The sequence below is a fragment of the Aotus nancymaae genome, unplaced genomic scaffold (assembly GCF_030222135.1).
Source record: "Aotus nancymaae isolate 86718 unplaced genomic scaffold, 86718_ANA_hifiasm-v0.15.2.pri h1tg000094l, whole genome shotgun sequence".
In the NCBI taxonomy this organism is placed as follows: Eukaryota; Metazoa; Chordata; class Mammalia; order Primates; family Aotidae; genus Aotus; species Aotus nancymaae.
The window spans coordinates 545,509-672,398 of record NW_026988509.1 but is presented as its reverse complement, the minus strand read 5'-3'; the positions used below and the strand labels follow the sequence as shown (position 1 = coordinate 672,398).

General features: G+C 56.1%; 2 protein-coding genes and 2 pseudogenes across 2 annotated transcripts; 3 read left to right on the top strand and 1 right to left on the bottom strand.

Annotated features, from left to right (window-relative positions):
• The first annotated feature begins 5,300 nt into the window (after nt 1–5,300).
• LOC135271869 (lanosterol synthase-like) lies at nt 5,301–41,051 on the top strand (annotated as a pseudogene).
• Nucleotides 38,193–40,156, top strand: LOC135271851 (uncharacterized; annotated as a pseudogene).
• Nucleotides 41,052–48,600: 7,549 nt separating the features above from the next.
• Nucleotides 48,601–64,885, top strand: LOC135271853 (formimidoyltransferase-cyclodeaminase-like). Its single transcript, XM_064369872.1, has 14 exons — nt 48,601–48,692; nt 49,750–49,933; nt 50,943–51,071; nt 52,576–52,664; nt 52,826–53,005; nt 54,168–54,305; nt 54,450–54,581; nt 58,707–58,768; nt 59,190–59,319; nt 59,547–59,708; nt 62,591–62,634; nt 62,991–63,129; nt 64,294–64,389; nt 64,513–64,885. The coding sequence occupies exons 1-14, from the start codon at nt 48,639–48,641 to the stop codon at nt 64,597–64,599; spliced, it is 1,626 nt and encodes a 541-aa protein (XP_064225942.1). The 5' UTR covers nt 48,601–48,638; the 3' UTR covers nt 64,600–64,885.
• Nucleotides 64,886–68,952: 4,067 nt separating this feature from the next.
• Nucleotides 68,953–103,558, bottom strand: LOC135271868 (collagen alpha-2(VI) chain-like). The gene is made up of 28 exons (XM_064369890.1): nt 103,489–103,558; nt 90,938–91,079; nt 90,226–90,824; nt 90,027–90,047; nt 89,330–89,395; nt 86,588–86,641; nt 86,461–86,505; nt 86,105–86,131; nt 85,854–85,880; nt 85,718–85,762; nt 84,527–84,580; nt 84,137–84,199; nt 83,397–83,459; nt 82,939–83,028; nt 82,247–82,309; nt 81,828–81,890; nt 81,408–81,470; nt 80,959–81,021; nt 80,440–80,490; nt 80,082–80,117; nt 79,697–79,759; nt 77,308–77,370; nt 77,099–77,134; nt 76,030–76,075; nt 75,730–75,882; nt 75,138–75,590; nt 74,891–74,929; nt 68,953–69,548 (listed from the first exon to the last, which is right to left on the bottom strand). Exons 2-28 carry the CDS (start codon nt 91,050–91,052, stop codon nt 68,953–68,955), a joined length of 3,057 nt encoding a protein of 1,018 aa, XP_064225960.1. The 5' UTR covers nt 91,053–91,079; nt 103,489–103,558.
• Nucleotides 103,559–126,890: the final 23,332 nt, after the last annotated feature.

Genomic DNA, 126,890 nt, shown 5'->3' with positions numbered 1-126,890 from the left:
TATTTGGTCTTTGCCTCTGCGTTCTGACATGCAACTCCTAAAATCCTTGGAATCTGCAAAATGTCTTTTTATATGCTAGTAAGATGACTGATGGCTGGCAGCACCTATGTAGTTTCAGGATAGGGACTGGTCATCTGAAAGACCAGAACATGATCTAGAGGGGTTGGAACTTTGAGCCCACCCCCTAAACTCCCAGAGGCTGGGGGAGAGGGACTGAAAGTACGTTGATCATCAGTGGCCAATGATTTAATCCATCATGCCTGTGTAATGAAGCCTCCTAAAAACCCAAAAGGACAGAGTTCAGAGAGCTTGTGGATAGCCAGATGTGTGGGGGCTTCCAGAAAGGTGGACGAGAACATGTCCACATGGCGGGAGAATGGCACACCCCAGCACCTTGCAGACAGAAGCTCCTGCTCTCGGGACCCTTCTAGACCTCACCGTGTGTATCTTTTCATCTGGCTGTTTATTTGTAGCCTTTATCCTCTGTAATAAACGTGTGTTTCCCTGAGTTCTGTGAACTGCTCTAGCAAATTAAAGCCAAGGAAGGGGTCATGGGAACCCAGAAGGACAGGTAAAACAACCTGGGGCTTGTGATTGACACTGGACGTGGGGCTCAGTCTTGTGGGACGAAGTCCTCAACTTGTGTGATCTGCTGCTATCTCCAGATACACGGTGCAGGACTGAAGCAGATACCTGGCTGGTGTCTGCTGCAGAACTGATTGCTTGCTTGCTGATGGGAAGAAATCCTTTACATCTGGTGTCAAAAGCATGTTGTGAGAGTAAAGAAATGGGTTTTCTTTTTTTTTTTTTTTGACTTATCCTTATGTTTGATTCATCATTTGAATGGGAATAGAATTTTAGATTGCAAATCATTCCCTTGTGTTTTTGCTTTTTTGTTGCCAGAAATTCTTGAGATCACCTCTATTCCTGATGGTCTCAAATTTCTCAACAACATTACTTGATATGTTGCCTCCCCACCCCCTCACCAACCCCTGCCCAATTTATTGTGCTTGGTATTTTGTAGTCCTTTTTCCTAGTTTTTATTGCTATTGAACAAATTATCCAAATATAGTAGCTTAAATTTGCGGAGGATTCAGCTGGGCAGCTTTCTCTTGGGATCTCTCATGCAACTGCAGTCAGGTATTGCCTGAGGTTACAGTCATCTGAAGGCTTGACTGGATCAGCTGTCCACGATGGATCACTTGCATGGCTGGAGGTAATGTTGCACTGTTTTCCTCAAATGTCTGGCTCATGCTGATGACAGGGCTCTAAGGAGCTTGTTGGAAACTGTGTCAATGGGTACACAGCCTGACAGCTAATAGGTTTCTGTTTTGCTACTGGGTCATAGTTGCCAGTGTTTGCAGGATGTTTCTTGTGGACCAGCTGCTCCAGAGGAATCCTTCCACTTCTATCTCATGCTATCTGGCTGAGTGGGAGAAGTGAGCCTGGACCCACATGTGTAGACTTTCACTTAATTCCTCTGCTTTCAGTGGCCCTCACCTATGCCTCATGCCTGAGGTCACATCTACTCTGATTCAACTGCAGGCTTCCTCCACCCAAGAGAGGGGAATCTATGGTCACACTGTTCTTACAAAAATTTTCCACCAGTTATTCCAATTTCGACACCTTCCTGGTGTTCGCTGGCAGGACTGGTCTCTTTCTTCTTGACTTCACCCACAAATATTAAGTTTCAACTTTGTCTGGCTAAGTCAGTTATAACTTCTTCATCCATTCCCTGCCTCTGTAATTTTGTTGACTTCTCTTGCTTACTGGTGTCTCCTCTCCCATTCTTTGTGGGTTTTTATGTCTTTTATTACTTAAGTGAGTAGGGTTTGGGCAGGAAGTGGAAGTTAATGCCTATGCTCAATCTGCCATGTTTAACTGGAAATTTCTTTTAAAACTGCCATTAGAGTTTTCTCCCCATGTCTCCTGAGATAGCTCGTCAGTCACCAATACATTGCTTTGTTACATCCAATAATACTTCAGTCTTCATTTTGCAATCCCTTCAAAGCCTCAGCAAAGATCACCATATCTTCACTTATATTATGTCTACATATTCTTCTGGTTTTCCTTCTCTCTGTGGCCACTCCTCTATACTGGAAAAGGTTGGTGCCCCAGGGCTCCTGCTGGAATTCTCTTTTTAGTATGTGCATTTCCTAGTTGATCTTGTCCAATCTCATGATTTCAAACACTACCTGAAAGCAGATGACTCCCAAATACCTGTCTCTAGCATTATCTTCTCTCCTGAATGCCAGCCTACTCAGCATTTCACTTGAATATCTAATAAGCATCGCTAGTATAACTTGTCCCTACTTAAACTGAACTTTCCAATCAAACTTTCCCTATTTTAGGCCAGATGTGGTGGCTCATGCCTATAATCCCAACACTTTGGAAGGCTAAAGTGGGAGGACTGCTTGCGGCCAGGAGTTCGAGACCATCCTGGACAATGTAGTAAGACCCATGTCTCTAACAAACTTAAAAATTAGCCAGGTGGCCGGGCGCGGTGGCTCACGCCTGTAATCCCAGCACTTTGGGAGGCCGAAGCGGGTGGATCACGAGGTCAAGAGATCGAGACCATCTTGGTTAGCATGGTGAAACCCTGTCTCTACTAAAAATACAAAAAATTAGCTGGACATGGTGGCGCGTGCCTGTAATCCCAGCTACTCAGGAGGGGAAGGAGAATTGCCTACCCTACTCAGCTGAGGAAGGAGAATTGCCTGAACCCAGGAGGCGGAGGTTGCGGTGAGCGGAGATCGCGCCATTGCACTCCAGCCTGGGTAACAAGAGCGAAACTCCGTCTCAAAAAAAAAAAAAAATTAGCCAGGTGTGGTGGCACAGGCCTGTAGTCCCAGCTGTTCGGGAGGCTGAGCCCAGAGGATCACTTAAGCCCTGGAGTTTGAGGCTGCAGTGAGCTAATGATTGTGCCACTGCATCCCCACCTGGGTGACAGACTGAGATCCTGTCTCTAAATAAGTAAAAGACACCTTCTCTATTTTAGTAAATGACCAGCACCATATACCCAATTGTTCAGACCAAAATCCTCAGAGCCTTAGAATCTGGCTTAATAAACAAGCTGGATGTGGCAGTATGTAAGCAGATAGAAGCATTGTTTTTTCTCATGACTGCCCCTAGAAGCTTACCTGTGTCAATTCTCAGACGTATTTTACAGTTTTTTCTTTTCTTTTAAATATGAAAAAGGTGGGTTATTTTACTCATAAAAAAGTCCAGTCCACTAAAATATCAAAACTAAAACTCTTTTCCCATTGAAACCTCTTCCCTCACCTAGCTTTGCCAGATTCAGAGTCTGAGATTCCATGCAGGCTGAAGCCCCTTATTCCTCCTCTTCATGTTTCTACATGGAGGGATTTACCTGGAGAAAAACTTTCAGTCTCTTTCTGCTTCCAGAGAAGTGGAGTGACTATTTGGTTGTATTTCAGAGAACAGATAGGGTGGAGTGCGCTCAGGTCCCTCTGAGTGTTCTTTCTGGGGTCTGTGGTTTGACCGGGGCGCGGGGCAGAGGTGTCTTCTAGTCGGCACTCAATTGCATAGAGCTTGATGAGGCAGCTCTATGGCCCAGAGGCTGGGGGATACGTTTTTCTGATTCAGGGGTGATTTCGTAGCCTGACCTCTTGCTTTTTTAAATCTTGCAGATTTAAGCTTTGTCCTTCAAACTAGCTTTTTATTTGTGGCAAGGCTGACATTTTGATATCCACCCATCTTATCGCTGTGTCTTTTTCATTTGTTTCTGAACTGGGATAGGAAGAGTTGAGTATCCTCGATTGTGTAAACCCGCTATTCCACTGCGGGAAGGTGCCTGTGGGTGGTTTTCCTTTTGTCCACTCTCCCTTCCAACTTTCGGGCAGGAATTGAGAGGTGGCTGCAGAGACGCTCATTAGGCTGGGGCAGTAGTGACCGGATGTTAGGGATTCTTTGGGGCAGATGCAGACGCGCTGGGGTCTTCCGGGTCCTTGACCTGACTTCGGGCCCACGGTTGCAGCCTGCAGACGTCGGCCACGTTTCCAGCAGCCACGTTTCCACACCCCCCCGACAGCCCTGCTGCGCCCGGCTGTCCCTTCCAAGCGCGGTCACCTCCTTCTGCTGCTCAGGTTTTCACCTTCAGTTTCTCCTGGGGTCCCCCCGAACTCCAGCGGCCCCGTGAGCTCTCCCACGCTTGGCCCCGGCCGACGACGCAGCCCTTCCCCGCCCGGGGCTCCAGGGCTTCTGGCCCCTCGGCCTCACCACGACGCACACGCGCCCCGGGCGAAGACCGCGCCGGTCTCGGCTTCCCAGGGACGCGCGGCGTCGCCCTCCGCTCCTCCCCGCCCTCCGCCTGGTCTCCCCGGGCGCCTCCTGCCCGCGCCCACTTCGCCTCAGGGCGGCCTCCCACCCCCACCCCCGGCCCTGGCGTCCCGGCAAATCCTGCAGCGCAAGAGCGACTCCCTGCCACCTGACCTCCGCACCGTCCCTCGCTCGAGCCTCGCTCCCCACATCGTCCTTCCCTCTGACCTCCGGCGGGACCCTCCTGACCGGACCCTCAGAGATACCCTCACCTCAGAGCGCGGCGCACCGGGCTAAGCTCCCGGGACACGCTGCCCCTGAAGGCGCGCGAGAGGCCCCGCCCCCTGCCGCCAGTCCCCGCCCCCTGCCGCCAGTCCCACCCACCTTCCCCGCCCCATGCCCCACCCACCGGCCCCGCCCCTCCGCCCCCGCCAACAAGGCCCTACCCACCTCCCCCCGCCCCGTCGGCTCCACCCGCCAGCCCCGCCCCTCAGTCCCCGCCAACAGGGCCCCACCCACCTCCCCCCGCCCCGTCGGCTCCACCCACCACCCCGCCCCCACCGCCCCACCCACTAGCCCTGCCCCTCATGCCCCGCCCCACTCCGCGTGGGGCGCCGCGCGCTCAGCCACTGTGGTCGCCTGGCACACCCCGGGCGCACGCTCGCGGGGCTCTGATTGGTTGCGCGGGCATCGGCCCACCTGGGCCTGAGCGTCGGCCGAGGCCGGCGCCTGCGTAGTGCGCGTGAGGGAGGCGGGGCCGGGCGGCCTGTCCGGGAGCGGGCGGCGTGCGGCGTGCGGCGTAGAGCTCGGCCGCGGCGATGGCGGACGGCACGTGAGTCCCCGCGCCCCGGGCCCCTGGCGAATGCGGGGTGGTCCTGGGTGCTGAGGAGAGCGCGCCGCGGGCAGTGGGCCGGCGGCCGGGGGGGCGGGGCCGGGGTCGCTGATGGCCGGTGGCCCTCGGGTGTCTGCGGCGCCGAGGGGGCCCCTACAAGACCGAGCCCGCCACTGACCTCGGGCGCTGGCGGCTCAGCTGCGAGATGGGCCGGCAGACGTGGACCTACCTGCAGGACGAGCGCGCCGGCCGCGGGCAGACCGGCCTGGAGGCCCACGCCCTGGGGCTGGACACCGTAAGTGGCTTCCGCGGAGCGTCCGCGAGCGCTGGGACCCCGCGGGGCGCTGAGCGGGGAGCCGCGAGGAGCTGGTTTCTCTCGGAAGGGTGGGTGCTGCGAGCGCCCGGGAGAGCTGCGAGCGCGGCCCCTTCGTCTCCATGCCACGCACAGGACACTCCTGATGTTGTTTTTTAGCATCTTATTTTGAGATAATTTCTGACTTACAAAGACACTTGTAACTTTTTTTTTTTTTTTTTTTGAAGACGGGGTTTCACCATGTTGGTCAGGCCGGTCTTGAACTCCCGACCTCAGGTGATCCGCCCGCTTTGGCCTCCAAAGTGCTTGGATTACAGGCGTGAGCCACCGCGCCCGGCCGTAATTTTGTTTTTATGCACAAAAAGTTTTTGGACCCAGTGTCTTAGTTGCGTGCGTTGTAAGAGATTTGGCTGGTCTCCGCCAAGCCCTGGCCGCCGTGGGAGAGGCTGTGCCATCCTTTGGGCCCTTTCTGAGAGGCTCGAGTCCAGGACCCAGGGGTCATCCGTGCCCTGCCCCACCCTTTGGTGCCTGGTTTATACAGACATCTTGGAGAAGTTGTGAAGAATCCGTGACTGGAAAGTAAAGCAATGAAAATGTGGAACTGTCCTTTTACTTTGCCGAGATGTGATACGCGCATCAGAGTTTCATACTTTTGATGGAAACAGCTGAAACTTTTACAGTAATTTAGATTCACTATTTTGACTTGGGCTGTGTGTGAGGAGGGCTCCTCTGGCCGGGCAGCAGGACCCTCAGCTTGCTCTCTCTCTCTTTTTTTTTTTTTTGGTCTCTTTACAGAAGAATTACTTTAAGGACTTGCCCAAAGCCCACACCGCCTGCGAGGGGGCTCTGAACGGGATGACGTTTTACATGGGGCTGCAGGCTGAGGATGGGCACTGGACGGGTGATTACGGTGGCCCACTTTTCCTCCTGCCAGGTAGGAGTGTGCTGCCCCAGCATGAGGGTGCGGCCACCCTGGGTCATCCTTGGGATCCTGGCCCAGCCTGGTCTAGGGTTTTGATGAAGAGGTGAAAATCCGGGAGCTTACATAGGAAAGGACTAGCAAACTCTGCCCCGTGTCAAAGTCCACGTGCTGTCGGTGCTAGGGGATCAGCTAGCCTTGGCCATGTAGGATGACAGGCCCTCTGATAAGGGAAGCAAGTGGTTCTCTAGGGGTCTGTTGCCTTGAGGGAGGAGGAAGGTGGGCTTTGAAGTCTCAGCACAGAGTGGGATGGGCATTCCAGGTGGAAGGCCCAGCCTATGCCAAGGGGCTGTAGGTGGGCCGAGTGGTGGGTGGGAAGCTGATAACTGCTGTGAACTTATCTTGAGCTATTGCAGGGGAGCTCATGCAGGGGAGCTTCAGGTTCAGGCCAGTGAGTAGGAGGGGGATAGCAGTTGGACTGCCTGGGTACTGAACTGCTTTGGCTACACGAGACTATTTTGCATCCTGGGAGTGTTTCTTCACAGAAATCCTCAGCCTTGTAAAATGGGAAATTCCCTACGCAATAGGACCTTTTCCCTAGGACTTGTGATCACATTGTTTCACTGACATGAGTTCCTACATAAGTAGGGTTTCTTTCCGTGATAGCTCATTGATACGTCGTTTTCTTTTACCACGCTGTCGATTTAAAGTTCTTATATACCTTCGTCGCCTTTCTTTTTAAAACGTCTCTTAGCTGTGTCTATCCATTTATTCATCCAAATTGCCTTTATCCTGATTCTGTCCCAGAATAAAACCTGTTGGGACTTTGAATGAAGTTGCATCGGGCTTACGTGTTAGTTTGGGAAGAGTTGGCCTTTAATGTTAAAAATGGTTCCATGGTGTTTACTGCAGTCCAAGCCCTCCTCAAGGCCTGCTCTTCTTTTAGTCCTTAGAATAAGCCTAATGGGATCCATTAGGAAACCGAGGCATATTTATTCCAGGCCACCAGACTAGCAAGACGAGCACTGGGATTCCATCTCTGCTTTGACTCCCAGCCCTGCTGCCACCTGGACTGTACAGCACTGAGTTTTTCTGTCCTGGGATTTGAGGGCCTGTCGTTAGGGGAAGTTGAGGTGCTCTTTCTTCCCTTGGCTCATGGTAAGACGATGACATAGAGTTGGTCAGGAGATGAGTCAGCCTCACTTTGCCTCTGTAACCTCATCTGTGACTGGATTGGAATCAGGTTTGGTTATGTGCAGTGTCAGGCACGCTGTGGTGTTTGGTCAGTGGGGTTACAGTGTTGTTTTGTTCTTGCTGCTTTGACTCTGGGCTGAGCTTGCTGGGACCCTTCCTGTGGGCTGGCTGTGAGTTGGGTCTTTTCTTCCTTCTTTCTGGACTTTGGAAAATGCTCCTGGAGTCCACGATCCTGTGTAGACAGCTCCCGTCGAGTGTGCCTGTGTGGCACTGGGCAGCACTGTGGTGAGCACTGAAAGGGCTCTGACCTAGCCCCACCATTTACTGGCTGTGCCTCAGTTTCCTTGCCTATAAGATAAGGAAGATGCTGGCTCTGCAGACCGGCTCTGCTCCTGTCTGCACATTTCCCTGTCCTAACAGCATCATAACTGATAGGAAGAGACGGGCGTGTTTTGGGATAGCTCATTTTATGTGAACCCGTGCAGTGTTTCTCAGCCCATCTCTCCTTCCAGGGCATGTCTGTATGCTTTGTCCACTAGGGCTTCTGATGCTCTAAGCCAGAGTCAGGCATTCATTCCATGGCACATGTGGCTGGGGTCTGCCCTGAGACCTGCCCCATGCCAGGCTCTGGGGGCGCATGGCTGATGGAACCAAGCATGGGGAGTGGAGGTGGAGGGTGGCCTGTGAGCACCGTGCCTGAGAGGACCAGGCTGGGGACGGAGGTTCTTAGTAGATAATATTTATTGTCGCTCCCTCCCCACTGACATTTGCAAAGCGGCATATGCTTATAAAAAATCTATGAAACAGAAAAATATGAATAAGCAAGTAGGTATTACCCCATCCAAGGGTGAGCAGTTTTGTATTTTTTTCCCAGCAGATGTTAAAGCAAGACCAACACTCTCCCCTCATGGAGGGTCCACTGATCTAAAGTGCTGGTTCCTTTTGGACCTTCGGGGCACTTGGGGGAGGCCTTCCTGAGGTGCTGTGCAGTGTTTGGTGTTTCTCTGACCCAGAGGGTCATGCGAGCCAGGCGTGGCTGAGTGGGCTCTGCAGGCCCTAGGCAGGGAGCATCGCCTGTGCTGTGGCTGACGTCTTCTCTGGCCCTGTGCCCAAAGTGCCTGTTGGCCTGGGAGGAATTGCCTTTCCAGGGGTGTTTTTATGGGAAGTAGGTAGCTCCCTGTTGGAGTGGGGTACTCAGGAGGAAAGGGGCCTGGTCTTAGCAGCGATGCCCACCTCCCCAAAGCGAGGAGCATCTCTCCTGCCACACAGGCCTCCTGATCACTTGCCACGTGGCACGCATCCCTCTGCCAGCCGGATACAGAGAAGAGATTGCGCGGTATCTGCGGTCAGTGCAGCTACCCGACGGCGGCTGGGGCCTGTGAGTGTGCCTGCCCCGGTGTCACTGCACACGCACGTGTGCGTTCTCATGTGGGAGATGCTTGGGTTTCCAGGCAGCTGCCAGGGGGGTAGGAGGATGGCAGCTATGGGCCTGGGGTGGGTTGGGGAGAGCCTAGCAGGACGGGAGTGGGCTGAGGCTGTGCAGGTGGGGCCTTGGCGTCATAGTTATTCCTATATATGGTCATAAAGAATCCCATAGCTATTCACATTAATCATAAATATACGTATAGACAATCGTGTAATCTTTAATCTCACTAATAAGTCTCAGGTCAAGAAGTATGGAACCGAAGTGGTGTTGGGAAAGAGGTGACCCTAAGGTAGATACTCTAAGCCCTCTGTCACGCCCGCATAAGGGCTGCTGGAGGACGCCTCGGCCGTGCGGCAGTGCCAGCGCTGGGAAAGTGCCTGCTGTTTAGCCAGCTAGGGACGGAGACGTCCAAGATGACTGAGACGTCGCCTTCCTCGGGGGAGTGAGGAGAAAACTCCACTTCTCCAAGCTCTTGTGGTAGGCCTGGCGGCTGTCAGGGAGGCCCGCAGACGTCCGGGGGACTTAATTGTCTCTGTGTGACGCTGTGCCTCAGCGGTCACGTTCCACGTCTACTTTCACGTTCTGCGTCAGCACCTGGTTCTTCTCTTTCTTCTCAGATAAGAATTAGTAATAGTAAAATAAATTTTAATGTCCTTGATATTCTTGACAAGTGTGAAAAAAGTGCTGACGCCTTAGGTTTTCTCCTCGCCTCGGCTTCTTGAAAATCCTGAGCCCCTGTCTCCAAGACATGTGACTTACCTGACCCTGTCACTGACCACCGTTGCCTCAGCCTTTCTACCCTGCTTCCTGCTTAGTACTCAGTAAAAGTCAGAGTGTCCAGGCCCTCGGGTGCACCGCCGGTCTCCAAGATTTGGTAGCGGTGGACCCCTGGCCCAAACTCTCTTTTCTCTATCTCTGTGTCTTGTGTCTTTATTTCCACAGTTTCTTGTCTTCACACCTGGAGAGAAGGACTACTTCATGACCTGAGACTTACTAGTAAAATTAGAGATGATATGATTGTATATATGTATATATTTATGATTACATGTAAATAGTTATGTGATTATGATTATATATAGGAATAACTATGTAACTATATCTCTAATTCTTTTCTAATTCAGTATTTATATGAAAACTGACTGAGGCCTCAGACTCTTGCCTCAGCTCTTGCAGGGCTTCCCCACACGGACTCTGGGCTGGCAGCAGGTGGAGGCAGCTGGACAGCTTTCCTGCAGCGTGGCACACACTGGGAGCAGAGCCGTAGCCCAGAGTGGACCGCCCTCGGGAAGGTGTCGAGCAGGCGGGCTAGGTGGATGGAGCGGGGCTCGGGTGGCGTGGGAGGTGCATGAACTGGAGAGCGGCCGCTCAGGTGTCTCCTGTGTTGGCGTGTTATGTCAGGGTAAGGGATGTTGGCATTCTTAGTTTGCTGAGGAAACTCCAGAAAGTTTTGCTTTATTTCTTAGAAGTAAGGACAGATACCAGTTTCCCACCTGTGCTCTGCTCCCGTAGGCACATTGAGGATAAGTCCACTGTGTTTGGGACTGCACTCAACTATGTCTGTCTCAGAATTCTGGGTGTTGGGCCTGATGATCCTGACGTGGTACGCGCCCGGAACCTTCTTCACAAGAAAGGTATGCCCCGTGCAGCACGTGCTGGGTCAAGGGATCATGTCAGCTCTATAACGAGCTCTCACAAACGAGATATAGAAAGGTGCATCTCCAGATGAAACAGTGGGCAAAACACATCAACAGGGAATTTGTCAAAGCAGAAATAGGCAGAAACTGTTTAACCGATGCATAATTTCTTAAAAAGCAAATTGAGAGCCAGGTACAGTGGCTCATGCCTGTAATTCCAGCACTTTGGGAGACTAAGGTGAGCCTGGGAGTTTGAGGCCAGCCTGGGCAACATAGTGAGACCCTGTCTTTACAAAAACAATAAAATATTAGCCAGGTGTGATGGTATGCACCTGTGGTCCCAGCTACTTGTAGGCTAATAAGGCAGGAGGATCACTTGAGCCCAGGAGTTCTGGGTTGCAGTGAGCTGATTGTACCACTGCACTCCAGCCTGGGTGGCAGAGTGAGACCGTGTCTCTTAAAAAAAAAAAAAAAAAAGCAAAGCAAATTAAGACAACCAGGTAATTATTTGTTTCCTGAATTGACCAAGACTTAAACGAAACACATTAATATGTTGCTTGAGGAAGAACACAGAAGCCACCTTCTGGGGGCAGCCTGGCTGCAGGCGGGGGCAGCCGTGCAGCTTGCACCTGTCAAGCCTGGCCTGGCTACCTCTCCTCTTGCCTGTCGGCCCTGACGGTGATTTCAACCGAGGGAATCCATGGCTCCTGCTGCTCCAAGAAAGTCTAGCTCATGTTGTGGCTCTGCAGAGCCTGGCCTGGTTTTTGCCCCCGGCCTTTCCCAGACCTTCCGTAGCCCATCATGCCTGCCTGCTCTCTGCTGCATGCACAGGGGTGACCTGTGAGCTCCTCAAAGGTCCTTACTACACCAGGGCTCACCATGCACTGGAGCCTCTTACCTTCCACTCCCACCCCGGTGGCTCACAGTTGCAGTGTTACTTCTTCGAGGGCCCCTTCCTGACCTGCCGTGCCAGGTGGAGTGTCCTGTAATGCATTCCCATGAGACCCTGCCTCCTTCCTTCATGAGCTTGTCACTCTTGTCATCAGTTCACTGTCAGCCTTTGGTGTCTTCGATGCTGTGTTCCCAAGGCTGCTGACTGGTTCCCCGCCACAGTCCTGGCGCCTGCCTGGTGGAGGAATGTGCTCAGGCTGCACTTCAGCAGCTTCGTGGGTGTTGCTGGCTTTTGCATACCCTTTGGGGTTTGGAGCAGGGACTCCTCAGCAGTATGTTTAGACAGCATGGCTGTGCCGGAACTGAGTGCTGCTGGAAGTGGCTCTGGCACGTGGGGCCAGTGTGCCGGAGCTGCTCTGGAGTCTGGGGCTTGTCATTGTTCCCGTGCAGGACCAGTCTGCCAAGTGGACATGACAGACTGGGGCAGCTCAGGCTTGGCTCAGAGTGCGAGGCCGAGTGCGTGCTCTGACTGCCGCTCGTCGCCTTCTCCAGGCACGTGTGCACCTGGGCCCCTCGCTCGCCTGAGCACTGAGGTGTCCCTGGACCTTCCAGGTGGCTGTCTTCATGTGCTCCTTCCTGGGGCCAGGGGTTGGAAACACCTCTCCTGGGGCTGGAAACACTCCCAGGAAAGCCACTGGTTTCACCTAGGGGCCGTGCGTCCAGGGCATTTCTGAGCAGTCTGGAACCTGCTTCTCACATGGGCTTGCAAGATCGCATGAGGCTGCCCTTGGCTCATGGAGAGGGGCACGCTTGACTCCTGGAGGGCGAAGCTTCCCAGCTACAGACAGCGTGGGCTCTGCTGACAAGAAGCAGATGACACGGGCCTATTCTCTTTCCTCTCAGGTGGTGCTGTGGCCATCCCCTCCTGGGGGAAGTTCTGGCTGGCTGTCCTGAATGTTTACAGCTGGGAAGGCCTCAATACCCTGTTCCCAGAGATGTGGTATGCCTGCTGTTGGCTTGGTCGTCGGGTGGCTGCTGCTTCCCTGAAGAGTAGAGTGACAGGGACAGTGGTCAGGTGCAGGCTGTTAGACAGAGAGGGGTGGTGGTTCTGTGGGTGGGTGCAGTTAGGCTCCCGGCAGGGTCCTTGATCGAGCTGAGTCCTACAGGGATACAGAAAGGGGGTTCCCAGCTTGGCAGGAAGGCGGCTGTGCTGTGGATGGGGGTACCCTGAGTCAGGCTACAGGCAGGGTGGGGTGGCTTGCATCTTGTGGGAAACTGAGCATCTGTAGAAGTAGAAGGAGCTGTCCCTCCTGCAGCCTGCGCAGGGGCGTCCCATGCTGCTGTTGCTGACCTTGTCTCCTTTGCTGTGGAATGTGAAACGTGTCCCAGCGTCACACCTCACCTGCAGACCCAGTGTGCTTGCCTTTAAAAGATCAGTGTTTGTTTTTCTAAACAGAACCGAATGCTTTTAAATACCCAGCAAAGCCAACATTAATTTCTTACTATCTAGTGTCTTTTTTTTTTTTTTTTTTTTGTGACAGAGTCTCGCTCTGTCACTCAGGCTGGAGTGCAGTGGCATGATCTCAGGTCACTGCAACCTCTGGCTCCTGGGTTCAAGTGATTCTCCTGCCTCAGCCTCCCAAGTAGCTCGGACTACAGCCATGCGCCATCGTGCCCAGCTAATTTTTGTATTTTTATTGGAGACAGGGTTTCACGATGTTGGCCAGGATGGTCTTGATCTCTTGATCTCGTGATCCGCCCACCTCAGCCTCTCAAAGTGCTAGGATTGCCTAGCCTAAAAGTAAACTTTAAATTTTGGAATAGTTTCCAATTTCTGGAAAAGTTGCAAAGAGAGCCAAGAGTATTCGCTGGGGCCCTCACCCCATATTCCCCTTGTTGATGTTTTACGTTACCAAGGTATGTTTGTTGCAGCTAGGAAACCCACAGACAATCCTAAGCATTTAGGAGCTCCCTCACCTGGCTGTAGGGTACAAAATGCTAACTGAACCAGGAGGTGCAGCTCCTTGGGGAGTGCACCGATGGCTCGACTGTCCCCCTCAGCAGCACGGTTGAGAAATGCCGCAGGTGCACTGATGCGGTGGGGAACAGCCACCCACCTGTGTCCGTGCTTGGAAGGGCCCAAGGTGTGGATCCTGGCGGAGTGGCAGGCTTCAGTCTTGCGGGTCTCCCACTGACTCCTGCTGTTGCCCCAGGCTGTTTCCTGACTGGGCACCGGCACACCCCTCCACACTGTGGTGCCACTGCCGGCAGGTCTACCTGCCCATGAGCTACTGCTACGCTGTTCGGCTGAGTGCCACGGAGGACCCGCTCATCCAGAGCCTCCGCCAGGTAGGACCTCATCAGGGAACAAAGCGAAGGCTTCTGGGGCTGGGACCCATAGGGCCTGGGGCTCCTGGAATCTCACCACACCTGTCCGCTCACCTGGGGGCCCTGTGGAACCGAGAGCCCAGTGAGCACAGTGGGCCTCCACCTTCCTCCAAGCTCTGCCCAGAGGGGACTCGTGCTATGGGACAGGCAGCAGCCGTTGCCCGGGGTTCTTAGGGGGACATCCAGGACTCAAGAGATGCAGGAGGCAGATGTGCACTGTGTCCTCAGGAAGCAGGCCCTGAGGCGGGGTTTGAGGTGCAGGATGTCTATCAGGCCTGCCCTGGGGAAGGAGGAGGGGCAGAGGGAGGAAATGAGCTTCTGGGTAGGCCTGGGACTCATGGAGTTGGGGAACTCCACAGAGTGGTCCGCACATAGCCACAATGGCCAGGCCTTCATGTACCTTCAGGGTCAGTTGTTGGAGGGCCCCCCGACACACACCCAGGAAGGGGCTGGTCCAGGGCCCTGAGGGTGGGTGGTGGGAGACTGCCCCTCCCGGTTTGAGCCAGGCTAGCCAGCTGCCCCCACCAGGAGCTCTATGTGGAGGACTTTGCCAGCATCAACTGGCGAAGGGGCAGAGGAACAACGTGGCCCCAGATGAGCTGTATACACCGCACAGCTGGCTGCTCCACGTGGTATATGGTGAGTGCCTCCTGAGGGGCTGGCAGGGCAGCCTGTGGTCGGGCTGTCCCACTCATTCATGAACTCATCCTCTGCCAGTGGCACTGGGCCATCTTTGTGCCAGGCCCCAGGAGGCGGGCCCTTCCACCGAACCGGCAGGGCTGACTTCCAGTCTCAGGAGCTCATCCCGAGCAAGGGTGTGTGTAGGAGGTGTGGGGCGCCCCTCCTGGGCAGGGAAGGAGGAGCTCAGCAACCAAGTCTGGCGGTGGGGAAGGGGAACCCTGGGGAAGGGCAGGTCCAGGTGCGCGGGGCTCCAGGCGGAGGCCAGGGTCCTGGTGCCTGGCGTCCACTGACCCCCGTCCCCTGCAGCGTTCCTCAACCTGTACGAGAGCCACCACAGTGTCCGCCTGCGGGAGCAGGCCGTGCAGCAGCTGTATGAACACATCGCGGCTGACGACCGATTCACCAAGAGCATCAGCATCGGCCCGGTCAGTGCCTCCGCCGGCCTCCGGCTGCAGCCGCTGGGGGTTGGGGTCCAGAGTAAAGTCCATGAGCTGGGAGTAGGGTCTCCTGGAGCCTAGTGCACCGCCATCTGGGAGGTGGCCCTCAGATCCCACAGGCGTTTGAGGACTTCTGTCCTGGTTCCCTGCACGCCCAGCTCAGCGAAGCCGCCCCCCCACACTCGACCCTCCCTCCTGTTCTCCAGTTGCTCTTGTCCTGGGGGGTGCCTGGTCCTCTCCTGGAGGCCCTTCCTGAGATCTTTCTGGCCAGCTGGGAGGGGCGTTTTTTCTCACTTGGTTCCTTCCGAATTCCCCTCCCCAAATAGTTGATTATTTGTCCTTCTCCCAGGGGGTTTAGAGACGCCCAGGGTGGGTGGGAGTAGCAGGGTCCTCGGGTTCCACTCCTGATTCCTCCTGCCTAACCAGGGACTCGGACCTCTCTCTTCTGTGGGGCCCGCGGGGGGCCAGGTATGGGCTAGTTCAGTGACCTTGGAGGGTGCAGTCCCCGGGCTGTGCTGGCGCAGGGCCGCCTCCTGACAGAGTCAGCAGCCCCTGGGCTGTGCCGTAGCTGCTGTGGTGTAGTGGGTTGGCCTTGGCATTCTCTGGATGTACCCCGGTGGCACTGGGCCACTGAGTCCCACCCTGATGCCGCATCTCGGGTCTTCTGGGCCTGATGCCACCTCAGTGAATCACAAATCCCGACTGACCTTGCAGCAGGTCCTCTGTTTTCCGGTCAGCAGTGACGTGGTTCTGTGTGGGTTTCGGTTCAATCCCATATAGAGCACATCTGTACTAAGCACGTTAGAAACATGCTTGCAATTGGATCTTGACTTGTAAGATCCATAAATAAGAAGTTGGGGCCTCTGGAACAGTCTGCTCTGAGGAAGGAGGGGAGCAGACATTTCCTGCTACTGCAGTCCCATGTCCACACCTCTTCCTGGACCCCTCGGGCCCTGCCTCTGTCCCCTGTGTTGTTTCTAAGGCGCCTGACAGCCCATGCCCCTCTGGTTGTGGGCTGGCCCCTGTGGCTTCTCCTGGAACCCTTCACTTCTCACTGATGGAGTGCAGTCCCTCCTCATCCTAAGCCAGGCCATGGCCTTAGCTGACACTGCCTGTGTCTGAGTCGGGTCCTGGGTACACAGTTGTTGTCCATCCTCGCTCGGTCCCGCCCGTTAGAGCAGAAGGCCCCTTTCCTGGCCCTGAGTGAGCTGCATGGGACCCTGTCCCTGGGGGCTGCTGTGGGTCTGGATCAGAGCCCTGACAGGGGCGTGTCTCCGGCAGATCTCGAAAACCATCAACATGCTTGTGCGCTGGTATGTGGACGGGCCCACCTCCCCTGCCTTCCAGGAGCACGTCTCCAGAATCCTGGACTATCTCTGGTGAGTGTGGCTGGGATGTGCTGGTGAGGCCTCTCAGTGCAGCCATACGAAGGCTGGATCTGAGCCTTGGCCGTATCCCAGTGAGGGGGCCACCACGGTGCCATCTGGGAACACCGCCAGGGAACACCGCTAAGGAACACCACCAGGGAACACCACCAGGGAGCACCCACCACCAGGGAACACCACCAGGGAGCACCCACCACCAGGGAACACTGCTAAGGAACACCACCAGGGAACACCAACAAGGAACACCGCCAGGGAACACCAACAAGGAACACCACCAGGGAACACCGCCAGGGAACACCGCCAGGGAACACTGCTAAGGAACACCACCAGGGAACACCACCAGGGACCAGTAGTGTCACCGAGGGTTGTAGAAGCCACCGAGGGTTGTCTTTGACTTGGAAGATTTGCCACCCAGTCGAAGAGTGGGGTGGTCCTAGAAGGTAGAGTGAGGAGGGGCGTGGTGGGCAGCAGGGCAGATGCAGGTTGGCGTCAGGAAGGCCTGTGGACAAGGGGAGCTTGTCAGCCATGGAGTATGCCCTGAAGGTGGGCCCCTGTCGTGGATGGCACAGCACGGTCCCACGGTGGGAAGCCCTGGTTGGTCCCACAGCACCGAACACGGGCAGCAGGGCTGAGGCGGCCTGGGGTCGGGGGTCGGGGGTTGGGGAGCCTCCTGCCACCCTTTGGCTTGGGTGCGCCCTTCCTGGGTGAGTGTGTCCTGTCTTCTCTAGCGTGTGGGCCTCACGCCCAGGAGTCTAGCAGCCCAGCTGGGGCGGCATCCAGGCCAGTGCCAGGCCTTGGGGGAGGGGACAGATGCCCTCCCTGGGACCTCCCTGAGTGCAGGGTCTGGGTAGCCGGCTGGGCTTCCAGCTTTCTCCTCGCGCCTGACTTGGGCATTTTTGTCCTCACAGGATGGGCCTTGACGGCATGAAAATGCAGGTAAGGGCTGCAGGACTGCGGCTGCCGGATTCCTTTGTAGTCATTTCTACCCTTCATTACTTTTCCTTCTGGGTTCATTAAGATGCAGAAATAACTCCTCCTGGACCAAGTCCCGGCAGCGTGTGACCGGACGCTGAGTCAGTCGAGGCCTCTGGCTGTGTCCCCGTGGGTGCCGTCGGTCCCTGTGTGGGTGCCCACAGTTCTCGAGTGTCTGTCTGCAGCTGTCCTGTTTGCTCTTTGCCCTGATGGTCCGAGTAGGCCCACCCGTGTAACGACAGACCCGGAGCTGCAGACGCTCTCCTCTTGTTACCGTGGCAGGAGGCGGCTCTGGTTAGTGGGGGGCCTCTCCTCCATGCACTCTTTTTGCTGCTGTTGTTGAGATGGAGTCTCGCTCTATTGCCCAGGCTGGAGTGCAGTGGCTCAATCTCGGCTCACTGCAACCTCCACCTCCCAGGTTCAGGTGATTCTCCTGCCTTAGCTTCCCTAGTAGCTGGGATTACAGGCATGCAGCACCACGCCCGGCTAATTTTTGTATTTTAGTAGAGACAAGGGTTTCACCATGTTGGCCAGGCTGGTCTCGAACTCCTGACCTCAGGTGATACGCCTGCCTTAGTCTCCCAAAGTGCTGGCATTACAGGCGTGAGCCATTGCGCCCAGCGACACTCTTAAGAGGCTCCTTCTTAAGGTTGTGGGTGCACAGGACAGGAGCCTGGAGGGCCGTGGTGGCGTGTGGCTGGGCCTGGGAGCTGCCTGGGAACTTGCCCTGAGTGGGCTGGAACCCAGTCATGAGGGGCACCAAGCACGAGGGAGGGAGGCAGGCAGCCATCGCCACGTCCAGGGAGAGGAGGAGCAGGCGGGTGTGCTGGACACTTGGCCACGTGGCGATAGTCGGTTTCTTTCTGGATCCTTCCCTGAGCTTTTAGAAGATACACTTGTTTCCAGGCACGGATGCCTGACCGTGTCCTTGCCCTCCAGGGGTTGTGCGTCTGCCACCACTGTGGAGGAGGCCCGAGGTGTCTCAGATTTCCCAGAAGTCTGTGGGCTAGAGTAGCCGAGAGCTGCGTTAGGAAGGGCCAGCGCTGTGTTCTGCTATACGGTCTGTGACGTCGGAAGCATCCGCCTGGGTGTGGCCTGCTCCGGGTGGAGGTTGTGGTGGTCTCCAGGTCATTGCTCTACGGAGCGGGTTGGTCATCGAGGTGGGAGGAGAACAGCCCGCTGCACAGGAACCGTGGGCTCCCTGCCTGCACTGTCTATGCCGTGTACTGCGGGTCCTTCTCTACGCCGTCCCGCTCAGCGTCTAGATTTTGTAGATGGTGCTGTCCTGGGTGTGGCCCTGGGGGCAGCAGGGCAGTGTTGAGGGCGGGGTCCTGGCTGACCCTGGTCCTGTCCTGGCTCTGGGGGCCCTGTAGACCCCAGTTCTGTCCAGCTGGGCTGAGCCTGTGCCCCTTTGTGCATTATCACAGTGGGTGTGTCAGAAGCCCAGACAGTGTTGCCCTGTGTGTTGTGGTCTGGTGAGGGTTATGCCCTGCGGGTCTGTCTTCTGTCCCCCACCTGGTTCAGTGTGGAAATGTGGAGTCTCCAGAGGTGTCCGGGGTGTCATGTTTGTGATGGACACACAGGGGCCCAGCACTGCCCGCCCCAGGGCTACTCTTGATGCCAGGTTTCCCCAGCCATGGGCTTTCACCCAGCTGGCCTTGAGCTCCCCCGAGGCTCCCTGGACACGGTCCATGTTTTGTGAAATGGTTTTCTAAACACATGCAAAGTGGATGAGTTACATGAGTAACGGCCCCAGAGCAGGCCCTGGCCTCCCTGCCCCTCCCTGACCAGCCCCCCGCTGCGCCCTCTCTTCAGTGCACCTCGGGCTAATGAGGGCCTCTGTGTTTTTACAGAGTTGCTCTGTGGTTGTCACACCCAGCAAACTTCACGACGGTTCCCGGGTGTAGTCCTCACGTTGCCGTTGGTGCGTGTGAGTCAGGGTTCAGGCCAGGCCCACACGGGCCTTCGCGTGTTGGTATCTGAGCTCCTGTTCGTCCACAGCAGTCTCCCGTGGCCTCTTTTCTCCTCCCTGAAGGGCTTCACGTTCCGGATCTGACCGGTTGCTCCCTCTGTTCTCTGAGTTTTTGTGAACTGGCCATGCACTGAGGCTTTATCCCGTTGTGTTTCTTTGGCGAGAGTGCTTTTCTGGTGGTCGCTGGCTCGTTCCTCCAGTGCATGACGTCTGGATGCCTCTGCCCCCTGCCGCCCCCTGCCACCATCCCCATGTCTGTTGCGGTCAGTGTCCAGCTCTGTCTCACTGGGGTTTGGTCACTGGCCCTTTGAATTGAGACCAGCGTATGTATCTGGGAGTCCAGGTCCGGGGTGACATTTGAGGTAGGGCCTTCCCAGCCTTGTGCAGAGTTTCCATCACCTCAGGTATACTTAGAAATGGGGTCATTTCCAGGCATCACCATGACTGAGGTGCACTGCTCTGACTGGGCGAGGGCAGCTGGATGCTCTGTGTGTGGGTGCTTGAGCCTCTGGGGGATTGTCCAGTCCTACAGGTGTCCTGAGAGGGACACTGTCCTGCCTGGTGGCCCATGAAGAAAGGTGGGGTTCCCTGATCCATGTCTGCCTGCAGGACTCAGCCTTCTCTGAGGCCCTTGTCAGCCATGAGGGGTGCACAGGGCTCAGAGCCTGAGGTTGAGTGTTGGCTGGATAGGAGCCCCCGCACCCAGCCCTCGGGCCTGTCGGCTCCTGGAGGCCGTAGGTGGGAGTGGGGGAGGCTGCTGCTGCTGTAACGCCCGTCTTTTGTGTGTAGGGTACCAACGGCTCACAGATCTGGGACACTGCCTTCGCCATCCAAGCTCTGCTAGAGGTTCGTGGCTCATTCTCTTTTCTCAGCCTCAGCTGACCTTCCTGTGCACATGAGCCCTCGCGTCCACCTGAGGGCAGCACTGCTGGCCACACACTTGTGGCTCCTTGAAGTTTCCAGTGACCTGGGCTCTGGCCTCTGGTTTGAGATGGTGGTGCTGTGGATGGGGCGGCCTTGCCCAGCAACCCTGGGTGTTGGGCTGGGTCAGAGGCTTTGGGAGGGCAGGAGCTGGAGGCCGTGTGCGCAGGGGAGCCTGGTGAAGGCTGTTTCTCAGCGTGGGCAGGAGGGGGACTCCAGCCTCTTGGAACTGGAACTGCTCATTATGGGCATTCTCCAGCCAATACTACAGAGAAACAACAGTGGATTTTTATGCTGGTGGGAATGAGGTTGGTGGGATTCTGAAGGTGTTTCTGGAGTGCCCTGAGGTCTGGGCCATTCAAAGGACCTGCCCACGCCGAGGTGCTGGAGATCCTCTGGGCATAGACGCTCGCTGGGCAGGTGGGGTGCTGGCACCCATAGATGGTCTCTTCTGCTCCCTTCCGTCTTGTCATATCTCATGGACCTTTGATTTTTTGTCTTTAAAGGTAAGTGCAGCAAGAAACCCTGGCACTCTCTGGAGATATCTGCCAGTTTCATTCTGGTTCCCAGTCGGGGCAGGATGTGGCCAGGACCATCGGGGACCCACTCAGCCATGGTGGCCGTGCAAGGGCGGCTCAGCCTCTCTGTCCTGCTGTCTCTTCCAGGCGGGTGGACACCACAGGCCCGAGTTTTCGTCCTGCCTGCAGAAGGCACATGAGTTTCTGCGGCTCTCGCAGGTGAGGCCTGTGCCTGGGGCCCTGAGGGGGCTGAAGAGGGGGATCAGGGCTGGGATCTCCTACAGGCAGAAGTGCCCGCCTCACCTCCACCCTGCCCCGTTCCCTGCGCTGGTTTCTCAGGTTGCCCCTCCCCACCCCTGTTCCATCCACCCGTCCTTGGGCTGGCCTCACCCGGAGCAGCTCTGTGAGGCTTGCGGGGTGCCTGGGGTGCTGGGGGTGCTGGCAGTTCTGCATCCTGCTCCCGTTGGAGCCATGGTGTGCAGGAGCCAGGCACAGGTAGGGGCCATTTACCCTGAGCTGCGCAGCCTAGACTCCACCTCTGGGTCTCTGAAGCACCTTCTGCCCACAGAGGTGATGCCAGCCTGTGGACGTTCCCTCCTGAGACTGTTTGCAGCGAAAACCCCTGTCCATCCTGCTAGATCAGCTGCCCACAGACGGTGCCCCAGCCCCTAGTTTGACCTCAGTGTCTCACACACGCCTACACCCCAGTCTGCAGCCACAGTCATCCCATACATGCGCCCTAACCTCCCATGTCTCCCACTGTCCCTGCCACGGCCTCAGCCAGTGTCCTTCTGCCTGGAACAGCTGCCCCTCTCCCCCCCAGCCCGTCTCACCATGTCCCTTCAGATGTCATCAGGATGTTGCTTCTGCAGGCCCTCTGGGTGTTCCTGGCCTCCGTGTGGCCAAGGCTGGCACTCGTCTGGGGCTCAGGGAGGGGAGGGGCGTTGTCCTGCTGTGGCTGACCCTACAGCGGACTGCTCCTGCCTCCTGCCTCCTACCCAGGACTTGCTCTGGTTGATGGAGACTTGGGGAGGTTGACTGAACCCTACTACAGTCCAGGCCTCTTCCCTTCTCATTAAGGCAGGAGAGACGGCCCAGGAGCTGAGGTCCACGAAGCTGGGGTTGTTTAGGAGGCAGCGGGAGCCCCTGGCAGAGCACACCACAGAGGCCTGGGCCACCTCCTTGCCTCCCGGCCAGTGGGGAGATCACAGGGGAGGCACGTGCCTCCCGTCTGGGCTAGTTTCAGCCCTTGCTGGCCAGTCACATTTCCCAGCAGCAGTGGGTGGTGAGCTCTCGGTTTGGGCCCTTGGTGCCTCGCAGCACCAGCGGGGGCTGTGGCCGGCACGTCCTGCCTCTCCAGTCCTGCCCCGTCTGTCTCAGTGATGTCCCCGGTGCTGACATGTTCTCTGCTTCCACATTCGCCCTCCATGCTGCCCAGGTCCCAGATAACCCTCCCGACTACCAGAAGTACTACCGCCAGATGAGCAAGGTATGCGGGAGCCGGCCCCGTCCCTGCCCCGTCCCTGCCCCGTCCCAGCCCCGTCCCTGCCCCGTCCCTGCCCCATCCCCCGGGGAGGCTGCCCTCAGCAGGTTGGTCCTTCCCTTTGAAGGCGGGACTCTTCCCTTGGCGTCTTTGGGTGTGCCTCGCATAGGGGCCCATGCCTCATGTTGCTGAGCTGCCTGGCACATGGGGGCACCATTTGCTTGCACATGTGGCCGTGCCTTAGAGCGGTTCAGGTGGTCATGGCACATATAGGCTTCAGGACGCCCTGTAGCCAGGGCGTCCGGGGAAGGCAGAGGGAAGAGACCTCAGCCGGGGTGGGCTGTGACCACAGGTGCGTTCTGTTCTGTGAAATTAGGCATGAGCACAGCTGCTGCTGCGTGTTTACAGTGGGGGTGGGGGACACCTGTGCCCCGTCCTGTCCCGTTGTGAGATCTGAAGGTGTTGAGGGTGTGAGCTGCCGCCCTGAGGGTCTCTGTGCTGGAAGCTGGAGTTCCATCTAGATGTGCCCAGCTTGGGCCCCTGGCCGCACCCACACCTTTGGTGGATAGGCCCCCGTCCTGACTGGGTGCTCTGTGGTGGGGAGTGATGTGTGTGGCTGTGGGGTGGCTCCAAGGACTGGGGTGTGGACACCCTCAGCCTAGGGTCACGGGTCGTGTTCTGCAGGGCGGCTTCTCCTTCAGCACGCTGGACTGTGGCTGGATTGTTGCTGACTGCACGGCTGAGGCCTTGAAGGCCGTGCTGCTCCTGCAGGAGAAGTGTCCCTATGTAACCGAGCACATCCTCCGAGAGCGGCTCTGCGATGCGGTGGCCGTGGTAAGGCTGTGGTCCTAGCAGTCCCGTCCACAGCTCATGTCTGCAGATGAGCTGCGTGCTCACCTCCACTCCCACGAGCCCGACCCCCCCACAATCCGGCCGGGCTGTAGGAGCTTGTCCTTGGACGGCGTTTGCATGTGGAGAACTGTGAGCTCTGGCTGGACCCCTAGGGCTTGCTGTGCTGTTTGCACAGGGCCCTGCACAGCAGGGCTGGTGTCCAGCTCAGCGCGATGCTTGCGGGAGCCGGTGTGGCCCCCGGGTTTCTCTCTGGTGCTTCCCACTGGGTGTCTGAAGGAGGAGTTTCCGTTGGTTTTGGTGCCACATTCTTTCAGCACATCTGGCTGTTGCGTGTGTTTCTGGCAGCAGCACACACTTGGTTTCTAAGTCATGGGCACGTGTAGGGGCGTGTTCCCAGGTGGCTGCGCGTGGAGGCCCTGACGGCTGAGGTTGCAGCTGCTGCTCGGGGCACCCGAGGGCTTGGTTAACGTGGAAATCGGCTTCTTGCCCCCGTTCCTGCCCCACTGGTTGTCAGCCCTAGTGTTGCCTCTAGAAAGCTCCACTGTGGCCTGGGCGTCTGCGTGTGCTCATCGTGTGGGTGAGTTCTCGGGTGCTCTGTGATTTCAGCTGCTGAACATGAGGAATCCTGACGGAGGGTTCTCCACCTACGAGACCAAGCGTGGGGGGCGCTTGCTGGAGCTGCTGAACCCCTCGGAGGTCTTTGGTGAGTGGTCGGCCAGCACCGTGGTACACAAACCCTGGAGCCAGCTTTTCCCCCTTGCCCGAGGCTGCAAGGGCCCAGGTTCACCAGCAGATCTGTCTGGAGTCCTCCCTCAGCCCAGGCTGTTCTGTGTTCCTCCATCCCTAGGGGTGTCCGGATCCCTGTGTTGTGGATAGGAGGGCATCAGGTCAGGCCTAGGGGATGGGATGGTGGAGGGTTCCAGTGAGGTGCACAGCCTGGGCTGGCTCCTGCTCAGTCCACAGGGCTTATGTTCTGTGGAGGCTGCTGTGTGTTGCGAGCCCACTTCGTGGATCCCAGAGCGCCTGCAGGGAGGTGTCTGTGGGGACTGAGGGGACCCACGTCATGGGCTGGTAGGCTGCTGTGTGTGCATGGCTGCCATTGTACTGGTCTGGGGGCAGGATCTCACCCCTGGTCCACCTTTGGGCACCTCACATGCCCCCTTCCTGGTCCTCTACCCATCACACATAGCTTTTTGGGCTGGGATTGCAGCTTTCTGCTGCATTCCCCTCATCTTTGCTCTCTCGTAGTACAGATGTGTGTCCTGGGCCGGCCAGTGTTTGCTCTGGAGGTTGGTCGGGGAGGCAGCATCCAGGCACGGGTTCTGCACACAGCGACACTCTTGCTTGTCGTGATTTGGCCTGAGTTGTAGGCCCTGGGCAGCCAGGGTGAGACTCAGCACCTTGGTTCTTCCTTCCCTTCCCCAGGGGACATCATGATTGACTACACGTATGTGGAGTGCACCTCGGCCGTGATGCAGGCACTTAAGCATTTCCACAAGCATTTCCCAGACCACAGGGCAGCCGAGATCAGGTACGCAGGGCCTCGGCCCAGGATGCTCTCACTCAGTGTGGGGGCTGCCAAGTTGGGGGCCAAGGCCCTGACGCAGCATTCTGTAGCACAGCCCTGCGGCCCATCTCAGAAACAAAACTCACGTAGACGTGGGAGCCTGCAGAGGTTATTGAATGCAGTTATATGCCCTAAAGCCTACAAAGTATCTACTGGGGCTCAGAATAGCATAATTACAACACAAAACTGGATTTTCTCCCTATCTTGTAATAATGTTAAAAAGACATTTCATCCGCGGCTCCACCTGTGTTCCAGTAGCAGTTTTTAAGGGTGGCAAATATTCAAGAAAGTGCACAGGTTGATCTTCTGAAGCAAACAGGTCCCGGTGCCAACGTCGAACATGGCGATGCCACCAGAGCCCTCAGGCGTCCCCATGAGGGGGCCGCCCGCACGCCTGCCAGGCTGTGGGTTTCTGTTGCTCGCTCTGAACCTTGTCTAGGTGGAACCCTGAGGTGTGGACTGCGTGTTGCCTTCTCATCTGCTCGAGGTTAGCCAGGTGGCTGGGGTAGCAGCAGCGTCCTCTCCCTCGGGCCTCTGGTTGAATGCAGGTGCCGTGCTGTCTAGCTGCCTGTCCTCAGCACCGGGGAGGATTTCAGTCTGGGTTTTTACGAAGCGTCTCCTGTGAACACTCTTGGCTCCTGGGTACTTACTTCTCACGGTCATGTACCTCGGAGTGTCGTTGCTATGTCACAGGGTACGTTAAAGGGCATGTGGTTTTTGCGGGTTCGTTATCCTACTATGATTACAGTTTTTACTTTTGTTAAACCTGGTGTAGACTCACCTTGGTCATGATGCACTCTTTATATATTGCTAGATTCAATTTGAGGAATATTTTGTTAGGAGTTTAACAGCTCTGGTTACTAGAGACAATGGTCTATAATTTTCTTTCTTTTTTTTAAGGATGGGGTTTCACCATGTTGGCCACCAGGATGGTCTCAATCTCTTGACCTTGTGATCCGCCCACCTCGGCCTCCCAAAGTGCTGAGATTACAGGCGTGAGCCACAGCGCCCGGCCTATAATTTTCTTTACATAAAATTATATGAAATTTTCTTTACATAATGTCTTTGTGAGGTTCTCCTGTTAAGATGATACTGAACTCAGAAAAGCAGTTGGAAAATGTTTTTTAAAATACTCTTTGGAAGAATTTATGTAATGTTTGTAATATTTTTGCCTTAAATATTTGGGAAAAATTACTGGAAATGTCAGTTGGGCCTGGAGTTTTCTTTGAGGAAAGGTTTTAAATTAGAAGCTCAATTTCTTTTTTTTTTTTTTTGAGATGGGGTCTTGCTCTGTCGCCCAGGCTGGAGTGCAGTGTAATTTCTTTAATAGTTTATAGGACTGAGTAGATGTTCCATTTTTGTGTCGGTCTGGGAGTCTTCCTTTTTCCACTCAGTTTTATACTGATGGGCGCAGAGTGTTCCGTGTCCTCTTAGATGGCTCTGAGCTCAACGCTGACATCCTCTTCTTTCTTCTGAGATCTTATGCCGATCTTTTGAAAAACAAAAACAAAAACCGTCTTAGTCTTTGATTCTGTTTTTTAGGAGAGTTTATTTTTTGTTTCATCAATTTCTTTTCTTTGTTCTTTTCTTTTCTTTTTTATATTTTTTTGAGGTGGAGTCTTGCTGTGTCACTCAGGCTGGAGTGCAGTGGTGTGATCTCAGTTCATTGCAACCTCTGCCTCCTGGGTTCAAGTGATTCTCCTGCCTCAGCCCCCCAAGTAGCTGGGAATACAGGTGCTCGCCACAATGCCCAGCTAAATTTTTGGTATTTTTAGTAGAGACAGGGTTTCACCATGTTGGTCAAGCTGGTCTCAAATTCCTGACCTCAGGTGATTCACCTTCCTTGGCCTCCCAAAGTGCTGGGATTACAGGTGTGAGGCACCACACCTGGCCTTTGCTATTTTCTTTCTCCTTTATTTTTCTAACTTGAATGCTTAGATATTTGATTTCAGGTTTGTATTGAAATATGCACTTGAGGCTATAAACGAGTTTTGATATATCGTTCAATTAAAACTGTTGTTTGGTGCTGGCTGCGGCAGCACAAATACTGAAAGTGTTTTCTGTTTCTACTGTTCTTCTCTGACCCTGAGTTACGTGGGAGTGTGCTGCTTCATTTAACATCTGAGGATATTCTGGTTGTGTTTTTGTTGGAAGCCGTGGGTGGAGCAGGGGTTTTCTTGTGCTTCGCAGGTGCAAGCACTGTGTTCATTGTCTTCCATGGCCTGGCACGGCCTTTGGCCACGTGCTGCCCGGCGGTGTGGAGTGGGGTTGGCCTGGCACGGCCCTTGGCCACGTGCTGCCCGGCGGTGTGGAGTGGGGTTGGCCTGGCACGGCCCTTGGCCACGTGCTGCCCGGCGGTGTGGAGTGGGGTTGGCCTGGCACGGCCCTTGGCCACGTGCTGCCCGGCGGTGTGGAGTGGGGTTGGCCTGGCACGGCCCTTGGCCACGTGCTGCCCGGCGGTGTGGAGTGGGGTTGGCCTGGCACGGCCCTTGGCCACGTGCTGCCCGGCGGTGTGGAGTGGGGTTGGCCTGGCACGGCCCTTGGCCACGTGCTGCCCGGCGGTGTGGAGTGGGCGTGCGTTGTCCTCAGCCACACTCACAGAATTGGCCTTTTAAAAAATATATTACCTTTTAAAAATCACTGTAATAAAAGTAAAGCAGGTGCTTTACAAACAAGACTTGCAAAATACAGAAAAATGCAAAGAAGAGGCTAAGTTGCCCCCTCCTCGCCCCTGAGTAAGAATCTGCCGCTGCTGTTGGTCTGCACATTTCCATGGTGGTCTGCCGCCCCTCTTCAGGCCTGGCCCACTCTGTGCCTGGGTGGGGTTTCTCAAAGCCCCACCATTGAGCGTGCTCCTCCAGCACAGGCGTCGTGTCATTTCACTCGGTAGCCTCTGGGCTGTTTTTCCGTTTTCATTGTTGTTTTTAGCTTTTTCCCCAGTTTAACCTTAACCGGTATTTTCTTGGTAAATATGTATTCATGACCATTATTATTCCCTAGAGCTGTATGGCTTGGGGTCTGCCTGCCTGGGTGGGCCCCCAACCCTCCCTCTTCCTGGCTGACCTGGCCTGGTCACTTCTCTGCCCATCTCTTTCCCTGCCTGCATGGGCAAGAGTACAGCCTGGCAGAGTGGAGGGACTGTGAGAGGTGCCAGGGAAGCGCATGTCAGCTGTTGTCACTGTGTAGAAACGGATCCTGGATGTGGCACACGGGGGGCCGTGGTGACTTCATCATGGGTTTCCTCTGCATTTCTTTGGTGACTTCCAAGTTAGAACATTTTTTTTATAATTTATTTTTTTAGACAGAGTCTTATTCTGTTATCCAGGCTGGAGTACAGTGGTGAAATCATGGCTCACCACAGCCTCAAGCTCCTGGGCTCAAGCAATCCTCCCACCTCAGCCTCCTGAGTAGCTGGGAATAAAGGTGCATACTGTTACGCCTGGCTAATTTTGAAAATGTTCTGTAGAGATGGGGTCTAGCTCTGCTGCTCAGGCTGGTCTTGAACTCCTGGGCTCAAGTAATCATCCTCCCACCTCAGCCTCCCCAAATGCTGGGATTACATGGTAAGCCACCACCCCCAGCCATTTTTAAAATTTTCACTAGGATGGTTTTTCTTTCATTTTTAAGCACAATAAAGTATTTGTGTATTATGTTACAGATATTTTCTCCTCAATTTCTTTGTTCTTTTTATCACTTTAGGGTGTTTGAACCTAAGTGTTAAACTTTTATTTATTTATTTTTATTTTTATTTTTGAGATGAAGTCCTGCTCTGTCGCCCAGGCTGGAGTGTAGTGGCGCGATCTTGGCTCACTGCAACCTCCGCCTCCCAGGTTCGAGGGATTCTCCTGCTTCAGCCTCCTGAGTAGCTGTGACTAAAGGTGTGTTCCACCACGCCCAGCTAATTTTTTTTTATTTTTGTATTTTTAGTAGAGTTGGAGTTTTACCATGTTGGCCAGGATGGTCTCGATCTCTTGGCCTCGTGATCCACCTGCCTTGGCCTCCCAAAGTGCTGGGATTACAGGCGTGAGCCACCGCACCCGGCCAAGTTTTTAACTTTTAAATGGTTAAATATATTAGTCTGATTTTTATATTAAGATTTTAAATTTACCTAGAGAATTTTTGAGATGCAGTATGGGGTTGCCAGTTACTTTAACACTACTTATATGGAATATTCTGTTTTACTACGCAGACTTAAATTCTCCCCTAAATTTACAAATTTATAGAAAAGTTGCAAAATCAGTAAAAAGTGCTCCTGTTACCTCTTACTAGGATTCCTCTCCTCTGAGGCTTCACTGCCTTCCCTCCCTCGCGCTCGAGATGCTCTTTCTTGAACCACTGGAGAAGTTGCAGAGAGGATGTACTGTGTTTCTAACTGCATGAGTATTTCTTTTGTGCAAGTGTAGGTCAGAATGTTAATGTTGATGCAGTACTAATCTGCAGGCCTTGTTCAAATTGGCCTAATTGTTCCAATAATGTCCTTTGTGGCAAAATTTTTCCTCAAGCTTTAATCCGATATTTAAGGTTGCATTTGTTTATTTTTTTTATTTTTATTTTTTTGAGACAGAGTTCCATTCTGTCACCAGGTGCCAGGCTGCAGTGCAGTGGCATGACCTCGGCTCACTTAATTATTTTTCTTTTTTCCTTATCCTTCTTTTTTTTTTTTTTTTTTTTTTTTGCAAAAAACAAAACAAAACAAAAAACTGCTAAAAATATTTTTCATTATCTCAGAAGCTCTTATTGCATTTTTTTTTTTACTTTTGTGGCTTTTCTTTGTGGGGGATATCTCCAATATAATGTAAAATAATCAGTTAATTTTTGTGTTCTGGATTCAGTCATCTTTACTACCATGTTCAATTACTTCTAAGTCATATATTTTTTTCTCTACATTTTAGCATCTCTGAAACTAGAATGCATTTTTCGATTAAGGATGTATCACAGTTTAATTGGCAACATTTCTTTAGTGGTAGAAAAATTAACAAAGTCCTAGATTTTATAAAATGTGGCATTTTATTTTTATTTTATTTTATTTTTTTAAAGAAAAAGGAAGAAAGAGAGAAAGAAAAAAAAAGAATGAAGAAGAGGGAGAGAGAATGGGAATATTGCTCTATTGCCCAGGCTAGAATGCAGTCTAAAAATGGGAATTGAAAACCTCTTTTATGCCAATAATTGTGCTTAACAATGGAGACAGGAAGGAATAAGGGAAGAAAATAACAAACAAGCAGCCAACCAATATTTCATTTAAACCTATGAAATGCTATGCAATTACTGAGGAGTGATTTACTTCCAATTATGTAGTCACTTTTGGAATAGGTGTGATGTGGTACTGATAAGAATGTGTGTTTTGTGTATTTAAAGTGGAGAGTTCTATAAATGTTTATTAAGTTTACTTGTTCCTGGTCTGAGTTCAAGTCCTGGATATCCTGTTAATTTTCTATCTCGTTGATCTGTCTAGTATTGACAATGTGATGTTACAGTCTCCCACTATTATTGTGTGGGAGGCTAAGTCTCTTTATAAGTCATTAAGAACTTGTCTTATGTATCTGGGTGCTCCTGTATTGGGTGCGTGTATATTTAGGATCGTTAGCTCTTCTTGTTGCATTGATCCTTTGACCATTATATAATGTCCTTCTTTGCCTCTTTTGATCTTTGTTGCTTTAAAGTCTATTTTATCAGAGGTGAGAATTGCAACTCCTGCTTTTTATTTATTTATTTATGTTTGCTCTCCGTTTGGTTGGTAAATCTTCCTCTGTCCCTTTGAGTCTTTGTGTATCGTTGCATGTGAGATGGGTCTGGATACAGCGTACCGATGGGTTTTGGCTTTTTATCCAGTTAATAATATATATGAGTTTAATACTGCCATTTGATGCTAGCTGGATATATTTTTGGAAAGGCTGATACTGGTTGTTCGTTTATATGTGTAGTGCTTCTTTCAGAAGCTTCTGCAAAGCAGGCCTGGTGATGGTAAAATCTCTAAGTACTTGCTTGTTTGCAAAAGATTTTATTTTTCCTTCACTTGTGAAGCTCAGTTTGGCTGGATATGAAATTCTGGGTTGAAAGTTGTTTTCTTTAAGGATGTTGAATATTGGCCCCCACTCTTTTCTGGCTTGTAGGGTTTCTGCTGAGAGATCTGCTCTAAGTCTGATAGGTTTCCCTTTGTGGGTAACCTGACCTTTCTCTCTGGCTGCCCTTAGTGTTTTCTCCTTCATTTCAACCCTAATAAATCTGGCGATTATGTGCCTTGGGGTTGGTCTTCTTGAGGAATATCTTTGTGGTGTTCTCTGTATTACCTGGAGTTGAATATTGTCCTGTCTTACTAGATTGGGAAAGTTTTCCTGAATAATCTCCTGAAGAGTATTTTCCAACTTGGATTCATTCTCTATGTCACATTCAGGTACACCTATCAAACGTAGATTAGGTCTTTTCACATAGTCCCGTATTTCTTGGAGCCTTTGCTCATTCTTTTTTATCCTTTTTTCTCTAATCTTGACTTCTCGTTTTATTTCATTAAGTTGGTCTTCGAACTCTGATATCCTTTCTTCTGCTTGATCAATTTGACTGTTAAAACTTGTGCATTCTTTGCGAAGTTCTCCTGTTGTGTTTTTCAGCTCCATTAATTCACTTATATTCCTCTCCAAATTGTCTATTCTCGTTAGCATTTCGTCAAACCTTTTTTCAAAGTTCTTAGTTTCTTTGCATTGGATTAGAACAAGTTCTTTTAATTCACAGAAGTTTCTTATCATCCACCTTCTGAAGCCTACTTCTGTTAATGGAACGCACTTGTTCTCCATCAGGGCTTGTTCCGTTGCTGATGAGGAACTGTGATCCCCTGTAGAGGGAGAGGCATTCTGATTTTGGGTATTCTCAGCCTTTTTACGCTGGTTTCTTCCCATCAGTGTAAATTTATCCACCTGTCGTCTTTGTGATTTCCGACTTTCAAATTAGGTTTCTGAGTGGACATCCAACTTGTTGATTCCCAGCGCCGAAATCTGAGCAATCCACTGCGCCGGCCAAAACAGCGGTGTTAAGATTGATGGTGCTTTTCTGCCCGGGAATCGGCCAAAAGGGGACCCAGTCCCGCTCACTCTGCACCAAGAACTGCCACGCTGAGGCGCCAGCAAAACCGCCGCACCGGCCACAAGAGTCGCGCTGGCAACCCGTGGGGCTCCTCCGCTGGGAATCTCCTGGTCCGTGAGCAACAAAAATTCGTCTGAAAGTGTGGCGTCCTCTCGTTCTCTGCACCTTCACCAGGAGCCCCCATCCCAAGCCGCTGGTGGTCGGCCATCGTGGATCCCCTCCTTCCTTATCCTGCTTACTGTGCACATGGGTTGCATTTAGTTATAACACTGACACTCTTTTAACCTGGAATAATTCCTTAGTCTTTCCTTGTGTTTGATGACTATGTCATTTTTGAATTGTTCAGCAAGTTATTTTGTAGAATATTCTCAGTGTTTTTTTTCTTTTTTTTTCTGGTGTCTCATGATTAGATTCGGGTTATGAAGTTGTACATTTTTGTCAGGAATATTGCAGAAGAAGTGGGGCCTTCTCCTGCATCTTACTAGGAAGCACACATCCACTCTGGCCCCTTGATGGGGTGGTGGCCACTGTACTTAGTTTCTCCACTGTGAAGTTGCTGTTTTTTTATTGGGAGACAGTTTTAGGCTACGTAAATGTCCTATTTCTCATCAGACTTACACCCGTTACTGTTAGCATTTGATGATGTTTCTTGCCTGAATCAATTATTTGCGTAATGCTTGCAAAATTGTCATTCCCCATATGTGTTGGTTGGCGTTCTTCCAAAAGCTTTTCCTTCGCCTCTGTTTATTTACTTATTTATTATCACTGTGGACTCATAGATTCCTATGCAATTGATTTTGATACTGATCTCATAGCTAGACAATTTGCTAAACTTTAAAAAAAAATTATGGCCGGGCGCGGTGGCTCACGCCTGTAATCCCAGCACTTTGGGAGGCCGAGGCGGGTGGATCACAAGGTCAAGAGATCGAGACCATCCTGGTCAACATGGTGAAACCCCGTCTCTACTAAAAATACAAAAAATTAGCTGGGCACGGTGGCGCGTGCCTGTAATCCCAGCTACTCAGGAGGCTGAGGCAGGAGAATTGCCTGAACCCAGGAGGCGGAGGTTGTGGTGAGCCGAGATCGCGCCATTGCACTCCAGCCTGGGTAACAAGAGCGAAACTCCGTCTCAAAAAAAAAAAACCCCTTAGTAGCAAACACTGATATTTTTACTGTCTCCATGGTTTTGCCTTTCAGACTGGCCTCTTTCACTTAATAATAAGCATTTAAGGTTCCTCCGTGTCTTTCTATGGCTCGATAGCACATTTCTTTTTAGTGCCGAATAATGTTCCATCGTCTGCGTGTGCCACAGTTTATCCATTCACCTGCTGAGGTGAGTGCCTTACTTGCTTCCAAGTTTTGGCAACTATGAATAAAGTTGCCATCCATGTTAGCGTACGTGGAAGTTTTCAGCTCATTTGGGTAAATGCCAAGGAGCGTGATTGCTGGATCCCATGGTAAGAGCGTGTTCTGTAAGAAGCTACCAAGCTGTATTCTAAAGTGGCTGCGCCGTCTGCATTTCCGCCAGCAACGATGAGCCTTCCTGTTCCACATCCTCACCAGCACTGGGTGTTGTGTTTTGGGTTTAGCTGTTCTGAGAGGTGCGCAGTGCTATCTCCTCGTTCAGTTTGCAGTTCCCAAGTGACGCTCTGTTAAAATCTTCTCATACAGTATTTGCCACCGGTGTATCTTTTTCAGTGAAGTGTCTGTTAAAGTCTTTGGTTCATTTTTAAGTTGGGTTTTCTTATTGTTGAGTTTTAGTTCTTTGTATATTTTGGCTGCCAGCCCTTTATCAGCTACGTCTTTCGCAGATGTTTTCTGCCAGTCTGTGTCTTGTTTCTTCATTCTATTAATAGTATCTTTTGCAGAGCCAGTTTTTATTTTAATGGAGTCCCGCTTGTCAGTGTTCTGTTTCACGTATCATGTTTTTGGTGTTGTATCTGAAAAGCTGCTGCCAAGCCCAGGTGCCTGGAGTGTTTGCCACGTTACATTCTAGGAGCTGTCAAGCTGTGCGCTTTACATCTGGCTCCATGGTTCCTTTTGAGTTCGCCGTTGGGAAGGGCTTATGGCTCGTGTCTAGATTTGGTTGCATGCGGATGTCCAGTTGTTTTGGCACCATCTGTCCAGAAGACTTTTTTTGCGCCATTTTGTTGCCTTTGCTCCTTTGTAAAAAATCAGTTGACTGCATTTACGTGGGTCTATTTCTGAGCTCTCTGTTCTGTTCCACTGGTCTATTTGTTCTTTTCGCCGGTACCACTCTGTCTGGGTTCCTGTAGCTCTGTAGAAGGCCTTGAACTCAGTGTCAGTGTTCTCTTTCAACAGTGCATTGGCTATTCTGGGTTTTTTTCCCTCTCCATATACATTTTAGAATCAGTCTGTTGATATTTACAAAATGCTGGGACTTTGGTTGGGAATCCATCGAATCTAGAGCTCAAGTTGGGAAGATCTTTTATTTCTTTCATCAGAATTGTGTAGATGTCATCATATATAGATCTTGTACATATTTTGTTGTTTATACCTAAGGATTTCAATTTTTTGGAGCTAATGTAAATGGCATTGTGTTCTTCTTTTTTTTTTTTTTGATATGGAGTTTCGCTCTTGTTACCCAGATTGGAGTGCAATGGCGCGATCTTGGCTCACCGCAACCTCCGCCTCCTGGGTTCAGGCAATTCTCCTGCCTCAGCCTCCTGAGTAGCTGGGATTACAGGCACGCGCCACCATGCCCAACTAATTTTTTGTATTTTTAGTAGAGATGGGGTTTCACCATGTTGACCAGGATAGTCTCGATCTCTTGACCTCGTGATCCACCCGCCTCGGCCTCCCAAAGTGCTAAAATCTAATTGTTCATTGCTTGAAGGAAAGCAATCAACTCTTCTTTTTTTTTTAAGAGATGGGGTCTTACTCTGTTGCCCAGGCTGGAGTGCAGTGGTGCCATCATAGCTCACTGTAGCCTCAAACTCCTAGGCTCAAGGAATCCTCCTGTCTCAGCCTCCTGAGTAGCTAAGACCACAAGCATGCACCATGCTCAGCTAATTTTTAAATTTTTTATAGAGATGGGGTCTTGCTCTGTTTCCCAGGCTGGTCTCACACTACGCTGTCTGCTTTGAGATGATTATATATTTGTGTCATTTGTTAATTTGTAGAGGATTATTATGGATTTTTCTAATGTTAAGACGCCTTTGTATTTCTGAGATAGACCTTCGTATTGGTCTGTATTTAAGACAGTATTCAGTTTCTCAGTTTTAATTTAGAGTTTTGCATCTGTGTTCATGAGTGAAATAGCCTGAAAATTTCACTTTTCCATATCTTATTTCTCTGGGTTCCTGGAACGAACTAGAGAGTGTTCCTCCTCCTTCTATTCTCTGGAAGAGTTTGTGTGAGATTAGAATGAGTGTGCCTGATAACTTAGTCGCATTCACTTATAAAATTCCTAGGCCTAGAGTTTTTTTTCTGGGAAAAGTTTAGATTTTGACTCATTCTTTTAATAGTTTTAGGACTGTTTAGATTCTCTGTTTCTTGATTGAGGCAGTTTTGATAAGTTAATTTTTCTAATTTGTACATTTTGTCTGAGTTTTCAAATGTAATACATAAAATGTTCTTATTTCTCGCCATATCTGTGTAGTCCTGTCGCTTCTTTTATTGCTTTTATGAATTTGTACGTTGACTCTGTTTCACCTATTGCTGGGTGACAATGTTAGTACAAACCTAGTGGCTTAGAAGAACACACATTTATTACTTCACCGTTTCTGTCAGTCAGAAGTCCAGGCGCAGCCTCGCAGGTCCTCGGCCTCAGGGTCCCGCCGGAGCTTCCAGTGAGGAAGGCTCTGCCTCTGAGCACTCGGGGTCCTCGGCAGGATCCCCTTCCTCAGCTGGAAGCTGCTGACTGCCTTTTGCTGCAGGGGCCTCTCTAGATGGCATCTCACAAAAGCCAGAAGGGAGAGTTGGTAGAGGGAGTTGGCGAGCATGATGGGAGCTGCAGTCACATGGACCTTAGTCCCAGGACCGACACCCATCAGTCCTGCTTGACCTGCTGGTTAAAGATGAGTCTCACGTCCCGCAGGCTGACACCAGAGTAGACACTTCACTCCAGCCTTTTGGAGAACCGGTTGTCTTTGGAAATACCAGTTAGATTTAGGATGGGTCTTCTTTGTCTTCTAAATGTGTTGTTTTCTCTCTAATTGATTTTTTCCTGTTCTTACTAGTTCCCTTTGTTTGCTTTGCTCAAGCCTGGGCTGCTGGGTCTCAGTGATACTGCTCCTGTTCGCAGCCGTGTCTGCGGGGCTCCCCCCGGGGCCTTGCTTTCCTCGCCATCCCTTTTTCAGACTCTGCCAGTCTGCTTCCCGCTCTGGTGTCCTGTACTTGCTTCGTTTAAAAACCCTCATAGGTCTGTGTAAACTGTTTATTTTTATGTGGTTTTTAAGGGAGACCATGCTCATTGTTTTGAGACCCTGAAATGGGTGGAATTGGGATAGGCAAACTGCCGTTTTGCCGGATTGTTCATTGGGCCAATCTCCTGTGTTCCAGGGAGACCCTCGAGCGGGGCTTAGAGTTCTGTCGGCGGCAGCAGAGGGCTGACGGCTCCTGGGAAGGGTGAGTGAGCCCCGCCCATGAGTGCAGACACGCGTGGGATCCGGAGGTTTCTGCTGTCACGCGCTGCCTTCGTAAATGTTGGGTGGTATGCTGGTGCTGAACCAGACGTTTCTGGAAGTGCGCTGCCAGGCCATGACCTCTGGGGGACCTTGTTCCTTTTTGGCATGCCTGGCCCCCGCCTTGGTGAAATTGCTTGGCATGTTGCTGGGTGCAGCCAGGCTGTGTTGGACGTGCACTGTCGCCTGAGTGTGGCTGTTCCCCTCCACCCTCACTGCTCGTTCTCGGGTGTCTGGCTGGTGGGCCCAGCAGATGGAGCTGCTGTCTTCCGTGGCCCTGACGCCTGAGGCACTGGAGTTGGTGGGCTGGCTGGGCACGTGTGAATGTCGCAGAATGCCTGTGGTTTCACACACCGGCTGTGAACGCGGGTTGAAGGGCTGAGGCTCTCCTCGTCTCCCTCCAGGTCCTGGGGGGTGTGCTTCACCTACGGCACCTGGTTTGGCCTGGAGGCCTTCGCCTGCATGGGGCAGAGCTACCGAGATGGGTGAGTGAGTGAGTGCCTGTCCTCTGGTGGGCGGGGGTCTCAGCCCAATCCCCCGACGGGAGTGTTGTTGGCTTTGATGTTTGATTATAGGGGTGGTTTTTTCTTTTTCTTTTTCTTTTTTTTTTTTCGAGACAGAGTCTCGCTCTGTCAACACGGCTGACATGCAGTGGCATGATCCAGGCTCACTGTAGTCTCGAACTCCTGGGCTCAAGCGATCCTCCCAAATAGCTGGGACCACAGGTGCACGCCACCACACCTGACTCATTTTTTTTCTTTTTTTTTGTTGCACACCTGATTTTTTAAAACTTTTATGCAGACACGGTGTCTTGCTGTGTTGCTCACACTGGTCTGGGCTCAAGCAATCTTCCTACCTCGGCCTCCCAAAGTGCTGGGTTACAGGCATCAACCACTGCGCCTGGCCTGTTTTTAATATTTTTAAACAGTGAGATAAGATTGGTTTCTCAGACAAGGTCCCAGGTTGAAATGAGGATGCTTCCCTGGTCCCACGGCTCTCCAGAGCTTCCTGACGGAGCCCCTCCAGGCACACAGATACCTCCCAACCCTGAGTAGGAGGATTAGGGTCCAGGCGCCCCCAGACCGGGTTAGAAGGCAAGAGGCCTCCGGTCCCAGCCCTGTCTCCAGCTGCCCTGCTTTTTCCCGTATGGGTGTTTGGGGGTGGGGAGCACTGTGCTTGCCTGGATGCAGCTTATAAGGCACTGCTCCCAAGCACTGCAGACCTCACTCAGTCTGACACGTCTGTGAGGCCATCTGCAGTACTCGCATGTCCCTTTGTCACCCTAACGACTCTGGGAGCCAGGAGTATCTGTTCCCAGTTCACATCTGTGGAACTCAAGCTCAGGGGTTTCAGTAGTGGTCCATGGCCCTCACATAGGGCAGCCCTATAGCGTAGGCTCCTCCCCACACCCTAAGGCAGCCTGCCAGGGTGAGAAGCTAGGGGTCCTTCCCTGGTGTGATGGTGTCTACTGTCTCTGGTCTCTACAGGACTGCCTGTGCAGAGGTCTCCCGAGCCTGTGACTTCTTGCTGTCCCGGCAAATGGCAGACGGAGGCTGGGGGGAGGACTTTGAGTCCTGTGAGCAGCGGCGTTACGTGCAGAGCGCCCAGTCCCAGATCCACAACACCTGCTGGGCCCTGATGGGGCTGATGGCCGTTCGGTGGGGATGACAGGCCCCATCCCTGAGCCCTGGGTTTGGGTAGAGGAGGGACACTCAGCTGTGAGCAAGTGGCCTGGGCTGAGTGAATGTAGAGGGGAGTAGGGGAGGCCTGTGGGCCAGGGGCGATTCAGCTGCCACTCAGGGAACAGAGATGTCTACCAAGAGCCACGTGCCAGGTTCCTGGGGCAAGGAGATGGGTCGCTCTGACCACATGGGGCCCTGCAGAGAGGCTCGCCTCTTAGAAGTGAACCACCCACCATTAGCAGTGTTGGTAGCAGAGCGTCAGCATCAGGGACCCCTGGAAATGGTGAGGTGGGCTGTGATGAGGACGCTGCTTCCTGGTGTGGTAGTGATGGCGGCCATGGCAGCTGCTCTCTGTGGCCCTCCTGTGTCCACAGCTGGTGCCAAGCCACATGTGTGCCTGGTACATACATGCACAGCTGCACGCAGGTGTTCATGTGCACACACTGATGTGCACACACAGACATACGTACATGGAGACAGATGAACACAGTACGTATGCACACACATACACGTGCACAGGCACCTGTGTACACACACAGATGCACCCACAGCGTCCCGTCTGTGCCACACACAGAGATATGTACATGGAGACAGATGCACACACACACAGTATGTATGCGCACAGGCACCTGTGTACCCACACACACACCCACAGCATCCCATCTGTGCCACACACAGAGATACGTACATGGAGACAGATGCACACACACACAGTGTGTATGCGCACAGGCACCTGTGTACCCACACACACACCCACAGCATCCCATCTGTGCCGCACACAGAGATACGTACATACATGGAGACAGATACACACACACACAGGTCTATGCACACACGTACACGTGCACAGGCACCTGTGTACACACACACACACCCCCACAGCGTCCCATCTGTGCCGCACATAGATATACGTACATACATGGAGACAGATGCACACACACCCAGGTCTATGCACACACATACGCGTGCACAGGCACCTGTGTACCCACACACACACCCACAGCGTCCCATCTGTGCCGCACATAGACATACGTACATACATGGAGACAGATGCACACACACAGGTCTATGCACACACGTACGCGTGCACAGGCACCTGTGTACCCACACACACACCCACAGCGTCCCATCTGTGCCGCACATAGACATACGTACATACATGGAGACAGATGCACACACACACAGGTCTATGCACACACGTACGCGTGCACAGGCACCTGTGTACCCACACACACACCCACAGCATCCCATCTGTGCCGCACATAGACATACGTACATACATGGAGACAGATGCACACACACACAGGTCTATGCACACACGTACGCGTGCACAGGCACCTGTGTACCCACACACACCCACAGCATCCCATCTGTGCCGCACATAGACATACGTACATACGTGGAGACAGATGCACACACACACAGGTCTATGCACACACGTACGCGTGCACAGGCACCTGTGTACACACACACAGATGCACCCACAGCATCTCATCTGTGCTGCCCTATTAGGTTTGTGGCCATCTGGGGAATCTTCCTAAAAGCTAGAGCAGGTCTGTTTGAGCAGGAGCAGCAGGGTCTGGGGGACCCCTGAGGGCAGCACAGTCAGGGACCCACAGTTAAGCTGGGCCCGCTGAGCCCTGGGTCCTGCTTGGTATCTCGTCCTGGCCAGCAAGCAAGTGTGAGCTCCTGTGGCTTCTGGTCTCCAGAGGCCCATGAGGACCAGTGGGCCGGGTGGGAATAGTCTTGGGCTCCTCTTTGGGGGGAACAGAAGAGCATCTTGTGCTGGAGCCACTCAGGGCAGGCCTCAGGAGGCCTGTGTCCCCAGCCTGTCGTCACCGTGGCTCCGCTTCTCAGGGAGCCTAGGACAGGTGCGGCAGGAGCCCGAGGTGCTGACTGCGCCTGGTGGGGCCTGTGGGTGTCTGTTTGGGTGCATCCGTTCTCACTGCAGCATTCCAGGGCTTGTCCTTAGACTCGGCCGCGTGAGGGTGAGGATGATGCTCGGGGGCGTGTTTCAGCCTCCTCTTCCGCCAGGCATCCTGACGTCAAGGCCCAGGAGAGAGGAGTCCGGTGTCTGCTTGAGAAACAGCTCCCCAACAGCGACTGGCCCCAGGTATGCTACCAGGGGCCTGAGCACATAAGGCCCAGCACCAGCCTCCATCGTGCGCGGCTGTTTCCACATCCGCTTGTTCTGTGTCTTCTTTGGGGTACTTCGGACGTTTGGGGGGCGTCAACTCTGCCAGCGAATGCCAGAGTTGGTGGCAGGTCTGTGGTAGGTTGTTGGGTCCTAACGTCCAGGTCTTGCTGTTTTTGTAAGTGATGCTTTGGCTGGGGGAGGAGCTGGATGGGAGAAGCCAGTGGATGGGAAGCCCTTTCATTCCAGGACAGACCCTCCAGCTCCAGACGACCTGGTGGCCCCTCACTGAGCCGGAAGGGCAGGAGGCGGCCTTTTTTTATCCCTGTAGTGTGGGTGTCATGAGATCCTGTAAGGCCAACTACCCTCCCCTGGGATGAGGCTGAGTTGGTGGAAGCTGACGTGGTCGTGAGGGGCTGGTGACCCCGGCTCAGTTTGCTGCAGGGCGGGGAGTCTGAGCTGAGCTGATGGTGCCTGACTGACGTGGGATGCGCTACCTGCTTTCCCATGTTCTCGCTTAGTCAACCCTTCCCAGGCTCACCCACGAGCCAGCCAAGCCGGCAGCCAGGGTGCAGTTCAGGGACTAGCCCTCAGCTGACCGGTGGAGCCTTTGTGTTTATTTCTCTGTGTTCTTTCAGGAAAACATCTCTGGGGTCTTCAACAAGTCCTGCGCCATCTCCTACACGAGCTACAGGAACATCTTCCCCATCTGGGCCCTTGGCCGCTTCTCCCAGCTGTACCCTGAGAGAGCCCTTGCTGGCCACCCCTGAGAACATGCCTGCCTGCTGGGTGCCATCTGTGCGGTCCAGTAAGGCCAAGGGGTCCTGGCCGAGTGGGGGAGCCCTCCCATAACCCTGTCGCTGGCTCCAGCCCCTCAATCTCTGCCTCACAGATGTGAGTCTGGGGACCAGGCTGGAGGCAGGGATGGGGACAGGGTGGGTGTCTTAGACTCTTAATTTTTACCATAGGTTCATTTCTGAGAGTAGCTTGTCAGGCTTGGGTGAGGAGGGGGCGCAGGAGCCACAGCCCTGAGGAGGCACAGTGCCTTTTGCCGCCTCTGGGCACAGCCTCCCCAAGGGAGTGAGGCTAGCAGGGTTTTTCTGACCAATAGCTGAGTTGGGAGAGGAATGGCTGTACCTGTGCGATTCCTACCTGGCACTGTCATGTGGGCTCTGGGTTGGGGTTGGCCCTGGGCACCTTCTGTCTGCCAGGCTGAGGGACACGAGGGCGATTCTCACAGTGGCACGTACAGTGCGCATCCGTGAACAGCCCAGTGCAGGGGGTGCTCCTGGAGCATCTCGAGGCTGTGCAGCAGGGAACCCCGTGCCCCTGGGCCGGGAGCTTGCCTGCGGAATGGTGGGCGGAGCCTCCATACCCCTGGGTTGTGAACTCACCCGCGTGGAATGCGGTTTGTGAGGTGCCTGCAGGGTTTATAGTGGCCTTATCACAGAAATGCACACGGGAGGCACAGCGTAACCAGGGGTGAGGGGCAGACAGCAGTCGTGGTCACTATCGCAGGGCACTGCTCTGTACAGGGACAGCCAGCGCGCAGCCCATCACCGCTCCCTGGGCTGGCTGGGCAGGATGGCACCCTGGGGGCCTAGCATACGCCCAGGGCTCCCCTACAGCTGCCGCCAGTCTCACGCCCAGGCAGGTGCTCTGGGCTGGAGTGAGGGCCAGGTGTTGAGGGAGGCTTCTCTGGGTGATCCTCGGAGCTCCTGTCTAGCTTCTGACCCAGCTGCTCTGGCTTGCATGGATGTAGGGCTTAGGATAGGAAGTTCAGGTCCTGGCTATGCCTTTGACTGATGTGGATTAGCCATTCACGTGCTCAGGGCCACCTGAGACTGTCACTGTTCTCCTGGCCGTCTGGAGGAGTCACTGAGAACTTCCTCACCACTGCTGCCTTGCCCAGGGCACACCCTCCGCCTCCTCATCTGCTCTTCCTCCCTCCCTGCCGCCTCCCGGCCCCTCCCCCTGGCTGACTGTCCTCCCTCAGGCAGTGGAGGTCTGTGTCTGGACACCCTCAGAGCCTGTCATTTCCTGCCTGGAGTCCTTCAGGGCCACCCCTGTGTCTTGGTGCGGGGTCCAGGGCTCTCACCCAGGCCCCGTGCCCTCTGGGGTCTCCTGCCCAGCTCCCTTGACCCCTGGGCTGTCACTTACCCTCCTTGGGACTCGCCTGCCTACCCGGAGCATGCAGGGCCTGGTCGGCCGCACATGCAGGCAGCTGCCTGTAGAGTGTCAGCGCTTTTCTACACATCTTGAAACTAGGGTTTAGTTTGGCTGAAGGACTGTGTTGGGACCCTTGGCATCTGTCAGGTTTGCACGTGCTGTTTTTTTCCTCAGCCCATGTGTTCTCCCTACCTGGGGCAGCAACAGGACAGACAGTGAATCCCAGAGCCTGCCTGCAGCAGCGGCTGCTGTCCCTGGGCCTCCTAGCCACGGCCAGATCACTGTACAAAATACCAGTTTTCCGGAAATGAAATGTAAATCCATCTTTATACTGAAAATGTTATTGAAGACACTTTTATGAACAACTACTTTATAAACAGCCATTAGACATTTGATTCCCTTAGCAGAAGCCTGTCATGCTGTGTTTCTTTCATCCTGGGGAGCAATGGCAGATCTGGGGTTTCTGGCTGTCCTGCCTCACCCGCCTGTGGGATGAGTGGGATGCCCAGCCTGGTTCAGGGAACAGGAGTAGGGTGAGGAATCGCAGGGCGCGTCTCCAGTTATCCGAGGAAAATATGTCTCTCTTTTAAGAGATAATAGCTAGCCTATCTTAGTATCTTTTAAAGCCTGTAAACATATCTAGAAAGATAAATGAGAGACATGTCCACATAGGAGGAACTTTCTTTCACTGCATTGTTTTCCTTCACAGTGGCCTTCAAGTCACAGGACACAGCGGTTCCCTGCCACCTTCAGTGTTACTAACACATGCAGGACTTCAGTGTCACTGTCCTGCCCTGTCTCCTCCTTTATAAATCACATCCGTGTTCAGTCTGTTGTTTAAAGCGAGTGTATTTTTCCTGTCCCACGAAGAGGCCTTCTTGTTCACAGTTGGATCATGATGCAGAGGAGTCTGTTCCTCCCCCGTCCACGTCTCGGTGCCGGGAGGATGACCTGTCCCAGAGGACTCATCACCGTGATGTGCTCTTGGCAAAGGAAGCCACCAGGAAGAGATGGCGGCTGCGCCTGTGCAGCCTCTGTCTGAGGGGGTACTTGCCTCAATGTGATTAAAAATCAAGTTTGCTATCCTGAGTAACTCATTAAAGATTTTTGAGTTCAAATTATTTTTATCAGGGACAGATACTGAACATCCTGAAATCTCTTCCCTGGTGCCATCGGAGGTTTTCTTTGTTCGCTATGATGTAAAGTTTCACTCTTGATATTCTTAATATCAACATAGACTGTAGGACAAGGAATGATACCAGAAATAAGAGATGATAAGAGGATCAGTTTATCCGGACGTAACAGTCCTAAGTGTATATGCATCTCATGACAGCTTCAAAATACATGAACAAAACTGCAGAATTGAAGAACATGACATAAGTTCACAATTTTAATGGGAGAAACAACATCATTACCCACTGACACAGGCATGGGCTATTGAGAGGATACTTCACCCAACACTGGTGAAGGACACGCTTTTCAAGAGCCTGTGGCCCGTGTGCTCAGGTGGACCATGAGATGAGTCTCAGGATGCTAGAAAGGACTGACGTCACGCAGGGCGTACGTCCCGCCGCGCCGGACTTAAGCTGAACTGAAAATCAGTGGCAAAGGAGCAAAGGCAATTCAATGGCGAAAGGACAGTCTTCCACAAATGATGCTGAAACAACCGAACTCCATTCAGCCCCTGTGCTCAGCCTCTGGCCATGGGTCCTCTGAACAGCCTTGGTGTTTTCCAGGCTCTCGGGCTTGGCTTGGAGTGGCCCCTCGGGCCTTGGCTGGGGCGGTGCCATGGCTCACCCTCTGTCCATATAATGGGGCCTAAGGTGTCCACTGTGCTGGGCCAGCCTGGGGAGGCCCAGTGGTCAGAGGCTGAACCCCACCTGGCAGTGCCACCCCCTAGGCTGCAGGTGCATGTGGGACTTTCTGGAGGGCTCTCTTGCAGAGAGGGTGGAGCCCATGCCTGGACTTTTTCTTACTGTGCTATTAAAATGAGGAGAAATGGGAACGGGGCGAGGAGGGTGGCCCTGGGGTGGCTGGTGTGGCCGTGTCTTCTGGGGTCGCACCTACACCCTGGACACCCATCTTTCTGTCTGTAGATGGGAGGGCAGTGAGCTTCTGGGGACAACGTCCGCCTGCTGGGACGAGGTGGGCACCGGCCCAGGTGAACTCTGGGACTCTCCTGGTGGGACACCTCTCTCCTGCACACAGGGGCTGTATTCAGTCATTTACTTATGGCACCACAATGTCTGTCTCATACTCTGGGCTAGAAAAGTGCTCTGGGCTCACTGTGTGTGACCTGCCTGGCCGGGAAATCAGGAGCCCTGCCTGGCCACTGGGGAGTGATGGTGGAAACCCTGGTGTGGGCATGGCTGAGATTCTTTCTCCTGTAAGTGGGGTCCCTTAGGGCCCCCTATTCTGGAGCTATTTACAGCACCTGCCAGCATTTCTAATGTCTCAGAGCTGCCCCCGAGAACCAGCACTGGCCTCACGACGCCCCGTTTCCTCTCGTGTGTGTTCTCAGCTGTAGCCAAGCCCTGGCGAAGCCGCTGGGTCGGAATCCCTGCCGGGGCCTCCCGCCCCCAACCCTCTCTCCTGACAGGCGATTTGCTGGGCCCGAGGACAGGGCCAGGTCTTGGTGTTGGCGCCGGGTCACGAGCAGATGGTTCCGGTCACTCCGCTGTGGCGCGAGGATGAAGGTGGCGGCCCGTGTGGGCGACCCTCGCAGCCGGCATGTTCCAACGCCCCGCACCTCGGGACCTTGGATACCTGCCACTGCCGTCACAAAGTACCACAGACCCAGCAGGTTAGACCACAGAAATTTATTCTGTCACAGTTCTGGAGCCCCAAACTACAAGATCAGAGTGTCTCTGTCCGTCTGAGGCCTCTCTGCTTGGCCTGCAGGCGGCTGCCTCCCTGCCTGTCCTCTCCTGGTCTTTTCTCTCCCGCTTCACCTCCCCGTCCATCGCCACATTCGGTTCAGTCTGCAGTGCTGGGGGTCAGGGTTTCTGCAGATGGTTTCTGGAGGGGATGCAGTGCAGCCCTCAGCAGACTCCATCCTCCCCTCCCGGCCTCCACAGAACCCTGACCCATCCTCCCCTCCCGGCCTCCACAGAACCCTGTCCCATCCTCCCCCCCGGCCTCCACATAACCCTGACCCATCCTCCCCTCCCGGCCTCCACAGAGCCCTGACCCATCCTCCCCTCCCAGAGTCCAGACATGGATCCCTGACCCCATCCTCCCCTCCTGGCCTCCACAGAGCCCTGACCCATCCTCCCCTCCCGGAGTCCAGACATGGATCCCTGACCCCATCCTCCCCTGCCGGCCTCTACAGAGCCCTGACCCATCCTCCCCTCCCAGCCTCCACAGAGCCCTGACCCATCCTCCCCTCCCGGTCTCCACAGAGCCCTGACCCATCCTCCCCTCCCGGCCTCCACAGAGCCCTGACCCATCCTCCCCTCCCGGCCTCCACAGAGCCCTGACCCATCCTCCCCTCCCGGCCTCCACAGAACCCTGTCCCATCCTCCCCCCCGGCCTCCACAGAACCCTGACCCATCCTCCCCTCCCGGCCTCCACAGAGCCCTGACCCATCCTCCCCTCCCAGAGTCCAGACATGGATCCCTGACCCCATCCTCCCCTCCTGGCCTCCACAGAGCCCTGACCCATCCTCCCCTCCCGGAGTCCAGACATGGATCCCTGACCCCATCCTCCCCTGCCGGCCTCTACAGAGCCCTGACCCATCCTCCCCTCCCAGCCTCCACAGAGCCCTGACCCATCCACCCCTCCCGGCCTCCACAGAGCTCTGACCCATCCTCCCCTCCCGGCCTCCACAGAGCCCTGACCCATCCTCCCCTCCTGGTCTCCACAGAGCCCTGACCCATCCTCCCCTCCCGGCCTCCACAGAGCCCTGACCCATCCTCCCCTCCCGGCCTCCACAGAGCCCTGACCCATCCTCCCCTCTCGGCCTCCACAGAGCCCTGACCCATCCTCCCCTCCCGGCCTCCACAGAGCCCTGACCCATCCTCCCCTCCCGGCCTCTGGACATGGAGCCATGGCCAGGGAACTCTGTGTGCCCCTAGCCTCTGAAGGTTTCTGGGCTTACATGGCTCCTCTGTCATCCCAGTCACCCTGAGTAGCCACAGAGGTGGGGTCCCTTAGGCCCCCGTGGCTGGGGGTTCCATTAAGAACTTCAAGTGGGGCTGGGCTCAGTAGCTCACACCTGGAATTCCAGCACTTTGGGAGGCCAAGGCAGGAGGATCGCTTGAGCCCAGGAGTCTGAGACCGGCCTGGGTAACATGGCGAGACCTCGTGTGTATTAGTCTGTTCTCATGCTGCTAATAAAGACGTACCCAAGACTGGGTAATTTATAAAGAAAAAGAGGTTTAATGGACTCACAGTTCCACGAGGCTGGGGAGGCCTCACAGTCATGGCAGAAGGCAAGGAGGAGCAGAGGCACGTCTTGCTAGAGTGCGCAGGGGCCTGCCCTTATAAAACCAGCACACCTCACAAGACCGTTCACTATCAGGAGACCAGCACGGAAAAACCCGCCCCCATCATCCCCTTACCTCCTACCGGCCTTCCTGCGACACGTGGGGATTGTGGGAGCGACACAGCCAGACCACGTCACCGTGTCTACAAAAACTGAAAATTTAGCCGGTGTGGTGGTGCGTGCCTGTGGTCCCGGCTGCTCAGGAGGCTGAGGTGAAAGAATCGCATGAGTCCCAGGGCCAAGGCTGCCGTGAGCCGTGACTGTGCCACCGCCCTGCAGCCTGGGCGGCAGAGTGTGGCTTTGTCTCAACAACAACAAAAACGAGAAAATAACGAAAGCAGTGCAAGTGGGCAGCAGCCAAACGTGGAGACGCGAGGTCTCCCTGGTGCCACTGACGTTGTGGGATGCCTCCAGCCGGGGGAGCAGCTGCTGGGGAGAGCTGGGGCCTCAGCATCATGCCTGCCCACGCTCACGTGTATCCACCTCACTCTCACATGTGTGCTCCCTGCGCCACGCTCACGTGCATCCAGCCTCACATGCATGTTCCCTGCCCTACACTCATGTGTATCCACCTCACTCTCACACGCGTGCTCCCTGCCCCACGCTTACATGTATCCAGCCTCACATGCATGTTCCCTGCCGCACGCTCATGTGTATCCACCTCACTCTCACACGCGTGCTCCCTGCCCCACACTTACATGTATCCACCCTCACGTGTATGTTCCCTGCCCCACGCTCACGTGTATCCACCTCACATGCATGTTCCCTGCCCCACGCTTACATGTATCCAGCCTCACATGCATGTTCCCTGCCCCACACTCAGGTGTATCCACCTCACACGTGTGCTCCCTGCCCCATGCTTACATGTATCCACCCTCACATGTATGTTCCCTGCCCCATGCTCACATGTATCCACCTCACTCTCACATGCGTGCTCCCTGCCCCACGCTTACATGTATCCACCCTCACATGTATGTTTCTTGCCCCACGCTCACGTGTATCCACCTCACTCTCACACGCGTGCTCCCTGCCCCACGCTTACATGTATCCAGCCTCACATGCATGTTCCCTGCCCCACGCTCACGTGTATCCACCTCACTCTCACATGTGTGCTCCCTGCCCCACACTTACATGTATCCACCCTCACATGCATGTTCCCTGCCCCACGCTCACGTGTATCCACCTCACTCTCACACGCGTGCTCCCTGCGTTGTGCTCATGTGTATCCGTGCTCACTCTCACACGCCTGCTCCCCTGAACACTCCTGTCTGAGCTGAGCTGAGCTTGGTTGGGTGCTGCAAGCCAGGGCCTCACACCGGCCTCTCGCCCTCCACGGCCTTGAGTTCCAGGCTCCTTCAGGAGCAAGCGCAGGCCCCAGGGGTGGCCTGGAAGGTCTCTCGGAAAGCAGCACAGGGTCACAGGGGTCACTGGCAGGGGCACAGGGAGGCCTCATCACGCCGGGGTTCCAGCCAGGCTGGCCTGATGCTCCTGGGGGCCCTCAGCGCCCACCCCTCCGCCCCGGCACGTGCTGCTTTCCGGGGAACCCACACTGGCTGAGTGGAGCCGCCCCGTCCAGGTGGACAGCACCCAGTGTGGCTCTGCAGCGCCCGCCCCGTGCCTGCGCAGGGACCGTGGCCCCACTGCTCCTCGTGGTGACTCGCTGGTTAATGAGCAGCTGTGGGAGGTGCTGCCGGAGGCTGTATAAAGGTCCTGGCTGTGGCTGGGAGCCCTGGCCCCTGCTGCTGTCTGCCCCAGAGAGTAGCGTCTAGATCGAGGTACTGGCCATGTCCCAGCTGGTGGAGTGCGTCCCCAACTTCTTCGAGGGGAAGAACCAGGAGGTGAGACCCCGAGGAGCGGCTGGAGCATCCAGGGGCCAGTGGGGCAGCTGAGGCCCAGGCCGTGGAGGGGCAGTGGGCTTGGTGTGGCGTGGCCTGGCAGGGGAGGAGCCGCTCTCCATGGGCCTTAAGGATATCCTGTGGTTGGGGGGACGTGGGAGTGCCTGACCCAGGGGTAGGTGGAACACGACGGCGGGCTGTAGGCGCTGAGGCCTGGCTGTGCTTCCCGTGGGGGTCTGGGCAGATCTCTGGGCCTCAAAGGGCCTTGTTCCCCTACTGAAAGTGAAGCCCCTAACGCTGATGAAAAGGGCTGCATGGGGTCACATGAGGCCACCCTGCCTCCACTGGGGCTGGCGTAAATGACCGAGCCCCCGCCCTGAAGCCTGGTGAGGCAGCTGCCGCCACCATCCCCGCTGGACCCGAAAGGAGACAGCACAGAGGGGTCAGGCAGGCCCCCAGGTCGGGCCTCTGGCCCTCCATGGTTCTGAGGTCCAGGCTCCTCCAGGAACAAGTGCAGGCCCCACAGGCCGCCTGGAAGGCCTCCCAGAGGGCAGCGCCGGGTCACAGCGGTCACTTGCAGGGGTTCAGGGAGGCCTCATCACGCCGGGATCCCAGCCCCCACCAAGGCCCGGGGACGTGGAGATTTGAGGCCGAGCCCCTGCTCCCAGCTGTCCTGCCGCCTGGAAGTTTCCAGGCCCTTCTGGCCCCTCCTCTGCTCGGGGGTTGGGGCCTGGCCCTCTGTGCCCTGTGCCTGTGGTCACCTTCTTGCCTCCAGCATCTGCCAGTGGGGACAGAACCTGGGGCGTTTCTCCTGGAGGCACGGCCTGCAGCGCCTCCTTGTACGGGCCGGGCTTGGGCCCCTGTGAAAGTCCCGGGGCAGCCGCTGTTTGCGGGGGGAGCAGCAGGTGTTTGCGGGGGGAGCGCAGCTCGTCGGGGGGTCCCCAAAGGCTTGGCCCGCCTCCTCAGCCCACGTTTGGGTGTCGGGGTGCGGCCACCTCCAAGCTCCTTTTCCTTCTTTCAAATGGGGAGGCTGAGGTGTGGGGGCCGGGCCTGTGTCCAGGTGATCGATGCCATCTCGGGAGCCATCGCACAGACCCCTGGCTGTGTGCTGCTGGACGTGGACGCCGGCCCCTCCACCAACCGCACCGTGTACACCTTTGTGGGGCCGCCGGCGTGCGTGGTGGAGGGGGCCCTCAACACGGCCCGCGCTGCCTCCCGGCTCATTGACATGAGCGAGCACCGAGGTGAGGCTCCGGGCTCTCCCGTGGCCGCCACGTCGCGGGGTGTCAGGGCTGAGCCCTGTCCCGGTGTCCTGGGAGGGGAAGGAGGCCCAGGGCCCAGGCACGGAATGTGGGGTCCAGCGGGGCTGGCTCTGGCTCTCCTTGGAGGACCCTGGAGTGTGGGGGTCACAGTCCCCCGACTGCAGGCTGTGCTCTGGGGACCCCAGGTCGCCAAGCTCCAAGGCTGGGTGGGGGAGGGGCCGTGCCGGGGAAGGTCTGTGGGCCCGGCCACCTGCCCACACGCCAGGGGGGCCGAGAGCCGGTCTTGCAGCAGGCCCTGGACGGGGAAGGGCTGCCCAGAAGCTGACCTGCCAACAGCCCACAAGCCAAACACCTCGGTGGGCGGGCAGGGTCAAAGGTGTGTGGACACACGGGCGCTGGCCAGGGGCTGGGCGGTGGGCTGCTCCTGAGAGGCCGGGGCTCACAGTGACCCCTAGAGGTGGAAGGACGAGAAGCTTATCGCAAAGCAACCAGCCCCGGGCAGTGGAGGCAAAGGCGAGGCTGGCGTCCAGGGGTGGGCTCTGCCCCACAGGCTGGTGTAGCCACAGCAAGGGACTCGGCTAGTGAGAAGAACGCTCGGGAAACAGTGTGGCTTCCCCGCTTCAGGGAGTCTCTAAGCCTGGCCAGGGGCAGCCGTTAGAAAGTTATTCTTGTGACTTAGGAGAGGGACAGGTTTATCCCAAAGATGCCAAACTGCCTGCTCAGGCTGTTGCTTCTGGACCGAGTGGCCTCCGACACTGGCTGGGAGGACTGTCCAGGAATGTCCGTTGTCCCGGAGGGACTGATGCTGCCGCTGGGGCAGGGCTGGGAGTGCCCAGGGCCGGCCTCCTCCCTGTGGTCAGCGTGAGCTGCTAGCTGGGTGTGTGGATGGGGGGCTGCCCAGGCCGGAGAGGACAGAGGGTCTGAGAGCCCCGTGGGGCTCCCACCCACGGCCACTCCCAGCCTCCTGCCCGGCCTTGCCATCTCTCTGCAGGGGAGCACCCCCGCATGGGGGCCCTGGATGTCTGCCCCTTCATCCCCGTGAGGGGCGTCAGCATGGACGACTGTGTGCTCTGCGCCCAGACCTTTGGCCGGCGGCTGGCAGAGGAGCTGGCCGTGCCAGGTGAGCGTGCCCCACCCTCCGCGCTCCCTCCCGTCTCATTGGCGCGGGTTCAGTGCCCGCAGTTCTCTGCCCTCGACTGCTCTTGCCAGGGCAGGTTGTTCCAAAACGCCAAGCTGCAGAAGGGCAGCTCCCTCAGTACCGAAAGAAACGCAACCTCACCTGTGGCCGCGCGGGCCCGGGGCCCCTGAAACTGTCCCGCGGCACAGCTGGGCCGGCGAGCCAAGAGCCTTCTAGAGTACGATCATTTCACCTGGAGAATTCAATCTAAGCAAGAAAATGATACCGAACACACAGAGACAAACCCGGGCGGAGTGCACACCCGCCCCTGGGCTGAGAAACCCAGCGCCCCCTGGAAGGAACCCCGAGGCAGGGGCATACGTCACTATCACACTGGCATGCAGGACATATGTAACCCACATCACATCACACAGGCATGCAGGGCACACGTAACCCATGGCACAGTCACGCTGTCATGTAGGACACACGTAACCCATGGCACTGTCAGGCTGCCATGCAGGACACACGTAACCCATGGCACTGTCACGCTGCCATGCAGGACACACGTAACCCATGGCACTGTCACGCTGCCATGCAGGACACACGTAACCCATGGCACTGTCACGCTGCCATGCAGGACACACGTAACCCATGGCACTGTCACGCTGCCATGCAGGACACACGTAACCCATGGCACTGTCACGCTGCCATGCAGGACACACGTAACCCATGGCACTGTCACGCTGCCATGCAGGACACACGTAACCCATGGCACTGTCACGCTGCCATGCAGGACACACGTAACCCATGGCACTGTCACGCTGCCATGCAGGACACACGTAACCCATGGCACTGTCACGCTGCCATGCAGGACACACGTAACCCATGGCACTGTCACGCTGCCATGCAGGACACACGTAACCCATGGCACTGTCACGCTGCCATGCAGGACACACGTAACCCATGGCACTGTCACGCTGCCATGCAGGACACACGTAACCCATGGCACTGTCACGCTGCCATGCAGGACACGTAACCCATGGCACTGTCACGCTGCCATGCAGGACACACGTAACCCATGGCACTGTCAGGCTGCCATGCAGGACATATGTAACCCACGTCACATCACACAGGCGTGCAGGGAACACGACTTTTTCCTTTTCGCTGTGGTTATATTTATGTGGTCGCTTGTCGTTCTGTTTATTATACAAGGAAAACAGAAGCGTGAGCGTCCGGCGTCACCATGTCCCACGTGTTCTATCCTAACCCTGCAATTTGACTTTTCAAGGCCTTGTGAGCCGGGGGGTGGGTGGGGGTGCTGGCTGAGGGTCCACCGGGACCACCCATATCCATCCGAGGTGGACAGCGGGTGCAGCCGGGAGAGGGCATGGTGGGGCCCATCCCCAGGTTTAGGCTGGAGAGAACCCCTCCGCCTGGGTCCTCCAGGAACTGAGTCCTGGACCCCCCGGACTGCCTGCCAACGCCTGACCGCTGGGCTCTCCTGCAGTCTACCTGTATGGCGAGGCGGCCAGGATGGACAGTCGTCGGACCCTGTCGGCCATCCGGGCTGGGGAGTATGAGGCCCTCCCTAAGAAGGTGCCCCCACCCCAGCGGTTGAGCCTGGGAAGGAGGGGGACCTGCCCCTTTGTCCTGGCTGGGGTGGCTGGGCTGAGCCCCTCCTTCCTGGGAACTGGGACCCTGGTGGGGCTGCTCCCTCCCTTGGGGGTCATTTCACCCCGGGGTGAACTTGCCCACAGCTCGAGCAGGCCGAGTGGGCACCTGACTTTGGCCCCAGCTCCTTTGTCCCCAGCTGGGGGGCCACGGCCACAGGGGCCAGGAAGTTCCTCATCGCTTTCAACATCAACCTGCTCAGCACGAAGGAGCAAGCCCACCGCATTGCCCTCAACCTGCGGGAGCAGGGCCGTGGGACGGACCAGGTGACCCCCTCACAACCCCCACCCAGCCCGTCCACCTGTGGGAGCAGGGCCGTGGGAAGGACCAGGTGACCCCCTCACAACCCCCACCCAGCCCCTCAACCTGCAGGAGCAGGGCGGTGGGAAGGACCAGGTGACCCTGTTCACTGACCCCCACCTGGCCCCTCAGGAAAGGGTCAGAGGCTGAGTGCCTCAGGCAGGGTGGTCGGGGTGTGGACGGGGCACTGGCCAGACAGGGCTCGGCCTTCCCCTTCCAGGCTGGCCCAGCCTCAGCGTCCGCACCCTGCGGGGGCAGCACAGGTCCCCAGGTTGGCAGGTCAGGGGTGGAGTGAAGCTGAGGACTCCGGCTCCAAGGGGATTTTCCATGGAAGGAGGCAGGGCTTCCTTTTGTTAAAACGAGGCAGCATTTCCATCCTCCTGGGAAACAGCTACTTCCAGAGTCACAGGTGCCCTCAGGGGCCCCCCACATCCCTCCAGATGCCTTGGGGGCCCCAACACCCCTGCGGACCTTCAGGTGCCCCCAGGCCTTTCTCCTCCAAGTCTGCACAGCAGAGATCGCCCTGTCTGAGCGTCACCCTGGCACAGATGGTGTAGATATCTGGAGACAGAGGTGGAGGGACTCCCTGCCCACCTGTTCCCCACTCAGAGACCCGGGTCCCACAGGCAGCTGAGGTCCTGGGGCCCAGTTTCCCAACCTGCAGACTCAGCACAATAGCATAGTGACCTCCAAGTCCCGCTTCATGCCCCAGCCGAAGGCGGAGGTCAGAGTCCCCCCATGTGGACTGAGTCGCCGTGAGGAGTTCGGGACTGAGGGGACGTGTCGGGGAGCAGGTGGATGGGAGAGCGGCGTGGTGGTCCATGGGGCCCCACCCTGCAGCATTTCCCCACATCTAGGGCAGAGCGTGGCTGGGAGGCAGGGCCTGGGCTGAGCGGGGCCTGCAGGGGTGGGTGCCGGCGTCTGACCCTTGTGGTCAGTTTCCCTGTGGCAAGCGAAGTCTCTCTGCCCCTCCCTGGCCAACTCGGGGCGGGAAGGAGGAGAACCACAGCATCCACCCGGGCACAGGCTCTGCCCCATCCAGCTGGGGGATGCGAGCACCAGGAGAAGCTGGCAGGGCCAGGCAGGACGAGCTTCTAGCCCAGGCTGAGGAACGCTCTTCCTTTGCAGCCGGGACTTCTGAAAAAGGTTCAGGGCATCGGCTGGTACCTGGATGAGAAGAACCTGGCTCAGGTGTCCACCAACCTCCTGGACTTTGAGGTCACGGCGCTGCACACGGTCTACGAGGAGACCTGCCGAGAGGCGCGGGTGAGCCCGCCAGGAGCAGCCACTGCTGCTGTGAGGGGCGCGCAGATCCCTCCTGTGGGCAGGGCGGGGGCCCCACGTCCCCGATGTCCAGCCAGGGCGGTTCTCCACCTGCCCCACGTGCTGACACCACCTGTGCTTCGGCAGGAGCTGAGCCTCCCGGTGGTGGGCTCACAGCTGGTCGGCCTGGTGCCCCTGAAGGCTCTGCTAGATGCAGCCGCCTTCTACTGCAAGAAGGAGAACCTCTTCATCCTGGAGGAGGCGCACCGGATCAGGCTGGTGGGCCGGGCTGCCGAGGACGGTGGGGGCCCGCGGGAGGGTGGGCGGCGGCTGCGGCTGCTCACATCCCCGGGAGGCTGCGGCCGGCGCTCACACCGGATCAGGCTGGTGGGCCGGGCTGCCGCCCCGACGGGTCGGACAGGGGCGTGTGGGAAGGTGGGGAGGCTGCGGTGGAGCTCACACCCCTGGGGCCCAGCTTTCCTTCCCCTCCCTCTCTTCGTTTTATTGACTCGTGTTCAGAAGATGAGATTCCACTTTTCATTTTCATTTTGGGAACTTTCCTGAGGTTTTTTTTTGTGACCTATAATACGCTCACTTGTGCAAGTTCCACAGAGAGGACAGCACCCCTCTCTGCCGGGTCTCGCCTCCTGGGCCGGCTGTGCTCCCGTGGAGGGACCTGCGCCTCCTCCCACCACCTCCACGGGGGCTCCCTGCACCCCCGGAACGGGCGGCTTATGGATGTGTGTGTGGCTCCAGCTATGGGGTGCAGATCTCCTCCCACGGAGCGACTCCTTCAGAAAGTGATTCCCATCGTCTTGTGGACACCTAGGCCTCAGGCCCCCGGAGTCTGGGTTCCGGGGGACCCAGGTCCTGCTGGGGTGTGGCAGCGTCTGCAGAGACGCTCTCCACCCTTATCTGTCCTTTCACTCGAGGCCACTTCGTTCCAGGTGTGTTTTTCACAATGAGCACAATCCGCTTGACGGGATGTTTGGGAGAGCTTTTGCTTTTTGGCGGTTGGTTTTGACCCTGCTCGTGTCTTACTGACGTGGCTCTCGTGGCTGGTGGACTCCGTCCTTGCGTCGGCTCAGGCACGTTTTCTCCTGTGAGATCGGTCGCTGAGCCAGTTACTTAGTACTCTAACGTAGGGACACTGCGAGGCCGCAGCAGCTTCGATGTCGCCTCTGCCTCCGTCTTCACGCCTCTGCACCTCTTCCTCCTGCATTCACAGCGCTTTTCTGAAACCCAGCCAGCCTCTCCATCACGGCACGTTTGTGGCATAGTCTACTGTATTCCTGGCTGTTACAATGTGTTTTTTTTGAGATGGAGTCTCGCTCTGTCACCCAGGCTGGAGTGCAGTGGCACGATCTCGGTTCACCGCAACCTCCGCCTCCCGGGTTCAAGCGATTCTCCTGCCTCAGCCTCCCCAGTAGCTGGGATTACAGGCGTGTGCCACCTCGACCAGCTAATTTTTTATATTTTTAGTAGGGATGGGGTTTCACCATGTTAGCCAGGATGGTCTCGATCTCCTGACCTCGTGACCTGCCTGTCATGGCCTCCCAAAGTGCTGGGATTACAGGCGTGAGCCACTGTGCCCGGCCGCAGAATTTTTTGTGACTTTAAATTTTGTACAATTTCTCACAGAGAAGATACGGGTGGCTCTCCACTCCTGCCCTCCACCCATGTTTTCCAAGTGCTTGGATTTTGCCCCATGTATTTGTGCATCATCATATTATATTTTTTTCTGGACTATTTAAAAGTTGGGTTGAAGACACTGTGATCTTTTACCCCTAATTTATTAAGGCTGTGCTTCTTAAGAACAAAGACATTCTCTTACATAACCACACTGTAATGATCAAAATCAGGAAATTCAACACTGACACAATCCTACTACCTAGTAACCGTCAGGCCGCAACCAAATCGCATCAGTGTCGGAGTTATTCGCATCATAGTGGTTTCTCCTTCAACCCACCATCCAGCTCCCGGAACACAGAGCACTGAGCCGGCCTTGCCTCCTGTCGTCCAGAGCTATTCCCCGTCTTCCTTGACCCTCACTGGCCTTGACATAGTTTAAAAGGACAGGCTTTTCAAAGCGCCTCAGTGAGGACCGGTCTGACGAAGCTTGTGACCAGATGTAGTTGTGCATTTTAAATTTAAATTAAATTAAATTAATTAATTCTTTTGAGACAGGGTCTTGCTCTGTCACCCAGGCTGGAGTACAGTGGCGCAGTCACAGCTCACTGCAGCCCCAACCTCCAGGGCTCAGGAGATCTTGCCACCCCAGCCTCCCAAATCCACTCCTGGCTAACTGTGAACAGATGGGGTTTTGCTGGTCTCAAACTCCTGGACTCAAGCAATCCACTCACGTCAGCCTCCCAAAGTGCTGGGACGACAGGCGCGCCCCACCACGCCCGGCCAGTTACGCACTTCCGGCAGGAAGAGCATAAATGCTGTGTGTTCCCCTGAGAGAAGCCAGCTCCCCACGACGCGCGTTTTCTCAGGGTGCCCACGTGGACCAGGCACGCGGTCAGTGCGGCGCCCTTCCTCCTGGGCCCTTCACTGCAATGTTACTGTTTTTCCTTTTGCCATCATCACTTTGTGGGAGTACTTGAAGGTGTTTAAAGTATCGTGTAGGTAGATAAATGCCTGTTTATCTGCTGAAATTCCAGCCTAAGTTTTAGTAGCCAGTGACAGACAGCCTTCCAGCGTCGTCTTCTCTAAGCAGCAGCTGTTGCTCCTGCACACGGCCTTGTCTTCCTACGTGTGAGGCCCCCTGTGCTTTCCAGCATGGGGTTTTGGGTTTTGTCTTTTTTTTTTTTTTTTTTTTTTGAGACAGAGTCTTGCTCTGCCTCCCAAGCTGGAGCGTGTAGTGGCGCGATCTTGGCTCACTGCAACCTCCACCTCATGGGTTCAAGCAATTCTCTGCCTCAGTCTCCCAAATAGCTGGGATTACAGGCACCCGTCGCCACCCTCGGCTAATTATTCTATTTTTTTTTTTTAGTAGAAACGGGGTTTCACCATCTTGGCCAGGCTGGTCTTGAACTCCTGACCTCGTGATCCACCCGCCTGGGACTCCCAATGTACTGGGATTGCAGGCGTGAGCCACCGCGCCCGGGCCGAGTTTTGTCTTCTTTCCCCGAAGGGTCCCGGGCCTGCGGCCTGCGCGCGTCTGGGGGCGCCCGTGGCTCCATGCTGCCTCCTGGTGGTGAGGCTGCTTCGCGTTCTGTGCTGTGAGTTTTGCTTGTGAATGCGGGCTCCTTGGAATTTCATGTGGTAATTCCTGGACACAAGATTGACCCTCCTCCAAGGAGGGTTTGTGCGAGCGCTCCCGGACACTGCGCCACAGACCCCGAAGCTGAGCTTTCGGCTTGGAGCCTTGGAACCACACAGGAGCGAACTCCGTGTCGGGTGAGGCCCGTAGCCCTGTCGGAGATTTTTTTTCCTGCTTCACCCAAAGGGAAGGCAGGGACTGGGAAGTACCTCCACTGCTTCCTCCGGCGGGTGCTGTTTCTAATTCATCCTTGGGAATGTGACTTTCCAGGGGTCTCCAGTGGTACTCCACTCTGAAGGCCGAGACCCCCCCCACTCATGGGGGGCTGCCAGAGGGGGGCAGTTGCCCCAGAGCGGACCCAGCTCCAGGCTAGCGGGCCGTTCGGACTCGCCTTTCTGCTCACGCCTGGTCCCGGATGATTTCCTGTCTTTTAGCTTGGCCGAGCCTTTAAAAGACCGCGCGTCTTCCTGGGGTTTCCTGGCAGGAGGCTTTGCCTTGGGGCTTGCTGGTCTGTGGCCACCAGGGAGGCGGGGGAGGCGGCCTCCACCCACCGGGCTCCAGGCCGCAGGAGCGCGGGCTGCTGTTCCCCTCTGTGGGGTGGGGTCGCATAGCCAGCGCGTTCTGAATGGGTTTCGCAGAATGAATTCTAATCTTAAATGCGACTGTTGCAACTTTATTTTGAATGTGGGTAAAATTCCCTTTTCTGGGTAAGAGTTTCTTTGTGGGTGACGCGGGGCTGTTCCGGGCTTTCAGGACTTGTTAGACGTGAAGACGTGGAGAATTAAGCTGTTTGCCCGCGGCTGACAGCGATGGGCTGAGCGGGGTGAGGGGCGGTGAGAGATGAGTGACAGTTAGCTTAGGGGTCATCAGGGGACGACTCCTTTCTCGGGGCCTCAGTTTCCCCAAGGGCAACCCAGGGTGAGTGTCTGTATGGGGTGCCTGCTGGGGGGACACAGGGCTCCTGGTGGGGCAGGGGTGAGGGTGGGGGGTGCCAGCCACGCTTCTACCCTGCTCCCCGCAAAGCGCCCGTGAGCTCAGGACGGGGGCGGCTGCAGCAAGGGTGGGACCCGCAGGGTGGAGGCTGTCCTGGGGGTGGAGACGCGCCGGGCCGTTTCTACTCCAAGCCGCTTTTCCAGGTGGTGAACCGGCTGGGCCTGGACTCGCTGTCCCCCTTCAACCCCAAGGAGCGGATCATCGAGTGAGCCTCTGCCCTCCCCGCTCTTACCCTCCCTGCTCGGCGCCCCCTCCCCCCACCCGGCCCTGGGGGCCCCAGTTTCCGCGTGGAGACGGCTCAGTCTTCCCAGCGCCTCCCCGCGGGCGCCGCCTCCGCGGCCGGTGCCAAGCCCGGGTCTGGGGGTGAGGGGGGCGCAGAGACCCCGCGGGTCCCACTGCTCCTCCCCTGAGGACGCGCTCCCCCCACACCCCTGAGGACGCGCTCTCCCCCCCGTCCCCGGAGGACGCGCTCCCCACCCCACATCCCGAGGACGCGCTTCCCCCCCCCAGAGGGCGTGCTCCCCTCCCCCGGCAGAGGACGCGCTCCCCCCCCTCCCCGGAGGACGCGCTTCCCCCACTCCCCTCTCCGGGACACCGCCCGCCGCTGAGCCGCGCTCACCCCGCAGGTACCTGGTCCCTGACTCCCGCCCTGAGCGCGGCCTGGGCGACAAGTCCCTGCGCGCCTTCGTTGACGAGGTGGGCGCCCGCTCGGCGGCTCCCGGGGGCGGTTCGGTGGCGGCGGCCGCTGCGGCCATGGTGAGCCCGGGGGTGGGTGGGGGCAAAACGAGGTGGCAGGGAGGGGGCAGTTGTGGGGGAGGGTTGGGGCCGCCCCGGGCGGGCGGAGACGCGGGGCCACACGGGCGGGACCCTCGGCCGGACGCAGCAGGGAGCACGCGGGTCCCTCTCTGCTCCTGGGGCGTCCCGGGCGTCTGGGGTCCCCGCGCCCCCCGCAGCCGCGCCCCCCACAGTCTCCCCTCCCGCAGGGCGCGGCGCTGGGCTCCATGGTGGGGCTCATGACCTACGGGCGGCGCCAGTTCCAGCCCCTGGACGCCACGATGCGGCGCCTGATCCCGCCGTTCCGCGAGGCCGCGGCCAAGCTGACCGCGCTGGTGGACGCGGACGCCGAGGCCTTCGCCGCCTGCCTGGTGAGTGGCGCCCACAGCAGCGCCCCGGGGCGCCCCTGCCTCCCCGGGCCCAACCACAGCGAACCCCCCGCCGGGGCCCAGTGAGAAGCGGGTCAGCCTCCGGCCGGGGAGGGGCTGGGGGGTCACAACTGGCGCCGTCTGGGCCTCGACAACCAGCTCCGCCCTCACCCCTGCGAGTGCGGGGCCCAGCGGGGTTTGCGGGTTTGGCCAGGGTGACCCCACACTCACGGGCCGTGGCCGGGGTACAAGGGACAGGCGCCTCCCGGAGGGGAGCCCAGGTTTGGGGGGCAGCTCTCTGCCGTGCGGAGACCTGACCGCACAGACCCGGGGCGGTGACCGCACCTCCCTGCAGACGGGTGCTGGCGCTCGGAGCCCAGGGCAAGGGCCAGAGAGCCCGGGAAAAGGCAGAGAAAGGTCAGGAAGCCTCCGGAGCAGGGCAGTGCGGAGCCCCACGGACCTGTTTGAAGGGAGGTGTAGACGCGGAACACCTTTTCCAGCCGTTTTTAAGCTCAGGTTCATTTATTTACTTTTACAATGGATGGGCCTTCGGGGGGTTCACCTTCCCGTCCCTCGAGTTTTCAGAAGCCCCCAGCGGCGACGCTGCTCACGGAGCCTCTTGTTCTGGGACGCGCTTCCCTTTACCAGGGAGGTAAAGCGTTTTCCAGACGTCAGGATACGTTTCAACCCGTTTCCTCTTAGGTTTCCCTTGGGCCTTTCCCTGCGTTGTGGGGCTTCTTTATTTACTGGGGGAACCAGGCCTCGTTCTGGGTGCAGCTCCCCAGTAAATAAAGCTCCCCGATGTGTCCTTCATCATCGTTGGACTTTGCTTGTGGGGGCTTCTTAAGCTTTAGGCCGTCAAATGTACCAATCCTGACTCTTTTCCGGGTCTTGTATCACAGTTTAAAAGGCCTCCCCAGGACAACATGATCTTTTCTAGACTTTAATGGGTTGATGAACTTTAGACCTGGAGAGGCATTTAAAAACAATCACCAATTTAAATATACATATTAGAAATAGGCCAGGCGTGGCAGCTCACACCTGTAACCCCAGCACTTTGGGAGGTCAAGGTGGAGAAGCCCTTGAGCTCAGGAGTTTGAAACCAGCCCGGGCAACCACGTGTCTACCAAAAGAAAAAAGAGAAAAAAGAAATAGCCAGGCGCGGTAGCAGTTGCCTGTGGCCCCAGCTACTCAGGAGGCTTAGGTTAGGGCGGGGGTAGCGTGAGGGCAGGAGTCTGAGGCTGCAGTGAGCTGTGATTGCACCACTGCATTCCAGCCTGGGCGGCAGAACGAGACCGTCTCTGCAGTAAATGTATATGTTTATATATGTGTTTGTGTATGCATAGGTTTATATGTGTGTTTACGTATGCATAGGTTTATATGTGTGTTTACGTATGCATAGGTTTATATGTGTGTTTACGTATGCATAGGTTTATATGTGTGTTTATGTATGCATACGTTTACATATATATATAATGTAGAGACAATTTTAAATTTAGAAGTAAAATAAGAAATAAGATGAATAGTTGGATAATTAAAAAACAAGTAGAGAGAAAAAGTCCGTAAATGAAAATGTAATCAAGAGACAGGAAAGGAGCAGAAATGCCAGGCGTATAGTTTAGAGGAACACGGGTGGGGACGGGGGGCTGCGCCAGGCATCAGCGGTCACTGTGGCGGGTGAGGGGCTGGATTGTTCACACTCCCTGTGAGCAACACGAAGCTGGACTTTTGAAAAAAGTAAGGAGACATTCTTACCTTGCACCAAATACATAAGTGATTTCCAGATGGAATAGAAAGCTGTGTTTCCCCATCACCAAAAAAACCCAGCCTCACAATGAATCAGAGGAAACGCTGCCACCTTGGCGGGCGGCCTCGGCCGGTCACAGACGTGGCCGCGTGAAGCACATGCTCAGCCCGGGGAGGCTGTGGACACCGCAGGGTCTGGCCGAGGGGGTGTTCATAGCACTAATCACGGCGTGGGGATGGCGTCCCGCCTCTGTGCGAAACTCTGCAGACCCTGGGTCGGGAGAGGGCTGCGGCCAGGAGGCATGGTCCCGACAACGCCCAACCGGTCAGGGAGACACTGGGCATTTCTGCTCCTCGATCATCGCTGTTGGGACGGTCATAGAATCCAGTTCTGGCCGGGGCCCAGGGAGCGTTTGCTCCCGTCCATGGCAGGGGGAAGGGGCCGTTGATGATGACTTTCTGGCGGAGATTAGGCTGAATCTTCAAGATGAAGTGCGCACGTTCCCCACCGACCGCCCCTGAGGCTGGGACTCTGGTCACAGCGGGGTGTGAGCAGGGCTCCCAGGGGGTCCCTGTGCTCAGTCTTGTCCTAGGAAGTCGGCCTGTGACCCGAGCCAAGCTTGCCCACCTCGGGCGGGTCTGAGGAGCCAAGTGCCTTCAGGTGTTGCCATGAGCCACACCTGTGAGCCCTCAGAAAGGCCAGTGCCTGTGGCCGGGGAGGGGCGCGAGGGGATTTGGAGTTTGCTTAGTCCGTCTGCACAGTCTGAGCCTCTTAGACCCAGGCTTGGGGTGCTGCAGCTGCTTATGTTAGAGACCCCAGCCCGGAGCTGCTCCTGCCTTACAGGTTCGAGGGCTCCTTATCTGAGAATAAGGGCCCTGAGGGAACTGCCTGCCCCTCTTCACATCCCCGTCTTCTCCGACCACCTGCTGTGCCCCTGACCCCGCTCCACCCCAACCATCCACCGGGCCTGACGCCAAGGGCTGTAAACCACAGGCCCGACGGATGCTGAAGCTCCGTTTGCTGAGAACTTGCCCCTGCCTGGGACACAGTCCTCGCCCACAGCCCCTCATGGGAGCTCAGAGGGCGTGGCTGCTCCCCCCATGGTCACTCGCCCGGCGCTTCTGTCTGTTTCTGGCAGGAAGCAATGAAGCTGCCCAAGAATACACCTGAGGAAAAGGACAGGTGAGCCCGGCCGCCACCCTGGGGCCTGCGTCTGGGGAGCTGGTGGCCAGGATCCTGGGTGACCATGGCCTCTGCGTCTGGGGAGCTGGTGGCCAGGACCCCGGGCGCCCAGGGCCTCTGCATCGGGGAGTTGGTGGCCAGGATCCCGGGTGCCCGTGGCCTCTGTGTCTGGGGAGTTAGTGGCCAGGACCCCAGGTGTCTGGGCGCTGTGACAGAGGTGGTTGCCCTGGGCGTGCTGGGTGTTTGGATGACTTTCAGTCGCCCACGTCCGCTGCCTGCTCAACCCATTGGGGTGCAGCGTGGCCACTGCCTGCCCATGTGGCCCCGTGCCCAGGCTCTCCTCTTGCCCCTTCCAGGCGCACGGCGGCCCTGCAGGAGGGACTGAGGCGGGCAGTCTCTGTGCCCCTGACGCTGGCGGAGACGGTGGCCTCACTCTGGCCGGCGCTGCAGGAACTGGCCCAGTGTGGGAACCTGGCCTGTCGTTCAGACCTCCAGGTAGGGGGACTCTGGGAACCCCAGGTTTCCTGCTGTAGAGCAGGAAGCAGTTGTTGGGGCTCAGTTGCTGGAGAGCAGGGTGATTTGCTGGGCTGAGCTGGGCTGAGCCGGGCTGGAGACCTCAGTTCGCAGGCACTTCCCGGGACTTGGGCCTCCTCCATCAGGGCCCACGTGTCTGCTGAGTTCTAAGATTTCATTCATGGTCACACCACAGATAGGCAGGAACCCAAATGTGTCTGCTGAGCCCACCCTGACCACTGTATACGTTGGTCCACCTCCCCCAAGACCCCCGTATCACCCCACCCTCTGTTCTAGAAGCCACTGGGAACGGTGGCTCATGCCTGTGGTCCCAGCACTTCGGGAGGCTGAGGCGGGAGGATCACTTGAGTACAGGAGGTGGAGACCAGCCCGGGCAACATAGTGGCCCCTGTCTGTACAACAGATACGTTCGCCAGGCACGGAGGTGCCTGTGGTCCCTGCTACTTGGGAGGCCGAGGCGGGAGAATTGCTTGAGCACAGGAGGTCGAGGCTGCAGTGAGCTGTGATCACGCCACTGCATTCCAGCCTCGGTGACAGAGCAAGACCCTGTCTCAAAAACAACAAAACAGTAGAAAACACACATGACAACTCCTGGAAATGGACGCATCGCACTGGCAGTCGCCAGGGCCGGGCAGTGGCTCCGGGGCGAGGAGCGCCCGTCTCATGGGCTCAGCTGCCCTGAGGCCTCGTGCTCTTTGGCTTCTTTACAGGAGAGACACCGTTTTCTGTGTCTGGTCCCAGAGAAGTGTCCCCTCAGTCCCCGGGAAGTGGCCCTGGGCGGTGGACGGGCCGTTAGCCCGAGGCTGCCTCCGGGGGGCCTCTGGGAGATGACTTTGCCTCTAGAACCGAGGTCCCGGCTCCTAGATTGGCAGAGCCACCAGGAGCCCTGCTTGGGTAAGAGGAGGTGTCTAGGCTCAGTGGGGGAGGAAGCCAGGAGCCCTGCTGAGCGTGGGCCCCCGTCTGTCGGGGGAGCTCGGGGACTGCGCTGGGCTCCTCGTGGTGTGGACGACGAAGCCCAGCCCTCCGGGACCCTCAGGCAGAGACCCTCCTCCCGGCAGATTTTGCAGTTTTATCTGTGTAGACCAGCTCTGCCTTTGGCGAGCACGATCCCCGGGGTCCTTGCAGGTGGCGGCCAAAGCCCTGGAGATGGGTGTGTTTGGCGCCTATTTCAACGTGCTCATCAACCTGAGGGACATCACGGACGAGGCGTTTAAGGACCAGGTGGGCAGAAGGCAGGCGCGGGGCCCGGGACTCGCACAGGGCCTGGATGCACAGCCTTGGGGTGGCTGCCAACTGGCCGTGGGCAGCAGGGATCCGAGGTTGCTCTTTCCGTGTGTCCGTCAGATCTGCCATCGCGCCTCCGGCCTCCTGCAGGAAGCCAAGACCCGGGCTGCGCTGGTGCTGGACAGCCTGGAGGCCCGGCAGGAGTGACCTCGCCGGAGGCCTCTCGGGGGTCTGTGGCCCCTCCGTCACCCATCCCCAGAGGGCACAGCTGTGACCTTGGTCGGGACACAGCTTGTCTGTGTGGGCCCTGGAGGATAGAGGGTGGGCAGCGGGGCATCTCCCGGGAACAGAAGTGCTGGCAGGGACAGGTGACCCCTTAGTCTCATGTGAGCTCCAGTAAAGTCTTGGCACCAAATGTTGTGTGTTTGCGGTTTGCGGGTCAGGGCTGAGAGCTGAGCTGCGAGTCTTGGGGCAGGGGCAAGACACATGGTCAGGGGGCCATGGGAGCTGGGGTTGGAGGGAGTGGGGTCGCAGCGTGAGGAGACCCAGCGCCAGGGTCCCCAGATGCCCGGTGCAGCCATGGCAGGCAGGGTCCCAGGTATTCGGGGCACTGGGGGTTTAGTGCAGGTCCCTGGGCCACGAGTCCCCTCATCTGCGGGAAGGGGCCTGGTTGCGCATGGGACAGAGGCCCTGGGGACAGCAGGACTTTCGGCGCTGGAAGGAGAGCCCCGAGTCACAGGTGCAGCTCCCCGGCAGGTCCGGACAGCCCCCTGGAGCTGCACTGGCTCCATCCTCGGTTCAAGTCCACCCTTCAGCCAGCAGCTTCCTGGGGACGTTTCCTCCCCGCTGGGAGCCTTCTGCTTCCAGAGGAATTCTCCATTAAAAAGTAACTTGGAAAAATCATGATACCCTCAAATTACTTCCAGATGGACTATGATGTGATAGGCGAAGTATGAATGTACGTGTTAGACCGCAATGCAGGATATTAAATAGATTATTGGGGACTCTGTCCTTGAGTTAGGCAGAAAACTCAAATGCATTATTGCAGAGATTTCCCATTCTGCAAACAGAACACACTTGCTCCTGGAAAAAGATGCTGTCACCAAGACAAATGGCAAGAATCCCGCAGGGAGAAAAAACACCCAAGGTGTGTGCAGGCACAGGGCCACCATCACTCGGCATCTCCAGTTTCCACACATTCAGCTGGGGGGGAGCGCCGGGGTGTGGACGCTGGGGAGGGGAGGCTGGGCGGGGAAACTGGTGAGGGGACATTGGTGTTGGGATGGTGAGGGGACATTTGTGAGGGGACATTGGTGTTGGGATGGTGAGGGGACATTTGTGAGGGGACATTGGTGTTGGGACGGTGAGGGGACATTTGTGAGGGGACATTGGTGTTGGGATGGTGAGGGGACATTTGTGAGGGGACATTGGTGTTGGGATGGTGAGGGGACATTTGTGAGGGGCCATTGGTGTTGGGCTGGTGAGGGGACATTTGTGAAGGGACATTGGTGTTGGGATGGTGAGGGGACATTTGTGAGGGGACATTTGTGAGGGGACATTGGTGTTGGGCTGGTGAGGGGACATTTGTGAGGGGCCATTGGTGTTGGGATGGTGAGGGGACATTTGTGAGGGGCCATTGGTGTTGGGATGGTGAGGGGACATTTGTGAAGGGACATTGGTGTTGGGATGGTGAGGGGACATTTGTGAGGGGACATTTGTGAGGGGACATTTGTGAGGGGACATTGGTGTTGGGCTGGTGAGGGGACATTTGTGAGGGGACATTGGTGTTGGGATGGTGAGGGGACATTTGTGAGGGGACATTGGTGTTGGGATGGTGAGGGGACATTGGTGTTGGGATGGTGAGGGTCATTTGTGAGGGGACATTGGTGTTGGGACGGTGAGGGGACATTTGTGAGGGGACATTGGTGTTGGGCTGGTGAGGGGACATTTGTGAGGGTACATTGGTGTTGGGCTGGTGAGGGGACATTTGTGAGGGGACATTGGTGTTGGGACAGTGAGGGGACATTGGTGTTGGGACGGTGAGGGGACATTTGTGAGGGGCCATTGGTGTTGGGACGGTGAGGGTCATTTGTGAGGGGCCATTGGTGTTGGGCTGGTGAGGGGACATTTGTGAGGGGCCATTGGTGTTGGGATGGTGAGGGGACATTTGTGAGGGGACATTTGTGAGGGGACATTGGTGTTGGGATGGTGAGGGGACATTTGTGAGGGGACATTTGTGAGGGGACATTGGTGTTGGGCTGGTGAGGGGACATTTGTGAGGGGACATTGGTGTTGGGACGGTGAGGGGACATTTGTGAGGGGACATTGGTGTTGGGATGGTGAGGGGACATTGGTGTTGGGATGGTGAGGGGACATTGGTGTTGGGATGGTGAGGGGACATTTGTGAGGGGACATTGGTGTTGGGACGGTGAGGGGACATTTGTGAGGGGACATTGGTGTTGGGATGGTGAGGGGACATTGGTGTTGGGCTGGTGAGGGGACATTGGTGTTGGGCTGGTGAGGGGACATTTGTGAGGGAACATTGGTGTTGGGACGGTGAGGAGACATTTGTGAGGGGACATTGGTGTTGGGCTGGTGAGGGGACATTTGTGAGGGGCCATTGGTGTTGGGACGGTGAGGGTCATTTGTGAGGGGCCATTGGTGTTGGGACGGTGAGGGGACATTTGTGAGGGGACATTGGTGTTGGGCTGGCCAGGGGACATTTGTGAGGGACGCTGGTGAGGGGACATTGATGTGGTATAATTATTGGTGAAGGGCCAGTGGTGGGGGCAGTTGCTGGGTGGAATTGTGGGGTGGAGCCTGTGGGTATCTGAAGTTCCTTCCAGTGGGACTGACATTCCTGCCCTGCAGGATCTGAGGCTACACACACGGGAGCTGGCATTACAGAGGGTAGTACCCTTTCCCTGCAGAGGCCCTGGGTGCACACGGGAGCTGGTACCACGGAGGGGAGTGCCCTCTCCCTGCAGAGACCCTGGGCGCCCTCCTGCAGGCGGACCTTGTGCACCTGCAGGGGCCTCTGCCTCCTCCACCTGCAGGAACTGGGTGTTCACCTGGAGCACAGGGATTTGAGGGCTGGCGCTCAGGGCGCAGGGTCGAGCGACACAGGCGGGCTGTCTCTTCCTGGCATTTGCATCGCTTTTTTGTGGGATGGGAAAGAAGGAGAGAAAGAGAAAATAGCCGAAGTCCTTCCCTGGAGCTGCAGGATGTGTGGTCAGATGAGGAAGAGGTGGAGCATGGAGAAAAGAGTGAGTCTTCCCAAAGGACAACAGGGTTTCGGGGTGTATTGGGGTGAACTGCATCCCCCAGGTTTCACGTTAACCCCTAACCTTAACCCTACCTCCAGACCTCTGGCTGTGACCTTGTTTGGAAATGGGGTCTTGCAGATGTAGTGAGCTAAGGGGAGCTCATCTAAGAGCAGGCTGAGCCCTGGTCCCGTGTGACTCGGGTGAGCTCACCTTAGAGCAGGCTGAGCCCCGGTCCCGTGTGACTCGGGTGAGCTAACCTTAGAGCAGGCTGAGCCCCGGTCCCGTGTGACTCGGGTGAGCTCACCTTAGAGCAGGCTGAGCCCCGGTCCCGTGTGACTCGGGTGAGCTCACCTTAGAGCAGGCTGAGCCCTGGTCCCGTGTGACTCGGGTGAGCTCATCTTAGAGCAGGCTGAGCCCTGGTTCCGTGTCTCGGATCAGCTCATCTTAGAGCACGCTGACCCCTGGTCCAGTGTTGTGACTTGCGTCCTTATCCAAAGGGGACTTGGACACAGAGACGCTCACAGGAGTGGGCCATGGTAAGCTGCAGCAAGGCTGCCAGGAGCTCAGGAACCCCGGGACGCTGGGGAGAGGCTGGGGCAGGCCTTTCTCTAGGCCTCCAAAGGGAGCCCAGCCTGGCTGACGCCTCCAGAGCTGTGGCCGATGCCGGGAGTTGTCCAAGCTGCGGTCTGTGGTGCCCTGTAATGGCCGCCAAGGCCACTCCTGCCAGGCCAGTGCCTGCCCATGGAGCCTGTGGTTTACCGAGGCGCCACTGAGCTGAGCCCGAAGGACCCTGGGGATCTGAACAGAAAAAAGTCACTGAGACGGTCACACAAAACAAGCCCGAAACCTGCTGTCTCTCTGTCGGCCGTCAATCACGCGTCCTCCCACAGAAGATCCTCCCTGCGCAGTGATGCTCTCAGAGCACGGTGGCCCTGGCTGGGGCTGGGGCTGGAAGGAGAGAGTTTGCCCATCAAGGCTGCCGGGTCTGCACAGGTGGGGTCAGCCAGCACCTGCGGGGGATGTCCCAGGAGGGCTGGGCTGGGCCGGGGGAGCCATGGACCCTGGTGGGCGAGTGACAGCTGGAGCGGTCCCTCCTGGGCGCAGGACAGCTTCGGGGTCCCTCCTGAGCACAGATGCAGCGAGCGGGCACACGGTGGGTTCAAAGCGTTTTTATTGGGTCAGGGCTTACTGCGGAGTTGAGGGCCGGGCAGGTCAGGAGCCTCGGGAGGGCTGCAGGGGGTGGAGGGAGGCCGGGCTAGGCGGGGGACCTGGGGGCGGGGCGGCCCGGGCGGGCCTAGCAGATCCAGCGGATGAAGCGGTCGAAGAAGCCGGGCCGCGCCAGGCTGTCGAAGTCCTTCTCGCGGAACACGGCGGCGCGGTCGCCCAGGCTGAGCGTGGTGAGCACGTCCGCGTCCACGTCGCCGCCCACGGCCACCACGGTGGGCACCACGTTCTGCTTGCGCATGGAGTGCACGGCCTCCTGCAGGCTGGCGTTGCCCGTGACGCCGTCCGTGAGGAACACGAACGACAGCTCCGCGTGCCTCCGCGCCCCGCCGCGCGCCCGCACGATGGCGTTGACCGCGTGCACGACCCCCGCGCCCACGTGCGAGAAGGAGTTGAGGTAGCGCGTGGCCTCCAGCGCCTCGTGGATGGCCGTGAGGTTGTGGCTCAGCGGGAAGGCCACCTGCTGCTCCCCGGGGCCCCCGAACTGCAGCAGCGCCACGCGCGCGTTCAGGGGGTCGTCCTCCCTCCACGCCAGCGTCAGCCGCCGCGCCGCCTCCTCCACGAAGCGCCGGGCCTTGTGGAAGTTCTGCTCGCCCAGCCGCTCGGAGCCGTCCAGCAGGAACACCACGTCCACGGGCCGCTGTGTGCACTGCGCCACCGCCAGCTCTGCGGGGAGACGGGGTGCGGGCTGGGCGGGGCGGCTGGCAGGACCCGGCAGGTGCCAGCCCTGCGCCCGCCCCTCCACCCGCACCCGCCCGATGGGCCCCGTGGACGGCCGGGCTCTGTGAGGCAGTCCTGGGTGCGGGTCCTCGGCCCCAGCCCCTTCAGAGCCACCACCTCCCCTGCGGGTGCTCCCAGGCCCCAGGCCCTGTCCACCTGCTGAGCGCCATCTCTACCCAGGCTGGCCTCTTGGGAGGGAAGGGGCCCCAAGGTATCTTCTCGTGGCCCAAGAATTTGCTGCCCACCAAAGGGCCACTGTCTGTGTGGTGTGGGAGGGACTTCAGGAGGACCCCCACACCCCCAGCCTGACCGCCCACTGGCTGGATCCCAGAGCTGCCCAGAACCCCTAGAGCTGACTGGGCCTCATCCCTCCCAGAAAGACCAGGAGCCCCTGTCCCGGCCATGGTGGGCAGCAGTGGGCACAGGGGCAGCCCAGGCGGGCTCTGCCCTAGGACTCCTTGTTACTGAGAGGGGCTGCCACCTGCCTGGGTGGTCACCAGCCCTGGGCACCCTGGACAGTGTGAGGGTGGGCCACAGCCACAGCCCAGGCAGCGCACCACCTGTGTGGGTGTCACATGGGGCCGGAGACCACAGGATGGGACATGGACAGTCCACACGCATAGAGCCGGCCCTGCGGCCTCACTAGCACCTCAGCTCCTGGGATGGGGGAGGGGAGGGGCAGAGCCAGTTTCCCCAAGGGCATCTGCTCCTCAGCCCACCCCCCGGACATGGTCACAGCTGGTACACGGACCCCCAGGAATCCCTCAGGAGCGAGGTCCTGACCCGAAACTCGGCTTCTGGGGGCCCTGGAGGTACAGAGTCCAAGCCCTGCCGGCAGTGAGCAAACCTCTGAACACAGCAGCGTGACCTCACGGGCACTTCAGCCTTTACAGAACGCTCCAGACACGCGGACCGCGTCTGAGCACGCATGGGCTGGCACACGGGGTTCTCGGTGAGCTTACGAGTGACGCAGCTTATTCAGTGAAAGGAAGGGCAGCCTCCCTAGTGAGGCCCACACCTTGGAACATGCTTAAATGTCCAGAAAGTTCTCAGGCACCGCTGGGCTTCCCAAACCTCCTCAAAACTAATAAACATTTTCACAGCTGTCACTACGCACACGGAGACAGACATGGGGGGGGCGGCTGGTTTTGGGGGTCTCTCTCCAGGCATCAGTGTCTGTGGGGCCTAGAGAGATGGGAGGCCATGGGGGCTGGCTGGGCACAGGGAGGCTGAGGCTGTCGGGTTGTGTGTGGACTCTGCTCTCCTTCTGGGGGGGATCCTTTATCCCCACAGTGGGAGTCTGGCCTGGCCCACCCTGTGGGGTGTGGAGCCGAGAACCTGGCCATGAGAAACGGCCACAGCCCTGCCCGGTGGGATCCCAGCCTAGACGAACGTCAGGATCCGAGCTGGACGTGGGGGCCGCGCCCTTTGGATGGTGACCCCTGCCACTCCCTCACGTCGTGGCCCCTGGGGTTCCCTGCTCAGGCCTCCGAGGACAGCAGACGTCATGCCTGGTGAACGCTCTCCCAACTGTGCTTCTGGGAACCCAAAGGCTTGGCTGAAAGGGTGCAGGCACCCCAGGTCTGCAGCTGCTGGCAGGCAGCTGTGGCCATTTGACCCAGGGGGCGTGACGCCAGCCCAGACATATCATGGCGCCAGAACTGCCAGGTCCTAGGAATATCTGCTGCCCAACCCGAATGCCTTCACCCACCACCAGGTGGGCTGAGTGCCCACACCCCAGCAAGGCTCTCCAGCCTCTGGGGCCTGTTTCTGAGGCTCCACTGGAACCCAGAGGGGGAGACATCCCCAGCACTCAGGCTGCACCCCTCCTCAGCCCCACCCTGACGCACGCAGCCCAGCTGGGTCACTAAGTAAAGGCCCCAGAGATTTCCACGCCCAAGCCCTGGAGCCTGTGAGGGTGACCTGAGGGACAAAGAAGGACTCTGCAGACAGGAGCGAGTTAAGGGTCTTGCGAGAACGCATCCTGGACTTGGGGGCCTGAAATTCAGTGACTGGTGTTCTTATAAAAAGTGGAGAGGCCACAGGAAGACGGAGGGAGGCAGGAAGATGAAGCCGCAGCCCAGGGACACGGCAGCCACCAGGGCGGGAAGAGGCAGAAGGCGCCCCAGAGCCTCTGGAGGGACCGCGGCCCTGCTGACCCTCCGCTGAGAGCCAGCCTGCAGGGGCAGCCCTGGGAAGCTAGACGGCAGGGAGGGGCCGGCCAGGCTGGGCGGCCGCCGGGGCTTCAGCAGAGGGCCAGCGCAGTCTCGGGGTCCCCCACGATGTCCCTGTGCACCAGCTTAAAGGTGTCAATAAACAGCTCCATCCAGTCCTGCCGCTCAACCCCGGTGGCGAACTTGGCCCGCTCTGCGGTGTAGACCAGCACGGCCACCAGCTGGGAGTAGGCGGCTGGGTCCTGTGTGAACTCCGTGGCGTTTAGCAACTGTTGGATCGGGGGATGGTCCTGGGGAAGGTGGCGTCCGGCCCCTCTTCCGTGCGGAGGAAGGTGACCAGGGGCTCGCCGCCAGGCCACGGTGCATCTGCAAGGGAGCGTCCAGAGAAGACTTTAAGGCCGGGGGCGGGCATGGCCCGCAGCTGCTCCCGGAAGACCCGCTCCGCGACACCAGACAGAGGAGCTGGCACCTGGGCCGGCGAGGCGGTGGCGGAGACACAGGCGGGGCGTGGGGCGGTGTGTGGCTCGGCCTTGGCAGGAGGCATGGGGGCAGTGGGGGGTGGCGGGGAGCGGGCAGCGGGGGGGACAGGAGCTAGGAGAGGCGGCCAACGTGGCGGCACCTCTGGGGGACACCACAGACCCCAAGAAAACCTTTCGGCTCAAAACAGCTCCGTTCAAACCTGTGCCGAGAGGCGCCCCAGGCCCTGCTGCCAGGAAGACCCCGGCCGGCCACCCTTCAGGAGCCCGCCCGGGGAAGCCTGCAGGGGGAAACCCTTCCTCAGCCCCTGAGATGCGAGTCCTCGACTCCAGAACTTTCCTCCCCTGAGCAGACTGGGCCCCTGGAACGCCTTTGCTTTTTCTCTCCACCGGGCAGAGCTCAGCTTGTGCCTCGGCCCCGTGCAGCTCTTATGGCTGACTGCGCTCTGCCTCGACTGCCTTCCACTGCCTCTGGCTTGTTTCTCCAGCACCGTCCGGCCCCCACGCAACCGAGACATCCACAGGCGGGTGCAGGCCCGGGGCGGGGCTGGGCTTCGGGGTGGCCGGGGCTGTCTGGAGAAAAGCCCACAGCCAGCAGCATCCATCCAGCGCCCAGGAGGGCCAAGGAGGACGCCAGGCCTGCACGCTGGTGAGAGCCGATTTAACGCTGACCCTGCTGTAGCTCCTGGAGCCACAGGGTCAAGTTCACTTTGAAAGTGCAAATAGTTTGAACGGAGGATGTGCTCTGGGTGTACTGCAGGGGTCGGGGAGGCCGGGGGGAGGGGAGGGGCTCGATGGGGGCTGCTCCAACTCACTGTCATGTCCTGGAGGCCTCAGAGGAGGCCAGAGCTTCAGGGCCCCTGTGTCCTTCCTGGCTGCTTTCCCTGTGGCGCTCTGGTGGCCTGAGTGACCCACTCCCAGGAGGGAGAATTGGCTCACCCCAGGTCACCGTCTCTGGGGGAGTCACCATGGAACCCTATGAGACCTGGGTCACCCTGAGGCCTGAACCAGAGACATCACAGGAAAGTGCAGGCCGATGTCACTGATAAGTGCAAACCCTCAGGAAGGCATCAGCAAATCAGGCCCACACGCGTAAACGGAGCTACTCCCAATGCCCAGGTGGGTTATCCCAGGCATGCAAGGTTGGCTCAACATCTGAAAATCAACAAAGCTCAATGGCTAACTCCCAACTGCAATGATAGTCCAAAGAGGAAAGGTAACATGACGTCCACAGACGCAGAGAAAGGACCTGCCAAGATGGCAGCACCCACTCACGGCAGAACCCGGAGTGGAGGAAAAGCTCCCAGCGCCCACTCACACTAGAACCCGGAGTGGAGGAAAAGCTCCCAGCGCCCACTCACACTAGAACCTGGAGTGGAGGGAAGCCTCAGCACCCACTCATGATAGAACCCAGAATGCAGGGAAGCTGCAGAGCCCACTCATAGAACCCGGAATGGAGAGAAGCCTCCGTCCAACAGAGAGCAGAGTCCACAGTGAACGTTGCCATGTCGCCCATCACGGGGCCTGAGGAATGAGGGTGGAGGGGCCAAGGTCTGGTTCCTGCCCTCAGGGTCCAGCTGCCCTGGTGCTGGTGCAGGCCCTGGGGAGGATGCCTGCACCCCAGCAGAGGCACAGCCCATGTGTTGTGGGGCCCGAGGCTGCCACGTGCTGAAGGGCAGCCAGACCCAGGAGCAGCCTCCAGTGTGGCGAACCCTGGCCCCAAGTTCACGGCTCCTCCCCTGGGGTGGCCTCAGGGCCTGTGAATATGCTCCATGGCCCTCCTCACCCACCAGGAGCTCCCCACGAAACGGCTGAATGCACACCCTGACCCACGTGTGCGAGGAAGTGCTGACTTCGCACCGCAGACCCTGAGAGATTTCCTCCCCCTGGTCCTCCGGGTCGGACCCTCCCACCCTGTCTCCATGGCGTCCCCACCTTACACTCTGGGAGGGGATGGCTCGTGGAGGGGGACTCAGCTCCTCATGCCCCTGGGCACCTCCTGTGGGCCCAGTTACGGTGAAGCAGTTACCGTGGGGTCAGTGCCACAGCCAGCAGAGCCTGGATGGCACCCTAAGCCCTGGGCACGGGCAGAACCTCTGCCTCGGGCACCCCCAGTCCAGCTTCGCACCCACGTGGACCACGTCCAGGACAAGGGCTCCCGAGAGCGAGCTGCCTCCACCCCCAGAGATGAGAGCCGCGGCCGAAGCTCTGAGGCCGGGCAGGGTGGGAGCAGGACGGGCTGGCACTGGTGGGTGTCAGTGCCTCTGCACCGTTCTGAACAGGATGGTTCTGTACCAGCTATTTCATTCACTGAATCCAGGGCTTCCTCCCAGTGCCATGTGCACGGCCAGCTCATGGGAGCTGGGGGGCAGCTGGGGGAAGACTGCAGGGCCCACAGTGGGCGGAGACCAGCGGCCACAGGCCCAGCACAGCGCCAGGCCAGCAGCCCCCGTGCCGGGCCTCATGACGCCGACCTGTGTTCCCTCCCCTGTGCCCTGGGCGGGGTCGGGGGGCGTCTCATTGAGGAGCAGCCTCAGCAGCGGTTCCTTCACAGCCCCTCCCCCGGCCCAGCCCTGGAGGAGGAAGGACACTGGGACGCTCTGCTAGTCTGGGGTGGGGACTGGGTGCCCTGCGTTACCTGTTTGGCAGGGAAGGTCTGGGCACATGATCTGAGGGTCTGGAAGAGAGGAGAGAGGCCGGGGCGAGGTCAGCCCCTAGCGGGCCCTCAGCGGCCGCCCACGGATCTGCCCAGACAGGCTCAGGGTCCCCAGAGGCCGACCCCTTCCCACTCGGAGCCCGGTACCCCGGGCTGCACGTTCGTCCCTCGGGTGAGGGTGTCCTGGGGCCCGTGCTCCGGGCCGGCTGCCCTGCCCCCACGCGCTCACCCGGGCAGAGGACGTCCTCCATGTCGTCGATGAACTTCTCGGCCACCAGGTCGGAGAACAGCGTCATGTTGCGCACCTGCTGTGGCTTGTCGCAGGCGATGGAGTAGAGATTCTTGCTCTCGTGCTTCTCGTGGAACATGTCCCTGATGCCGATGGCCGTCACCGTGACGTCGCGGTCGCACAGCGCCCGCAGGTTGAGGTCGTCGTCCCGAGGGTCGTGGCGCCCGTCCGTGATGACCACTGCGAACACGCGTGTCTTCTGGCACCGGCTCTCCTTGATGAGGCGGTCGTAGGCAAACTTGAGGGCCGAGGGCGTCCAGGTGCCGCCCGCGATCCACTCGAGGTTCTTGACGGCCTCCTTGAAGCTCGACAGGGAGTCGATGCGCTCGTCGTCCAGCTGGATGGCCTCGAAGGTGCCCTCGTGGCTGTACTGCACCACACCCACGCGCGTCCCTGCAAGGCGCACGCGGGAGGGCGTCACCTGCGGCCTCGGGGTCTGGGGCGTCCCGGCCGGGCAGAGGCCCTCATCGGAGGGACGCGTCCGGACTTCCCCTGCCCCTCGCCTCCCATGTCCCGTCCCTGCCGCGCTGACCCGTCTCGGACTTGGGGTCCTTAGCGATGGCGCCCAGCCTGTTGACCACGTTGATGACAAAGTTCTTCTCCAGCGTGAAGTTGGTGTACCCAATGCTCTCGGAGCTGTCGATGACGAAGACCACGTCCAGGGCGCCACAGCGCTTCTCACAGTCTGGGGAGTGGCAGGGTCAGCGGTGCGCACCGGGAGACCTCGGACCCCAGGGCCGGGCACACGTGGAGGACCCAGCGACGCCCCGCCCTGCCGCGCTCCCGCCCTCCACCCGGTACTGGCCCGACCCCGCCGTGGGCAGTGCCTCACCGCAGCACCCGCAGGTCTCTCTCACGTAGGTCATGACGTCACACTCCTGCAATGCAGGCATCAGGCAGGGCAGTCCCCCGGGGCCCAGAGGAGTTTCCACAGCAAGGTGCTGGCCCGGGGGCCCCAGGACACTCCGGTCCATGCGTGGAGGCAGCCAAGCGGGGAGGCAGGGAGGTCCTGTCCCCCTGCCAACCTCACTGCCACCCTCCTCTCCCACCATCCTTGCCCTCTGACCTCCCCCTGCTGACCTCCCCCTCCTGACCTCCCCCTGCCGGCCTCCCCCTGCCGACCTCCCCCTCCTCACCTCCCCCTGTGACCTCCCCCTGTGACCTCCCTCTGTTGACCTCCCCCTGTGACCTCCCCTGCCGACCTCCCCCTGCCGACCTCCCTCTGTTGACCTCCCTCTGCCGACCTCCCCCTGTGACCTTCCCCTGCCGACCTCCCCCTGCTGACCTCCCCGTGACCCCCCCCGTGGCCTCCCCCTGCCAACCTCTCCCTCTGGCCTCCCCGTGACCTCCCTCTGCCGACCTCCCCCTGTGACCTCCCCGTGGCCTCCCCCTGCCGACCTCTCCCTCTGGCCTCCCCATGTGACCTCCCTCTGCCGACCTCCCCCTGCCGACCTCCCCCGTGGCCTCCCCCTGTGACCTCCCCCTGTGGCCTCCCCCGGCCTCCCTCTGCTGACCTCCCCCTGTGACCTCCCCCTGCTGACCTCCCCCTGTGACCTCCCCCATGGCCTCCCCCTGTGACCTCCCCCTGTGGCCTCCCCCTGTGACCTCCCCCTGTGGCCTCCCTCTGTGACCTCCCCCTGTGGCCTCCCCCTGTGACCTCCCTCTGCCGACCTCCCCCGTGACCTCCCCCTGCCGACCTCCCTGTGACCTCCCCCTGTGGCCTCCCCCTGTGACCTCCCCCTGTGGCCTCCCCCTGTGACCTCCCCCTGTGGCCTCCCTCTGCTGACCTCCCCCTGTGGCCTCCCCCTGTGGCCTCCCTCTGCTGACCTCCCCTTGCCCCTGCTGCTCTCAGTCTCTAGGTTTGCAGGGAGGACAACAGTCCTGTCCCATGTGACACCTACCGTGAGGCCGGGGTCTCCAGGAGGGCCGGGCTCACCCTGGGGAAGAAAGGATGAGGCTGAGATGCCGGGTCCCAAGCTGGGCCGCCGAGTCGCTTACAGGCCATCGCCCACTGTCCACCGTGGGCAGAACCACGAGGCTTGGGTGTGCGTTGGCTTGGCAGGCTGGGGGGCTGAGGTCTGGAGGGCATGGGGACTGGTCACTCGCCTACCTCGGGTCCTGGGACTCCTCTTGGCCCCCGGACGCCTGGCTCACCAGGGGGACCAGGATCCGCCTGAGAAAGAACAAGGGCAGGTGGCTTCAGTGGCCACAGGGACGGTCTCTGCACACAGCAGGCCCCAACCACAGGTCCTGCCTTGGGGGGCCTGACAGGTGCAGGGAGTGAGGCGAGGCTGTGCCCCCACCTTCCCTGTGCTGGCACCAGAGCTGGGAAGGCCATGAGTGGCAACCATCAGAGCCTGGCCCACCAGAGGGGTAGGGGCCTGGCAGAGCTGGGTGTCCCAGAAATAGCAGCCAAAATAGGTCATTCCAATCCATGGTTATTCCACCCACCCACCCACTAACCCATCCACCCACCCATCCATCCATCTATCCATCCACCCACCCACTAACCCACTAACCCATGCACCCATCTATCCACCCACCCACCCACCTACTCACCCACCCATCTATCCACCCACTCACCCATCCACCCATCCACCCACCCACCCATTCATTCACCTATACATCTTTGTCCACCCACCCACTAACCCATCCACCCACCCACTAACCCATCCACCCACTCACCCACTAACCCATCCACCCATCCATTCATCCACCCACCCACTCATCCCTTCAGCTATCCATCCGTCCACCCACCATCCACTCACCCATCCATCCATCCATCCACCCACCCACTAACCCATCCACCCATCTATCCATCCACCCACCCACCCATCCATCCATCCACCCATCCACACACCCACCCACCCATCCATCCATCCACCCATTCACACACCCACCCACTAACCCATCCATCCATCCATCCACCCACTCATCCTTTCAGCTATCCATCCGTCCACCCACCATCCACTCACCCATCCATCCATCCATCCACCCACCCACTAACCCATCCACCCACCCATCCATCCATCCACACACCCACCCACCCATCCATCCATCCACCCACCCACTAACCCATCCACCCATATCCATCCACCCACCCATCCATCCATCCATCCACACATCCACCCACCCATCCATCCATCCACCCATTCACACACCCACCCACTAACCCATCCATCCATCCATCCACCCACTCATCCTTTCAGCTATCCATCCGTCCACCCACCATCCACTCACCCACCCACTCACCCATCCATCCGTCCATCCTCTATCCTCCCACTCAACCACCCACTCACCCACCCACCCACTCACCCATCCATTCATCCATCCTCTATCCTCCCACTCACCCATTCATCCATCCATCCACTCATCCCTTCAGCTATCCATCTGTCCACCCACCATCCACTCACCCACCCACTCACTCACCCATCCACCCATGCATCCACCCGCTCATCCCTTCAGCTATCTATCTGTCCACCCACCATCCACTCACCCACCATCCACTCACCCACCCACTCACCCACCCACTCACTCACCCATCCACCCATCCATCCACCTGCTCATCCCTTCAGCTATCTATCCATCCACCCACCATCCACTCACCCACCCACCCATCCATCCATCCACCCATTCACACACCCACCCACTAACCCATCCATCCACCCATCCATCCACCCGCTCATCCCTTCAGCTATCTATCCATCCACCCACCATCCACTCACCCACCCACCCACTCACCCACTAACCCATCCATCCACCCATCCATCCACCCGCTCATCCCTTCAGCTATCTATCCGTCCACCCACCATCCACTCACCCACCCACCCACTCACCCATCGATCCATCCATCCCCTATCCTCCCACTCACCCCCCCCGTCCAGCCTCCCATCCACCTGTTTGCCCACCCCCACCTGCCTGCCTATCCATCCATCATTATCCATCCCTTGTCTTGTGCTCACTCAGTTCCAGACCAACCTGCAGTCCTTGCTAAACCAGGCTAGGGATTTGGAGGCACAGAGCACCTGCTGGTGGATATCTGTGGTGGGGGACACTAGGGAGGGGATGCTGGGACAGGGTGCTGTGGGGGATGCTGTGTGTGCCACACTGGGGGAGGGACCCTTGGGGAATGCTGTGTGTGGGAACTCTGAGGGGGATGCTATGTGGGAGGATCCCTGGGGGAAAGGGCCCCTGAAGGGGATGCTGTGTTGGGGTTGCTCTGCGGGGAATGCCGTGTGGTGGTGGAGGGGGGCACTGCCGGGAAGGGGATCCTTGGGGGATGTAGTGGGAGGGTCACGGGGGAGGGGAGGGGAACCCTGGGGGATGCTGGAAGTGAGGGTGGGTGGAGGGAGGAGGCCCCGAGCCAGCCATTCCCTTCAGGAAGGTGGGAGCGGTGCTTATGGCTGGGGCCAAGCTGCCTGGCGTCCTCCCACTCTCAGCCTCAGGGCCCCTCCCCGCCTCTGCCCAGCTGCTGTGGGCTGCAGGACGGCGACACTCACAGGCTCTCCTTTCTCTCCTTTCGTCCCGGGTCCTCCTTTCAAGCCAAAGTCGCCTCGGCCTCCCTGTGACAGGGGACACATGTTAGCCTGGGACGGAGGAGCCGCCTCTACCTGGGACACCAGTGTGCTTTTTACGTGGAAAGATTGATCTGGCATTTTGGGGTCCTTTCAATGGCAACATCTATGTGGTTTGTTTTGGCAAAGCCTGAACTTTGCTTGGAAAGGGACCAGCTGGTGGCTGGCAGCTCCCCCAGGGCTCAGCATGGCTGGCATGGCTGGGACCTGGGGAGCCAGGACCATCCCGTGGCAGTGTGTTCCCAGCCACAGTGCGGGGCACGCAGACCCCCACCCCAGGTGGGCACAGCTGGCCAGGACCCGCACGTACCTCAGGGCCTCGTGGGCCGGGCTCGCCTTTTTCTCCCTGTGAAGCAAAGAGAAGTCAGGGAGGCTCAGCCTCAGATCCCAGTGCTCCTTCCTCCCTCCCGGCACCTTCCTGCAGCCCCATCTCCCCGCCCCACAGGCACGCTCTGGGCGAGGCCTCCCTGCCGCGTTCTGAGCCGCACTCTTCTGATTCCGGGCTGGCCCTGTCCTTCGCCGAGTCACCCAGAGCCTTCTCGCCCCTCCGACTCCCAGGAGGGACCTCACTTTCTTCTGACGCCTTGAGGGAACCACCAGGAATCTCCAGGGCCCTTGGGACAATATCCACCCCCTGCTGGGAGCTGCCGTCCCAGCCTGAGACTCACGGGTGCTCCTCGGGGTCCTGGGTAGCTGAATCCAGGCCTGCCGGGGTCTCCCTGGAAGAGGAGGTTGAGTGGGTCAGTGTGGTCACAGGATGGGGTGGGGCTGGGCGGCTGTGCTGGGCAGGGTCTATGGTGCACACTGGGGTGGAACGGGGCTGAGGTGCTGTCCAGGGCTGGTGTGAGCAGGGGCCTGGCAGCCTCCCGCCTTCCACCTCCAGTGGGAGCTGGACCTGCCTAGAGGCCTGGGACTGCCGCCCGCCCACACATGTGGAGAACCCAGCTCTGCCTCGGGAAGGTCCTGCCGCCCACACCCAAGGCTCACTGCTGATGAGGAGAGCCGGGAGGGCTCCCTGGCCCCACCCCACCGATGCACCCCTCACTCCAGAGCTGAGAACAGGAGGCACAGGCCCGGCCCAAGGCATGTCTGAAGGCAACAGGCCCCCCAAGCTGGCCCCCCGGTCCTGCTCTTCCGGCAGCTGCCCTGAACCCCCAACATGTCCTGCTGGGGGGAGGGGCACATACCTTGGGGCCTGGCTGGCCTGAGTCTCCACGGGGCCCCGCATCACCGGGATCTCCCCGAGATCCCTGAGGGCAGGAGAGAAATTCAGAAGTCAGCACAGGCAGGGACCGGCCTGACATGCCCCGTCCAGCCCTGACCACCAGGTCACGTGGCCCCAGCTCCTCGTCTGCCCTTGGCCCATCCAGGCCCTCAGGCCCACCGCCTTGCCCCCGACTCCCCGACCGAGGTCCTTGAGGGCAGGACCAGGGGCTGGGGCTGAGGGGGCGTGTGAGGTACTCAGGGTCTAAGGGAGCAGGTCCTCGCTTCTGGGTCCAGGACCTGCTGCCTGGGTTTGCTATGGGGACGGTGGCTGGCAGCAGTCTGCCCCCCACGGACAAAAAGGGAGTGGACCATGGGGTCGGAGGGCACGGGCCGCACCGCTAGCCTGGGGCCACAGGCGCTCTGCACTGACCTGCTTTCCTGGCTCCCCAAGAGCACCCTGGGGGCCTCTCGGTCCAGGCAAGCCTCGGTCTCCCTGGAAGAAAAGGGAGGAGGTTGGGGTCCTCTTGACTGACAGCGGCATCTTGGAGACCCCGAAATCAATCCTGTGGACACTGGCAGGGCCTGGGGTGTGAGGCGGGTGTGGCCTCACAGCAGCAGTCCGGACCCCAGGAGGGGTGCATCGGTGACCCTCCTGGAGGCTGCGGCTCCTCCTGACCCTCAGCCCTGCCACACTGCAGGGAGCAGGCCGGGTTCTGGGTGTAGCTCCTGCCTCCCTCGTGGTACAACCCCTGCCCGGGTCCCTCCCCTTGGGCTGCAGCCCCTGTCGTTCCCCTACCTTAGGGTGTGGCCCCTCCTACCTTGGGGTGCAGCCCCCGTTGACTCCCCCTACCTTGGCTCCTTTGTTGCCGACCTCTCCAGCCAGGCCTCGGGGCCCCTCAGGGCCAGGGTCCCCCTGTGGGAAGGGAAGGGAGGCCCCGTGGATCTCAGCTGAGGCCTTGGACCTGGGTCCATGTGAGAGGCGGGTGTGTCCAGGGGCGGGGGAGGGGCCCCGGGGTAAGCGGTGCCTCAGTGGGCCGGGGGTGAGTGGTGCCTGCACAGCTGTGTGGGGTGTGCCTGGCGAGTGGTGGAGCTCCCTCAGCAGGGAATGGGGCGTGGGGATCTCAGGGCTGCGTTCCCAGACTCTGCAGGGAGTGACCCCCGGAGGGTGAGGCCCTGGAGCTCTGTTCTGGGGAGGAATTGGGCCAGGCCCTCACCAGCAGGGCCACGGGCAGCACAGCGGACCCCGCAGCGCCTCCAGCAAGGACTCACCTTCTCCCCCTTGGTGCCATTGATGCCTGGGCTGCCCTTGGCGCCGGGGTCTCCCCTGCGCCCCTACAGAGAACAGGCGTGTGGGTGAGTGGGGGCTGCAGCCAAGCCCAGAGACCTGGAGGGTGGAGGCGTGCCTGCGGCCGCGCCAGGACCAGTGCTCCGTTCTCTCCGTGAGCCTCCAGTTTTGGGACCTGAGACCTGGATCTCTGGGCTCCTTCCCGACGGCCTCAGCCTGCCCCGGGCTGTGCTGCCAGCCCTCCACCCTTTGCTGGGTGCCTCCCGCCCATTCGACGATTTAAGAATGATATGGGGAGGCTCCGGGTTGAGTCGGATGTCCTGGGAGTGGTGTTTGAGGTGATGGGCTGGGGCCCGGCGGGGACCTGGTGCCATCCAGTCACTCTGGTCACTCCCAGGCAGGCCCCGAGCTTGGACTGCGTCAGAGTGGAGGGGTCAGCACTGGACGGGCCGTGCCCATCCCTTGCAGGAAGCTCTGGGCAGCTGGTGCTGGGTTAGGGAACGCCATGGGGGACCCACTTGGGCCTCCCCTCTAAGTTCAGCCCTGGGGTTCTGTGGGGTGGTCCAGTCCCATATCTCGGGATGGGGGCCTGGCTGTGGCTGGCCAGCTGGGGGTCCTCCTCGAGCTGCAAGGCGGGGTGCAGGGGCTCAGAGGGGGCCCTGAGGCAGGGACTCACGGGCTCGCCTTTGGGTCCTCGGGGCCCGGGCCCGCCCTTCGCTCCTTTCAGGCCTGGACTTCCTGGGGATCTGTCATTGCCTTGATAGCCCTGGGGATGGAGGGGGCAGCACAGTCACTCCGGGGCAGGGGCCATGGCAGGGCCCGATGCTGGGCCCTGAGGTGCAGTCACTCCTGGCGTGTGGCGTGAAGCCCCTGCTGTCTTCAGCAGAACCTGCTTGCCGGGCATGTGGGGGCCCTGCAGGGCTCCCTGGAGCTGGCTCGGCCCCATGAGGAGGGCACAGGTTGGAGGGGCTGGTGGCTCAGGGTACATGGCCCATCCTTCCTGTCCCTCCCCACGTCCCCAGAGCCCAAGGGGCATCATGGTGACAGCAGAGATGGTGGCCAGTGTGCCCCTCTGCCCAGGCCGTGGGCGTGAGTGTGGTCAGCTGAGCTGCAGGCAGAGGCAGAGGAGCTCACCTTGCTTCCCTTGGCCCCGCTGTCTCCCGGGGGCCCTCTGCGTCCTGGGCGGCCAGGTTCCCCCTGGAAGGGTTTGCAGAATCAGTCTGATGTTTTTTGGCAGGGAAAGGGGCTGCAGGACCCATGGTCAGCCTTGGGGCTGCATCCGGGATGCCAGATGCTGGGGGGCTGCCGGAACCTCCATGCTGGCAGAGGGCAGAGTGTGGGTCAAGGGCAGGGCCTCAGTGCATCTGCACAGTGGACTCAGCCAGATTTGGGCTCAGGTTGAGGGAAGGTGGACAGGAAGTGGGTGGTCCCAGGTCCAAGAGCTCCCAGAGAAAAGCCACCCGTGGGGATCCTGGGGCAGCCAGGGACAGGGCGACACTGCAGGCGGCCCAGGAGAACAGAGCCCCCGTGGCACAGAGAGCGTTCCCATGGGAGCTCCAGGAGATGCTGGGGGGCTTCCTGGGGCTCCACTCAGGAGGAGGTGGGCTTGCTGCTGAGGCCTAGGTGGGCAGCCGTGGAGCTCCCCAAGCTGGATGAGCAGCCCCGGGTGAGAAGCAAGTTGATGAAGCCCCGGGTGGGCACCGCTGCATCTCACGGCCATTGACTCCTCACTGAGCAGTGTTTCGGGAGAGGCCTTCTCTGCTCAGCTTCTCAGCTGGGGCTGCCTCCAGGAGGCCCCTCATGGGGTCAGGGAGGCCCCTGGAGGCTGGTGACCACGCCGCCCCGGCCGTCTGCACCCTGGGAAGGCCACTTACCTTGCCACCTTGGTCTCCTCGCTCCCCCGGGCTACCTGCTTCCCCCGGGTAACCATCGGGGCCCTGAGAGAGAAGTGAGAGGTGGAGCCTGGCTCACAGCGAGCTTCTCCCCACGAGCCAGGGCCCGAGCCCCTATGTCCCACCCTCTCTTAGAGGCCAGGCCCGGACTGCTGTGCAGGGAAATGGAGCTGTGCAGACACCGAAGCCTGGGACGCCTCAGCTCCCAGGGGGATTTCCTCACATAACCCCGACCCGAAAGAATGCTGGGCTTGGGGTGATGGGGTGCAGGGCGAACTCAAGCTCCCATGGCAGCCGCGGCCATCCTCCCGCTCCGCCAGGCACCCGTGCCCCCAGAGCCAAGGCTGAAGGAGGGGTGTGAGTGGCCCTTACCCGGTTTCCGGGGTCTCCCTTGCAGCCAGGAGGTCCGATGCGCCCCAGCTTGCCCTGAAGAAGGGGGCGGGAGGAGTCTCAGGGCGGGGCTCTGGGGCCTGGGCAGGTTCTGCACCTTGGGACTGCAGCGCCCCCTCCCGGCACATGGGGTGCACAATGAGGCCACGGCTGCTGAGGAGCCTCTTGGGAGGCAGAGTGGCCGGTGCCATCCCCGAGGGCAGAGCTAGAGCTCCCTGGGCACAGAGGACGTTCCCCTCTGGAGGAGGGCAGAGCTAGAGCTCCCCAGAAGGAGTGGGTGGGGCTCTCCTGTGGCTCCAGCAGGGAGGGGGTGGGCTTGTTGCCGGCCTCTGTGGGCAGCTGTGGAACCGCCCCAAGACAGGACGTGCAGCCTTGAATTAGATGCAGGCTGGTGAAGCCTGGAAGTTGGAGTGACCTTGCACAGCGTGTGTGTGCGTGTGTGCGTGCGTGCACGTGCGTGTTGGCGTGCATGTGTGCAAGTTTGTGTGCACACGTGTGCACGTGTGATGCATGTGGGTGTGTGCACACACGTGTGCGTTGTGGTGGGTGTGATATGTGTGTGTGCATGTGCGTGTGCATGTCTGTGTGGTGTGTGGGTGTTTGCACATGTGTGTGCATGTGTGTGTGATGTGTGTGGGTGTTTGTGTGTGTATGTGTGTGTGATGTGTGTGGGTGTATGCATGTGCATGTGTTTATGGGTGTGTGCATGTGTGTGGTGCATGGGTGTGCATGCACGTGTGTGGTGTTATGTGTGGTGCGTGGATGTCTGTGTGCACGCAAGTGTGTGTGGGCATGTGTGTGCATATGTATATGTGTGATGTGTGTGGGTGTGTGCATGCACGTGTGTATGTGCATGTGTGTGGGTGTGTGCATGTGTGTGGGTGTTTGTGTGCATGTGTGCATGTGCGAGTGTGCTCCTGTGTGCATGGGTGTGGCGTGTGTGTGGTGCATGGGTGTGTGCAAGCACGTGTGTGTGCATGTGTGTGGATGTTTGTGTGCATGCACGTGTGTGCATGTGCATGTGTGGGGGTGTTTGCGTGTGCATGCATGTGTGTGTGCATGTGCAAGCGTGTTTGTGTGTGCACACACGTGTGTGTAAGCTGATAGCTCAGACTTGATCTGAGGGCTCTGCAGAGGCTGGAGGCCCAGCTGTGAGCCTGAGGCTCCCTCTACCTTCTGTCCATCGGTCCCATTCTTGCCAGCCAGGCCGGAGGCCCCCTGGAGAGAGGAAGAGCGGACTCCGTTAGCCCCGGTCCTTCTGCCCTCTGAGTAGCAGAAAGAAGGGGCTCTGCCCACCCTGCCAGCCTACCTTGCGACCGTCGGCTCCAAATTCGCCCTGCAGAAGGAAAGTCAGGGCAGTTAGCTTGGTGTCTCAAAGCATCATGGGCATTGCTGTCTCTGGGGGGGCCAAGCTCAAGGCCACAGGATCCCCCAGAAACCCCCAAAGCTACCACTGAGAAAAGCCCAGCCTGGTGCCCCAGGAGCAATGACGGGCTTCAGCAAGCACTGCGAGGTGGGTCTGGTCTGGGCCAAGGCGATGCAGGTCTCAGGTCTGTTAGCCTTCTCTCCTTTGAAGCCAGGAACACCCTGGGGGCAGGAGGAGAGAGGGGCGTTAGTGAGGGGCTCTGCGGAGACACAGGAAGGGAAGGGCTGGCCCTGCAGGCTGAGGGGAGTGCTCCGGGGGCTGCTGGCATCCGGAATTCTCGACAAAGAGTCTGTGGAGGAGGCTGAGCCCAGAGTTGGGCCAGAGGCTGGGTTTTGGGGCGGCCATCAAGCTATCGAGGCGCTTCTGTTCCTCGGTAGCTGGCAGGAGGGTGGTAGGGGCTGGGGCTGAGGCTGAGGCTGGGCTCGGGGGGAGCCTGCCTGGCAGTGCTGGGGCCGCATGGTGGAGCCAGGCCCTTGTCGAGCTCACTCACCTTGGGTCCTGGGAATCCAATGGGGCCTTCGATGCCTGGGTCTCCCTGTGAAGGACAAAGCAGCTGTGTGAGCCCATCCCTGGGCGCTGGGCTGCAGGCAAGGCAGGTGTGGGGCAAGGACACTCACCTGTCTTCCCTTCTGGCCTGGCTCTCCCGGCTCACCCATGTTGCCCTTGGCACCCTGAAAGCAGACAACAGAGAAAAGGGTAAACTGAGGCAGGGTTGGCAGGTGGGGACCCCACCCAGGTGGAGATGTCTTGGTGTCAGCTGCTCCCCAGGGGCCCAGCCTCTGTCAGACTGGGGCTTGCTTTGACTCATTTCTTCCAGCTCTGAGGGAAGCTTCCCAGAAAACCACCTGCAAGATGGAGCCAGAACAGCAGCCTGGGGGTGGGGTGCCTGGCCCATGGCGGGTGCCTTCTGCACCCAGGGGCTGTGACCATGGCCAACACTGGCCTCCAATTCTCCAGTGATGCCCAGGTCTCATCACTACAAAGATTAATTCCTTTATCTAAGTCACTTTAGACAGATTAGGACTTCAGAAAACCACATAAAGTTTACACTCCCTTGGAATTAAAATTTTAACCTATGACACAGAATTTTATTGAATAAGTTCATCTATTTATTGATATGCTCCCAATTTAAGTGCAAAGAGGAGGAGAGGAAAGGGGAGGAATTAGGAGGTCAAAGGGAAGAAAAGGGGGGACACTCAGGGCAGGGGGTGAGGTGGGCAGAGGCTTCTGGAACACCACAGCTGTGCTCTGTCCTGGGCTCCCATTGGCACCTTGTCACCCCTCAAACTCTAACCACTAGTGATCCCTGTGGCAGCCTCCAGTGGCCCTGCCCACAGGACGGGTCATTGCACCTCTCTGTGCAGTCAAGGCTGCCCCAAGTGGCAAATTCATTGCCAGCTGTGGTGGGGTAGGCATTGCCGCCAGGATTGGAGAAGCCAGGGAAGGAGGTGGCAGGATTTGGCCTGCAGCCTGGAGATGTCTCATCTTGGAGAAAGTACATCCAGAAACCTCCTGGTTTAGACAGCTGTCATCCAAATTTAGAGAAACACGAGCTACTTAGCAGTGACTTCCTCTGTAACAGCCAGTTCCTTATTTCTTCTCCTCAGAAGGTGCTCTCTCCTCCTACGCCTTTCTTCATAATTTTTGACAGATGTGAATTACTGGAGTTTCGCATACTCTGTTAGTGAGTTTTTCAAGGATTTTATTTTATGTACCTGTTAGGAAAACGTGTGGGTAACAGACGCCATGGGCACCGAGGAGGAAGAACTGTCCAGACCCCAGGTACAATTAGTGCATGAGGAATATCTTACAGTGTTATTACTCAGCTGTTTCCTTTATATATAATCATACCTTAGTTTATAGAATCAGTGCCTGAAGCATAACTTACTGCTTACATATATCTAGTTTATATATCATACTTAATACTTATATCTGGCATACTTAGTTCCATATAATCTTTCTATATAATCATACAGGTGTTGTAGCCGGAGCTGCACTGTCACATTCAGTGCTGATTTATGGAATCCTTCCATATAACCATATGGTAGTTTGTAGCAGGAGGAATGCCTAGAGCAGTCACAGAACAGAAGCCGTACATGGGAAAACAGCCAGACCAGGACGAGAACCAAAGACCCGGCACACGCTGTATGGCAGGCTTGGAGCAGGAGCCTCTCCTCCTGATAAAGGAGTTGTAGCACCTTGCGTCCAGTTCCTGTGGAAAGTCGGCCTCAGGCCTGAGATCCTGGAAGTAACCGAGGGAGAGGAACCCCTCTGGTGTGACCACTCACGGTGGCTGTACACCCTGTCAGTCTTTTCTCGCTTCTGTGCTGGCTCAAAGAATCCTCCCATAAATATCTTAAGAGAAGAGCACAAGTCTGTCAGCTCCCACTGCATTGGCTTAGAGTATCCTTCTGTTAGAAATCCTTTGAAGTCTCCAGCCCCCAGATAAGAAGTGTTGCACATGACACCTGTTGCACACAGCCCACCTCCTTGCCTCGGTGACCTAACGGGGGTGGACGCCTTTTCTGCACACGACCCTCTACTACTGCACACGGCACGGCATGGACCCCTACTGCACACGCCCCACCTCTACTGCACACGGCCCACCTCCTTGCCTCGGTGACCTAACGGGGGTGGACGCCTTTTCTGCACACGACCCTCTACTACTGCACATGGCACAGGCCCCTACTGTGTACGGCCCCCCTCTCTGCCCAGGTGACATATGGGGTGGCCCCCTCACTTGTGACTCACGTGATTATGTGTGCCCTATCGCTAAGCCTGTAGATGATGACCTGACTTAGGACCTTTGCCCCTGCCTGTACCTAATAAATACATATATTTCTGCGTGTTCAGTGCCTCGCCTGTCCCCGCTCATAGGTGGTGTGGCCCCCAAGTCCAGCTGCTCTTCCCCAGTTCTTCAGTGTCCTGTTTCCTGCTCGGATCCTGCACCTCAGCACAGTGCAAGGGACACCCCATGACCCTGTGGTGCCCAACAGCCCTACAAAACACAGGGACATTCAAACCAGACTCCCTAAAACTACTTACGTAATGAACCACAAAAGAGGTTCGTTCATATCAATGAGCAATCATATTTTAACTGTAATGCATCTCACATTTTATTTACTTACTTGAAGATGCTTGCTTACAAAAGCATTTTAATGGCATAGCTTAATAATTTTTTAAAAGTTTCTGCTTTTCTCAATATACCATTTAAAAGGAATTAGACAAAAAAGAATTTTAGTTCCTCTAGGGTCAGAAGTATTGAGACCATCGGAGGCACGGCTGGCCTTAAATGTGGATTTCAAAATAAATCGGGGCTTCCCAGTGAGCAGATCCCACGGGCGGTCTGGGCATCTTACCTTCTGTCCACGGTAGCCCTTGGGGCCAGGGGGCCCAGGGATTTCCAGGCAGCTCACCTTGTAGCACTGAAACGAGGAAGCGGAGACAGACGGTCACATGGGTGGGACAGTCCCCAGGTGGCAGGGCAGGGGCTCAGCACGTGTAGCCCACGACCCTCAGCAGGGGCCAAGGAGACGCTGAGATGCCCTGAGACCCCGGGCTGGGCTGAAGGAGCAGACGTGGGGCGCTGTGAGGCTCCGCCCCCACCAGGGACAAGCCAGAGAGTTTGGTTATGTCAAGTGTTCTAAGCAAGTTCTGGAAAACCAAGGCTGGCTTAAGCCATGACAGAAAACAGAAGGGAAGAAAGGCCGGGACCCGACGGTGCCAGTTCCTTCCCCATGACCTGCTGGGCTGGGCTTGGGCCTTGAGTCCCGGGCGGATGGACCCTGCCCGCCTGGGGGCCGGACCCTCGACTGCTCCTTGTAACACGTGCTCTGTGGGTGACCCTAACGCTGATCCCCAGGGGATCTAAACAGCCTGGCTTTGGCCGGGAGCCAGCTGTCCAGACCCAAAGGCCTCAGGTCCAACGCGGAGCAGGGGGCTCCCTCTGCTCCTCTCATCTGTCCAGCCTGGAGGTGCCAGGAGTTGGCAGCCCAGCGTGCTCATGTCTGCTGTGTCAGAGGTCGCCAGCATGGGCAGGAAAGGACGCCCACTCACCTCTCCGTAGGCTTCATGTTTCTGCAGAAAAGATGGAAGTGCTGGTTAGCTCTGGGGTGGCTGCACCTTGAGTCTGGGTGGGGGTCGAGGGACACCTGCGTGGCCCAGGTCCTGCCCGGAGCCTCCTCCTTCTGCCTCCGGGTAAAGTGAGGCTGGGAGTGGGTGGACTCCCCACCGCCGCCCGCGGCCCGTGGCTCACCATGACCTGGATGATGCGGTTGATGTTGTCCTGGTCGATCTCGGTGGAGTCGGGCAGCATGGTGGCGTAGTCGCTGCGGTAGAGCTCGTGTGGCGTGCTGGCGATCTCCCGCAGGCCCTGCTCCTTCAGGTTCTGGTTGGGGGCCACCGCGAACAGCCGGATGCCCTCCTCACGGGCCCGCTCGGCCTGCAGCTTGATGCCGCCACAGGGGCTGCCGGTGACGTGGCCGTCGGTGATGACCACGGCGAAGCGGACGGTGCCCTTGCTCCCGTGCAGCCGGATCTGCTCCGTCATGTTGGCCAGCGTGCAGTCGGTGAACGTGCCGTGGCGGAAGGAGCTGATGCCCTGCAGGCTCCTGATGAAGGAGGCCCGGTCGCTGCCCGGCGGGCTGAACACCTCCACCTGGTCGGAGAAGTGCAGGCCGCCGTAGCGCCAGCTCAGCGCCACCTGGTCCAGGTAGAACTCGTTCTGCAGCTGGCTGATGAACTGTGGCACGAACTGCTTCATGTGGAAGAGCAGGATGTCCGTGGGGGACTGCATGGTGATGCTCTCCGACGTGTCCAGCACGAAGTACACGTTGATGGGGCAGTCGGTCTTCTCTGTGGGGGCACAGGACCTGTCTCGAGCCAGCCCCGACTCCTGGTCCCGTGCCTGTGGTTTGTCCTGACTGCCCCCTGCACGCCCTGAGCCCCCGGACCCCAACCTCTGGCACCTGGGCAGTTGTTGTTTCTCTCGGCTGTGTCTGGTGAGATGACCTCCTGCTGCTGGGCCCAGATGACCCCCAGGATTCCCCAGAGCAGGAGCGTGGAGCGCGGACCCTGGAGCATCTCGGCGGGAGCTGTGGCCTTGAAGTCCTGCAAGGAGGGTGGGGTCACTGCGGATGCCCCATGCCCCCCTCCTGCACCCCTCCCCATGGCAGGTGCACACACAAGGTCGGTGGGATCGGGGGCACTGCCCTCAGTCTTTAAGGAAGCAGGGTCTGCGCCTGGCGCACACCGTCACCAGCATCTGGACTCGGGGGCTGTGCCCTCTCGCTCTGCCCTGGGTGGGATTTGGGTGTTCAAGGCCCCTCCATGCCCTCCAGAGCTGGGTGGAGTAGGCAGTTGGGCCGCTGGCACGGAATGGAATGGAGCACCACTGTCTGGAGCCCGCCCCCCTGCCCGGGGCTGTCTCGGAAGCAGCACAGAGGGGAGGGCGGGCGAAAGATCCCAGCTTCCCCACACGGGCTCCTCTGTAGAGCCAGGCACTCTCTCTCCAGCCTGGCTCCAATCCCTTTAAACAGGACCTTCATAAGGAGGGGGGAGGACCCTGTGAAGTGTGGGGACATGGCCATCATTAGCCTGGTTTTCCTTTCTGCAGGTCTGTCCTCCCTGGTGCCCTGTGGCTTGGCCTGAGCTCCAGCTCCAGGAGGCCGTCAGGAAGGGCCTCGTGCCTGCTGGCTCCGCAGAGTGGGGCTGGCAGTAGCTGGGTGGAATGGGCACAGGGCTGGTTCCGAGCATGTAGATCCAGGACGATGCAGGGGTCTGAGTGCTGCCCTCCCCCCGGTGCAGACGGATGCGTGTCCTAGCACTGGAACCGGGGAGGGGCTGCAGGAGAGGGCCCTGAAGGGTTGCTGTGATGCTGCGGCTTCGTCAATGACGAGGTGACGCAGGCCAGACCCACCGAGCCTGGGGCCCGGGGAGGAATGAAGTCCCTTCACAAACGCCAGCTCAGGCAGTTTGTGGGTGAGTTCTTTCACGCTTTCAAGGACTAGCACTTCTATGCTATTTAGCTTGTTTTAGAACATACAAAGACAAACATTTTCCCAATTCATTTTTAAACCTGGCATAACCCGTGACCAAAGCTTGATTAAAACAAAATCCCTAAAAGTAACTCTACAGATAAATATCACTATAAATATTACTGATGGCAGTGGCATGCCATCTGGTGTGGCCGCTGCCATCACGCTGGCTGCTTGGGGAAGGCACGGGGAAGAGGCAGACACCCCCCAACCCCGCAGACTGCCTCCCTGGGGGCTGCTGCGATGAGGCCGGGTCGGGTGGCATGCCGGGTGAAGGGGAGCTTGCAGCGGCGTCGCCCCTGCCCGGGATGCAGGCCTAGGTCCAGTAAAGGCCTGGGGTGAGAGAGTGTGGCCAGGTGCCAAGCTCCGTGGAGCCAGCAGGAGCTGGGACAAGTGGGAGCCCTGCCCCTTCCAGGTTGGTGGTGCGGGAGCTCCTTGGGCACAAATGCAGCCACCTAAGTCGTGGCTGTGATCCGGGCCTCGTGCTCCGTGGAGCAGGCAGGAGCCTGCCCCACCCCGGCGCAGCTGGAGCAGCCAAAACTAGGGCTGCTGATCCAGGCATCCCTGCACTCTTGGGGGGCCAGGGAAGGCCCCTCTTGCCCTTGTAGGCTTGGGTGCCTGCTCCTGCTGCCCAGCCTCTTCCCGCTCCAGACACCCGCTCCAGTCTCAGAGCAGAGTCGGGGCAGAGCCCAGGTGCTGTCACAGCCTGGCTGTGTGTGCACATGCTTGCGGCCATGCTGACATGCCAGCCCCCTGCTGCTTTGGCCCCTTCAGACTTTGGGCACTGAGGAGCGCAGGAGGGGAAGCTTGTGGGGGGTGCTGAGGGCAGCTGGGTGCTGGCCTGCAGGTGCCCCTTGGTGCCAGCAGCCTGGGCACCATGGATGGCTGCAGGAGGCAGACAGGCTCCTGGGAAGAAAGAGGTGGGTCCCCAGTGAAGTCCCACCTTCCCGCTGGGGCAGGTCTGAAGCCTGGGGGCCAGGCTGCCAGTTCTATGGACTTGAGGGGGCACTCATGGTGCTTTTTTCTAGGCCTGCACATGGCTGCCCATGGACCAATCAGCACACACTTCCCCACTCTGAGGCCCACAAAAGCCCCAGGCTGATTCAGAGCAGGGCACAGGGTGGGACAACCAGCTGCAGAGAGGAGCTACCCTCTCCAGGGCCTCCTCTCTGCTGAGAGCTGAACACTTGACAAGACAACCTGCCTACAGAGAGGGCTGCCCGCTGCGGGTCTCCTGTGAGCCGTCCTAACATTCAGTAAAGCTTCCCTTTGTCTTGCTCACCCTCCACTTGTCTGCGTACCTCATTCTTCCTGCATACAGGACAAGAACTTGGGCAAAGGTGCCACCAGCCACAGAGGATTCAGGCCAGAAAAGTAACACCCTAAAGATCCCATAACGTTATCACAAAAATCCTAGCCAATCTTAAAAACTAAGATCTAATAGTATGTTAAGGGCCGCTATACCAGAACTATAATAGGAAGTTGGTTAAAAATACAGTGATTCCACAAACACTAGGGAATATGTTAATATCACATCAACATAAGAAGAAGAAAATATGCAATTGCTTCAGTAGGTCCCCAAAACGTCCATTTCTAATTAAGAAGCAATAACAACCAGACAAGGTAGAACCTGTAAGAAATTTGGGAGTAGAAATAACGTTATAAAGGATACACATTTCAAATCAAGAGCTCACATCGTATTTTACAGGAAAAGCTAAAGTAGTGGTTCTTATCTTTGTGGTCATGGACCTTTTAAGAGTCTAGACAATTTCACCTTACTGAAATGCATAGATACTCATATACAGAAATTATGTACAGGAATTTGGGGATTCCATTCATAGATCTAACCCTGGGTTAAAAATTCCTGCACGAGAAGGATGATGCTTATTAGATGCTTATTAGGTGCATTAAAAAAACGGGGTGGGGGAAAGAATGCTGATCTTACTCTACTATTCAGTGTTGCGTTGGAAGCCAATGCAATAAGACAGTAAAAAGAAACGAAGCATAAATGTTGGAAAAGAAGAGACAAAGCTGTCCTTGTTAAAGATAGGATCGTCTACCCAGAAAATCAACTGAACAAAGTTTTTTTTTTAAAGTGAAAGCGAGGGAGAGAAAGAAAGCAGGGGAGAGAAAGACAATGAATTTAGTGAGTCACTTAGATAAATATACTATTGATGAAAAGAGTCAAATTCTGTAAAATATTTGAAGAGATTTATTCTGAGCCAAATATGAATGATCATGGCCTGTGACACGGCTCTCAGGAGGTCCTGAGAACATGTGCCCAAGGTGGCTGGGGTACAGCTAGGTTTTATTCATTTTAGGGAGGCATGAGCCATCAATCAAATACATTTGAGAAATACATTGGTTTGGTCCAGAAAGGCGGGACAATTCAAAGTGGGGAGGGGCAGCTTCCAGGCTATAGGAGAATTTAAACATTTTCTGGTTGACAATTGATTGAGTTTGTCTAAAGACCTGGGATTAATAGAAAGGAAATGTTCAGGTTAAGATAAAAGATTGTGGAGACCAGGGTTCTTTTGAAGTCTTATAGTGGCTGCCCTTCGAAACAATAGATGACAAATGTTTCCTATTCAGATCTTTAAAATGTGCTAGACTCTTAATATCTTCAGGATTGGGAAGGCCTGGAAGAAAAAGATCTAGCTATGTTACTAGAGATTCTTTACAGATGCAAATTTTCCCCAATAAAGGATGGCTTTGCAGGGCCATTTCAAAATGTGGCAAAGAAATATTTTTGGTGGTAAAATATTTTGATTTTCTTCTTTGTCACATAATGTTATGCCAGAGTCAGACTGGAAAGTAAGTCATGACATACAGCGTTAGATAAAACCCATCTGATGAGAATGATGGTTTGTAGGGCATGACTCTCCAGACCCCTTAGATAGGAATATAGGCAAGATAAGAAAACCAGAACTTAGTCCTCAATATACAAAGAGTTATTGATATTCTTCTATCAGTAACAACCAGTTAGAAAACGTTGCAGAAAAAATGCTATTTACACTAGCAATAAAAACAACAAAAACTCAAGGAATTAACTGAATAAAAATGTGCAAGACTTAGGAAAAAAACTCAATTTTTTTTTTTTTTTTAGGAATATATTGGAGAAACAAACCTTGTTTTGGATAAGAAACCATCCCACTATCTTAAACTGATATTTAAAAATATCAGTTATTTCTAAATGAGTCTATAATTGAATGTAATTTTAATTAAAATTTCCAAGAAATTGTTTTTGCTTTTTTTGTGGATAGGAGTTTGCAAAATGAAAGTTTCACTTGGAAGTAAAAGCAAGAGTAGTTGAGCAAAATAAAAATAAAGAGTGATGAGAAAACTTGTGCTATCAAGTGCAAATGAAACAATAAAATCACAGTTTTGGTTTTGGTGCCGGAACAGGCCGATAGTACACACAACAATGGGCATAACAACACATGAGAGCTTAACAACACACGAGAACCTAATTAGCAACGCACGAGAGCTTAACAATGCACGAGAGCTTAACACACGAGAGCTTAACAACACACGAGAACCTAATAACACACGAGAGCTTAACGCACGAGAGCTTAACAACACACGAGAACCTAACAACACACGAGAGCTTAACAACACACGAGAACCTAACAATGCATGAGAACTTAACAACGCACGAGAGCTTAACACACGAGAGCTTAACAACACACGAGAACCTAATAACGCACGAGAGCTTAACGCACGAGAGCTTAACAATGCACGAGAGCTTAACACACGAGAGCTTAACAACACACGAGAACCTAATAACGCACGAGAGCTTAACGCACGAGAGCTTAACAATGCACGAGAGCTTAACACACGAGAGCTTAACAACACACGAGAACCTAACAACACACGAGAGCTTAACAACACACGAGAACCTAACAATGCATGAGAACTTAACAACGCATGAGAGCTTAACACACGAGAGCTTAACAACACATGAGAACCTAATAACGCACGAGAGCTTAACGCACGAGAGCTTAACAATGCACGAGAGCTTAACACACGAGAGCTTAACAACACACGAGAACCTAATAACGCACGAGAGCTTAACGCACGAGAGCTTAACAACACACGAGAACCTAACAACACACGAGAGCTTAACAACACATGAGAACCTAACAATGCATGAGAACTTAACAACGCACGAGAGCTTAACAGACGAGAGCTTAACAACACACGAGAACCTAATAACGCACGAGAGCTTAACGCACGAGAGCTTAACAATGCACGAGAGCTTAACACACGAGAGCTTAACAACACACGAGAACCTAATAACGCACGAGAGCTTAACGCACGAGAGCTTAACAACACACGAGAACCTAACAACACACGAGAGCTTAACAACACACGAGAACCTAACAATGCATGAGAACTTAACAACGCATGAGAGCTTAACACACGAGAGCTTAACAACACACGAGAACCTAATAACGCACGAGAGCTTAACGCACGAGAGCTTAACAACACACGAGAACCTAACAACGCACGAGAGCTTAAAAACACACGAGAACCTAACAACACACGAGAACCTAACAAGACACGAGAGCTTAACAACACACGAGAACCTAATAATGCACGAGAGCTTAACAATACACGAGAGCTTAACACACGAGAACTTAACAACACACGAGAACTTAACAACGCACGAAAGCTTAACACACGAGAACCTAACAACACACGAGAACCTAACAATACACGAGAACCTAACAACACATGAGAGCCTAACAACGCATGAGAACCTAACAACACACGAGAACCTAACAATACACGAGAACCTAACAACGCATGAGAACCTAACAACACACGAGAACCTAACAGTACACGAGAACCTAACAACACACGAGAACCTAACAACACACGAGAGCTTAAAAACACACGAGAACCTAACAACACATGAGAGCTTAACAACGCACGAGAGCTTAACAACGCACGAGAACCTAACAACGCATGAGAGCCTAACAACACACGAGAGCCTAAAAACACACGAGAACCTAATAACACGAGAGCTTAACAATGCACGAGAACCTAACAACACGCGAGAGCTTAACAACACACAAGAACCTGACAACACACGAGAGCTTAACAACACGCGAGAGCTTAACAACACATGGAACTTAACAATGCACGAGAGCTTAACAACACACGAGAACCTAACAACACAGGAGAACTTAACAACATGTGAGAACTTCGGCTATGACACGGTGGCCTCTCAGAATGGTGGAAGCAGGCTGGGATGGGGGCTCACCCTGTGACTGGAAATAAAGTTAATCCTACCTCACATGGTACACCCAAATAAATTTCAGGAACAGTAAGTATCTGAGGGCAAAACATGAACCAAAGGGTCTTTGAAGAAAACAGAATGTATAAAATGTCAATGAAAAATCGATAATTATTTAGTACCAGATACTGTCCCACATCCCTTCATTTACCATTCACCGTTGGACCTGTGACCTTGGACACAGGTACTATTGTCATCCCCACTCCAACAGCTGAGGAAACCAAGGCCTAGTGTAGGTGACTTGCCCAAGGCACTCAGCTGATAGCTGACGTCTGAAGTCTGGCAGTGTGGGCTCAAGTCTGCACTCTTGATACTGAGCTCCCACATATGACCATCATTCCAACAAAAGCAACACGTGCAGGCTGGAAGCGACTAAGAGCCAGCAACAATCTTCCCAATGTAAGACATGGTTATTAGGTGCATAATTATTCATAATTATTACATCTTGCTGTATCGAGCCTTTTATTAATATATAATGTCCTTTTCCTCTTGTAACCTTTTCTGATTGAAAGCCTGTTTTTCCTGATGTTAGCATAGCTACTCTTGCTCTCTTTTGGTTACTGTTTGCATAGCATATCATTGCCCATCCTTTCACTGTCAACCTATTTATATTTTTGGATATAAGGTGAATCTCTTGTAGAGAGCATATAGTTGAATTTGGCTTTCTAAATCCATTCTGCCAATCTCTGTCTTTTTGCAGAGAGAGTTTGGAGAGTTTAATCCATTTACATTTAAAGTAATTACTGATAAAGAGGGACTTCTTTAATTTTGCATTTGTTTTCTGTATACCTTATAGATTTTTTTTTGGTCCCCTCCAGTATTACTGTCTTCTTTTGTGTTTAATTTTTTTTGGGGGGGTGAAACATTTTAATCCCTTTCTCATTTCCTTTTTAAATTTATTCCTTAGTTATTTTCTTTGTAGTTACCATGGGGATTGCATTTAACATCCTAAAATTGTATCAGTCTAAATTGGATTAATACCAGTTTAGCTTCAATGGCATAATAAAACTCTCCTCCTTGAATGGCTCTGTCCCCAGCCCTTTTAGTTTTTGATGTCACAAAATTATACTGAGGAAGAAGACCCCCTTCTCCGAGCCTGTGCTTGGAGAAAAGGAGGAAGTAAAAGTTAAAAGTCAGCCAGATGAGGTCAGTGGAAGGACCGGGTGGTGCCACTGGCCAAGTCTAAAGGTTAAAGATTAAACCCCCTACTCTTAACCACAATCTTAGCTATAGATCACTGACATGGTTTGGAGGAATATTCCCCAGAAGGCATTGTTCTTGCTCAACTGCTCAGACCCCTACCTAGTCACGTCTCCCACGCTTGCCTAACGGATCACGACCCTCCCACATGTGTACCTCTTAGATTGTAAGCCTTTAAAAGGGCCAGGATTTTCTTTGTCAGGGAGCTTGGTTGTTAACGCTTTAGCCAGCTGCAGCTCCCAGCCGAATAAACTGCCACTTCCTTCCCCAGTTCGGTGTTTGAGAGGTTTTGTTCATGGCCGCTCTTGCTACAATACCTTTATACATTATGTGGCTAAAACTGTAAACTAATGTTATTTTAAAATAATTAGTCTCTTAAATTATGTTGAAAACAAAAAGCATTACACACCATTGTTACAGCAATACTAACTTTTATAGTTGTCTATAATTTACCTTTACTGAGATATTTACTTACTTAGAGACAAGTCTTGCTCTGTTGCCCAGGCTGGAGTGCAGTGGTGTGGTGATAGTGCACTGTAGTTCCAACCTGCCATGCCCAAGCAACTCTGCCCCCCCAGCCTCCGAAGTAGTTGGGACCACAGGTATGCGCCACCATGCTCGGCCAATTTTTAAAATTATTTTTATTTTGTAGAGACAGGGTCTCCCTATGTTGCTCAGGCTGGTCTTGAACTCCTGGGCTCAAGTTATCCTCCTGCCTTGGACTCCCAAAGTGATGAGATTACAGGTGTCAGTCACTATTCCTGGCCGAGATCTTCATTTCTTCATACAACTTCGAGTTACTGTCTATCATCCTTTTATTTCAACCTCCAAGACTCCCTTTGGCATTTCCCATAGGGCAGGTCTAGTGGTGATTAACCCTCTCAGCTTTTGTTGATCTGAGAATGTCTTAATTTGTCCCTTACTTTTAAAGGACAGTTTTGCTGGATATGGGCTTCTTGGTAGACAGTATTTATTTTATTTATTTATATACTTTTGAGACAGTCTTGCATTGTCACCCAGGCTGGAGTGCAATGGCGTGATCTCTGCCCCTCTGTCCCCCAGGTTCAAGGGATTCTCCTGCCTCAGCCTCCCAAGTAGCTGGGATTACAGGTGCCCACCACCATGCCTGGCTAGGTCTTGAACTCCTGACTTCATGATCCAGCCACCTTGACCTCCCAAAGTGCTGGGATTACAGGCATGAGCCACTGCACCCAGGTGACAGTTTTTATTCTTTTAGCACTTTGGATATATTGGTCCACTGCTTTCTGGCCTTCAAAGTTTCTGATCAGAAATCTGCTAAGTCTTATTGAGGATTCCTTACATGTGATGAGTCATTCTCTCTTGCTGTTTTCAAAAGCTTTGTCTGTGGGTTTTGACAATTTGATTAGAATGTTTCAGTGTGGGTCTTTAAGTTCATCCTGATTGGAGTTTTTTGAACTTCTCAGATGGTCATATTCATGTCATTCATCATATTTCAGAAATTTTCAGCCATTATTTCTTTAAATAGTCTCTCTGCTCCCTTTGCTCACTCTTCTTCTGGGGCTCCTACCATGTTTATGCTGGTTTGCTTGATGGTGTGCTACAGGCCCCTTAGGCTCTGTTCACCTTTCTTCAATCTTTTTATTTCTACTCTTCAGACTCAATAATTTCCATTGTCCTACTTCAAGTTCCCTGATTCTTTATTCTGCCTGCTGAAATCTGCCTTTGCATTTCTCTAGTGAATTTTAAATTTCAGTTATTGTACTTTTCAGCTCCAGAATTTCTTTTTGGTTTCTATTTAAGTTTTCTAGCTTTTTATTGACATTTTCATTTGTTCCTACATTGTCTTCTGGACTTTCTCCACATTTTCCCTTAGTTATCTGAGTACCTTTAAGATAGTTCTTTGAAAGCCTTTGTCTAGTAGATCTACCACCAAGTCTTTTTCGCTGACAATTTCTATTGGGGTTTATTTTTTTTTCTTTGAAATAAGAAAGTTTCTTTGTATGTTTTGTGAAATCAGAATCTCTTTCCTCCCCAGATGTTGCCAGTTTTTCTTGTTTTTATCATTTTGACTGTTGTAGGCTGTCTCTGTGCTAGGGATCAACATAAAGTGTAAACTTACGGTCTTTTTAGGTCTTTTCTGAGCCTGTGACTTCCCCTGAGCAAATACAATGACTTTTTAATTTTCTCCAAATATATGGTTGCTTTTCAATCTGCTAGACTTCAATGTCTACCTCTCAAAAGGAGAAAATAGAAAAATGAAGGGAAAAAAGGGTGCCAAGCCCTTTCAATCTCCGGGAAGTTACTTCAACCAGAGGGAGAAGGGCTTGCAATGATGGGGGCAGTTGCAACAACAAAGTCTGTGTCAACAGATTTTGAAAGGTCTACGTTATACAAGACATCTTTTCAGACCACAAGGGAGTAAAGTTGAAAATCAGTAACAAGAACATTTTAAAAATCACAAATTTGTGCAAATTAAATACCTTGTTAAATAACCAAGGATCAAAGAAGAAATCACAAGGGAAATTATAAAATACTTAGAGATGAATGGTAATGAAAACATAAATTTAAAAACTTGTGGTACATGAAAGCAGTGCAAAGGGAGAAACTCCTGACTATACATGCTTACACTGAAAAAGAAAGATCTCAAACAGGAACTTAACTTTACAATGTAAGGAACTAGAAGAAGAACAAATGAAACCCCAAGCTAGCAGAAAGAAGGCAACAATAAAGATCAGACCAGAGATAAACAAAACAGAGAACAGACAAATAATAGAGAAAATAAAATACAACAAAAGTTGGTTCTTTGAAAAGATCAACAGAATCCACCAGCCTTTAGCTAGATGGACTGAAAAAAAGAAGAAAATCAAATTACCAAAATTGTAAGTGAAAGTGGCAACACTGTTACCAATTCCACAGAAATAAAAAATACTGTAAGACTACTACGAGCAACTACATGCCAACAATTTGAATAACACAGATAAAATGGAAAAATTTCCAGAAACACAAAACCTATCAAGACAAAATCATGAAGAAATAGAAAATCTGAATAGACTTATAACTAGCAAGGAGATTGAATCAATAATCAAAAATCTCCTGACAAAGAGCCTCTGGACCTGATGGCTGCACTGGTGAATTCTATGAAACACATAAAGAACTAACACCAAACCCTCTCAAATTTTTTCAAAATACTTGAAGAGAAGGGAACACTATTTAACTCATTCTTGTGAGGCCACCATTACTCTGATACCAAAGCCAGACAAAGATATTGCAAGAGAAGAAAACTGCAATTCCTTATGAAAATTGATGCAAAAATCCTAAAGAAAATACTATTAATAGTAAACTAAATTCAGTATCGTTTGATACAATTAATGAATTGACCAAGTGGGATTTATTTCTGGAATGCAAGGATAGTTCAACATGCAAAAAATCAATCAATGTAACACACATTAACAGAATGAAGGAGGAAAAAAAACCTCTCACGTGGTCATTGCAGTTGATGCAGAGAAGGCATATGACAAAATTCAGTAGCTTTTCGTGACAAAAACGTACAACGAATTAGGAACAGAAGGAAACTACCTCAACATAATAAAAGCCACATTATATGAAAAAGTCACAGTGAACATCATACTCAGTGGTGAAGGACTGAAAGCTTTTCCTCTAAGGTCAGAAATAAAGAAAGGATGCCTGCTTCACTGCTTCTGTTAACACTGTACTGGAAGTTCTAGCCAGAGCAATTGGGCAAGAAAAAGAAAGAAAAGGCATCCAAATTGGAAAGAAAGAAGTAAATCGTCTCTGTTCACTGATGATTTGACCTCATATGTAGAAAACCCTAAGAATTCCACTAAAACTGTTGTAACTAATAAACAAATTCAGCAAAATAGCACAATACATAGTCAACACATAAAAATCAGTTGTATTTCTGTTCACCAACAATGAACAATCCAAAGGAAATTAAGAAAACAATTCTATTTACTATAATATCAAAAAGAATAAAGTACTTAAATTGACTTAGGAGGTGAAAGACTGTACGATGAAAACTACAAAATATTTCTGAAAGAAATTGAAGAAGACGTTAAAAAAGACATCCTTGTTCATGGATTGAAATACTTGTCAATATCACCCAAATTCCAAATATGGAATCTTAAGGGACCCCGAATAGCCAAAACAGACAAACAAACAAACAAAAATCCTTAAAGAAAACAACAAAGCTGGAGGACTCACATCTCCTAATTTCAAAACTTACTACAAAGCTGCAGTCATCAACAGTGAGACACTGGCATCAAGACAGACATACAGACCAACGGAATAAAATAGCCCAGAAAGAAACCCTTGGACATACGACTTTCGAGCAGGCTGCCAAGACCATTAATAAACACAGTCTTTTCAACAAATGGTGTTGAGAAAACTAGATGTCCACATGCAAAAGAATGAAGTTAGACCCTCACCTAATACCATACATAAAAATTAACTCAAAATGGATCTGTGCCCCAGATCTTTAGGTTTTAAGACCTAAAACTTTAAAACCCTTCGAAGAAAACATGGGCAACACCCTCATGACGTTGGTTTGAGCGATGATTTCTTGGGTATGACGATAAGGGCACAGGCAACAAAAGAAAAAATAAATAAACTGGGTGACACCAACATTTAAAAACGTTCTTTGCGTCTATCTAGTGACAGGACACCATCAACAGAGTAAAAAGGCAACCCAGAGAATGAGAGAAAATATCTGTAAGTTGTGTATCTAATAAGAGATTAATATCCAGAATATATAAAGAGCTCCTAAAATTCAACAACAATAAAAACAACCGACCTGATTCAAAAATGGGTCAAGGACTTAAACAGGTATTTCTCCCAAGAGATATATAAATGGCTGATAAGCACGTGACAAGATGCTCAGTGTCACTAATCACGAGGGAAATGCGTCAAAACCACAATCAGGTACCACCTCACACCCACTGGGATGGTTAACATAAAAAAAAAAAAAACCAGAAAATGACACCTATTGGTGCGGATATGGAGAAGCTGGACCTGGGTGCCCCGCTGGTGGGAAACCAAAATGTGCAGCCACTGTGGGAAACTGAGGCAATTCCTCAAAAATACTAAAAAATCGAATGATCCGCAATTGCACTTCCGGGTACACACTCGAAAGAACCGAGAGTAGGATCCGGAAGAATCGTGTGCCTGTCTTCACAGCGGCGTCATTCACGGTGGCAACTCGCGTGTGCAGGGACAGACGGATGTGGATAAACAACAGGTACCCCGTGCAGTAGGACATGATGCAGCGTTAAAAATGAAGGACGTGATAACATACGTTACCGCATGGACGGATCTGGAGGACATTAAGCCAGTGACAAAAGGAGAATTTCGTACTTTTTCACTCCTGTGAGTCACCTGAGTGGCCAAATTCGTGGAAGCAGAGAGCGGCATGGTGGCTGCCAGGGGCTGCGGGAAGGAGCGGTGGAGCTGGCGCTCCATGGGCTTGCGTTTGACAAGAACGTCCTTTAGGAACCTGGGGAAATTGACACTAACGCGGTCAGTGATTAAATAGCCCAAATAACCCTGAGCTGCACAAAACCGAAGACGCGCGGAACGAACGGCAACCAGGCGTCATCCTCATCCACGAAACGGGAGAGGAAGCAGTGCTCCCATCCGCCGTGGAGGCGGGTTCCGCCACCTCCGGGTGCGCCTCTGTGGGAGAGAGCTGGACTCCCACGGCCCAGGCCGCGCTGCTCCGCTGGGCGGGGCTGGGGTTCGCATCCCGGGCGGCCCCGCGCAGCGAGCGCCCCGAGGGCCGGGACCCCTGCTCGTTGAGGGGCGCCCGCAGCAGGCCCCGACTTTGCGTAGCGCGAGAGGCCGCGGGAGGCAGCAAGTCAGGGCGCAGGGCCGCGTTTAAACCAAAGCGTCTCTTTCCTCCCTTTTTTTTTTTTTTTTGGCAACGTCGTGGTCTCGGCTCCAGGCTCGGCGCTCCCAGAGCGCTGGGATTACAGGCGCGAGCCACCGCGCCCGGCCCGGCCTCCCTTCAAATAATCTCCAGAGCGGACGCGCGAGGGGCACCCGAGCCAGAAGAAGAAGGAAACGCGCGCGCCGCAGGCCCCTCCGCTCCGGGTGTGGAGCCCACAGGGCGGGTCCTCGTCCAGGGAGGGAACCGCTCACAGGCAGCGATCCGCGTGGCTGCCGGCAGTGGAGACCCGGGCCCGGGGCGGGTGGGGGCGGCCGCGTAGGGGCTGGGGTCGCTGTCAGCCCGTGTCCCGCCTCCCCGTGGAGCCGCCCCCGTCCGCGGTCTCTCCTGGGCCTGGGGGCTCCCGTCGGGGAGGGCGCAGCGATGGGGCGTCGGCTCCACCCGCGTTCGCGTCCCCGCCCTCCCCGTCCCGCCCTCGGGCACCCAAGGCTCCCCCGCCCCCGCCCCCGCCCCCGCCCCTTCCCTCCGAACCCGGGAGAGGCCCTGCGCCCCCGGAGGTCCCGCTCAGCCGGGCGTCTTCCCCGCGGGCGGGAGCTGGACGCAGGCCCTGGGGAGGCGCGCGGTGCCGGGGTCCTCCGGGGAGCGGGGGTCCCAGCGCGGAGCTCGGGCGCGGAGAGGGGCCCCCACCCCGTCCAGGCGGGCTCCGCCCCAGAAGAGGCCGCGGGGAGGTGGCCCGGGGCGCGGGCCGAGGGCTCGGACCCCGGAGACGCGGGGCCGCCAGGGCGGGGAGGAGCCCGAATCCTCGCGCGCCGTCCCTGGGGCCGGAGTCCCCTTCCCGGGGCCCGAGGGACGCAGCCGTCGCCTTCCCGAGACTCGGGGTCGCCGCCGCGGGCCCAGCGGCTTCCAGGCTGGGGGCTCCGGGACGCGCTCACCTGGTCCCGAGGAGGCTCCGGTCCGGACGGCCCGGGGCGCGGGCGCGAGGAAGCAGGAGGGAGGGACGGGGCCGCGGCCGCCCACTTTATACCCGCCCCGCCCGCCGGACCCGGCCCGACACCAGGAGGCGCTGCGGCCCCGCAGATGGGACGGGCGGGGCGAGGGGGGACCGGGGGGGGGGGAGAGGATGGGGGAAGGGGGGACCCTCGAGGAGGGCGGGGCGGGAAGAGGCGGAGCGGCGGGGACCCCTCGGCAGCCCGGGCCGAGTCCCCTCGCCATCCCCTGCCCGCCGCAGGCGCTGCTTGGACTTCACGTCCCCGCCCCTTTTCCCGGGCGACCTGGCGGGGCTGTGTTACCTCCGGGGCTCTGGGTGTTGGGGACCGCGCCCCCCCACGCCCGGCCGAGGGGGCCCTAGGACTCGCCCCTCGGTAGGAGCTGCCCTGGGGGGTGCAGGCTTCTTCGCGCACCCCGTGTGGACCCCGCGAGAGGCCCTGGGCGCGGGTTCGGGCAGGGCCCGGGCATCGGTGACCACCCCTGCCAGCCTTTTCCACGGGGGGGCCTGTGCTGGGCCCTGGGACCACCGTGAGGCCCCCACCTGAGCCCAGCAGGGGACGAGTGAGAGGGGCCCCTGGGAGGGCTGTGCCTGGGATCCCCACTCCCCACCCTGCTCACAGCCTGGAGGTGAGGTGCAGGCTGGGCTGGGGAGACGACCCTGGGCTCTGGGGCCGGGCCCCCTTCAGAGCTGTCCCGGAAGGGGGCGGAGCAGTTGGGGTGAGGCCCCCCTTCGGATGAGCAGGTTTGCAAACAGCTGCTTTAGCCCCTTCCCCAGAGGAGAGGGTCCCTGAGCTGCGCGGTGGCCCTTGCGCCCTCTGGTCTTCAGAGCCTTCTCTCTCTGCCCCTGAGGACAGGCCCCCGCTCATCTGTCTCCTTTCCTGGTGGATGGTAGGTTGGCTGGGGTGGGGGTCTGTGGCGGTGTCTTGTGCTCCCAGTGTGCCCAGGCGGTGGGGAACTTCCCAGTGTAGGGAGTGGAAAGCCACCGTCCACCGGATGCCCGGGAGCTCGTCCCCAAATGCCCCTGCCTGGCGTCCACAGGGCCTGCAAGGTCCACCCCGGCCCCAGCCTGGAAGCTAATGGCCTCCCGTCTGTCCTGGTGTCTGGACTCGGGCTAGACCACTCCACAGCTCGTGCCAGCTGTGCCTGCACCACCTTTTACGGCCCACACCTCCCACGGCAGCGGCAGGCACATCCATCCTCTGCCCAGCGGGCCCTTGAGTGGGTGGTGGTGCCTGGAGCCAGGGGTGTGAAAGGAGAGGTGGCGTGAGTGTGCAAGTGAGTGTGTGTCTGTGTGTGAGCATGTGGTGTACTGTCTGCATCTGAGTGCGAGTGTGTGTGCATCTGTGAATGTGTGTAGTGTGTGCATCTGTGAGTGTGAGTGGTGTGTGTCTGCATGAGTGTGTGGTGTGTGCATCTGTGAGTGTGTGGTGTGGTGTGTCTGCATCTGAGTGTGAGTGTGTGCATCTGTGAGCGTGAGTGGTGTGTGTCTGCATCTGTGTGTGTGTGCATCTGTGAGCGTGAGTGGTGTGTCTGCATCTGAGTGTGAGTGTGTGTGCATCTGTGAGCGTGAGTGGTGTGTGTCTGCATCTGAGTGTGAGTGTGTGTGCATCTGTGAGCGTGAGTGGTGTGTGTCTGCATCTGAGTGTGAATGTGTGTGCATCTGTGAGCGTGAGTGGTGTGTGTCTGCATCTGAGTGTGAATGTGTGTGCATCTGTGAGCGTGAGTGGTGTGTGTCTGCATCTGAGTGTGAGTGTGTGTGCATCTGTGAGTGTGAGTGGTGTGTGTCTGCATCTGAGTGTGAGTGTGTGTGCATCTGTGAGCATGAGTGGTGTGTGTCTGCATCTGTGTGAGTGTGTGTGCATCTGTGAGCGTGAGTGGTGTGTGTCTGCATCTGAGTGTGAGTGTGCATCTGCGAGCATGAGTGCTGTGTGTCTGTATCTGTGTGAGTGTGTGCATCTGTGAGAGTGAGTGCCGTGTGCATCTGTGTGTGCATCTGTGAGAGTGAGTGGTGTGTGTCTGCATCTGAGTGTGAGTGTGTGCATCTGTGAGTGTGAGTGGTGTGTGTCTGCATCTGTGTGAGTGTTTGCATCTGTGAGCGTGAGTGGTGTGTCTGCATCTGAGTGTGAGTGTGTGCATCTGTGAGAGTGAGTGCTGTGTGTCTGCATCTGTGTGAGTGTGTGCATCTGTGAGCGTGAGTGGTGTGTGTCTGCATCTGAGTGTGTGTGTATCTGTGAGCGTGAGTGGTGTGTGTCTGCATCTGAGTGTTTGCATCTGTGAGTGTGAGTGGTGTGTCTGCATCTGAGTGTGAGTGTGTATGCATCTGTGAGAGTGAGTGCTGTGTGTCTGCATCTGTGTGAGCATCTGTGAGCGTGAGTGGTGTGTGTCTGCATCTGTGGTGTGTGCATCTGTGAGCGTGAGTGGTGTGTGTCTGCATCTGTGTGTGTGTGCATCTGTGAGCGTGAGTGGTGTGTCTGCATCTGAGTGTGAGTGTGTGTGCATCTGTGAGCGTGAGTGGTGTGTCTGCATCTGAGTGTGAGTGTGTGTGCATCTGTGAGCATGAGTGGTGTGTCTGCATCTGAGTGTGAGTGTGTGTGCATCTGTGAGCGTGAGTGGTGTGTCTGCATCTGAGTGTGTGTGTGCATCTGTGAGCGTGAGTGGTGTGTGTCTGCATCTGAGTGTGAGTGTGTGTGCATCTGTGAGCGTGAGTGGTGTGTGTCCGCATCTGAGTGTGAGTGTGTGTGCATCTGTGAGTGTGAGTGGTGTGTGTCTGCATCTGAGTGTGAGTGTGTGTGCATCTGAGCGTGAGTGGTGTGTGTCCGCATCTGAGTGTGAGTGTGTGTGCATCTGTGAGCGTGAGTGGTGTGTGTCTGCATCTGAGTGTGAGTGTGTGTGCATCTGTGAGTGTGAGTGGTGTGTGTCTGCATCTGAGTGTGAGTGTGTGCGCATCTGAGCGTGAGTGGTGTGTGTCTGCATCTGAGTGTGTGGTGTGTGCATCTGCGAGCATGTGGTGTGGTGTGTCTGCATCTGAGTGTGAGTGTGTATGCATCTGTGAGTGTGAGTGGTGTGTGTCTGCATCTGTGTGAGTGTGTGTGCATCTGTGAGCGTGAGTGGTGTGTGTCTGCATCTGAGTGTGAGTGTGTGCATCTGTGAGCGTGAGTGGTGTGTGTCTGCATCTGAGTGTGAGTGTGCATCTGTGAGTGAGTGGTGTGTCTGCATCTGAGTGTGAGTGTGTGCATCTGTGAGTGTGAGTGGTGTGTGTCTGCATCTGAGTGTGTGCATCTGTGAGCGTGAGTGGTGTGTGTCTGCATCTGTGTGTGTGTGCATCTGTGAGCGTGAGTGGTGTGTGTCTGCATCTGTGTGTGTAGTGTGTGCATCTGTGAGCGTGAGTGGTGTGTGTCTGCATCTGAGTGTGAGTGTGTGCATCTGTGAGTGTGAGTGGTGTGTGTCTGCATCTGAGTGTGAGTGTGTGTGCATCTGTGAGCGTGAGTGGTGTGTGTCTGCATCTGAGTGTGAATGTGTGTGCATCTGTGAGCATGAGTGGTGTGTGTCTGCATCTGAGTGTGAGTGTGTGTGCATCTGTGAGTGTGAGTGGTGTGTGTCTGCATCTGTGTGAGTGTGTGTGCATCTGTGAGTGTGAGTGGTGTGTGTCTGCATCTGAGTGTGAGTGTGTGTGCATCTGTGAGCATGAGTGGTGTGTGTCTGCATCTGTGTGAGTGTGTGTGCATCTGTGAGCGTGAGTGGTGTGTGTCTGCATCTGAGTGTGAGTGTGCATCTGCGAGCATGAGTGCTGTGTGTCTGTATCTGTGTGAGTGTGTGCATCTGTGAGAGTGAGTGCCGTGTGCATCTGTGTGTGCATCTGTGAGAGTGAGTGGTGTGTGTCTGCATCTGAGTGTGAGTGTGTGCATCTGTGAGTGTGAGTGGTGTGTGTCTGCATCTGTGTGAGTGTTTGCATCTGTGAGCGTGAGTGGTGTGTCTGCATCTGAGTGTGAGTGTGTGCATCTGTGAGAGTGAGTGCTGTGTGTCTGCATCTGTGTGAGTGTGTGCATCTGTGAGCGTGAGTGGTGTGTGTCTGCATCTGAGTGTGTGTGTATCTGTGAGCGTGAGTGGTGTGTGTCTGCATCTGAGTGTTTGCATCTGTGAGTGAGTGGTGTGTCTGCATCTGAGTGTGAGTGTGTGTGCATCTGTGAGCGTGAGTGATGTGTGTCTGCATCTGAGTGTGAGTGTGTGTGCATCTGTGAGCGTGAGTGGTGTGTGTCTGCATCTGAGTGTGAATGTGTGTGCATCTGTGAGCATGAGTGGTGTGTGTCTGCATCTGAGTGTGAGTGTGTGTGCATCTGTGAGTGTGAGTGGTGTGTGTCTGCATCTGAGTGTGAGTGTGTGTGCATCTGTGAGCATGAGTGGTGTGTGTCTGCATCTGTGTGAGTGTGTGTGCATCTGTGAGCGTGAGTGGTGTGTGTCTGCATCTGAGTGTGAGTGTGTGCATCTGTGAGCGTGAGTGGTGTGTGTCTGTATCTGTGTGTGTGTGCATCTGTGAGAGTGAGTGCCGTGTGCATCTGTGTGTGCATCTGTGAGAGTGAGTGGTGTGTGTCTGCATCTGAGTGTGAGTGTGTGCATCTGTGAGTGTGAGTGCTGTGTGTCTGCATCTGTGAGCGTGAGTGGTGTGTCTGCATCTGAGTGTGAGTGTGTGCATCTGTGAGAGTGAGTGCTGTGTGTCTGCATCTGTGTGAGTGTGTGCATCTGTGAGCGTGAGTGGTGTGTGTCTGCATCTGAGTGAGTGTGTGTGCATCTGTGAGCGTGAGTGGTGTGTGTCTGCATCTGAGTGTTTGCATCTGTGAGTGTGAGTGGTGTGTCTGCATCTGAGTGTGAGTGTGTATGCATCTGTGAGAGTGAGTGCTGTGTGTCTGCATCTGTGTGAGCATCTGTGAGCGTGAGTGGTGTGTGTCTGCATCTGTGGTGTGTGCATCTGTGAGCGTGAGTGGTGTGTGTCTGCATCTGTGTGTGTGTGCATCTGTGAGCGTGAGTGGTGTGTCTGCATCTGAGTGTGAGTGTGTGTGCATCTGTGAGCGTGAGTGGTGTGTCTGCATCTGAGTGTGAGTGTGTGTGCATCTGTGAGCGTGAGTGGTGTGTCTGCATCTGAGTGTGAGTGTGTGTGCATCTGAGCGTGAGTGGTGTGTCTGCATCTGAGTGTGTGTGTGTGCATCTGTGAGCGTGAGTGGTGTGTGTCTGCATCTGAGTGTGAGTGTGTGTGCATCTGTGAGCGTGAGTGGTGTGTGTCCGCATCTGAGTGTGAGTGTGTGTGCATCTGTGAGTGTGAGTGGTGTGTGTCTGCATCTGAGTGTGAGTGTGTGTGCATCTGAGCATGAGTGGTGTGTGTCCGCATCTGAGTGTGAGTGTGTGTGCATCTGTGAACGTGAGTAGTGTGTGTCTGCATCTGAGTGTGAGTGTGTGTGCATCTGTGAGCGTGAGTGGTGTGTGTCTGCATCTGAGTGTGAGTGTGTGCGCATCTGAGCGTGAGTGGTGTGTGTCTGCATCTGAGTGTGTGGTGTGTGCATCTGCGAGCATGTGGTGTGGTGTGTCTGCATCTGAGTGTGAGTGTGTATGCATCTGTGTGCGTGAGTGGTGTGTGTCTGCATCTGTGTGAGTGTGTGTGCATCTGTGAGCGTGAGTGGTGTGTGTCTGCATCTGAGTGTGAGTGTGTGCATCTGTGAGCGTGAGTGGTGTGTGTCTGCATCTGAGTGTGAGTGTGCATCTGTGAGTGAGTGGTGTGTCTGCATCTGAGTGTGAGTGTGTGCATCTGTGAGCGTGAGTGGTGTGTGTCTGCATCTGAGTGTGTGCATCTGTGAGCGTGAGTGGTGTGTGTCTGCATCTGTGTGTGTGTGCATCTGTGAGCGTGAGTGGTGTGTGTCTGCATCTGTGTGTGTAGTGTGTGCATCTGTGAGCGTGAGTGGTGTGTGTCTGCATCTGAGTGTGAGTGTGTGCATCTGTGAGTGTGAGTGGTGTGTGTCTGCATCTGTGTGTGTGCATCTGTGAGCGTGAGTGGTGTGTGTCTGCATCTGTGTGTGTGTGTATCTGTGAGCGTGAGTGGTGTGTGTCTGCATCTGAGTGTGTGGTGTGTGCATCTGTGAGTGTGTGCTGTGTTTGCATCTGAGGCCGAGTGTGAGTGTGCGTGTCTGTGTCTAAGTGTGCCTGAGTGTGGCAGCCACGTGGTGGCTCTCTCCTGAGAGCCCTGGAGGGACGCGACTCTGGCCTTACTGCCTCCTTGTGTGAGGAGCGTTCCCTCCTCTGTCCCACTCGGGTGGGGCTGTCGTTCTAGCCTTGCTGGTGGGTTCGGGTCTGCTCCCCCTCGTCACGCCCTTCTCAGTGTTCTCATTTTGAGACTGAAGTTGGGTGATTGCTCTTTTTCTCAGAGTGGTTGGGTGCAGCAGGTTGTGGAGGGGCGCTGAGGTAGTCCGGCCTCCACCAGGGTTCCCAGGACCCGAGGCCCCAGTGTGGCCCTGAGCAGGCTGCAGGCTGCCCCACGGACACCATCCCTCGGCACCACAAACGGCACTGCTGAGGTTGGTGGCCGGTGCTCACGGCACCTCCAGGCATGGTTCTTAACCAGCAAGCTGATGCCAAGGTCACATGACTGTGAGTTTTGGGCTGCGTTCCATCCTGTTTGTGGGGAGACAGTGGGAGGGGAGCAACATGGGTGTGTGTTCACGCTTAGGGGGCTAACTGGGAGCTACAGTAAGACGCATGCATGCCTTTAGGGAAGGAGCTTTCTCTGTCTGGGCTGTGGGTGCTCATGGGCCTGGCCTGGAGGAGGAGGAAGTCGGGCTGTTCCTTTTCTGCCCGTGTTCCCAGGCTGAGGCAGGCCTTAAGTGGCTCCGTGTGGAAAAGCTCTTCATGGCTTTCTCATCACACTCTGGGCACCACGTGGGCCACTCAGGGCGGGACGTTGCTCTGGGTTTGCAGCCTTTTACTTCACGGACACTTGAGAAGATGCCTCTGCCGTCAGACTTTCCTCTGCTTACTCACGGAGCCGACAGACAGAACTAACGTTCTCCCAGCCACACTCGATCACAACTTTCTCCAGGGACAACTCAGAAAAAAACGAAAAATGGCAAAACCTGCCATTCATGGGCAACTGCACATGAGTCAGTTTGTGTCACAGGGTGTGTGTTCAGAGTTGGCGGTAGATCCTCGGGCTGTTATTTATTAAGCCAGAGTCGCCACACTGTTCGTAGTAATCTCACCAGGTTCTTCGGCTGCCGAGCACTTGTATTTTTGCCTTTTAGTTTCACAGCAACGCAAGAGTGCTGGAGAACGTGGCGTGGACCATAGTTTACATTCTCAGTGGAAACCAGAGGCTGCGTGCTCGGGGCCCAGCTGGGGTGACACCAGGTAGCAGGAAATTCGGGGGACAAAGGCTGCGGGTGAGAGCCTCATCGGTCCTGCAGCCAGGAGGAGCCAGGGGAGGCTGCCCTGTCCCACAGAGAGGAGACCGAGGCTCCCGGAGGAGCACCAGTGGCCGGGAAGAAAATTGCAGGCCTTTTATCTCTCAGTCCGGGGTGCTGTGCTTCCCCACCCCACCTCGGAGGTTATCTAAACTACATGGGATTCTATTATAAATATTTCAAAATGTTTATGCCTGAATAAAACCTCCCTCTTAAGCAGCTGTGCGGTGCTAACTGAAGGGGTCACACGAATGTCATGCAACTCAGTTCTCTGCTGGCTCAGGAAGGTCACACTAACAAACACTTTGGTGGTTGACATGACCTGTTTGTGACGTGAGAATGCCAGGTAAGCACAGCATGGGGCTTCTCACCATGGGTCCAACCCAGAGTGTGGTGCCACAAGTCCCCAGCCTGAACAAAACTGTCTATTTTCCTGGGAAGAGGGCCCGGAGAATTAATTGGATTCTCAAAGGTACATGTGACTCCAAAGACAACACACGGTTTCAAAGAACTGTAGCACAACAACACACACACAATCCACGTCAGCAAAGTTCAGTTTTTCTCTGATGATGTAGGGGGTCCAGAGTTGTCACTGCCACCAGTAATTCCATGATCATTTCCACCACCACCATCACTACCATCACCACCATCACCACCATCACCACCATCACCTCCACCAACCACCATCACCTCCACCAACCATCACCTCCATCACCATCACTACCATCACCACCATCACCACCACCATCACCACCACCATCACCACCACCACCATCACCACCACCATCACCACCACCACCATCACCACCACCATCACCACCACCATCACCACCACCATCACTACCATCACCACCATCACCTCCACCAACCACCATCACCTCCACCAACCATCACCTCCACCACCATCACTACCATCAGCACCATCACCACCACTACCACCACCTCCACCCAACTATCACCACCATCACCACCACCACCATCACCTCCACCAACCATCACCTCCACCACCATCACTACCATCACCACCACCATCACCATCACCACCATCACCTCCACCAACCATCACCTCCACCACCATCAGCACCACCACCACCACCACCACCATCACCTCCACCACCATCACTTCCACCAACCATCACCACCATCACCTCCACCAACCATCACCTCCATCACTACCATCACCACCATCACCACCACTACCACCACCTCCACCCAACTATCACCACCACCACCATCACCACCATCGCCACCACCACCATCATCATCACCACCACCACCATCATCATCACCACCACCACCATCACCACCATCACCATCACTACCACCTCCACCATCCATCACCACCACCACCATCATGATCACCACCACCACCATCACTACCATCACCACCATCACCACCACTACCACCACCTCCACCCAACTATCACCATCACCACCACCACCATCACCACCACCACCACCACCATCACCACCATCACCACCACCACCATCACCATCACCACCACCACCATCACCACCACCACCACCATCATGATCACCACCACCACCATCACCACCATCACCATCACCACCACCACCATCACCACCATCACCACCACCATGATCACCATCACCACCACCACCGTCATCATCACCATGAGCTCCCCACTGCTGTCACTACTGCAGCCATCACCATTACCCTCACCCTTCCTGTCACCACAGTCCCTATCACGATCTGAATCAGTTATCTATTTCTCCATAGCAAACCATCCAAACACTTAATGGCTTAAAATAATCACCCATTTAATTTGCTCTTTTTTTGTGGGTTGACACTTTGGACTGGGCTCAGTTGGGCAGCTCATCTGAAGGCTGCACCTGAACTCATTATGTGGTGCCCATCTGCTGACGGTTTGGAGGGGGCCGGTCTCGTAGGGCAGGCCGTTGGTCAGGGTGCCTTGGTTCTCCGCCATGTGACGTCTCTGAAAGTCTAACTCCCAACAGACTTGTTTACATGGCGTCAGTATTCCAAGAGAATGAGAGCAGAAGCTGCAAAGATTCTTGAGATCTGGGCCCAGAAGTCACAGTACATTGCTTTGCCACGTTTCGTTGGTCAAAGCAAGTGACAAGGCCAGCCAGGATCCAGGGCATGGAGAAGTAGGTTCCAGCTCCCAATGAGAAGAGCCGCAAAGATTTCGTGACTCTTTTCAGTCTAGCACCACCACCACGACCACCAACAGCATCACCATTTCCCATTCCCATAACCCTTGTCTAGCCCCACCACCCTCTCCTAAAGGCAAGCACTGACCATTTCAGGAGATTGGATCGTAGAAAGATGCAGCCTCTGGTCGTAAAGGTCAGGCCATGCGGCTGAAGACATACATATTCGAGATGGGCGGATAAGGGTGTTGCAAATCTCTGAACATGCTCTTCACTGGCACTGAAAAGCTCCCTTAAGGGAGGAAGGGCAGGAGTGCTGGGTGACTGTCATCTTCTGTCTCGGAGGCGGGGCCTCCGTCTGATATGGGAGAAGGCTGTGTCCACCTGCAGAGTGCCCTGTTTCTTAGGGTCATGTTTACAGTTACTGTTCTTTGCCTTTTGTTATTAATTTGTATAGTTTACTAGTGATTGGTATTAAATTATGATATTATTGTTTATTTTTGAGAAGATAATGCATGCTCACCGTGCAAAATTCAAAAGACACAAAAGGGTATAAGGTGAAAGGGCCTCCCGCTAGCCCTTCCTGCAAGGCTGGAGTGGGGGAGAATGACTTCGTGCTCACTCGTGCAGCTGTGGCTGGCCTCTGCCCCTGCTGTCTGGAGACACCAGTTTCTCACTACAGCTCCCCACGTGCAATACAGAGACCTGTTTGCCCCAGAGTGGGAGCTCTGAGAGAGAAAGCTGGCAAGAGAGATGGTGGCCCAGCAAGACAGAAGCAAACAACTTTTTTAGGCTAGTCTTCAAATGACATCTCATCCCTTTTGCTGTAATCTCTTTGTTAGCAGGGAGTCACTACGTCCAGCCTCCACTCAGGTGGAGAGGGTTACACAGGGTGAACACCCGGAGGCGGGATCGTTGGGGGCCGTTTTAGAGACTGCCTAGTGTGGGTCTGTTAGCAATACCTTCTCTCAGTTTCCACGGGTCTCAACAGCCTTTATTTAACCGCCAGTTTTGAAAGATATTTCCCTAGGTAAGAATTCCAGCTTAGTGGTTATTTTCTTTTCATATTCTGAAGATGACATTCCATTATCTTCTGGCTTTCAGATTTGTGGGAAAAAATCTGCCTTCCTGTTACTTCTTTAAAGAAAATGTGCTTTTTTGCTCTGGTTTCTTTCAAGGTTTTCTCACTGCCTTTGATTCACAGCAGTTTTATAATGTACCTACGTATGCCATCCTTTCTGTGTAGATTTTTTTTGAATTTGTGGTAAGACATCTTCTATCAGTTTTAGAGAAATTCTTGGCTACTATCTCTTCAGATGTTGCCTCTGCCCCCTTCTGTCTTTATTTTCCTCCTGGCCTTAAATTTTACGCACATTGGAGCCTTTCATCATCTGCCATGCATCTCTTTTGTGCTTTTCTGTATTTTCTGTCTTTGTCCTTCAGTCGGCCCGTTTCCTTTTGACCTGTTTTCAAATTAACTTATTCTCCCTTCTCCTGTGTCTAATCCGCTACTTATCCTTTGAACAACAGTTATTGCATTTTTTACTTTTAGAATTTCTGTTTTATCTTCAGTATCAATTACTTTTTAAAATACCATTGTCTATCTCACCTTCTAATGTCTCATGAATCATACTAATTTTAAGGTTCATGTCTGATAACTCCCAAATCATCTTGAATTGTATCCCCACATGTTGGGGGAGGAAGCTTGTGGGGATGATTAGATCATGGAGGTGGTTCCCTCATGATGTTCTCATTCTCATGCTAGTGGGTAAGTTCTCCGGAGATCTGAAGGTTTTATACGGGCTTTTACTCCCCTCACTCTGCACTTCTCTCTCCTGCCACCATGTGAAGAGGGTGTTGGCTTCCGCTTCTGCATGACTGTAAGTTTCCTGAGGCCTCCCCAGTCATGTGAAACTGTGAGTCAGTTAAACTCCTTTCCTGTATAAATTACCCAGTCTTGGGCAGTTCTTTACAGCAACGTGAGAGCAGACCGATACACCTCTGCTTTCCATTATGTACACCTTTCTTTCTTTTTCTCACCTTTATTCGCTGGTTAAATGTCCAGTACATGTCAAATAGCAATGGTGAGAATGGACCTCCTTAGCATATTCCTGAATTGAGAGAGAAAGTCTTCTGCCTTTCACATAAATTAGCTACAGGGTGGCTGGTGATGTTGCTCTTTATTATGATGAGAAAGTTAACTTCTTTTGTTTTTAGTTTTTATTTTAGAGAAAGTTAACTTCAGTTCCTAGTTTTCTTAGAGTCCTTTCACAAACAGGCATTGCATTTTGTCAAATATGCTTTCTGCATTTATTGAGGTGATCAAATTGTTCATCACCTCTATTCTGCTATTACTCCAAATTATATTGTTTGATTTTAAAAATCTTAAGCCAAAATTGTGTAAGCCCAGTTGGCTGGTATAGTATCCTTTGTATAAATTGGCAGGTTCAATTTGCTAACACTTTGTTAAGGAATGTTGTGTTTATGTTCATTTGGGATGTTGATCTGTTTTTCTTTTCTTTTTTCTTGTCTGGTTTGGGCATCAGGATGATTATGGCCTCATCAAATAAATTTTGAAATGTTCCCTTCCCTTCTATATTCTGAAAGGGTTTATTCAGAAATGGTATCACTTCTTTCTTAAGTGTTTGATAGAATTCTCCAGTGAAGCCCTCTCACACAAGGAATTCAATTTTCTTAATAACTATAGGAATATTTTGGAGTTAATTTAGATAAGTTATGTATTTCAAGGAATCTGTTTATTTTATATAAGTTGCCTAAATTTATTTGCATAAAGTTGGTCATCATATTTATTGTCCTTTTAATGTCTGTCAGATTCGCAGTGATGTCTCCTATTTAATTTCTCTTAATAATTTGTGACTCCTCTCTTTTGAAAAATCAGTACAGATAGTGTTGTATCAAGTGTACTGATCTTGTCAGAGTCAGTTTCTGTTTTGCTGATTTTCTCTGTCGTTTGCCTGTTTTCTAGTTCAAGGTCGTGTGGCTGAGCCTGTCATTTTACTCGGGATGATGACCAAGTTTGAAGGCCCCGACTCAGCCCAGGTCAGCCCGAATGAGGAGACCAGGGCCACTGACTGGCCCATGATGACAGTGGCTGGGATGGTGCGGCAAAGGCAGCCAAGTGACCAGTCACAGGGGCAGGGCCTGGGAGTCACACCTGTGCCCTGGCTATGTCACTGCTCCTCCTCTGTCACAGCGGACTCTTCACCACACTTGGGTCGGGCGAGCTGCCCCCTGTGAGGAACTTCCCAGGGTGCCAGGGTTGGGCTGGTGGGAGCTGCAGGCAGGTTTGCCTGGCTCACTGCAGGGGTGAGCCCTCTGAGTGCACGTGCCTGCTGGCTGACATGATGGGGCGAAAACCGCACTCAGCCAAACCCAGAGGCACCTGAGTGTCCTCGATGGAGGGGAGAGGCGAGAAATTCTGTGACTGGTTTAAGAGAGGCTGGAAACACATGTTAACAAAACCCAATATCTACCTCTAAGGAGCCTTATTCTCACGTTATTAGAATTGTACATTCACTCTGATGCCGGGGTCAGCTTCATGGCGAAACCCAGGGTGGCCTTGTCCTCTCCTGACTCCGCCCCACCCAGGGACCCATCCTTCAGGGTGGCCTGGGCTCCCCTGTGGACCTGGCATCCGGTGCAGCCTCTGGGTGTGGCCATTCGCAGTTCTCACTAACCCTCCCAGGCACCACTGCACTCGGTCAACGCCTCCCCCCGCCCTCAGGACGGCAGGAACATTCAGATGGGGGCACGGGAGCAGACGGGTCTGGGGCTGCTCACAGGAAGCTGCTGGCGTGCAGGGTCAGAGCGAGCTGACAGCAGCCACAGGGCCGGTGTGGGGCGGTCACACCGCCTGTGACCTTTCTCCAGCTTTAGAGGAGAGGGGACGTCGAAGAGCTCAGGACGGGGCCCTGGTCCTCCCCCATAGCTGCACTAGGGGCCTGGGGCCACGGCTAGCTGGGTGGGGTCAGGCGCAGGGACTGGACATCCGGCCGCAAAGCCAGGCTATTGCTACTGACACCTCCTCTGCCCCGTGTGTGGGTGGGGGTGGGAAGCAGCTCCCCAGCTCCACAGCCACCAGGAGCGGCCACAGCCCCTGCAGTGAGCGACATGGATGACGCATCCCCGGAAGTTGGGAAAACGGCCTGGAAGGGACCCAGGAGCTGCCTGCGGCGGGACGGCCATTCCGCATCCTCAGGGTGCAGGACCGGCTCCACCGGCCTCTCCCCTGCAGGCCCAGGACGCGAGGCCTCGTCCTGAGATGGGGAGGAGGGGCAGCGTGCCCTGCCGAGTTTCTCTGGGGGCACTGGTCCTCCTGGCTCCTGGGCAGCCCCTGCCCTGGTCTGAGGCGCTCACGCTGCCCTCGGCCCCTCCTGCTCTGTGGGCTGAGGTCTTGGAAGCCTCAGTGACATCAGCCGCAGAGGAGCCTCACTTCCCTTTGATGGAGCGGCTTTCGGGCGGGAGTCAGCCCTAAGCAGAACCAGCTGCCCGAGGATTAACAGCCTTGAGAGCTGGAACAAGGAGGTGGGCGGCAGCAGGAGGGCTGGGGACGCCAGCTGGAAGCCACTTCGGGAGGGCTCAATTCCAGGGCCCACGGAAATCGCGGGGGTGGGATTTTCTGGGGCTGGTTTCACCGAAATGCCCCAGAGTCGGGCCCCGCTGGAGGCTGCCGCCTGCCCTCCCCCGGGTCTCAGACGGGCCTTGGACGGCAAACCTCCTCTCCGTGAGCCCACGCGGTTGGGGGGAGACCGGCGACGTGTGGCCACCTCCCGCTCGACCCACTCAACTACCCAAGTCACTTATTAGCGCCCCACACTGTGGATGTGGGGCAGGCAGGGGTGGCTGCGGGGGCGGCCCGGGGTCTCCCGATAAGAAGCCCTGCCTGGGAGCAGCTTGCCTGCCCGGCAGCCCAGGTCACCTCTTCCAAGCTCAGGTTCCGCTGGCCAAGACTCTGAGTCCCCCACCCCACCCAACTCGCCAGGGCCCCCCGACCGGCTCAGAGACCCCCCTTTACCAGGCACCCCACCCTGCCCCCACGAATGCTCAGGGTCCCGATCTCTGCCAGCATGACCTCTGGCCTCAGCTTACGCCCCAGGACCACTCCAGGGGGAGCCCTGGGAGGCCCCAGCTGCAGAGACCCTGAGGCTTCCCCTTCCCTGCTCTGGGCCCACCCCTCAGTCCCTAGGGCTGGGGACGGGGGTCTTCAGTGGGGCGCGGGGGAGGTTTCACAGTATGTCCCTGCCTCACTGCTGGGCGGATGCAGGGCTGTGCCCTCCAGGCCAGCTAAACCACCGTGGCCGTTCCTGTTAATGACACTTTCCAGAGTCTGGGCCGTGAGGTCGCATTCATTACTCGGAGAAAATGTTCCGAAGGTGGCCGGGTCCAGGTGAATGTGTCATAGCACGTTTATCAGGAAGGAATTTGGGCTATTGGTGACTGGTAACGGTCAGACACCCACGTTTTCTGCAGAACAGGCCTTCTGTGTCTGAACGTGGGGGACGTCCTGGTGCCCAGAGGAGACGGCCGTTTCCGGGGCAGACGTGTGGCCTCACTCCTCAAGCGCCCTCTTGATCCTGTTGACCCCGAGGCCTGTGGGGCTCTGTGGTGTCTCTGCTGGCTCACTTAGTGTCCTCTCCTGGGCGGTGGGCAGGAGACTGCGTGGCCGGGCCTTTGCCCTGGTGTCACGCCTGCGCTGTGACATCCCGTTTGCAGAGTGGTTGGGACCCTCATAGGTGGGAGGTCACTGGGTGGACCTGGGCTCACGACGGGAGGCCTATGGCACCTCGGGTGGGGGCAGAAGGGAAGTCGTAGGGTTGGAAGCACCTGGGGGCTCCTGTGAGGGGCTGGGGGCCTGTTGCCGAGGGCGAGGGCTGAGCTCAGTTCTGGTCCCCAGAAGACACTCCCAAAGCTGCCGGGAACCGGGAATGGGTGGGCTGTCAGCCAAGTGAGAATGGGGATGGCCAGCCCTCTGGCCCAGGACCAGGCTGCAGTCGCTACATGAGACTGGCTGACCCCGGACTCCTGGCCTGCAGGCTGGGCTGCAGTGGGAGCTGGAGAGGCCACAAGTCTGCTGCTTTTGTCTGCACATACAGCCCAGGCGCTCGGGGGCTTCCTGCCAGCGCCCCTCGTCACCTTCTGGCCTCGGCAGCTGCACCCCAGCACCACCCCGGGCCCTGCAGGCTTAGCTGCTGTCTGTGACCCCCCGGGGCTGTGCCTGGGACCTCACGTGACACTCACTGAATGTGCTTCTCCATCCCCACGAGACACTCACTGCGACTCCCTGGGTATCTGCTGGGAAGCCTGTGGCCACGTGGCCAGAACCTCACATCTGGACCTGCTTCCAGGGAGGAGGAGGGGACGCGAGGAGGAGAATAGGGGGCAGCCACGCTGACGGGACGAGTCTGGGAGCAGGCAGCACACCGCACCACGGGGCCCACCGCTCGGCACCCCCAGGTAGCCCCCGCGACATCCCCTGAGGCACCCACAAAGCACCTCCGCGGCCCCCCCACGGCACCCCGTGCCACACCCCCTCTTGAGCCCACAGAGCAGGGGTGGCATCTCCCTGGGAGTGAGGGAGTCCCGCTGTTGCTTCTGCAGGGGGCCCTGGACCAGGTGTTGGGAGCCCTGAGAGGTCACTGCAGTGCACTGTTATCCTGTGTCCTGGGTGGCCATGAGGGGCTGGTCGGAACACACTGTGTGTGTGTGTGTGTGTGTGTGTGTGTGTATGTATGTGTAAGTGCAAGTATGCTTATACCCACACATGTGTATATGTGTGTGTATGTGCATGCAGGTGTAAGTGCATGTGAGTATACACACATGACCACACACACAGGCATATGCACACACGTGTATGTGCACATGTATGCATGTGTACACGTGTGTGCCTGTATGTGCATGCATGCATGCATATGTGTGCATAATGTGAGCGTGCATGTGCATGCACACACATACATGTGTCTGTGCATGTGCATGTGTGTATGTGTGCACACGTGTTTGTATGTGCACATGTGTGTATGTGTATGTGTGCATGAATATGTGTGCACACATGTGTATGTGTGTGCGTGCATACGTGCATGTGTAGCCAGGTGCTGTTGGCTACATGTGTGGGAACAGAACCTTCCAGGACACCCTGGCCGATGAGCTCAGCGATGTGGCTGACACGTCAGTGGGACAGAGCAGGGGCTCACAGGAAGCCAGCCCCTTGTGAAAACTCCAAGGAGGGCCTGTGAGAGCTGGGGCAGGGCAGGATTCCTCTGAGTCACATGCAGCGTCTGTTTCTAATTATGAACATAGCTGCCAGGGACGGCATGTGTCTGAGCAGCGAGCTCATGGCTTTGTAGACTCCTCAGACCCCCAGTCCCTGCTGGACCAGGAGAGCGCTGAGGGCAGGGAGGCCAGTGACCTGGCTGATCCCAAAGTCTGAGAGCAGCTTTGGGGCTCTGACTCCACATCTGGGACCACGTGGCCTGAATCCTGGGGTTTAGTTGATAAGTTCCAGCTCAGTGGGTCTGCGGTCTCTTCTGCAAGCGCAGGCTTGTGGGTCCCCTGGGCATCCTGTGTACCCCTGCAGGGCCCGGTCACCCCACTGCATCCCATGGGCAGTGGTGCCAGACGCCACCTTCCTTGTTTCCACATAACTTGGCTCAGTGGCATTCATGCCTCCATGCGCCAGGGTCCACGGCTCTTTCAACTTCATCAGCAGGAGTTTTCTGACCCTTCCTCGGGGCATGAGGGCTGGGGGGCCTTTGCTCAGCCAGGTCCTGAGCCTCAGCCTCAACCCCAGCGTTTCCGCAGCTAAGGTCCCTCAGGGATGCGGGTGCCTGGCTCAGGCTCTGAGCTGGGTGTGGGGACTCTGGGTGACCCTGCTGTGGGTCCCTTGTGCCCGCCCAGGACAGGCTGACTTGGGGCCCTGCCAGCCTCGGAGCCACCACGAGGGTGAGGGCTGAGCCCGAACCTGGACACAGTCCCCAGAAGACACAGTCCCGAGGCTGCCGGGAACGCGTCGGCCGCTCTGTGGTCTCGTCACTTCCCCGCTGAGTCCACCCTCTCCAGCTCAGCCTGTGCCACGCGGGATCTTTGCTGGAGGTGCCTCTCCACCCCGGTACTTCCACTCCCCTCGGAGCCTAAGCCTGCGACGCACACACCCTGGAATACGGCTTTCTTTCTGGTGCTTTCTCCGGGGTCGTGGGCGCTGGCAGCCCCTCTGGCCGTGCAGGGCGCCTGTGGTGGCTGCTCTGGGTGTCCCCCTAGTCCCGAGTGAGGAGAAAGCACAGGAGAAGGGCTGGTGCGGGAGGCGCCCAGAGTACAGTGAGAGCCTCGGCAGGTGCCGGGTGGAGGACCCTGCAAGCCTGTCGTCTCTTGGGACCCTGCGTCTCACCTGGTGTGGACACCCCACGGCCTCACCGCAGTGCTCCAGGGACAGGACTCGCCCAGGGGTGGGCAGAAGTAGCCTCCCCGTGTCCCAGCGTGGCCCCCCCACTCTGGTGTGTCTGCGTCTCAGCTCCTCTCCTTATGTGGACGCCTGTCAGACTGGATTAGGGCTACACCATGACTATTGGGAGTGACCACTTCAACACATGAGCTTGGCAGTTATGCAGTTCCACCCCCGGGGGAGGCAGGAAGGCCGTGTGCCCCCCACCGTGGCCCCTGTCACCACTGAGTCCTGTCAAGCAGAGAGAGGAGCCTTGGATTGGTGCTGCCCTCTGCAGAGACTGGGGACCCCGCAAAGGGAGTGAACGTGTTGAGCAGAGGCGGATGGCCCGAGCGCCCGGTTTCTGGAGCACCGTGAGGAAGCCCTTTCCTCACCCCTTTCCCTGGGTCCACCTGGAGGCTCTGTCATTTCACTGGGGCACCCAGACCCAAGCAGGAGACCCATAGGTGTCCCAGGGGCAGGTCCAGCCCTCCTGGCTGGAATGATCTTTATTGGTGCGTGAAGAGCTGAGGTGTCCACATGGAAGGTCTTCATGGGTACCTGCCATGTTCTGAGGATTCCCTAGAAGCAGAGACCACCTGCACGTTTCAGACATGCTCTTACCCAGTGTCCAAAACCACTGTCGTGAGAAGGACCAAGAGCTCCGGCTGCCACACTTCCCATCTGCCCCAGCACGGGGACCCAGCAGTGGTGACCTGGCAAAATGGTTCATTCTGTCAAACAGCCATGGAAGTTCGAATCTCCTAAATTACGGAGTAGACACATTTGATGAATTTCTCTTTGTGCCGAGAGAATTTTATTACATAACATCTGACTCACAGTCAGTGCTCCAGGAACCGGGATGTCTTGTAACTCTGTAGGATTAGGTGGCCTAATCTAACGGCTGGTGTCCACGTAAGAAGACGAGATGAACACACAGACACAGAGACACACGCAGAAGCCGGGACATGAACACACAGACACAGAGACACACGCAGAAGCCGGGACATGAACACACAGACACAGAGACACACGCAGAAGCCGGGACATGAACACACAGACACAGAGACACACGCAGAAGCCGGGACATGAACACACAGACACAGAGACACACGCAGAAGCCGGGACATGAACACACAGACACAGAGACACACGCAGAAGCCGGGACATGAACACACAGACACAGAGACACACGCAGAAGCCGGGACATGAACACACAGACACAGAGACACACGCAGAAGCCGGGACATGAACACACAGACACAGAGACACACGCAGAAGCCGGGACATGAACACACAGACACAGAGACACACGCAGAAGCCGGGAGATGAACACACAGACACAGAGACACACGCAGAAGCCGGGACATGAACACACAGACAAAAACACATGCAGAAGCCGGGAGATGAAGACACAGACACAGAGACACACACAGAAGCTGGGAGTATTTTATTTAAATTTTAAGTTGTAGGGTCCATGGACGGGACGTGCAGGTTTCTTACACAGGCGAACGTGTGCCATGGTGGTTTGCTGCACCTGGCAACCTGTCATCTCGGTATTCAGCCCGGCATGCGTTAGCCATTTCTCCTGGTGCTCTCCCTCCCCACACCCCCCATCCTGACAGGCCCCAGTGTGTGATGTTCCCCTCTCTGTGTTCGTATATTCGGATTGTTCAGCTCCCAGTTATCAGTGAGAACACTTGGTGTTTGGTGTTCTGTTCATGCACATGCACACATGTCCCCACATGCAAACCCCCACACATGCACACCCCCACACACATGCACACGCAGTACACACATGCACACACACACATACACAAGTGCATGCACACATGCATATATGTACACCCACACACGCAACCCCCATGCATGCACATGTCCCCACATGCAACCCCCCACACATGCACACCCCCCCACACATGTACACGCAGTACACACATGCACACATGCACACACATGCATGGACACACATGCACACACACATATATACACACACGCATGCGCACATACATATATGTACACCCACATACACACATGCACACAGACATGCAAACATACATACACCCATGCGCACATGCACACACATGCATGGACACACATGCACACACACATACACACGTGCACGCACACATGCATATATGTACAGCCACATACACACATGCACACAGACATGCAAACATACATACACACTCATGCACACATGCATGCGTGTGCATGCACACACACACACAGGCGCGTTGACGGGCAGGAAGGAGACCTCCACTGTTGTTTGACCGGGTGGCTGTGGACTGCAGAAAGGAAGAGGCTCAGCCGCTTTCGAGACGACTGGTCGCAGAGTCTGAATCTGTTCATCAGACACTAAAATGGCAGTGAGGTCCCCTACTAGACTGGGGCTTTCGATGAGGGAGGCTCCTGTGGGGTGCAGGGTCTGGGCTGAAGAGTGGGGCTTGCGGGGGTCGAGGAGGCTCCTGTCTGTGCATTATCAGGCTCTCCTATGTGTTCATCCCACTGGGAAGAACTGATGTGTCCAGGAACCCACAGCTGGGGGCAGAAGTGCCCGCTCCCTGTGGCTCCGGGCAGCCCTGGGAGAATGTGGTGCTTCCTGCCCTGCACCTCTGACCTTTGCAGGGTTGAGGGTCTTGTCCTCGGAGTCCCACTGGACCCAATGTTCCATCTGCCACCAGGGCATTTGGACTCCTTATGTCCCGGGACCAGCAGGCGAGAAGAGGAGTCACTTGGCAGGAGGCACTGGCCGGGGGCACACGTGTGAAACCCAGATGGCTCACCTGGTGCCCCGTGAGCCTTGTACCTGTGAATGTGCGGGGCAGCATCCGACGCAGGAGGTCTTGGGCCACGCCCCTGGGGAGCCTTGAGACTTGCCTGGGTGACAGCAGCCGCGGGTGGGGGATGCAGGAATGGAGGGAGGGGTGCACATCAGTTGTGGCCCCAAGACCCCCGGCAGGGAGGAGAGGCCGGTGAGAGCCTTGGAGTGGCTCTGGGCAACGCCCAGGGGAGTGAGTGGGGTAGCTGGGAGTGCACTGTGAAGGGAGTGGAATGATGGGCAACCCCGGCTCCTCCACTGCCAGCTCCTTCACCACAGCTGCTCCTCCACCCCTGGCTCCTCCACCCCCAGCTCCTCCACCACAGCAGCTCCTCCACCCCTGGCTCCTCCACCCCCGGCTCCTCCATCACAGCAGCTCCTCCACCCCAGCTCCTCCACCACAACAGCTCCTCCACCCCCGGCTCCTCCATCACAACAGCTCCTCCACCCCCGGCTCCTCCACCACAGCTGCTCCTCCACCCCCAGCTCCTCCACCCCCGGCTCCTCCACCCCGGCTCCTCCACCCTCGGCTCCTCCACCCCTGGCTCCTCCACCACAGCAGCTCCTCCACCACAGCTGCTCCTCCATCCCTGGCTCCTCCACCCCCGGCTCCTCCACCACAGCTGTTCCTCCACCCCCAGCTCCTCCACCCTCGGCTCCTCCACCCCCGGCTCCTCCACCACAGCTG

Bases quoted from the DNA above. Each gene is read 5' to 3' on its own strand.
- LOC135271853 (XM_064369872.1), top strand. From the start codon at position 48,639: ATGTCCCAGCTGGTGGAGTGCGTCCCCAACTTCTTCGAGGGGAAGAAC. The intron at 59,320-59,546 runs GTGAGCCCGGGG...CCCCTCCCGCAG, and splicing joins CGGCGGCCGCTGCGGCCATG to GGCGCGGCGCTGGGCTCCAT. The intron at 64,390-64,512 runs GTGGGCAGAAGG...TGTGTCCGTCAG, and splicing joins ACGAGGCGTTTAAGGACCAG to ATCTGCCATCGCGCCTCCGG.
- LOC135271868 (XM_064369890.1), bottom strand. From the start codon at position 91,052: ATGCTCCAGGGTCCGCGCTCCACGCTCCTGCTCTGGGGAATCCTGGGG. The intron at 76,076-77,098 runs GTAGGTGTCACA...CCTGCATTGCAG, and splicing joins CTGGAGACCCCGGCCTCACG to GAGTGTGACGTCATGACCTA. The intron at 75,883-76,029 runs GTGAGGCACTGC...GCCACTCCCCAG, and splicing joins AGAGACCTGCGGGTGCTGCG to ACTGTGAGAAGCGCTGTGGC.